The sequence below is a fragment of the Hyperoodon ampullatus genome (assembly GCF_949752795.1).
Source record: "Hyperoodon ampullatus genome assembly, chromosome: 15".
Lineage (NCBI taxonomy): Eukaryota > Metazoa > Chordata > Mammalia > Artiodactyla > Ziphiidae > Hyperoodon > Hyperoodon ampullatus.
Genome location: NC_136928.1, coordinates 58071950 through 58216128, shown reverse-complemented (window position 1 = coordinate 58216128; position 144179 = coordinate 58071950). Strand labels below are relative to the sequence as shown.

The 144179-nt window shown below is 41.6% G+C and overlaps 1 protein-coding gene and 2 pseudogenes across 3 annotated transcripts; 2 read left to right on the top strand and 1 right to left on the bottom strand.

The window, feature by feature from the left end:
• Window positions 1-10546: 10546 nt before the first annotated feature.
• LOC307064022 (large ribosomal subunit protein uL6-like) lies at window positions 10547-11118 on the top strand (annotated as a pseudogene). The gene has a single exon. The product of its transcript is annotated as a large ribosomal subunit protein uL6-like (transcript).
• Window positions 11119-34837: 23719 nt separating this feature from the next.
• LOC307064230 (tyrosine--tRNA ligase, mitochondrial-like) lies at window positions 34838-52084 on the top strand (annotated as a pseudogene). The gene is made up of 4 exons: window positions 34838-34994; window positions 47461-47635; window positions 50110-50347; window positions 50756-52084. The product of its transcript is annotated as a tyrosine--tRNA ligase, mitochondrial-like (transcript).
• Window positions 52085-83972: 31888 nt separating this feature from the next.
• Window positions 83973-119929, bottom strand: HNRNPLL (heterogeneous nuclear ribonucleoprotein L like; the record flags this gene model as incomplete). The annotated part of the gene is made up of 13 exons (XM_079721217.1): window positions 83973-84180; window positions 87043-87141; window positions 87229-87286; window positions 88179-88380; window positions 88837-88958; window positions 90846-91063; window positions 95291-95362; window positions 99638-99710; window positions 99798-99899; window positions 101548-101628; window positions 103065-103302; window positions 108262-108380; window positions 119735-119929. The coding sequence occupies 13 exons, from the start codon at window positions 119927-119929 to the stop codon at window positions 84125-84127; spliced, it is 1635 nt and encodes a 544-aa protein (XP_079577343.1). The 3' UTR covers window positions 83973-84124.
• Between the last annotated feature and the right edge of the window lie 24250 nt (window positions 119930-144179).

The following is a 144179-nucleotide window of genomic DNA, read 5'->3' as shown; positions in this document are numbered from 1 at the left end:
TGAAGATTCCATTGATACCTAGAGGATAAAAAGTGGGAGAGACTGGAAGCAGGAAAATCAATCAAGAGGTTGAAGAGGCTGACAGGTCCAGAGTTATCCAGGTGAGAAATGCAGATGGCCTGCCCTGAGACACTGATGGAAGACACAGAGAGAGGGGGATGAAACAGACACAAATTGGTGATGGAATCTATACTGGGGCACAAGAAACAAGTTTAGTGAAATAGGGAATTATTCCCTCATAGAAGACAGAGCAAGAAGATAAGAACTATGTTCTATAGGCTGTTCAGAATTCCTCAAATGACACCATTGTAATAAAGACAAGGATTACTACTTTCACTGATGACTGCACTAACATGTAGTTATAGAACTGGCCAATTTATTTGGGTTAGTAGATTTCCAACTACAGAATATCATAAAGTACACGATAAAATATAAAATAGTGTGGTTGGGCTTCCCTGGTGGTGCAGTGGTTGAGAGTCCGCCTGCCGATGGAGGGGACACGGGTTCGTGCCCCGGTCCAGGAAGATCCCACATGCCGTGGAGCGGCTGGGCCCGTGAGCCATGGCCGCTGAGCCTGCGCTCCGCAACGGGAGAGGCCACAACAGAGAGAGGCCCGCGTACCACAAAAAAAAAAAAAAAAAAAAAAAAAAATAGTGTGGTTAATTCTTCAAAAGCCATACCAATTTTTTGACTATGATCCCTTTCTTGGAGGCTAAATGAATATTATCCCTTCCTTAGAAGCCAGACATTCATTCCTACAGTGCTGCCACTGCTAAGAAGTACTTTGAACTTCTTTGAAGGACCTCCCATCATGACCATATCCCCAGAACTAGAAAATCTTCATCTTTTTAGGAAAAATCTGATATTTAGAAAAGACGAAATGTCATTTGCTATAAGCAGGTCAGTGGTTGCCTGGAACAGAGTAGGTGGGGACATGGGATGGGAGGAATGGAATACAAGAGGCACAAGAAAACTTTTGGGGGTGATGGGTGTGTTTATTGTCTTAATTGTAGTAATGGTTTCATGAATGTATACACATGTCAAAACTCATCAAAATGTACACTTAATATGAGCAGTTTACTGTATGTCAACTATATCTCGATAAAGCTGTTTTTAAAAAGTTATTTGTTACAAAGAATAATAACTAAGGTTCAGGGCTTCCCTGGTGGCGCAGTGGTTGAGAGTCCGCCTGCTGAGGCAGGGGACGCGGGTTCGTGCCCCGGTCCGGGAGGATCCCACATGCCGCGGAGCGGCTGGGCCCGTGAGCCACGGCCGCTGAGCCTGCGCGTCCAGAGCCTGTGCTCCGCAACGGGAGAGGCCACAACAGTGAGAGGCCCGCGTACCACAAAAAAAAAAACAAAAAACTAAGGTTCATCATCCTGCTAAGAAATCCCCCTTTTTATTTTTTTTTAATGAAAATATAAGAGAATACTTTTCTTGTGTGTCTTCCAGACTGACTTGAAAGCAATTCTCAATTGCAGGTTGTTCTTCGTTTAAAAAAGTAAAAAACATTATGGTAGAATCACTGAAACAAGTGACCTGCCCCCATTACAGGACAACCCTCAGGTGGGCATGCAAGTCTTAGAACACACGTTTTTAAGCTTTGCAGGCACGCCCTGTGGTCTAAATTGGAACCCAACAACTTGGCACTTCCTGCCGCTTCTACTCCCTCTCCACGCGGGACAGCTCTCCGGGTCTCAGATTTCCCTGTCCGCAAGTGTATTTTTCCCTTTGCTTAGCTCATCTGGATAAAGGGTTGAGGAAGAACAAGTATCACTGATTCCACTCCCTGGGTTTGGGTTTCGGATATCCAGGAGCAGCCTCGCGAGCTGGAATCCCAGAAAAGTTTCCTTGCCCCCCACCCCCACCAAATTGTCCTCGGACCAGTTTGTCGTTGTCTGGAAGTCTACCTTTAGAGGATTCCTTCCTTTTGGGTTAACCATCCTATCTCCCAGAAAATAGGATCCTGGAGGGCAGGCCTGGATGGTGTGCCAAAGGGGAGAGGCTGGAGGTAGCCAGGGGGCACCGGGCGGACGCGGTGGCGTCCATGGGGGGAGGGGAGAAGAGTCCAGAGAGGGGAGACAAAGCACCACAGAGGACCTAAAGTAAAGCTAATTCCCCATTCCCTTAGTCATTTATTTCTTCATTCAAAATGTGTTTATTAAGCTCCAATATCCCCACCTTAATTCTACTTCTGGACTTAGTACCAAGTGTAGCTATATAAAACAGGAATTTAGCCAAGTTGATTAGCAAGATAAAACTGCACTCAGAGGTACATCAACAGCAAGAGAGCTGGTCTATGAATCAGCAGTCAGCCCCACAATAACTCAGAGGGCAGGTGCTCATATCGCACCTTTAACAGCAGTTTGGAATTAAGTGAGACAAAATATTGACAAATGGAAGTTTCAGGGAAGTATTAAAAATATGAATGCAAAGCAGGTGGGAATAATACTAAAATAGTTCATCTAAAAATAGTCTGATTCCACCCAGTGGCCAAACCCTATTAGATTTCATGTTCACTTGGGTTCACAGTTTGTCTGTAGCCAGCACTGGAAGGGAAGAGTTTCTTCTCCGTGATCTTTATACTCAACCACACACTGGTCCATCCTCCAAAGCTAAGCACAAGAACTTAGAGTTTTAGAGACCAGAAAGAGCTGCCAGGAGCTGGAAAAGTTTGCAGTGGTTTCAAAGGAAAGTTAGTAAGTCTTTTAAATCTTCCATTTGATTCATCTCCCTTCAAACAAATGAAGTTAAGACCACAGCGGGATCATCCGTAAAATTCCAGAACATTTGGCATCTCCTGTGTGCCAGGCCCACCTACAGCTTGACGCAAAAGATGTAAAGGAGCGGGAAGCAAGGCCCCAGAGTGGAGAAGGTCGTATCACACTCCGCCGTAACCCAGGTCAATGGTCCTGGGAAGCAAAACCCATCCTCAAAGCTCATTCACGAGTCTGGCAAAGGCGCAGCTGCCCAAGAAAGTCCACTGTTGATGGGAGATCACCTGGATAAGAACCCAGGAAAGGGCGTATGGTAGACAAGCCTCGTGGCTCGGACCCTCCACCCTTTTACAGAAACTACGCCCTGACAAAGGGCTGGGCCCAGGGTCCCGGGTGTTAGACCATCTGACCCTGTGCTCTTGCCATGCCTTCCACCCCTGCAGCTGACTGGCAGTGGTGACTCTGCCTGGCCAGTGACCCAGGACCTAAGGCTGGGCCACTTGGCCTCTTTCATGGCAACGACAGCAATTTGTGAAGCAGCCCCACTTGGTTAGGTATTACAATGAGGACTTCATTTTTCACCTATTGCTGTTTTCACTCCTGCTCTCTTGAATACCCCTTTCTCCTGGAGATTTAGAGGCCAAACAGGTCGTGAGTGGCCAAAGGCAAGAGGTAGTGATTAGGGAGAGAAACGATGAGGAAGCCAATGGCGGGATAGAAAGAAGCAGACACAGAAGACGGCCGAGTCACATGGACGAGCCTGGAATGAAGGTCGCCAAAGCCCTCTCAGGATCCCCGGAGCCAGACAGGATCCAGAGCCACCCATTCAGCCCCTCCTCTGTGAGTCCTGACCCCAGCTGGCTGCTGTCTTGCACAATGTGAGATGCCTTTTATGGCTCTGTGTGGAGCATTACCACTCTTACCAAAAACTTCCCCTACCTGAGCGTTCCTGCCAACACATGGGCCACATGGCAGTTTTGCAAGAGATCCACTGCCTCTGCAGAGCATAAAAGGCCAAAAGATGATGTGGTCCCCAGGAAACCAATAAGATCTCCCTGTGAAGGATGAAGTCTTGACTTCATAGGGCCCTTTGCCCTTTGGGAACAAAGAGGGTGAACCCATAAGCTCTGTTTCCCTGCTAGGCACTTAATTATGTTTTTTTTCTCTAACGAATCAGTTTTTTGAGGCAGCAATATGGTGCCGTAGAAATAAAACTAGAGCAAGGGGTCACAAAATCTGTACCTAATTAATTAACTGTGTGTGATTGGCCAAGCAATTTAAGTCTGTCCTAGTTTTCTCATCAGAAATACAGGGCGAATAATACCTGCCCTACCACCTTGAAGATTTTTTATGAAGATCACATAAAAATAGGCAGAAGCAGCCTTGGAAAAGCATGTGTAAGAGCTATACTATTCATGAAATGTAAATGAGGATGGGAGTTATGAGGGTGGCACCACCCATCTCAACCAGCAATGAAGTCACTACCACCTCCCCTCTGCCAAGCTTGATATACTCAGCACTAAAGAAGCCGAAAGAGTAGTGTCCGAATCTCCCCCACAGTGAAGACTGTGGCTTCCTACCTACACCCGCAGGTGCTATTAATGTCACAAGGGGCATTAGCAGAATTGGAATTCATCGCCCTCCACCTCCCATCTCCATTCTCTCTAGATGTCTCGATAGATGACAGATGATACATAGATGATAAATTGATAGATACATAGATAGATAGATAGATAAATAGATAGATAGATAGATGTATGTCAGTCAGGATGCTTACAGCTGCAGGTAACCATATAGCCCATCTGGAAGTGGCTTAAACAACAGAAAATTTAGAAAATTCTCGTACAATTTCCCATTCCAAGGCTTCTTAATTTAGTGGCACAGGGGTTGGCTTATGTCCTCAGACTTATTGCCACAGGACTGCACAAGGGCCACTTCAGCACCACATAGCACTTTCTCTCCCAACCACATCCAAAAGCAGGTGGGAAGATTTTTCTTAAATGTCTTTTTATTAGGGCAGAAAACTTATCCCAAACGCTCCCCTCCTCACACACACACGTCCAACACAGACCCAGCTGCAAAAGAGGCTGGAAAAGATCTTCAGCCTCTCTAGTGGGATTGGGCACTGCCAGCCGGGAAGAAGTAGGAGACAGGAGTACAAGGGGGTGGCACAGAAGAGACAGCTGTAGGATTGGCAAGAGGGTTCGGGTACAGAGGAGAAAGCTCATTCTCACTAAATGAAGCCGAAGGAATTTGTTTCAGGGTATTAATTGGCCAACAAAATCAGGCAGAAGATGCAGATTCCGGGCTGAGCATTCAGGAAAAAGGACTAAAGTCACCCGCAGAACTGGGTCACCAAGCAAGCTGCTGCCTGTCTGTACTCAGAAAGCCAAAGGCTCCCGGACGACACTGCCACGGCCACAGTCAGGAAGCCATAGGTACTGCTGCCAGCTCCTTGACTACATGGTGTCTGCTGTGGACCACACCAGCTCAACAAATGGCCCACCCTGCCTCTTGACACCCACAAGGCCAGGAACTGGGCACTGAGATCTCCACCATGGCTACTACAGAAAAACCAAGCACCTTCCCAACTGAATTTGCTGGCAGAATCTTGGCCCCATCTCAGTTCAGTGGTCCAACTTTATAAAAGAGCATCCAAGGGGCAGAATCAAATCACAGCAGAAATTATAGCCGAAAGAGAGTCTGGGAAATGTAATGGTTAGCTCTCAATCCCCTGCAGTACAGGAAGGCACACCAGAAGAAAGATGGAAGATACTGAGTTCCAACTCCACCAAATCACCCACAGCAACCAACTGTCTGCCACACTCTTCTTCTGGCTATAGCTTCTAACTTTAATTAGGTCAGTCCATATGTTCAAGAGGAGAGGAAGAGGAGGTCTCTTTATGATTATGGGGATGTAGCACATGACAATCAGCATATCTCACTCTTCTGGCCATAGTAATTGGCTCTGACAGACCCATGACTTAGGGCTGTTCAAGCTGATCAAACCGCCAGGCTTTTGCTCAAGTTCCTGGAAAAGAAGCTTGCTCTTTCCAGCTGAACGTGAACCTGGAAAATCTGGAGCTGCTACATCTATCTTCTATTGCAAGAGAAAAACCTATCTGAAAATGAAGCCAGCTGAGACAAGGCAAAGCCAAAAGACAGAGAGAAGCTGGGATCTGATGACATTTTAACCCCCAGATCCAGCCATTCCTGAAATCATCTGGGCTTTTCAGGCACATGAGTCAGTATCTTCTCTTTTTGTTTAAGTCAATTTTAATTGCCATTTGCAAAGAAAAAAAAAGATATGGAATGTTACCAAAGACCCGCTTTGCTCATTCCTCTGAACACATAGGAGGTACCCACAGGCTTATTGAGACTAATTCCCCATGTCCTTAAGACTTAACTACTCACACAGAAGTGAGAAAGTCCAGAGACATGGAAAGATGTGGGAAGCTGGAGCAAAGGATGCAGCCGGGACAGCTGCAGGCTTTGATTTGTTTTTTTCTCCGTTGACATAAAAACCACTCCTGGGGCTTCCCTGGTGGCGCAGTGGTTAAGAGTCCGCCTGCCGAAGCAGGGGACACGGGTTCGTGCCCCGGTCTGGGAAGATCCCACATGCCGCGGAGCGGCTGGGCCCGTGAGCCATGGCTGCTGAGCCTGCGCGTCCGGAGCCTGTGCTCCGTAACGGGAGAGGCCACAACAGTGAGAGGCCCATGTACCGCAAAAAAAAAAAAAAAAAAAAAAAAAAAAAACCACTCCTGCTCTGTATCCCCAGTGGGCTGGGGATTTGTTCATTTTGTTTGGAAAGGTTATGGGGGTCTTAACATTTTCCCTGGGGATCCCATTTAAAAGTAATAATAATGTCAGAACACAATTTTATATTTCAAATATATGTTAAATATATACATTCAACTTTTTGCATTTTGGATGAATAAACATATTCTTTTTAATCAATCAAATAAACTAATTAGTAAGAACTTATACACTTTTCTCGTATCAAAGACGTTTGCACATATGAACCGCTCAACACATTTAAGCTGATTCTTTTTAAACCATTGCCTGGATGAGGAGAGACAAGAAGCCCAAGGAATCTGACGGTCCTCAGCCTGCGGTGCATGACTGAGGTTACTGTCTCACTCCAGGTCACGCCACTTTCCCCAGGGCAGCCCATATCCAGTGACTGATCGATGCAGGAAAGAAAGGCCAGGCTCCCTGGGCGCACCTAGGACAACTGAAGGGCCCGCCCAGCTCCAGAGCCCACCAGGAGCGAGGGGAGGCCTCCGCTGGGCAGGCGCTCTAGTCCAGCTTCGCCTCCAGCCACTCCTGCTCCCTGCCTCGCCCTCCCCTCCCCCTCCCTTCTACAGGGGTGGACCCAGTGGCACTGCCCAGTCAACATCCTGCTCTGTAATCTCCATCTGTGTCCCAGGAACCCCTGCCTCTGCAGCACTGTAGTCTAGGGCAGGAGTTTCTAGACCGTGGGATTTAACCAGCTGTAACAGGAAAGGATTCCAAACCAATTTCCATATGGCTCGACAGCATCTATTCCTGCTGCCCGCTCCCTGCCCCATCTTCTTGTGGAAATAGAATTATCGTTCGTGGTCCAGCTTCAGGGCCCACCTTCTCCACGAAAACTCCCTGAGCTCCAGCAGCAGCGGTCTCTCCCTTCCACTCCTTTCAGCATGTGTCATCTGCTTGCATTTCCTAGTTGTTGCATGTTCAGTTTCTGCCACTGAGCCAGTTTCCTGATCTAGAAAAGGGGGACAATGATACTCTAGAGGATTAAATAAGCAAACAGATGTGCAACACCTGTTCCAGCACCTGGTCCCCTGAAAAAGCTCAACATGCCCATTTCCTCTCTCCTTCCTCCTAAATGGCCACTCTCCTCACAAAGGGGTGATTGTTCTTTCTCTGCTCTTGCAGGGAGGGGGGCAGCAGCAGGAGTCCCTTTGAGGGTGTCTGAGCCCCCACACACTGCCCTCCGTGGGGGCTTGGCTATTTGCAAACAGAGGAGTGATATAATTTGTGGCTTTTTTTTTTTTTGGTTGTCCCAGGGCTTGGTTGCAGCAGGCGGGCTCCTTAGTTGCGGCACGTGGGCTCCTTAGTTGTGGCATGCGAACTCTTAGCTGCGGCATGCATGTGGGACCCAGTGGCCTGACCAGGGATCAAACCTGGGCCCCCTGCATTGGGAGCATGGAGTCGTATCCACTGTGCCACAAGGGAAGTCCCTCATTTGTGGCTTTGAAGAGACAAAGGACTCACATGGGTACCCCTAATTGGTCACGCCACGGTCAGCTTCCCCTAGAATGTCTAAATCTCTGTCTATTTTTAGGATCAGAGTTAATTTTCTTGATGTGAGTAGCCAGGATGGGAGAGGAAGTCTAAAGTGGATGGTGTTTCACTCTTAGGCATATACACCCAAAGGAATTGAAGGCAGGGACTCGAGCAGACACTTGTGCACCAGTGTTCACAGCAGCATTATTCACAACAGCCAAAAGTTGGAAACAATCCCAGTGCCCATCAACAGATGAACAGATAAACAGACTGTGGCATGTACACACAATGAATAGCATTCAGCCATAAAAGAGAATGAAGTTCTGACACATGCTACAACATGAATGAACCTTGAAAACATTAAGCAAAGTGAAATAAGCCAGACACAAAAGGACAAATACTATATGATTCCACTTATATGTAATATCTAGAAAAGGCAAATTCATAGAGACAGAAAGGAGATTAGAGGTTACCTGGGGCTGGGGAGGAGGGCGGGAATGAGGAGTTATTGTTTAATGGTCACAGAGTTTCGGTTTAGGATGATGAAAACATTTTGAAAATAGTGGTGACGGTTACACAGCATATGAATGTAATCAATGCCACTGAATTGTACACTTAAAAATGGTTAAAAGGGCAAATTTTATGTTATATGTTTTACCACAAATTTAAAAAGTTAATATTGTAATATATCAAAAACCACTGGATTGTACTTTAAATGGGCGAGTTGTATAATATATGAATTACATCTCAATAAAACTTTTTAAAAATAGATGATGCTTACTATAATTGTTTATTCTAAGGCAAATTCAAAGAGCTATATAAAGTTGAAGACCGAAAAAAAAAGAAAACCCAATCCATAATTGGACAAGAGATGTGAATTTTCAGGTACAGTTTCCCTCTGGACTTTCCTCCCCCGGCACCCAGAGCCAGTCTGCAAGGCTGCCGTCTCAGGAATCTGGATTTGTTGCAGACAGTGTTCTTTCAGGATCTCTGTCATTTCATCTGGCAGCTGAAGCACTCCCCCACCCCCGCAGGGTAGGGCAGGCCGGGAACAGATGCTATTGGTGTTAATCTGGCTCGTGCCTTTGGAGCAGAGAAGGGCTAATCCTTGGAGAGGCTGGCTTCTGGGTATGGGTAGGGCTGGGGGTCAGGACCAGGGGAAGTGCTCGCTCCCAGCAGGATTTGGAGTCTGCTGGGCTGGCTGTGGAGCATTTGCCCTGGGATGTAAGAAAGTTCATGTTTTACAGGTCCACAACACGTCTCTCGATTAACATTAGGATCCACACCATCACCATAGACCTCGGGCCCGGGGCAGACACTTTTCTCATAGTGTTCATACCGTTAAGTCGATCTAACGTAAGTAATTAATTAGGGAACTCGATCAGCATCATACAGAAGCCATAACCCAGATGCCTAGAAGGGCCAGGCAGGAAACCTAGGTGAATGAAGCAAGCTCCAGGGGAATGTGGCCAACAGGCCAGGGACAGGGACAGCTGTGGGGTTAGCTGCTGGTTCCAGCCAACTGCTGCTATGGGGGGAAAGTAGATCTTGGGTCTTCAAGAGAAGTCAGAATAAGGTTTTTAGGTGAAATTTCTTAATAGTTATTTCATTGTTGATAACTATCTCAATTTTTCAAAACAAGAAAATTAAAGCCACCTTCCAGGCCTAATAATACATGTCTGTAGCCTGGATATAGCCTGTTAGTTTTTTTTTTTTTTTGCGGTTCGCAGGCCTCTCATTGTTGTGGCCTCTCCCGTGGCGGAGCACAGGCTCCGGACGCGCAGACTCAGCGGCCATGGCTCACGGGCCCAGCCGCTCCGTGGCATGTGGGATCTTCCCGGACCGGGGCACGAACCCGTGTCCCCTGCATCGGCAGGCGGACTCTCAACCACTGCGCCACCAGGGAAGCCCAGCCTGCTAGTTTTTGACATCTGTTTATAATACAGTCACAGTGATCAAGAAGTGGCACTGTGCTTGTAGTAAGAAAACCAATAACTATACGTGGGCCAAAGGAGAATCCAGTGCTCTGAGAGGCTGCCTGCTTTAATTTACTACCGATAGATAAAAGTTGTGCTGCAATGTATTTTGATTTGGGGGATATATTTAACCATCTTGCTTCAATTTCATATTGATTATCCTAACAGTGGTTATAATGAGGATGGTCAAAGGGCCCACTGGTTTGGGTTCAAGACCACATGAGGATGCTCAGGAAATCAGCATCAAGTAACCACTGGACAGAGTGAGCAGCCCTTGGGAATCACAGCCAGGACCACTGACCCCCTTGCCTATCCCAGCAATGCATCCTGGGGGCAGGTCAAGGGCTTCAGCTTCAGACAGATATGGTCACTTGTCTAACCTCAGAGCCACAGTTTCCTGGACTATGAAACAAGAACACCAATGCCTAAAGAGTCTTGGGAGGATTAAATGAGATGTTTACAGGTATGTAAAGCATTAGGCCTCTTCCCAGCGAACGCTGAACCTGTCCCATCTCTCCCTGCACAGCTTCACCATGCTTTGTACTTGCTTACCAGGTTTAACGTAAACACACAGCTCTCTTTGCTGCATCTACGGCAAGAATGAAGACCATTCTCAGCAATTAGACTGTCAACATTCCAGAAAATATCGACATCACTCTGAAGGGAAGCACAGCTCTTGTGAAGGACCCCAGAGGAACCCTGCAGAGGGACTTCAGTGACATAAATGTAGAACTCAGTCTCCTTGGAAAGCAAAAGAAGCAGCTCCAGGTTGACAAACAGTAGGGAACTAGAAAGGGACTGGCTATTGTTCGTACTCTGTAGCCATGAACAGAACACAATCAAGGATGCTACCCTGGGCTTTCGTTACAACGTGAGGTCTGTGTACACTCACTTCCCCGTCAACGTTATTTCCAAAATTTCTTGGGAACAAAATATCAATACATCCACAGGGCTCAGATAAGGCCAGGAGTGGCTTGTTCAGTTCTCAAGGCCATAAAGATGAGTTAATTCTTGAAGGAAACAACATTGAACTTGCATAAAATTCAGCTGCATTGACTCAGCAAGCCATGGCTGTTAAAAACAAAAATACCAGAAAAATTTTGGATAACATCTATGTGTCTGAAAAAGGAGCCGTTCAGCAGGCTGATTAATAAGATCTAAGTTGTCCAACTACAGACACAAAAAGATGCCGGATGATTCCTTAGGCCTATCTGTGATATTTTAAAGATGAAAGAAAAGCCCTGTATTGAAAAATATTATCTGGACAGATAGATTTGTGGTGCCTGCCAAACCTCAGCTCCGTATTTAATGGTTGATCCTCTTCTTCTTGAAAACAGATTCTTTTTTTAGATAAATTATATAAGGTCTCAACATAGCAATGGTTATTGGTATTCTTTGTCTTTTAACAAGGAGGACAGGGATGCATGTTGGGGCCCAACATTGACAGTTGTGGGCAAGTGCGCAAACAGGGCCATCGGGCCAGAAGAAAAGGCTCAGGGGACCTTTTAATGCCCGAGAGCCAAGGCTTCCATCTTGGTCTCTCAAAACTAGCCAGTCAGCCCTTTCCCCAGAAAGGATCTTCTAGCCCTTGTCATCTAGACAAGACCTTCTAACCTCTGTCCTCTAGAGGGAAAGAAAGGAAGAAAAATAATGTCTGTTGAGCATCATTTGCTTTTCTTCTTCCTTTCAACTCCTTCCTCAAATGCATCCCTCCCCACTACGAAATGGCCATCAAATCCTGTTAATTCTTCTTTTGAAAGACCACTTCTCTCAGGCTTCCCTAGGAATCCACCTGCCAATGCAGGGAACACGGGTTAGAGCCCTGGTCTGGGAAGATTCCCACGTGCCGCGGAGCAACTAAGCCCGTGCGCCACAACTACTGAGCCTGCGCTCTAGAGCCCGCGAGCCACCACTACTGAAGCCTGTGTGCCTGGAGCCCGTGCTCTGCAACAAGAGAAGCCACCACAGCGAGAAGCCCACTCATCGCAATGAAGAGTAGCCCCCGCTCGCCACAACTAGAGAAAGCCCACGCACAGCAGCGAAGACCCAACTCAGCCAAAAATAAATAAATAAAAACAAAATAAATTTTTAAAAAAAGAAAGACCCTTCTCTCTATCCCCACTTCCCTGGCTCTATTTGAGCCTCATCAGAGTTTGCCTTCACTCCCAAACAACGATTCCCTACTCCTCCAGCCCACCCTCACACTGCCTGCCCTAACTATTTTCCAGGGGACCAGAGGTTGGGGGGAGGGGAGGCTGACCCTGTCATTCCCAAGCTTAGAAGCCTTTACAGATATTCGATTCCTCTCAAGGAAAGAAAAGTTTCCTTAGCCCCACATCCCTCTCGAGCGTCATCTGTCACCTCTTATCCCCACCCCGCCAGGCACTCAGCACTAAAACCACACTGCATTTGTCATTTCCTGAGTATGCCAAGCCCAGGCACAACTTCATGCCTTTATTCAGGCTGCTGCCTCTGGGCCTGGCTCATCAGGTGAATTTTTACCCCAATCCCTTAAGGCGAATGTCATTAACCCATCTCTGCAAACAAGGTGTCACGCAAGATGGGTCCCTCTTACTAGGGTCCAAGGCAAATTGCATCATGTTACAGGCATGGGCTAAGGAATACGCTACCTTGGGGATAGGGTAAATGAATCAAGCAAGGATTTACCAAATAAGTGAAAGCTAAGGTCCCTTGGATCTACCCAGCCTCCCACAGAGAGACACACAGGCGCCAGGAAGCTGCAGGGCCCACACTGTGGGTCTGTGTGGCAATGGAGGCTCCCACCCCAACCGTCACTCTTTCTTCACATAGTACAAGTGCCAGAACAAACTTGACAGCGGTACCAGGCAGTCTGTATTTGCCAGCTGTCTACAGGAGTTGTCTGAAAATGCCAACTGCCCAGATCTTAGGATATTAGACACCGATGTGGGACATTAGAGACTATCCTGTCAGGGAAAGAACCCCTGGGCCCACAGGCTTACTTGAGATGCAGCACCTCCTACAGGGAGAAGGCGGGAACTCCCATCCAGTCCCAGATGGCTCAGTATCCAAGCAACCTAGAGTAAGCACCCGCTTTATTTATCTATTTTTAATTTATTTATTTATTTTTGGCTGCGTTGGGTCTTCACTGCTGCGCGCAGGCTTTCTCTAGTTGTGGCGAGCGGGGGCTACTCTTCGTCGTGGTGCGTGGGCTTCTCAACTGCAGTGGCTTCTCTTGTTGCAGAGCACGGGCTCTAGGCGCGCGGGCTTCAGTAGTTGTGGCTCGCGGGCTCTAGAGCGCAGGCTCAGTAGTTGTGGCGCACAGTCTTAGTTGCTCTGCGGCATGTGGGATCTTCCCGGACCAGGGCTCAAACCCATGTCCTCTGCATTGGCAGGCGGATTCTTAACCACTGTGCCACCAGGGAAGCCCAATCCTAAGAATCTTAATGGAAAAGTTAGGTCTGTTTTTTTTTTCCATATCCTCTATTTTGGGGAGAAGAGGTATTCTCCACAAACCATTTTCTAAAAATCCAGATTTGCTGATCTGTTTATAATCTTTGTGGGTTTTTTCCCCCATTTTATCTTTATCTTCTTCGTCATCATCATTACTCCCCAAATCACTTAAGTTCCCCCCACCTGAACACCTACTACATAGGGAGTGTTGTTTTGAAAAGTCATCTTTCCTTTAATAGATAACTGCACAGAACAGCAAGGAGGCGCTCGGGGGAGGTGGAGTATTTTGCTAGTCATGGAATTTGGAGAGCAAGCTTGCGCTTGGGAATTCAACAGTCAGCAAAGGTGCCAGTCCTCTTCATGAAGACCTGTCAGTCCTCCGCTGACTGTAAGAGTACACTCCTGATCTGCCTGCAGTTTTCATTTGATGACTTTGACCTTTCCAACAGAGTATGTTACCGTGGCAAGCTTCCCATTGGTTCAGTGAGCCTCATTGGGAATCAGATGAGTAATTATGTCTTTTCTGGCTTCCCACCCAATTCTAATTAGTGTACTCTACCTAACCAGAGCCAGCAGGAGCTGCCTCAAACTCTCTGCGTCCCTTTCTACTGGATCTACGAAGCTCATTTGACTAGACAGTAAATGCTAACTGCTAAAAGTAGCCCTGGAAGTGTTCGCAGGCTCAGAATCCCTCCTCCCACTTCCTACCCTCTCCCTCACCCCCTCCTATCTTTCTTCTTCCTTGTCAATTTATGTGATGATAACACCTTGATCTGGAATCATTTTTCTAATGTTTTAATCTTTAATCTTTTCAGTTAGTGTCACACCCTTGAGCCCATCTAAGAAAGACTTTAGGGATGGGGTGACAGGCAGGTGGGGGAGCCTGGAGGGCAGGGAGCTGTGGGGCTGGCCTAAGAGCACAGGCAGAAGACGGAGAATGTCTCCGAGGAAGGCAGCCTACTCAGGCTGTGAGGGAAGAGATGACAGAGCCCAGGTGAGCCTTTCTCCAAGTGGAAATGACCAAGGTCTGACCAAGGGATGAACAGCCTTGACGAAGGTCACTCTAAAGCCAGTGGCAGGTATTTGCCTAAAACCGTGCTTTCTCCCTTCCTACATCTTCTCACTAGATTCATGCTCCTCAAAACGTTTTAGCAACAGGATCTTCACCTGAAACAAAATTTAGGCAGACTCCACCATTTAAAGCAGACACAAGTTCAGAATGGCTATCATCAAAATATCTACAAATAACAAATGTCGGTGAGGATGTGGAGAAAAGGGAACTCATACGCTGTTGGTGGGAATGTAAATTGGTGCAGTCACTTTGGGGAACAGTATGGAGGTTCCTCAAAAAGCTAAAAATTGAAATACCATGTGACCCAGCAATTCTGCTCCTGGGTATATATCCGAGAAAAACAAAAACAGTAATTTGAAAAGATACATGCAAAAAAAAAGAAAAGAAAAGATACATGCAGCCTGGGGCTTCCCTGGTGGCGCAGTGGTTGAGAATCCGCCTGCCAATGCAGGGGACACGGGTTCGATCCCTGGTCCAGGAAGATCCCACATGCCGTGGAGCAACTAAGCCCATGTACCACAACTACAGAGCCTGTGCTCTAGAGCCCGTGAGCCACAACTACCGACCCATGTGCCACAACTACTGAAGCCCGCGAGCCTAGAGCCCATGCTCCACAATGAGAGAAGCCACCGCAATGAGAAGCCCGTGCACCGCAACAAAGAGTAGCCCCCGCTCACCGCAACTAGAGAAAGCCCGCGCGCAGCAACGAAGACCCAACACAGCCAAAAATAAATAAATTAAATAAATAAATTTTTTAAAAAAAGATACATGCAGCCCAATGTTCACAGCAGCACTATTTACAATAGCCAAGACAGGAAGCAACCCAAGTGCCCATCAACATATAACTGGATTAAGAAGATGTATATATATATATATATATATATATATACACACACCACATTATATATAATTATTATATAATAATGTATATAATATAATGATATATTATTATATAATAATAATGTTATTATATAATATATAATAGTTAATACATAGATTAATATACATAGGTATATATAAAATATATATAGGTATAGGTATATAATAGATATAGGTATAATATACCTATATATATTTATATATTAACTACTTGGCCACGAAAAAGAGTGAAATTCTGCCATTTACAGCAACATGGATGGACCTAGAGAATAATATGCTTAGTGAAATAAGTTAGAGAAAGGCAAATACTGTATGATATCACTTATATGTGGAATCTAAAAAATAATACAAATGAATGTATATGCAAAACAGAAACAGACTCACAGACATAAAAAACAAATTTGTGATTATCAAAGGGGAGAGGGAAGCGGGGAAGGACGAATTCAGGATATGGGGTTAACAGATACAAACTACTACGTATAAAATAGGCAGAAGACTAAGAACATTTCTGAGGAAGGTAGCCTGTCCAGACCGTGCCCCTGGCCTTGCAGCCCTTTCCCCACCCTCTGTCCTTTCAATACCCCCTGCAAACATGCTGGGAAGAGTGTTAGGGAACCACTGGTACTCTCGACCAGCAGCCTCCTTTAGGCAGAAGGACACTGTAATCCTAGCCTTTCTCACCCCTACTCTCCCTTTCCCCAGCCAGACGGGAAGACAGATGCTTCCAAGTAAATGAGCTGAAATTCAAGTAAGAGAAATTCCTGGGGGCTGTTTACTTGGTGTTCCATGCCTCACAGGCTCTAGTGTGGCCTCTGGCTGCATTATCTTTCTGGGGGGTGGGGCAGGGCAGGCGGCCGACAGTGCCAGGAAGCCTGGGCAGCATTGGGTGGCAGTGCCTCTGGATCAAAGATACGTAGTGTCTGATACCCGCCCACCTGCTTGATGCTTCCCACGTCTTTCCCTCTAGCAGACGGATTCCTGGCTCTTGTTGTGTAGGGTTTCCTCATGCCTTCTCACCCCTTCTGTACCAAGTCTGCCCCAAATCACACAGCAGGGATTTGGGGTGGGGGGTGAAGAGAAGGTATGGAAATGTTAGGACAAAGACAGTCTTGCTTTTATTTCTTTTTAACTGCTGGGCAGCACTTAGCGAGCATTCAGTGGAGCAGATGGAAGACCCCTCCTTGGACTCTCCTGGGGGCAGCAGAAGGTGTGCTGGACCTGGAGTCGGGAGCCGGGCTCTGCTTCCAGCTCTGCTATGAACAGTCCCAGTGGTCCTGAGCAAATGTCTTGACTCGCTAAACTCGGCCTTTCAATAAAATTAAAAGTTGGTTTCTAAGGTCTCTTCTAGCTCTAGCATCGCATTTAACAGGCCACCGATGGTTACTGCCTGGCGAGCCCTTAGTCCTGCTCTGAGGAAAGGGGTCCAGGAGGCTCTTTTGGCGAAGTTATTTTGGATAGTGTCCTGCCCGGGACCAGCTGGAAGACAGAAGATGCCCAGACCAAAAGCAATCCACACACTGGACCAAGTGAGGCTGCCACCAGGGAGGTGGTCCGTCCAAAAGGGACACTCCTTATTGGTGGTGACCAGATCCTCAGGTCCTCCTGTGTCAGGGGTTGAATATGACGGTCTCACAGAGAGCATGTCAGAGTGACCACAGGAAGACAGGGTGCTCTCAGCAAGGACTGGCCACTGTTCCACTTCTCCAAGGCACTCCCATGGCCAGAGTTGGCAGCACTGGCACAAGGCACAGCTGTGCCACTGTTGAGATGCTTTCCAGGGCTCCGTACTTCCTCCTGTGGGCTTGTAGTCAACATCCATCATCTGAGGAGAGCCAGGCCTCCGTGTCTTGTCCTTGCAACCCTAAGCACCTTGAGCAATTATTCCATTCTATTCTATAAGTGGGTCATGATGGGTAAGGCCTGGGTCATAAATCACCTGACACCTTGAGTTCCGTTTGGTGCATGACTTGTTCCTAATTCAACACGCCGGATTAACTCCTTGTGGGTCAAAGGAGCAAACGTTCCTTCAACATCAGGAGCCCTGAATAGTTTATTACTAACTAGTAAGGCAATGTTGCCAAAGGTGCTCGACCTCTGTCTCTGTCTCCTCAGCATCTGATGGGGACAATGTTATTCAATCCACCCACCTTCTAGGGCTGTTGTAGAAAGAAATCAAATGTGATCAAGTATGTGAACCTACTTAGGCATAAACAACTGTGAGATAAATACTTGTCCTTAATACCCAAACAGTGAAGGGCGTGGGACAGCAGGATGTGAACATCAAGAGCGCTGGCTCTGGAGTCAGACTTGGTTGGGGTCAGATCATGGCTCTGGCACTTCCTGCACAGGTGACCTCAAACAAGTTGCTTAGCCCCTCTGTGCCTCAGTTTTCTCATCTGTAAAATGGGGATGATAATAATAGCAACTGTTTTACAGGGTTGTTAATGAAGCTGATGCATGTCGAGTGTTTAGAACAGTGCCTAGCATAGAGTAAATCCTCATTAAGTGTTTATTATTATTAACAGCAACATGTTCCCCTGGCCAGAAGCACATTGTGCGGGCTCCCACAGCCTTCCTGAGCACATGGGAAGGAAGCCCTTACTGGGGTCCTTGGGAAGGGAAGCTGGGCGGGTCCTCCTCCCTCAGAGGCGAGGCCTGGCCCTCATTCCGCTGCATGTGCACTGTGGGGCCTCATCAGCCCCATCCTGCCCAAGAGCCTTAGTCTCCCCCAGAAGAGAAAGGCCACTGTAATGACCTGTTGCCCAAACAATCATCTGGGTTGCTTCGTTTGCAGGGTCCCAGAAGAGCCCCTTACTCCACAGCTTCCCAGGTCTGCCCCCGACTGTAGTGGGCGGAGCATGAGCACATACATGTCACGGAATTAGTACGAGGAACAACTCTTTTCCCTAAAGAGCTCCCCGGGAAAAGTACAGAGAATCGTCTTTACCCTAAACACCTTTAAAGAAGGGATTGCCCAGCTTTTCCTCTGCCTTTCATTTTCCGGGCTGGGGACAAAGAAACCCCCCACCTTGAGTTCGAAGTGAGGTGGACCTTTTAAAAAAGGAGTTTAATTTCCAAAACGCAGCCTGTTCTTCTCTGCAGAGCTCTTTACTGGGAGCAGCAGTCCTTGACCCCCTTGGTGGGCCGGGAGCAGGGAAGGCAGGCACCCAGCCTGAGTGACTTCACTCTGCTATTTCCAAGGGAGCAACGTGAGCAAATGAGCCCCAAACCCTGGGGGCTTGGCCCGAGCTGACCACTCCGGGCAGCAAAGGGCTGGGGGTCTCCCACGCATCACTCAAGTGTTTCTGCAGTGGTTCTAATGTGACTACCCAGAGACGATCATCCGGTGACCCTGAGAAGGGTCTCCTCTAGAGCAGAAAGACTGGAGAGGAAGAGGGTCCCACTGCATTTTGAGTGGCTCTTGTGTGTCAGGTTAGCTGCTGGCTGGATTGCCACACTGGCCACAGCGTCTGTCAGTGACAGTCTTCTTGTACAGCCAGAATGACATCTTTGGCTCTGAGTGTGGATTTCCTAAACCCCAGATGTGAGCCGCGAATGGCATGCAGCAGTGACCAGTTCTTGGGATTTGCTCAGATGGCATGAAGGCCTTTGTCCCTGAATCAGATCCCAAGCCAAACCCTGGACTCTGCCGGCCTGGCTTCCACAGCCGCTTCATGAGTCAGTCCTAGCAATGGAGCGGTGTGATCAGAGGTAAGAAGCAGCAGAGTTCCATTCTGGAGCTTCACCAAGGATGTCAACACACAAGCCCAGCAAAGTTCTGGGTTAGAGAATAAGGACTGAGAGTTCCTGCGTTGTGACCCAGCTGCACAGGCCCTGACCTCTGACTCTTGTCATCTTCCTCCAGGAGAGAATTACTCTCTTTACGTAAGTAAGGGGCGTAGGCACTGAGGTTTTCTCTGTGGAGGCCAAAAACCTTTTGCAGATTTTACCTTTTCTAATCTCAAAAGTATTTTTTTTTATTTCAATATTTTCTGAGGCAAAGTCTATGTGAGGTATGATATTATTATTCTGAATCCCATCATACAACTAAGCTAAGGCCCATGGAATCACAGGAGCGCAGTTCATTCTCTCCTTCAGCAAATATCTGAACCAGCCTAAGACTAAAGCAGTCTGCGAAGCGATGTGTAAGTTTCTCTCACTAAGACACAGCCTGTACTCACAAGATTTGATGGTTCGGTGGTAGCAGTTAGAACCCGATTAAGACCTTTAGAGACCATAAATACAGAACCGATTAAGAAATCTCACCCCAAATAAAAACAGCACTAAATTGCATTTTTTTTTAAGTGCAAAGGGTCAGAAACGAGGCTCTGATTTTTCCCCACGATGAATATTTCACTCGCAAAACATCTCCGTCCCTCCACCCTCCTCCCTCCACCAAATATTTAATCTAGCCTAGGGGGGTGGGGGGAGGGAGGGGTTGCATTTGAGTGAAGTTACTGCCTAGAAAGTGAGAGATCATCCTCAGGGGAGAGAGAGAGAAAGAGACTTCTTTACACTGCAAAGTCGTCTAAAGTAGGCCGTGGCATTTGTGAGCCCGCTCACTGGGAGAGGGATGAGAATTCTCCGGAGGAGCTGAGCTTGAGGCTGTAATCCTGGAGTGGGGAAGAGATGGCAGAGTCCAACTCAGGAAGTCTCATGAAAGCGAACTGAGGCTGTTCCAGCCTCTGGGAGAATGATATTGGAGTGCAATCAAAGGGTAGACATGGAGCCCAAGCAGAAAATTACCTTGAATCATCCAGGAAATTAAGGACAAAAGCAATAACTCAGTTTCCACAGAGAAGTGTGTGTTACGTTCTTGGAAAAACAAGGGGGAGAAACATTGGCATTTAAGGTCAGCTTTAGAAGATACTAGACTCAGAAGTCAGGGCTAGGGGAGTAGAGAACAGCAGGAGACTAGAAAGGTTTGGAAATAACAGTAATATTTTTGGTTAGTACAAGCTGAGCCTTCTAACCTCCAAACCCCACAGGCTTAAACGTACTGTCCCCTGAGATTTGTCCTCACTTGGTTGTGCACCAGGAGGCTGGATACATAGACGCCATGTGGGAGGGACATCGTGGGAGCCAAGAGGGGGAAGGCTGTGAATCCCAGGGTACCCCCTTTGGAAAAGCCATTTCTCCTCCACCTTGGATAGTTCTGGAAGAGCATGAACTACCATACAAGGGGCAATGAGAAGTGTCCAGAGGCCTTCTATTTGCAAGTGCCCTGAGGCCAGGTTTTCACCCAGTACCCTTTTGTGTATGTTTATTTGTTGGTTTAATTTCTCTCTAAACGAGTTTCTTTAGCTGTTAAAGAAAACAGTGGTTCTGAAAGCAGGGGCCCCTGGACCAGCGGCAGCAGCATCTCCTGGGAACTTGTTAGAACTACAGATGCTCTACCTGACCCCAGACCTAGAGCAGCAGAAACTTTAGGGGCGGGGCCAGCAACCCGTTCCAGTGATACTGATGCCAGCTTGTTTGAGGATCACTCCTCAGCAGAATGCAGGCCTACTGAGCTATAAAAGTCTTAAATATTCACCTTTACACTACTTATCGATCTCTGTGTGGCTTTTGTATTTAAACTTTCAATGACATGTAGCTCAATGTTTCCAGGGTTATTATGTACATTGTTGAGTCAACTATTTTAACCTTGGGGGTGAGGAGGAGGTACATAGGCCAAATTTGTAATTGGATCCACTGGATCTGCTTTCCTTTCTAGACTGGGGGAAGTGCAGCAAAGTAAACAAAGAGCTGTGGCTGCATTTGGCTCCCTCTGGGCTGTCTGGATTGGCCAGGCAACTGAGAAGTGTCCTTAGGACCTGCACCAGCTGGTCCTTCTCTTTGGAAGCCAGAGCTCAGGGGGCGGCACGTGACAGGCAAGTAACAGCTGAGATCACTCACGGGCTTCCCCAGTTCCTTTTCATTTTCAGGTTCATTTATCCTAGCATTTCTCAACACCCCACCCACCGGGGGAAAATGGAATTTTATAGCCCCGGAGACTCAGTTCCACCCTCACCCTTTAGCCCCTCTCCCCTCCCTCCCTCCAGCCACACGTTCCGTCTGGCTCTCTCTGTGTGGGTTCCGGGCCTGCCAGAACATTCCAAGACAGAGGAGATTTCTTCCTGCCTGGCTCACATTGTCAAGCAAGACAGGTGAGGCCAAAGATGGGTATCTGTCAGGGAGGCTGAGATGTGTGATCCCTGCAGCCTCTGGCACGGGGAGAGGAAGAGAAGACAGGCTTTCGTGTGATGCCTGGAGCCAGCTAATCAGGAGGGCTGTTACGTAAGGAAAGCATGTGGGTTTGAGCACAGCTATTCACCTGTTGCTAATTAGTGCCTGCCTGACAGCTGTGCAAGCTCACCTAGCTGTCAGATGCAGACAGAGACGCAGTCGAGAAGGATGGGTTCAGTTCAGCAAAAACGTTTATTGAATCGTGTACTCTGTTAGGTGCCGGGGATACCGAAATAAAGAAACCAGGGTCCGTGCTCACAAGGAGCTCGTGGTCAAGAAGAGGGACACAGGCCAGTAAACAGTCCTTCACGATCCATATGAGACTAAAATGAAACTATCTCCCGTGGACAAAAAATCCTGCAGAAGTGCTTTGAAAGTTGAGTCAGGCAGACCTGGTGGTATTTTCCAGAAGGGTGTTCCAGGCAGAGAGAACAGCACGTACAAAAGCTAGGGAGCGGGGCTGAGGTACTCTAACTCTGAAACAGTCAAATTAAGCTCAGGTTCAAATGCCAGGAGCAGAGTCAGGAAGGTGGCCTCCTTCTGACAGGACCAAAACCTGAGCAGGAGAACCAGAGAGAAGAGGCAGGGCACGTGGCTGCCAGGCAGACTCTGTGTGCAGACCCTGATGTCCCCAAGCAGGAAACGTGCAGCTGCTCTGCATGAAGAAAGAGTGGCAGCTGGAGCCCAGGGACATTTTAAAGCCCCTTATGTGTCTGGGAGGCTAAGAACCAGGATAAAAGGGACAATCCAGGAGTGCAGAACCGAAATCTGTCCATTTGTACACATGAGGAGGTTTTGTAAGAGCCCTGGGGGCAAAGAGGATACAAGAACAGAAATGTTTACAGAACAAAAAATTCCCTGGAGATGTGTTCTGTTCTGTGTCTCTACCTATAAAGAGATTTTTCCCTCCAACGTGGGGCTCTGTCCTCAGCTCTCTCCCCAGTGTCACTCTGTGGGTTATCTCATGTGACCTAGGACTTCAGTTACCAAGGACAACCTCAGTCTCCAGGCCAGTTTCTCTCCTGGCAGACAACTGCTTACTGGACATCTTCACCTTGACACGCGTGGACACTCAAACTTAACGTTGTAATGTGTCCAAAAGTGAGTATCTCGTCACCATCCCTCTTCCCCCAAGCCCTCTCCAGTGGACCCTAGCTCAGGGTACAGGACTTCAATTCACCTTAATGCCTGACCCAGAAATCCCATGGGGCCTTTCTCTCCCTTCCTCTCTCTAATCAAATTATTTACTAAATCATTCTTGGGGCTTCCCTGGTGGCGCAGTGGTTGAGAGTCCGTCTGCCGATGCAGGGGACATGGGTTCGTGTCCCGGTCCGGGAAGATCCCACATGCCACGGAGCGGCTGGGCCCGTGAGCCATGGCCGCTGAGCCTGCGCGTCCGGAGCCTGTGCTCCGCAACGGAAGAGGCCACAACAGTGAGAGGCCCATGTACCGCAAAAAAAAAAAAAAAAAAATCATTCTTGAACCTATTCACCTTACATTAGTTGATAGTTTCCTATGGCTGCTGTAACAGATTACTACAAGCTTAGTGCCTTAAAATAACACAAATTTATTATCTTGCAGTTCTGGAGGTTAGAAGTCCGAAAATGGGTTTCACCGAGCTAAAATCAATGTGTCAGCAGGGCTGTGTTCCTTCTAGAGGCTTTAGGGGGGAGTCAATTCCCTTGATATTTTCCAGTTGCCTGCATTCCTTGGCTATTCGCCCCTTCTTTCATCCTGAAAGCCAGCAGCACAGAATCTTCAACTCTCTCTGACTTTGACCATATGCTTTCTTCCACATTTTTATGATTCTTTTGATTACCCTGGGCCCACCCAGATGATCCAGGATAATCTTCCCATCTCAAAATCCTGAATTTAATCACATCTGCAAAGTCCCTTTTGCCTTGTAAGGTGACACAGGTTCTGGGGATTAGGAAATGGACCTCTGTGGGCCATTACTCTGCCTACCACACACCTCTTCCTTTCCCAACAGCACTGTACCAGCATCTCTCATCTGGCCCCAGTGGGTACCAGCACCCTGCTCTTATCCATCCCAGCCCTTATCTCATCCTTTCATCACTGCCTGTTTGCAGGCCTACCTTCTCCTCTGAGCTTTACCTGCCTTGAGGACAAGATCAGGATCTTGTTCCATGTTGTCGCCCAGGTACCTCGTAAGGCTCAATGAACATTTTCTAAATAGGATTTTTAAAAATAAAATAATGGGAACTCCCTGGTGGTCCAGTGGTTAGGACTCCACACTTTCATTGCCAAGGGCACGGGTTCAATCCCCGGTAGAGGAACTAAGATCCCACAAGCAGCGCAGTGCGGCCAAAAATAAAATTTAAAAATTAAAAATAAAATAACTCTCCCTCTGATTGAAAACTCTTTGAGCCTCAGACCTGCTCTGGTTTGCTTTCTTAGTGCTTATTACCTATTGTGGACAAAGGCAGCAGAGGGACACTTTCCTAGTGGAAGGGAGGGGCCAGTAAACAGCTCAGGGCTTGTCAGTCCCAGGTCAGGAAGGCAACTGGGGACAAGGCCCTGGCAGAGAGGTCTGGGAGGTTTTCCAAAGCTGGCACCCAGAAGAGAGGTTTCCCCTCTCAGGTCACATCGGTGAGGCTGGACACTGTTGTCTGTAATTTCATCACTGGCCAGAGCCAGATTCCTGAGACATAATAGGAATTCCAGGACAGCACCCAAGAGGCAGCAGCTGGACTGTCAGCCTCAGGCTAGAGGAAGGCCGAACCAGCGAGGTAGCTCCCCAGCCCTCCCACTCCTACCCTGTCTCCTCCCCCCACGAAAGCACCCTCCTCACCCCTCTCCCCTCCCTTGTACTTCCAAATGCCAGGCCCACTCAAGGCAGACATTTGAGAGAGTACCTCCAAACTTCTAGCAACTTCAACAGCTGCTGGGACTGATGAGAAAAACATTTGTTAACAAATGACACTTTTCTGTCTGTTTTTAATAGATGAAAGATTTACAAATCATAATTAGTCTCCTTCAGCAGTTAGTGTGGCCAAGACAAATCACATCAAAAGTACTTGTCGGGGGCCTCCCTGGTGGCGCAGTGGTTGAGAGTCCGCCTGCCGATGCAGGGGATACGGGTTCGTGCCCCGGTCTGGGAGGATCCCATATGCCGCGGAGCGGCTGGGCCCGTGAGCCATGGCTGCTGAGCCTGCGCATCCGGAGCCTGTGCTCCGCAACGGGAGAGGCCACAACAGTGAGAGGCCCGCATACCACAAAAAAAAAAAAAAAAAAAGTACTTGTCGGGCTTCCCTGGTGGCGCAGTGGTTGAGAGTCCGCCTGCCGAGGCAGGGGACACGGGTTCGTGCCCCGGTCTGGGAAGATCCCACATGCCGCGGAGTGGCTAGGCCCGTGAGCCATGGCCCCTGAGCCTGCGCTTCCGGAGCCTGTACTCCGCAACGGGAGAGGCCACAGCAGTGAGAGGCCCGCGTACCGCAAAAAAAAAAAAAAAGTACTTGTCAACTTACTTCCTGTAGACTAGGGGATAAACAAGTCTCTCTCCCTCTCTTTTTTTTTAACTTTTCAAAATAAATAAAGTATACATTATTAGGACTTTTCACAGCCGAAAGTCAGTTTTTCACTTCCATTCCATGTGGAAATTTTTGCTGTATATTCCATAGCATATTTGCTGTATGATATTCCGTAACATACCTATTTCACAATATATTCATCCATTTTTCTCTTGCTGGACATTTAGATGGTTCTAGGTTCTTTTCCTCTTTCAAATAATTCTGCAATGTATTCTTCTGTGTGTCTCCTTATGCACATGTGGGAAAGTCTCTAAAGATGGGTAAGTACTTCCTCGTCTTTTATAAATTTATCTATCTATTTATTTATTTATTTTTGGGCTGCTTTGAGTTTTCATTGCTATGCCCTGGCTTTCTCTAGTTGCAGCGAGCAGGGTCTACTCTTCGTTGCAGTGCACGGGCTTCTCATTGCGGTAGCTTCTCTTGTTGTGGAGCACGTGCTCTAGAGCACACACACACAGTAGCTGTGGTGCACCAGCTTAGTTGTTCTGCAGCATGTGGGATCTTCCCGGACCAGGGATCGAACCCACGTCCCCTGCATTGGCAGGCAGATTCTTAAACACTGTGCCACCAGGGAAGTCCCCTCATCTTTACTAAATGAGTGACTACTCAACTGTCCAAAGTGGTCACATGAATTCACCCTCCCACCAACAGCACACATGCTCCTGTTGCCCCACATCTTACCCAATACTTCAGCAAATGTTTTGTGGTTTTTTTGTTGTTGTTCTTTTCGGTTTTTACCCATCTTATGGGTATGAAATGGTATCTGGTTTCCTGTAATTTACATTTCCCCGACGACTAGTGAGATCGGCCATCTTTTTGTGTATTCATCGGTTTTTTAGATTTCTTCTGTGGCTTGCCTGTTTGTATCTTTTGCCTAATTTTCTATTGAGTTATTTATCTCATCAATCTGTAGTTTGTTTGTTTTTACATATACATTCTGGATACTAGTCCTCTGTTATTTATAAGCTATGTGTGTTCAGGTCCTCCAAGAAGCAGACACCAAGAGGAAATTGGAAGTGCAAGACAATTATTGGGGGTCAATGCTTCTGAAGGGTAATGGGAAAAGGAACAGGAGTGGTTGGGAAGAATCTTCAGACGCCAATGCAGCTCTTGATACCTGTGATGGGAGAAAAGACAGGAGGATTGAGTAGAAAGGGCCTTCTTCTGTAGGCAGTTCTGAAAGGTCTCAGCCAGGCTAATGGGGAGCCCCAGAAGAAAGTATGCCTTTTAAAGGAGACCAACACTGGGCAGGCATGGCTCAGCTTAGGTTCTCCCACCATGCTCAGTCACTGGCAGGGACCGGGCCAGGGAGAGCATGGCCTTGGCTTGAACACTGGTGGATCTTAAAGGCATGGCATCTACTGGCTGTCAGCCAATCACACACCTGGCAGGTGTTTCTCTCATGAAGGAAGACCAAGCAGCACACCCCTTATGGCTGCCCCACTGCCAACTTCTTCTCTCACTTTGTGCTTGTCTATTTTTTATTTTTCCCATATGGCCTCTTCTTTCTTTCTTTTTTAAAAAATTTTATTTTACTTATTTTTTTATACAGCAGGTTCTTATTAGTTATCTATTTTATACATATTAGTGTATATATGTCAATCCCAATCGCCCAATTCATCCCACCACCACCCACCCCCCGCCGGCCACTTTCCCCTCCTTGGTGTCCATACGTTTGTTCTCTAATCTGTGCCTCTTATTTCTGCCCTGCAAACCGGTTCATCTGTACCATTTTTCTAGCTTCCACATATATGTGTTAATATACGATATTTGTTTTTCTCTTTCTGACTTATTTCACTCTGTATGACAGTCTCTAGATGCATCCAAGTTTCTACAAATGACCCAATTTCGTTCCTTTTTATGGCTGAGTAATATTCCATTGTATATATATACCATATCTTCTTTATCCCTTCATCTGTCGATGGGCATTTAGACTGCTTCCATGACCTGGCTATTGTAAATAGTGCTGCAATTGGGGTATGTGTGTCTTTTTTTTTACTGTTTCATGATTTATTCCAAAGAATAACATCTGTTTTCTCATTTCAAATATTGGGGGTTTAATATTAAAGAAAAGAAAACAAAAGCAAAATGGAGACACATGTCCCTTTGCTGATCACATCCAGAATTGCAGCTCTAAAAATCTCTGAAGGGGATTCAGCCAGAGGGGTGGGAGGGAGGAAGGGACCTGGGCTTGATGGGAGCAGACAGAGCCTTGTGGAAGTTTCCACCCACTGGCAGAAGTCCCCTGTATCCATCACTTTTTGGCATCTGTAAGTGTGTGTCTTTTTGAATTATGATTTTCTCTGGGTATATGCCCAGTAGTGGGATTGCTGGGTCATATGGTAATTCTATTTTTAGTTTTTGTTTTTTGGTTTCTTTTTGCAGTACGTGGGCCTCTCACTGTTGTGGCCTCTCCCGTTGCGGAGCACAGGCTCCGGACATGCAGGCTCAGCGGCCATGGCTCATGGGCCCAGCCACTCCGCGGCATGTGGGATCTTCCCGGACCGGGGCATGAACCCATGTCCCCTGCATCAGCAGGCGGACTCTCAACCACTGCACCACCAGGGAAGCCCCTATTTTTAGTTTTTTAAAGGAACCTCCATACTGTTCTCCATAGTGGCTGTATCGATTTACATTCCCACCAACAGTGCAGGAGGGTTCCCTTTTCTCCACACCCTCTCCAGCATTTGCTGTGTGTAGATTTTCTGATGATGCCCATTCTAATTGGTGTGAGGTGATACCTCATTGTAGTTTTGATTTGCATTTCTCTAATGATTAGTGATGTTGAGCAGCTTTTCATGTACTTCTTGGCCATCTATATGTCTTCTTTGGAGAAATGTCTATTTAGGCCTTCTGCCCATTTTTTGATTGGGTTGTTTGTTTTTCTAATATTGAGCTGCATAAGCTGTTTATATATTTTGCAGATTAATCCTTTGTCCGTTGATTCGTTTGCAAATATTTTCTCCCATTCTGAGGGTTGTCTTTTCATCTTGTTTGTGGTTGCCTTTGCTTTGCAAAAGCTTTTAAGTTTTGTTAGGTACCATTTGTTTATTTTTGTTTTTATTTCCATTATTCTAGGAGGTGGATCACAAAAGATCTTGCTGTGATTTATGTCAAAGTGTGTTCTTCCTAAGTTTTCCTCTAAGAGTTTTATAGTGTCCGGTCTTACATTTAGGTCTCTAATCCATTTTGAGTATATTTTTGTGTATGGTGTTAGGGAGTGTTCTCATTTCATTCTTTTACATGTAGCTGTCCAGTTTTCCTGGCACCACTTATTGAAGAGACTGCCTTTTCTCCATTATATATCCTTGCCTCTTTTGTCATAGATTAGTTGACAATAGGTGTGTGGGTTTACCTCTGGGCTTTCTATCCTGTTCCATTGATCTATATTTCTGTTTTTGTGCCAGTACCATATTGTCTTGATTACCGTAGGTTTGTAGTATAGTCTGAAGTCAGGGAGTTTGATTCCTCCAGCTCCGTTTTTTTCCCTCAAGACTGCTTTGGCTATTCGGGGTCTTTTGTGTCTCCATACAAATTTAAGATTTTTTTGTTCTAGTTCTGTAAAAAATGCCACTGGTAACTTGATAGGGATTGCATTGAATCTGTAGATTGCTTTGGGTAGTATAGTCATTTTCACAATATTGATTCTTCCAATCCAAGAACATGGTATACCTCTCCATCTGTTTGTGTCATCTGTGATTTCTTTCATCAGTGTCTTATAGTTTTCTGAGTATAGGTCTTTTACGTCTTAGGTAGGCTTATTCCTAGGTATTTTATTCTTTATGTTGCAATGGTGAATGGGATTGTTTCCTTAATTTCTCTTTCTGATCTTTCATTGTTAGTGTATAGGAATGCAAGAGATTTCTGTGCATTAATTCTGTATCCTGCTACTTACCAAAATCATTGATTAGCTCTAGTAGTTTTCTGGTGGCATCTTTAGGATTCTCTATGTAGAGTATCATGTCATCTGCAAACAGTGACAGTTTTACTTCTTCTTTTCCAATTTGTATTCCTTTTATTTCTTTTTCTTCTCTGATTGCCATGGCTAGGACTTCCAAACCTATGTTGAATAATAGTGGCAAGAGTGGACATCCTTGTCTTGTTCCTGATCTTAGAGGAAATGCTTTCAGTTTTTCACCATAGAGAATGATGTTTGCTGTGGGTTTGTCGTAGATGGCCTTTATTATGTTGAGGTAGGCTCCCTCTATGCCCACTTTCTGGAGAGTTTTTATCATAAATGGGTGTTGAATTTTGTCAAAAGCTTTTTCTGCATCTATTCAGATGATCATATGGGTTTTCTTCTTCAATTTGTTAATATGGTGTATCACATTGATTGATTTGTGTATACTGAAGACTCCTTGCATCCCTGGGATAAATCCCACTTGATCATGGTGTATGATCCTTTTAATGTGTTGTTGGATTCTATTTGCTAGTATTTTGTTGAGGATTTTTGCACTTATATTCATCAGTGATACTGGTCTGTAATTTTCTTTTTTTGCAGTATCTTTGTCTGGTTTTGGTATCAGGGTGACGGTGGCCTCATAGAATGAGTTTGGGAGTGTTCCTTCCTCTGCAATTTTTTGGAAGAGTTTGAGAAGGATGGCTGTTAGCTGTTCTCTAAATGTTTGATAGAATTCACCTGTGAAGCCATCTGGTCCTGGACTTTGTCTGTCAGAAGATTTTTAATCACACTTTCAATTTAATTATTTGTGATTGGTCTGTTCATATTTTCTATTTCTTCCTGGTTCAGTCTTGGAAAGTTATACCTTTCTAAGAATTTGTCCATTTCTTCCAGGTTGTCCATTTTATTGGCATGGAGTTGCTTGTAGTAGTCTCTTAGGATGCTTTGTATTTCTGCGGTGTCCGTTGTAACTTCTTTTTCATTTCTAATTTTATTGATTTGAGTCCTCTCCCTCTTTTCCTTGATGAGTCTGGCTAAAGGTTTATCAATTTTGTTTATCTTCTCAAAGAACCAGCTTTTAGTTCTGTTGACCTTTGCTATTGTTTTCTTTGTTTCTATTTCATTTATTTCTGCTCTGGTCTTTATGATTTCTTTACTTCTACTAACTTTGGGGTTTGTTTGTTCTCCTTTCTCTAGTTCCTTTAAGTGTAGGTTATTTATTTGAGATTTTTCTTGTTTCTTGAGGTAGGATTGTATTGTTATAAACTTCCCTCTTAGAACTGCTTTTGCTGCATCCCATACGTTTTGGATCATCATGTTTTCATTGTAATTTGTCTCTAGGTATTTTTTGATTTCCTCTTTGATTTCTTCAGTGATCTCTTGGTTATTTAGTAACGTATTATTTAGCCTCCAAGTGTTTGTTTTTTACGTTTTTTTCCCTGTAACTGACTTCTAATCTCATAGCGTTGTGGTCAGAAAAGATGCTTGATATGATTTCAATTTTCTTAAATTTACCGAGGCTTGATTTGTGACCCAAGATGTGATCTATCTTGGAGAATGTTCTGTGTACACTTGAGAAGAAAGTGTAATCTGCTATTTTCGGATTGAATGTCCTATAAATATCAATTTAATCTATCTTTTCTATTGTGTCATTTAAAGCTTGTGTTTCCTTAATTTAGTCTGGATGACCCATCCATTGGTGTAAGTGAGGTGTTAAAGTCCCCCACTGTTTTTGTGTTACTGTCAATTTCTTCTTTTATAGCTGTTAGCAGTTGCCTTATGTATTGAGGTGCTCCTATGTTGGGTGCATGTATATTTATAATTGTTATATCTTCTTCTTGGATTGATCCCTTGATCATTATGTAGTGTCCTTCCTTGTCTCTTACATCATTCTTTATTTTAAAGTCTATTTTATCTGATATGAGTATTGCACCTCCAGCTTTCTTTTGATTTCCATTTGCATGGAATATCTTTTTCCATCCCCTCACTTTTAGTCTGTATGTGTCCCTAGGTCTGAAGTGGGTCTCTTGTAGACAGTATATAGATGGGTCTTGATTTTGTATCCATTCAGCGAGCCTGTGTGTTTTGGCTGGAGCATTTAATCCATTCTTGTTTAACGTAATTATCGATATGTATGTTCCTATTACCATTTTCTTAATTGTTATGGGTTTGTTTTTGTAGGTTCTTTTCTTCTCTTGTGTCTCCCACTTAGAGAAGTTCCTTTAGCATTTTTTGTAGAGCTGGTTTGGTGGTGCTGAATTCTCTTAGCTTTTGCTTGTCTGTAAAGCTTTTGATTTCTCCCTTGAACCTGAATGAGATTCTTGCTGGGTAGAGTATTCTTGGTTGTAGGTTCTTCCCTTTCATCATTTTAAATATATCATGCCACTCCCTTCTGGTTTGTAGAGTTTCTGCTGAGAAATCAGCTGTTAACCTTATGGGAGTTCCCTTGTATGTTATTTGTCATTTTTCCCTTGTTGCTTTCAATAATTTTTCTTTGTCTTTAATTTTTGTCAATTTGATTACTATGTGTCTCGGCATGTTTCTCCTTGGGTTTATCCTGTATGGTACTCTACACTTCCTGGACTTGGGTGGCTATTTCCTTTTCCATGTTAGGGAAGTTTTCAACTATAATTTCTTCAAATATTGTCTCAGGTCCTTTCTCTCTCTCTCTTCTCCTTCTGGAACCCCTATAATGTGAATGTTGTTGCGTTTAATGTTGTCCCAGAGGTCTCTTAGGCTGTCTTCATTTTTTTTCATTCTTTTTTCTTTATTCTGTTCCATGGCAGTGAATTCCACCATTCTGTCTTCCAGGTCACTTATCTGGTCTTCTGCCTCAGTTATTCTGCTATTGATTCCTTCTAGTGTAGTTTTCATTTCAGTTATTGTATTGTTCATCTCTGTTTGTTTGTTCTTTAATTCTTCTAGGTCTTTGTTTAACATTTCTTGCATCTTCTCGATCTTTGCCTTCATTCTTTTTCCGAGGTCCTGGGTCATCTTCACTATCATTATTCTGAATTCTTTTTCTGGAAGGTTGCCTATCTCCACTTCATTTTGTTGTTTTTCTGGGGTTTTATCTTGTTCCTTCATCTCGTACAAAGTCCTCTGCCTTTTCATTCTGTCTATCTTTCTGTGAATGTGGTTTTCCTTCCAAAGGCTGCAGAATTGTAGTTCTTCTTGCTTCTGTTGTCTGCCCTCTGGTGGATAAGGCTATCTAAGAGGATTGTGCTAGCTTCCTGACGGGAGGGACTGGGGTGGATAGAGCTGGGTGTTGCTCTGGTGGGCAGAGCTCAGTAAAACTTTAATCCACTTGTCTGCTGATGGGTGGGGCTGGGTTCCCTCCCTGTTGGTTGTTTGGCTGTATGGCCTCTTTTGATGAAAAGGAGCTTTACATTTTAATGCAGATAAATTTATCACTATTCTCCTTTATAGTCTGTCTTTTTTGTGTTTTCAGGTATTACTGCCTACTCTCTGATGTTGAAAGTTTTCTATATTTCCCCCTAGAAGTCCTAAAGTTCTGCTTTTCCAATTTTTCACCTAGAATTTAATGGGTTGTTTCTGGTTTTGTTTTTCTACATGGGTTTCTGAATTCCCAGTGTCATTCATTGAATAATTCATCCTTTCTCTACAGATCTGCATGTTGCCTCTGTCATATATCAATTCTTCGCATACAAAGGAATCTGCCTGGGGGCTCTCTGTTCTGTTCCATGGGTCTATTTGTCTTTTTCTAGGTTAATACCACACCACCTTAACTTAATAAGTCTTATAAAGTAAGTCATTCATCTCCTTTTCTTAAAAGTTTCATAGTTATTTTGGTCCTTTGCTTTTTTGCAGCAAGGCTAGAATCATCTTTTTTTATATATATAAATTATTTGTTGTTGTTGTTGTTGTTGTTTTTATTTTTGGCTGTGTTGAGTGTTTGTTGCTGCACGTGGGCTTTCTCTAGTTGCGGCAAGCGGGGGCTACTCTTCGTTGCAGTGCCCAGGCTGCTCATTGCAGTGGCTTTTCTTCTTGCATAGCACGGGCTCTAGGTGCACAGTAGTTGTGGCATGCGAGCTTCAGTGGTTGTGGCTCGTGGGCTCTAGAGCGCAGGCTCAGTAGTTGTGGCACACGGGCTTAGCTGCTCCGCAGCATGTGGGATCTTACCAGACCAGGACTTGAACCCATGTCCCCTGCATTGGCAGGCGGATTCTTAACCACCGTGCCACCAGGGAAGCCCAAGGCTAGAATCATCTTATCTAGTTACACAAAATATCCTGTCTGGATTTTTAGAATTTATAGATTAATTTAGGAAGAATTGAAATTTTATGACAGTGAATCTTCATATCATGAACATACCTTATCTATCTATCAAAGAATACCTAAATCAGTGAAGTTTTATAACTTTCTTCATAAAGATCATGCATATATTTCATTAGATTTATTTCTGGTCCCTTATAGCTTTTGTTTCTCTTATAAATGTAAGCTTTAAAAGTTTTTGTTTCCTAACTGTGACATAAAAATGAAAATTGATTTTTGTATAATGAGCTTCTACTTAGCAACTTTGATGCCTTCTCTTAGAAACTGAGGCTCTTTTTCACACATCTCTAGAAAATCTGGATCCTTCTGTACCCGAGGAAAATCCATCAGCAGGTTACCTAAGCAGTCCAAGTAGGAGGAAAGGTCATTTGCTGACTCCCCTGGCTAAACAGCAACGCCCCCTTCTGGAGACCTGCCAGCAAGACAGAACTCTCCAGAGATAGCTGCTGGGCTTGTTTAGATCCAACAAGGATCTGGACAGAGTGGCCTAGCTTGAGGTCAGCATTACTGTTACAGAACAGAATGATCCCCAGGCAAAAGGCCCAGCACCAACTGGGTTAGACAGGGGGCTGTGTGGGTGACCTGATTAGAGGATGGCGTTTCTTGATTCGCCACATCCAGTCTGTCCTTCCACTCTCCCTACTTGGAAAGGCCTTGGGGACATCAGAAAGCAGGCCAGGAGGAGGAGGCAGCACTGCGTCAAGAAAGGGAGTTAGAGTATAGCCTGCCCCTGCCGACCCTTCACCGCCACTCAACTCCCACGATGTTCCCCAGCTAGGTTCCTCGTGAAGTGTCCACCTGGCCCGACTGCTGGAGGTCAGTTGGGCAGCTTCGAGAGCTTTGTGTGAGGCCAGGAAGATGTGTTCTACGGACCTTTGGCTTTGGGGTCATCCTAAGTAGCTGCTGGAGAAAGAGAGAGAGGATGAAGAAGTGATGCCCATTTGGTAGACACAGGCCTCTCACCAGCTCTCAGCTGTCTCCATGAAACAGTCCTGAGGCAACGTGTCTTCCAGAGGTCCCACTGTCTCTTCTCTCATTTCTCCATGGCCTGCTTGGGTGTATAGGGTCCTGATGACTTAATGCAAAGGCCTAGGTTTTAGTTCCATATCCATCTGCAACCAAAGTGTGAGCCAGTGGGACACAGTGAACAATGAATGTGCGGAGTCAGACAGACCTGAGTTCCAATCCCCGAGGGATCCCAGGTATGCCACGGTCAACTCTTCTGAGCTCTGGTTTCTCCCTCTGTTTAAGGGAGAAGAAAGTACCTTCCTTGTAGGGTTGTTGGGATAATTAAATTGAATCACAAACATCACTGCAGAGCAGATGCCTGATAAAGCTGTTTGATTCCTTGCAAAGTTCGTGGGGAAATCGCTGAATCACTTCTCCAGTTTAAGGGGGTGTCAGGTACTTGCCAATCTCACCTCTCCTCCAAGGAACCAATAAACATGACTTTTGCTGAAATGAGCATTTCAGCTTTATGACAACCCCGTGAGATAGACAGAGTAGGTATTATGGCCACGCTGCAAATGAAGAATGTGACTCCTGAAATCAGAGGCAGGACATGGCAGAGCAGAGATAAGAAGCCAAGTCCTTCCTGGAGCCTTTCTGCCCGGGCCCCACCCGGTCACCTCCCTTCCCCTGTCCTGGCGACCCACTCCCAGACCTCAGGTAACCCCATGGTTTTTAGCTCCAGGGCATCTTTTTCAGATGACAAGTTAAGTATTTCAACTGCCAGGGGCAACAGTTTACTGACTCACAGGACCCTTCCGGTCTCTGGTGTTTTCCTGTGAACAAGAATGGACTGAAAGGCTGTTGTTTTTCTGGCTCTTGCATTTCATAAGAACTGCTATTCTGCGTAACGCCCATAAGCTGGAAAGTGCAATCAGGTAAAGGTAGAGGGGAAAGAAAGGTTAATGGGAAGAAACAAGGGGCAAGAGAGGCTATTTATAGGAATCAGCAAATCATTATTTAAACAAAAAATGATTGTTCTTATTATCTATTGCCTTTATTATAATGATCTATGCATTTGTAAGGTTCTGGAGGAGAAAGTGTGTGTGTCTGTGTGTGTATGTACGTGCACTCACGTCTGTCAGTCTGTCTGTGTCTGTATTTAATCTTCTGCAGCACTTGACCTGGTATCTAACACATAAACAACAAACCTATAGAAGGAAGGAATGGGTAGCCCATCTTCCCAGAAACGCCTTCTCCTCTGGCTTTTGGTTATGTCTGACATTCGCATGATGAGGGTCTCCACCTCTTGGTGACTGTTCCTTTTTACTAGGTTAAGTACTAACTAGGTCTTACTCACTGTCTACAGAGCAGAGCAGAATACCATGGAAAGGGCTCTCTGAGCAATTAAACGGGGGGGGGGGGGGAAGCTGACCCATGGAATGTGGTCTTTCGTGTGATGGGCACTTGCTCCTGGGACGTGGAGCATGTCTCTGGCCTTTGTAGGAAGATAAGGAATTGCTCCACAAGGAGGATCCCTGAGAAGGCAAGTGTTTCTCACACCATCATCTATCAGGACCAGTTTGATTTGGGTCTGGCTCCGCAGTGCAGCCTGGGCCACCAGGCAGAGCAAAACTAAAGGGCTCCTGTACGGGTCAAGCGATGACCCTGGTCTCATTCCTTTAGTCTCCATCAAAATCAGGCTGGACTACTAAGGACCTCTGTGGAGCCTGCAACAGACCAGCCAAGGGGCTACTGATGTATTTTTTTTCTCATTTGTTTCTTTCCTTTATCATCTGATCATTGGTTTATTCACTCACTCATTCACTAACATATTTATCTTTGCCTCATTACAAAATGGATTTAAGGTGAAACCAATTTATCCAAAAGATGACATTTTTAAGTTAATTCACATCTATCATCAATGGTATTCAATAATTCAACTCAACAAATAATTATTAAATGCCAACTCTAATAGCAGTGAGACAATATCAGTGAACAGATGAAGATTGGCCGCACCCAAACGTACCTTCTAGTCTAGGTGCAGTGGTGGACAGGTAAACAGACAATTACAAGACAACTGCATGTCAACTCTTTTATAATTCCAGTGATCATGGCTAAACAGTCTCTCTTACTATCAGTCAGTCCCAACTATCACAAAAATTAGTGTTCCTAGCGGTTTATATTTTATGTACTCTAATGACATCTCACTAGTTGTCATATCATTCCTCAGCAACCAAAAATTGCTCCCCAGATTAAGGCTGATGCAGCAGAGCCCCCGGTCCCCCACCTCCAGCCTTTGCTGCCTAACAGCCTACTACTGGTCCTACCCAGGCAGGGGCCGTTGTGATGGAGTTCTCTCCTTATAAACGGAAGAACTTACAAAGAAAATACCAATGGGAATGAACGTTAAAGCAATGAATGTTAAAGACAATTTTAAATGCAACTTGCAAACTACAAGTAAGCATGGGGAAGCAGCTACATTTGCAGAGGCTCCATTCACGGTCTAGTTCTATTTAGCTCAGATGAAGAAATGGCAGCTTGGGCTTCCCTGGTGGCACAGTGGTTGAAAATCCACCTGCCAATGCAGGGGACACGGGTTCGATCCCTGGTCCGGGAAGATCCCACATGCCGCAGAGCAACTAAGCCCGTGTGCTACAACTACTGAGCCCGCGTGCCTAGAGGCCGTGCACCGCAGCAAGAGAAGCCACCGCAATGAGAAGCCCGCGTGCAGCAACGAAGACCCAACACAGCCAAAAATAAATAAATAAAATAAATAAATTTAGTTTAAAAAAAGAAGAAGAAAAGAAAAGAAATGGCAGCTTGACCACTGGCTCCAGGTCACCCCACAAGTAAGTGAAAAACCAAGACCCAGGAGCAAGTCTTCACTTCCCCAGTCAGAGATTCAGGGTCATGGCCAGTATTTGTACCTTGAGCTTTAACCTTTTTCTGAATGTGTTTTAATTTATTCTCTCAGTTTATCTCCTCAAGATGTCATATTTGGCAAATGGAGGGAAATCAGGCCATAGAAAGATAGATGACTTCCCTGTGGTCATTCACATTATTGTCTGGGTTGTAATGGAATCCTAGGACCCAAGTTTCCCAGCACCTGGTTTTAACAGTGAATAGAGCACTTGCTGTACCTTTTGAGAACAGAGGGACATAAGGAGCCTGGTAACTTATGAGAAAGCCCTGGCATGTCAAGAGTTACTATCATTACACATTTTAGCTTGAAGTGAAGAAAAGTCTCTGGTCTGGGCTGAGGGCCAATCTACTCTTTAATGCAATGGAATGATCTAGCACAGTAGTTCTTACAGTGTGGTCCTGGGACCCCCAACATCAGCGTCACCTGGGGATTTATTAGAAATGCAACCTCACCAGAAACCAACTGGGTCAGACGCTCTAGGAAAGGAGCCCACAGTCTATGTTTTAACAAGCCTTTGGGGGGATTCTGATGCATGCTCACGTTTGAAGACATCTGCTCTAGAGCAGTGTTCTCAAATTTTGGTCCTGGGACCACTGGCTTCAGGATCTCCAAAGGGAGCTTCTAAAATAGGTGCAAGAAAATGAGAGAACCAACCAAGGTTTACTCCTTCAGTCCAGCATTTCCCAAAGAGTCTAATCTTAAGTATTACTGGGGACCTCATAAAAAGGCCAATGTCCTGACCCCTGTCCTAGGGAATTCAGAATCAGAGTGGGAGGGAAGAGTCGAAACAGCCAGGCTCATATTCAGATGTCCCTTGTGGGGTGTGGCCCACTCATCCAACCTCACTTGAGAATAAATGCTCTGGGCTCCAGCAACCACTGGTTTACTCATAATACTCACCTCAGCCCAAGACAGTCAGCATCTAAGAGGGACCTGACACTGGTTCTCCATTCAGAAAATAAGTACTATTCAAAACCTTTGGTTTTTTTAGCCTGAGAAAGTACAAAAAATTTTAAATGCAAATTTCTGTCTCTGATCATTTTTCGGGGTTAATTATGGATGGATCAGGCAAACAGCGGCCCATAGAGACCCCTGAAAACAAAGCATTCAGTCAGGATGGAGAAAAGACTGTCAACAGACTAAGAAAGAAGAGGGAGACTAAGTGGGAGAGAGGGGCAAGAGGACAATGGGGGAGGGGCAGAGAAGCTGAGATTTCATGAAAAATGAATAAAGGATGATTCTGGTCCATTAAACTCATGGAAGGGAGCCCTGGTTGGTGGTTAAACATGTGGCTGTGTTTTGAGGTTGTTTAGTTTAAACACCAGTTCTTTTTCTTTCTAACCAGCAGTTGACTCAACCTTTTTGAGCCTCAGTTTCCCAGTCTATAAATAGGCTAATAACAGTGCCTCTCTTGAAGGGTTATAAGTAGCAAATGCAATGAGGTAGTTGGTATTTACCAGGCTTCATCAGCTGGTATGGCCACACTGATAGCAAGAAGCACTCAGCCAGTGTGAGCCATTATGATTCTAACACCTCTTTTGGAGAAATCTTTTCCAATCTAAAATCTAATTTATCACGTCTTAGTCAAGAGAAAGGCGGTACCCTGTAGACTATCCCTGTGGTAAGTCCTGTTCTTGATTTACTTTAAAACCAGACCACACAGCAATAAAAGATGTTTATCCGGCTCTTCTTTCCCACTGATGAATGAGGAGCGGCCGATCAGACAAGGAGCCTACTCCTGGGACGGTGGGGCCCAGCAGCCCTCAGGACACAGTGGGTGTCTGAGCCTCCCATTTTGCTCAGTTTAATCCGAGGTGCACCTTCTGTTTGCAGCTCAGCTGGGCTAAGCAGGTACTTCTCTTGCTGTTCTGAAGACTGGGTCCCTCTTCCTCACCTCAGCTCACTACTCCAGACAAAACAAGGCAACTTGATTAGAAAAGAGACCAGGTTGACAAGAATTGTATTTTCTCTGGGAGATTTCCTGCAAAGGGGTGGGCTGGTGCTCCAAGCTACTGGAGGTTAATAGACTACTGACTGGTTAATGGGTTACTCTCCACCAGTGGTTCTCAAACTTGAGTGTGCATCACAGTCCCCTGGAGGGCTTGTTCTAACACAGATGGCTGCACCCCACCCCCAGAATTTCTAATTTCAGAGTACTAGGGTGGGGCTGAGAATTTGTCTCTCTAACAAATTCCCAGGAGATGGTGGTGATGCTGCCAGCTCTTAGACCATACTCTGAAGACCACTACTCTACATTTTGAAGAAAAAAACTACAACTTATCAGAAAATATACACTATCATCGAAAAGTCAAATTAAAGGATACTCTTCCTCAGTGGCTAATTATAATGCGGGCTGGAGGGAAGCATAAAATACCATCACTAAATAAGCATCAGATTATCTTCGTATGTCATACTTAATTATAGTACTGGTCCCAATAACCAAGCACAGTATTCAGTTGATTGCTTATAAGGATGATGGTTGTCTCATAATTTTGTTTTTAATTTATGAAGAACTTTAGTATCCAGTATCCTATGAGATTGCTTGAATGACCCACTGGCCCAAAAGCGTCTCCCACTTTATGAAAAATTTCCAACATCAGAATCACTAAGTCCATGGTGTGCCTCGACCTATACAGGGAACTCAACAGGGAACCTGGAGTACCTTCTGGTCTTCTCTCATTTGGCTTGGGAACATTAATTAAATTAGTTTAACACTTTGGTACATTGATAGTGAGAAGCAATGAAGTTCTATGGGTAGGACCAGCCCCAGGGGACAATGAGATGGGAGGAGGGGGCAGCCTGAAGACTTGGGTATGGGGGTGGCTGCCCAAGGACAAAGGAGGAAGGGAGACACTAAAATAAGGTTACAAGGAGCTACTGGGTACCTGCTTTTGTATACAGCCATCTTGATTATCAAAGGGGTTACAAGATGGGAAGGAGAGGAGTAAAGGTGAGGGGAAAAACAGTTCCTGACTGCTCCAGAGGGAAATCAAAGAAACATTAATAACTTGGCTCCTGACCACTATGTGTGCCCTGTTTAAGTCACAAGACTCAACTCTCCCTCGTGTATTGTCCCAGTTCTCATCCCGAACCCAGGAAGGCATGCTTTCTGTACAGGCCATTCTACAAGGAGGCTGGGTCACTTATTTCTGGGAGGATGCGGTACAGGTCCACAGAGGGAGGAGACAGAGAGCACAACCTCGGATAGAAATATGTACCCTGACATTTGAGATGCCTTTTGCTAATTCCCTTGGAGACCGGTGTCAGGTAACTGAGGACAAGACTGTAAACACAGGCACCTCTGTCTGCTCTTGTGCTGTGAACTGTGTCCAGGACACTCTCTCCCAGGGGTAGCCTCATCGGGCCTAGAAGCCAGTTCTTGGCATAGAAATTTTGCCTGGAAAGGAATATTTTCATTGTGCAGGCTCAAAAGAGGCTTCTGGGTGAGTTCAGTGCCTCAGTGGACAGCAATGCACTCAAAAGAGCGGGGGCTGATTAAAGTGTCGGAAAACAGGATGGATTAGGTTAGGGGACTCAAAACACAGAAGGCTGAGGGCTTTTGAACAGAGCAAAGAAACTACTTTTCGTAGCATCCTGCCCATGAGCTCTGCCTGTGTTGTTCAGTCTTTAGCACAACCAGGCAAAGGTGCAGAAAGAGGCTCAGAGCTAAGTCACTCGCCTGAGGTCACTCAGCTGGTAGTGACAGAGCCCGGGCTGCATCCGACTTGAGACCCAGGCTCTGTTCATCCCATCACGTGGCCCTCTAAGGGGGAGCACAGTAGAGTCTGTAAATAAGGGAATAAAAGGTGGTACTCAGGTATTCTCTATTTCTGCAACATAAGAGTGTTAGGTTACACGTAAGTCGGATTGTTTAAAACTGAAATGGATTATCTCAGGAAGTCACAGAAATCCCTTTGGGAGTACTGCCCTGCCCTGAATGGGGAGAACGCGTGCTGAAGGGCACCCTTTGCAGTCGAGGGGCAGCCCAGAGGAAGAGGCATGGGTGTAGGGTCTGGAAGTGGTTCCAGAGAGTCACAGGGGAGGGTGAGCCACAGAAGCCTCCCACCCCCACCAAACACACACACACACAATCAAAAAGATTAGCTGAAAATTTGGGGCCTTTTTTCACACTAAGTCTCAAAGGAATGAGGCCGTGATGCAGGACAGGCGGCTGTTTGAGGCTGTTAGACTTGCCTGCGCCTCCTCCCTGACTGCATCCCCAACAGAAATGCCATCGCTTATTCTGACACTTGGAGGAGGAGGAGGAAGATTTGTGCCCAGAGTCCTTCTGAGCAGAAGCCCATCTGAGCCTGGGTGGTTGCCCTCTACAGGCCCTGCCAGGCAGCTGTCATGTGCCCATCCGTGGAGGGTTGGCTGGGTCCTGGTGCAGACCCAAGGGTCCGCACACCATGGGTGCCAGCCAAGAATGGAATACGGAGGAGCAAAATCAAATGCAAACCTTGACAGTCCCTTTGCCCGTGGACGTCTGCAAGCTTTAGCACCTGCGAGCAGCTCACCGCCAGAAACGAGCTCCTTGCGGAGGGGTTCTGTGAGTAACTGGATCCTCTGAGAGGCTCCCAGTCCCTAAAGACTGAAGACAGCTCACCTCGTGTCAGGAGCAGAGAGCTGTGCCCCCAGTCACAGTGCACAGTGTCAGATGTTCAAGGCAGGCCCTCTGACCAGCCCTGCCTTCCTGGTCCCCCGAATGCCCTTAAGAGCCCCCATTCACCTCTGCTCCCAGTTTGGTCCTTGCCTCCATGCGTCTGTTTCCTCCCTGTCAGTCTAAATCCTATTCATCCTTCAAGAGCTAACTGGAGGGACTTCCCTGGTGGTGCAGTGGTTAAGAATCCGCCTGCCAGTGCAGGGGACATGGGTTCAAGCCCTGGTCTGGGAAGATCCCACATGCTGCAGAGCAACTAAGCCCGTGCACCACAACTACTGAGCCTGTGCTCTAGAGCCTGCGAGCCACAACTACTGAGCCCACGAGCCACAGCTACTGAAGCCCGCATGCCTAGAGCCCGTGCTCCACAACAAGAGAAGCCACCACAGTGAGAACCCCGCTCACCACAATGAAGAGTAGCCCCGGCTCACCACAGCTAGAGAAAGCCCGTGCACAGCAACAAAGACCCAACACAGCCAAAAATAAATAAATAAATAAATAAATAAATTTATATTAAAAAAAACTAACTGGAAGACACTTCCTCCTTGAAGCCTCCAGGGCCACCCCTGCCTATGGAGATCTCTCCCTCCTGTGAATTCTTCATCCTCTGTCTATACCACTTATTCAACTTTTTCCATGGCCCCTACTCCCATCAAGGTGCACTGACTTGACTTTTAGATATGTCTGTCTAGATGATTATGCTTTTTGTAAAATTTTCTCCAGCACATAGCATGGTTCAGAGTGCACAGGAGACATGCAAATACTTGTTTGGCTGCCTAAGTATGAACTAAGTATCGACAAACTTCTTCCAAAAAAAATTTTTATTGTGCCTGCATTATATCCTCTCAGAAATAAATATCCCAGCCTTCTGAGGTGTATAACACAGAAAGACGTTCTTGCAAATACAGGAGAATAGAATAGGGCCTATCTACTCATGTAGAGAAAAAATAGAAAATAGAGAATATTTACAATCCTACCATCCAGAATCAACCACTACATATATATATGTTTGGAACAATATATCCTAACACTTAAATAGTGGTTATATATATATATATATATATATATATATATATATAATATATAATATATATAATAGCTCTATTGAGATATAATTCACATACAATACATGGGACACATGGGACACCCATAGGGAAAAAGATAAAATTGGATCCATTTCTCACACTAAACACCAGAATAATTCTAAATGGGTCAAAGCTCTAAATGTAAAAATGAAACCATACAAATAATAGGAAAAAATTGGGTGAAATATTTTATAACTTAAGAGAGGCAAAATCCAGAAGTAATAAGAGAAAAGATTAATAAATTTGGCTCCATGGCATTTTTTTAAGTCCTAAGTAAAATCAAAAGGCAAATGAAAACCTGGGAGAAATTACTGCAAATTATCAATATATCATAGACAAAGGGCTAATATCCTTAACAAGTAAAGACTCTGAAGAAAAAGCCCAATAACTTGATTTTAAAAATGAGCTATGAATAGGCATTTCACAGAAAAAGAAAAGCAAATGAAATCAATGAAAATACTTCTCCATTGCTCATAACAAGAGAACTGCAAATTTTAACTATACGATTTCTTATCTTTCAGATAAGCAAAAACCCAAAAGTTTGACAACACACTCTATTGGTGAGGTTCTAGGAAAACAGTTACTCTGCTACATTGCTGATGGGAATTCAAAATGTACCAATCTCTTTGGAGGATTTTGTCATGTCTAGCAACATTGCACGTGCCTTTTCCCTTTGACCCAGCGATCACAGTTCCCGGGAGTCTACCCCAAATATAACTACCAAAATTGTGAAATGACATACGCTCAAGGTTATTCTCTGAAGCACAATCCGCAATAGCAAAGCTTGAGTACAACTCAAATGTCCATCCACATGGGACTGGTTGGACAAATTCTGGAATGCACACACAGTGGAGTGTTATGCCGCTGTAAAACAGAATAAGGATGGCCTCCAGAAATACCAGGTCAGAAGAGTACGCATCATATTAGAAAGTGAGGAGGAATACAAGTTCACACACATAAACAAAAATGGCAGGATAAAGCCAAACTAAAAAAAATACATCTCTAAAGCAAGGAAGAGACTGACGGTTGAAAGGGGAAGAGAGCAGACATGGAAGCTGTACTTCTCTGCTTATATCTTTTTTATAATTTTGACTTTCAGCCATGTAGATATCTTGCAGTATTATAAAACAAAATCATATTTAGAAAAGGCAACCCCCATCAATCAAAAACAACCCCCATCAATCAAAACCAAACTGGAACAAACGAAACTAACAGTGTTATCATATTGATTTCATAAGCACATAGAGAAGAAGTATTTCAAGTGATTCTAAAACACGATATTTTGACTGAACACACCTAGTGGGATAGCACCTAGGGACAAAGAGGGTCGCAAAGACATCTTAAACCGATTTTCTCAGTCTTCCTAGATACTCCACAGGACAAATGACCCCGTTTTGCTAACAAATAAAATGTATAAAAACTAAAAGGAAGACATTCTTTTATAGATCAGAAGAGACTTAAGGGGACTTCCCTGGAAGTTCAGTGGTTAAGACTTTGCCTTCCAATGCAGGTGGTGCAGGTTCAATCCCTGGTCAGGGAGCTAAGATCCCACATGCCTTGTGGCCAAAAAAACCCAAAACCCAGAAGCAATATTGTAACAAATTCAATAAAGACTTTAAAAATGATCCACATCAAAAAAAAATCTTTAAAAAAAGAAAGAAAAGACTTAAGGGACCTAAAACCAAATATACCTGTGAAAAGAAAGTTTTGAAATAATAACAGAAAATAGAAATAATCAGAGAAAATTGGACTCTAATATTAGATGACATTAAGAAATTATTTTCAATTTTATTGAGTGTAATAATGGTATTGTGGTTACTTTTCAAGATCCTTTCTCATTAGAGTTTTTTCCCTTATGTCTATGTCTTTTTGTTTTTTATTTATTTTTGGCTGCATTGGGTCTTTGTTGCTGCCCACCAGCTTTCTCTAGATACAGAGAGCGGGGGCTACTCTTCGTTGTGGTGTGCAGGTTTCTCATTGTGGTGGCTTCCCTTGTTGCGGAGCATGGACTCTAGGACGCGCAAGCTTCAATAGTTGTGGCACATGGGCTCAGTAGTTGTGGCACACAGGCTTAGTTGCCCCACGGCACGTGGGATCTTCCCGGACCAGGGATTGAACCCATGTCCCTTGCACTGGCAAGCGGATTCTTAACTACTGCACCACCAGGGAAGTCCCATTTTGTTTGTTTGTGTGTTTGTTTTAATTTATTCTGAGCCTTTTATAAAAATTTTATTTATTTATTTATTTTCAGTGCATTGGGTCTTCGTTGTTACATGTGGGCTTTTCTCTAGTTGTGGCGAGCGGAGACTACTCTTCGTTGCGGTGTGCAGGCTTCTCATTGCAGTGGCTTCTCTTGTTGCAGAGCACGGGCTCTAGGCACACGGGCTTCAGTAGTTGTGGCTCATGGTCTCTAGAGCGCAGGCTCAGTAGTTGTAGCACACAGGCTTAGCTGCTCCGCGGCATGTGGGATCTTCCTGGACCAGGAATCGAACCCGTGTCCCCTGCACTGGCAGGCAGATTCTCAACCACTGCGCCACCAGGGAAGCCCTATTCTGAGCCTTTTTTAAGTGTGGCTTTAAGTAAGGTTCCCAGGCACCTGGACAACAGAGCTAAGAGGTGACTTCAGGAGCCCCTGGGTGATGTGCCAGGGCTCTGTCACCAAGTAGTACATCAAACAACTAAGTCAACGGTGAATTTTTCAGAAGGTGCAAGTGAGGAAATAGAGTCTTAAAAGGAATGACCTTATAACACATATTCTATTGGATCAAGTTGGTTGAAGTGGAAAAACTTTCTTGGCAGGTAAAAATCAAACCACCCATCAAAAAGATACAAGCACCCCAATGTTCACAGCAGCTCTACTGACAATAGCCAAAATATGGAAGGAACCCAAGTGCCTATCAACGGATGATGGATAAAGAAGATGTGGTATATATATATACAATGGAATATCAGTCATAAAAAAAATGAAATTCTGCCATTTGCAGCAACATGGATGGACCTAGGGAATATTATGCTTAGTGAAATAAGTCAGACAAAGACAAATACTGTATGATACCACTTATATGTGGAATCTAAAAAATAATGCAAATGAATGTATATGCAGAACAGAAACAGACTCACAGATACAGAAAACAAACGAGTGGTTACCAAAGGAGAGAAGGAAGGGGGAAGGAACAAATTAGGGCTGCAGGATTAAAAGATACAAACTACTATATATAAAATAGATAAGCAGCAAGGATATATTACATAGCATAGGGAATTATAGCCATTATCTTGTAATAACTTTTTTTAAATTAATTAATTTATTTATTTATAGCTGTGTTGGGTCTTCGTTTCTGTGCGAGGGCTTTCTCCAGTTGCAGCAAGTGGGGGCCACTCTTCATCACGGTGCGCGGGGCCTCTCACTATCGCGGCCTCTCTTGTTGCGGAGCACAGGCTCCAGACACACAGGCTCAGTAATTGTGGCTCACGGGCCTAGTTGCTCCGCGGCATGTGGGATCTTCCCAGACCAGGGCTCGAACCCGTGTACCCTGCATTGGCAGGAGGACTCTCAACCACTGCACCACCAGGGAAGCCCTGTAATAACTTTTTTTTTTTTTTTTGCGGTGCGCGGGCCTCTCACTGTTTTGGCCTCTCCCGTTGCGGAGCACAGGCTCCGGAAGCGCAGGCTCAGCGGCCATGGCTCACGGGCTCAGCCGCTCCGCGGCATGTGGGATCTTCCCGGACCGGGGCACGAACCCGTGTCCCCTGCATCGGCAGGTGGACTTTCAACCACTGCGCCACCAGGGAAGCCCTGTAATAACTTTTAATGGCATATAATCTATGAAAATACTGACTCACTATGCTGAACATCTGAAACTAACATAACATTGTAAATCAACTGTACTTCAATTTTTTTAAATTAAAATTTAAAAAAATTTTTAAAATCTAAGCATCCAATGCCAAGAGCACAGGTTCTAGAGACAGGCTGCAGGTTCAAATTTCAGCTCTGCTGCTTCCTAATCTGGGGGCCTTGGGCCAGTTACTTAGCCTCCCTGTGCCTCCGTTTCCCTGTCTTCATAGGGGAGTAATAATAATACCTACCCCACAGGGCTGTTGTGAGTAAATACATGTAAGTTAAATACATGTAAAGTGCTTAGAGCTGTGACTGGCACCTAAGAAGCGTAATATGTTAGTAAATACAATAAATCTTTTTTTAAGCCTTTTTAAAAATTATTATTATTTTTTTGGCCATGCTGTGTGGCTTGTGGGATTTTAGTTCCCCAACCAGGGATCGAACCCAGGCCCTCAACAGTGGAGTCCTAACCACTGGACTGCCAGGGAATTCCCTTAAGCACTTAATTTTTGAAATAAATTTATCAGTCATATATATTGCTCCTTTTAGTTTTCCAAAGGAAATAAAGTTCATTGAAATTCCTCAATAAAGTGTCTAGATTTTTTTTGCACCTTTAAATAGAGAGCTTGTTAGTGGGGAAATATAACACAATACAGTAGATCCTGACATCCTCCCGGCAGCTCTGCTCCTGCAGTGGTGCGCCCTCTTCCGGCTGATTCTGGATGGTGACCCCACCCTGGGTTCTGAGGAGTGGAGGGGCTCAAGGCTGCCCTTTATTGAGGGCAGACCAGGCCAGGTGCCAAACAACCTCAGGACTACCTCCTCCAGGAAGGTTTCCGTCATCCCTTGGTCCAGGTTAGGTGCCCTTCTTTGCCTCTTTTCCTACAGTGAGTAACCACTACCTGAGGGCATCCTCCTCACATTACACTGAAGTTCCCATTGTGTTTATCTCCCTGCAGGATGGCACCTGGTAAGGGTAGAGCTTTGCCTTCCTTGCTCTCCTGTGTAACCCCTAGCACAGTGCCTGCCACACCATTTGTCAAACTGAACTGGGTTTCAGTATCACCTTGCTGATAGAGAGCCTCATGCCTGAGCAGAGAGGAACAGATGAAAGAGGAGGCCACACACAAATGCCATCTGCATTTCCACACGGAGCCTGCCTTGCCCATCAAAACTTAAATCCCATCTCATTAAAAGCATGTTGTCTAATTCCCCTCAGTGTATGTTCCTTGCTTCGCTCCACAATCATTTACTGAAGATGCCCCTGATATATAATCGTGCCCTCCAAAAACTTTAGACTGGTGAAAGAAATGAGCCTCATCAAAAGACACAATCAACAGTGAAAAGGCAACCGACGGAATGGAAGGAAATATTTGCGAATCGTATACCTGGTAAGTGGTTACTATCCAGAATATATAAAGAACTTCTACAACTCAATAATAATAACAACTATAACAACAGCAACAACCCAATTTTAAAGTGGGCAAAGGATGTGACTAGACATTTCTCCAAAGAAGACATACAAATGACCAACAAGCATATGAAAAAATGCTCACCATCACTATCCATTAGGTAAATGCAAGTCAGAACCACCATGAGATAATACCTCACATCCATCAGGGTGGCTACCAAAAAAACAGAAAATAACAACTGTTGGCCAGGATGTGGAAAAATAGGAACCCTTGTGCCCTGCTGGTAGGAAAGTAAAATAGTGCAGCCACTGTGGAAAACAGTATGGAGATTCCTCAAAAAATTAAAAATATAATTTCCATATGACCCTTGTAAGGGACCGAATGTTTGTTTCCCCCTAATATTCTTATGTTGAAATCCTAACCCCCATTGTGATGGCATTTGGAGCTGGGGCCTCTGGGAGGTGAGGTGATTAGGTCATGAGGGCAGAGTCCTTATGATGGGATTAGTGCCCTTATAAAAAAGACCCCACAGAGCTCCCTCACCCATTCCACCATGTGAGGACACAGCAAAAAGACAGTCGTCTATGAACCAGGAAGCAAATCTCACCAGACACCTAATCATGCCCTGATCTTGCACTTTTCAGTCTCCAGAACCATGAGAAATAAATTTCTGCTGTCTATAAGCCACCCAGGATATGGTATTCTGTTACAACAGCCCAAACAGACAAAGACAAGCCAGCAATCCCACTTCCGGGTGTATATCTAAAAGAATCCAAAGCAGGATCTTGAAGAGATATTTGCATACTCATATTCATAATAGCACTATTCACAATAGCCAAGAAGTGGAAGCAACCCAAGTATCCATCGACCGATATCATTAAAGTGTATGTATACATACAATGGAATATTACTAAGCCTCAAAAAAGAAGGAAATTCTGACACATGCTACAACACAAAGGAACCTGGAGAACATTATGCTAAGTGACATAAACTAGTCACAAAAAGTCAAATCCTGTATGATCCCACTTCTATGAGATATCTAGAGAAGTCAAATTCATAGAAACAGAAAGTACATCGATAGTAACTAGGGGCTGGGGGCAGCAGGAAATGGGAAGTTGTTCAATGGGCAGAGAGTTTCAGTTCTGCAAGATTAAAAAGTTCTGGAGGTTGGTTGCACAACAGTGTGAATATACTTAACACTGTACACTTAGAAATGTTTAAGATAATAAATCTTATGGCTTTTTTTCCCACAATTTTAAAAAAGAGAGATAAGCCAAGTGCAAAAAAAATTCTAAAGATTTTATTGAATAATGTCAACTAGTTGGGAGATAAAAACATGATTTTTCTTCCTATAATTACTCTCCAACTAGTCCAAATTGGCTCATCCCTCTTTTCCTAAATAGTGGGTCCCTTAATCACTTCTTTGCCGTATTCTATAGCTTTCCAGTCACCTTTGATCATTTCAGATTTAAGACTGAGTCTGTAACCCAGCAGAACCCTATGGAGCCTTCCTGGGACCGATTCCCCCTGTCCTCCTGGTCAAATCCATCTTAGTATGTGATTTGCTGCAGCAGTTCAAAAATAATTTCTCTATAATCTTCCTGTCTTGTGATCTCACAGTTAAACAAGTCAAGACTTTTCAAATTTTTAAGATTTTGCAGAGCTTCTACTATACCAAGATCTTTGATTTTGTTTCCACTCAAATTGAGGTAGGTAAGATTTGGACATTTCTCTGCCAGGATATTCAAGCCTCCAGAAATTATACTGTCACTAAATTCCAACTTTCAAAGTTTACTCAAGCTTACTCAAGCTGGGCAGTCGGGCCAGTGAACTTTGTTCCACATTAGCCATACTCGGAAACTCTTGTTTTTTAAAAGTATCATTCAGGCTTTCAGCTTCCCCATTGTTCTCTCACAGGGCCGGTATTACCGGAAACAGACCAGAACTAGATAAACCAGAGCTCGCTGGCCTCTCAGGGTCGCAGTTCCCTAGCACAAGAATGGAAATTTTCCTACCTACTGTCCCAAACGGGGGTCCAGACCAGCCTCAGTCCATCCGGACTTTCCCAGCACCACTCAGGTGGTGCCGGACGGCGGAAGGACTCCTCCCCTCAGAGGGGAAAACCCAGTTAAAGCGGCACTCCGCTCAAAACCAGGTGACCAAGTCTCACACCTTTCCCCCCGCCCCCCCAAAAAGGAAAATCTCCAATCAAGGCATCCCAGTAGGGAAGTACACCCTGGTGTCCTCACGCTCGAGGTTCTGCCACTCACCAGAGACGTCTCAAAGATCAGACAAGACCAAACCAGACCAGCACCGTTTCATCCTCATCCTCCTCCTCCTCCTCCTCCTCCTCCTCCTCCTCCTCCTCCTCCTCCTCCTCTTCCTCATATCCTTCAGGTGGACCACCTTCCTCTTCATAGTGTTCATCTCCATCCTCATCATCCTCTTCCTCTTAGCCTGGGGCTTCGCCAAGATGGCGGCGCCCATGTGGCCGTGCGTTTCCCAGGGTCGGTGGTTTGGTACCTGAGGAGGGTCATGAGTCCGGCCTCTGGGGCTGCGTGAGGCCCACACGGGCGCTCAGGGGTTTCTGGTGGTGCAGAAGGCTTGGGGGTCTGTTGAAGGAATTCTTCTCCGGGAGGGGGGTGAAGACAGAGCTCCCAGAGCTCTTCCACCGCGGCGACTTGCCCCAGATTATCTACACGCGGCTTCGACCCCACGGCCGGCTCACTTCATGTGGGGCATCTGCTGGCGCTGCTGGGCCTGTCTCACTCCCAGCGAGCAGGCCACAGCACGATCGCGCTGGCGGGAGGCGCCGCAGCGCGCCTGGGAGACACGAGCGGTGGTTCCAAGGCGCGCGAGGCACTGGACGCAGAGCACCTGCAGATCAATGCGCCTGCCCTGCAGCAAGGGCTCAAGGCCCTGGCGGCTGATCACCAGCAGCTCTTCACTAACGCGCGGACCCAGGGCAGCTTCACCTTGCTGGACACCTCGGCGTGGTCCCAGAAGTATCACCTGGTGCACTTCCTAGCTGCAGTGGGCGGCCACTTCCGCAGGGGCACGCTGCTGAGCCGACTGAGCATGCAGACTCAGCTCAAGAGCCTGGAAGGCATGAGTTTGGCCAAGTTTTTAATCAGGTGCTCCAGGCCTATGATTGCTACTACCTGTTCTAGCCTTATGGATGCCGGGTCCAACTAGGTGGATCTGATCAGCTGGGCAATATCATGTCTGGATATGAGTTCATCCATAAGTTCACTGGAGAAGACATATTTAGAATCTGTTCCTCTAATTACAACTGGAGCAAAATTGGGAAAGTCCACTGGCAATGCTGTTTGGCTAAACAGATAAGACATCTCCATTTGAATTGTATAAAGTCTTTGTGAGGCAGCAAGATGATGTGGTAGAAAGGTCCCTGAAGCTCTTCACTTTTATGCCCCTTCCGGAGATTGACCACATAATGTAGCTGCATGTCAGAGAGCCAGAAAAGCGGGGTGGTCAGAAATGACTCGCTGCAGAAGTAACAAAGCTTGTTCATGGACAAGAAGGACTGGAGTCTGCTAAAAGGTGTACACAAGCCCTTTAACATAGTAGCATAGATGCACTAGAGGTCATGTCTGATCAAACTCTTTTAGAGTTTTTAAAAGAAGCTTCATCTTCTGAATTAGTTCTTGACCCTGGAACAAGCATCCTAGATACCTGCTGCAAAGTAAATGCCATTTCAAATGGACCCCGAGGGTATCGGATGATAACAGAAGGCGGAATCAGTATAAATCACAGACAAGTAAAAAATTCTGAGACTGTTTTAGTTGTTGGACAACGTATTCTTAAGAATGGGCTTTGGTTACTTAAAATAGGAAAAAGAAATTTCTACATTATAAAATGGCTTCAGCAATGATGAAAAATCCTTCTGGTGGTTCAAACTTATGCACAATTCATTCTCAAGACATACGAACTTACACCTTCGCTTATGCAAATCAAACAATAGGCAGGTGGGGGACAGGGGAGGGGTGTCTCAGGAAGGCCTCATAGGGTCCTGCTCGGTAACACGAGAACAAGAAGTTGCAGGACTTGTAGGCAGCACCGTTCAGCTACATCAGACGTGTGTGAAGGGGGTCATAGATATGAAGTTGGAACATGCCCAACCACGCCCAGGACTATTTCCTGTCACATTTGGCTCAGTCTGCTTTGAGGAGGGATAGAGACAGCTGTGTGGCCCTTCTCAGGACCAGCACAGGCAGATCAAGCTGAGAGCACTGAAGTTCACTTGTGCTGGCAAGGAGCCATCGGCCTTGAAAACAGGGTCCATTTATGGTTTACCTTTTCCTTTGTCTCGGGACATAAAATTAGCAAAATTTCTCCTGCAGCCAATCACCGTTTTCTGTGGGCTTCTTGCAGAAGCGCCAGCTGTCACTCCATGACTCAGATCACTCCACACAGCACATTCTAACCTGAATGACACTGGCCAAAATGCACTAGCCATTGGTCCCGCCTGCTTTGAAGTTCCATCGTTGCACAGCCCAATCTTAGCAGAAGGAAGCCCGCTCAAGGAAGCAGAGCTGAAGGTTAGCTCTGACCCCTGACTTGCCATGTGACTTTGGACAAGTTAGTCTGAACATCAAATTCATCAGAAAAATAGGAGTGAATACTATCTGCCCTGAGGTAGGATCCAATGAGGAAAGTAATGTGCATGAACGTGCACTGAAAAGTGACAAATGACACAAAGATAAGAAGTAGTGATGATGATGTGTATCCTTATACACTGAATGCAGCGTCTCTCCTCCTCTGGAGACCAGGAGGATGTAAGTGCATAAGGAAGTGGATGGCATTTACGTTCCCAGGGGAGAGGCTGTGCACAAAGACATGATAAATACTCCTGCCAGCTCAAAATAAACACTGGTGTCACAAAGACACTTCTTCCAGCCCCCTGGTGTTTGGGGTCCTCCCTTTCTGTATTCCACCTCCCTGCTCTTTCTATTTCTATGGCGCCTGTCACCATGGTTTCTAGGTACTCACATAAACACATTAAGCTGAAAACAAAGCCGTATGTGGGAAGACACACTCCTTATTTCCCGAAGCTGAGCTTGGAAGAGGAGCGACCAGGTGGAACTGACTCCCCACATGATGGAATCTTGAGATTTCATGTGGGAGAAGAGAAGCAAACACCAAATATCTATCCAATGCCTGCAGGCTGTAACACCTTATTAGCTGCCTGAAGATTCAGAGTAATGATTCCGTGTGCCTTGCCCTCAAGGACTTAACAGCCTCCAAGGTAATAGCAGACTCTCCAAATACACCACTAGCTTAGGGACACTGGATTGCACCAGGGCTCGTCCTTGCCAAGGGTAGATGGTATACATACAGCTGAGAGCTCACCTGTGGAAAAACACCAGCTCAGCCCAGAAGTGAACTCTGTCTGGTCTCATACTGTGCCAGGGGCATCGGAACTAACAGATGAAAGCCATCACTATGGAGATGTGTTGAGGAGCGGGGAGGGATGAGTAAAGCCCTGCAGAATGGAGCAGGCGAAGCTTGTTCCAAACCAAGAGATGATTCCTGTATCTCATCACAGGCAGCTGGCCCCTCTTGAGCCAGAATTTGTAAAAGCCTCGAATAACATCCAAAGGGAAGTCAGATCCTTGGTTCTAGCTCCTATTCTGCCACTATGTCATTAGATAATCTAAAGTGATTACTTAACCTTGTGTGATAAATGTGGGGTTACAGACCTTCAGAGTTGGATAAAACCCTAGCACCTTGCCCATATTTTACGAACCACAAGTCAGAATATATTTGCCAAAACATCCTTATTCTGTTTCCAAGATCAAGAGGCTTTCAAAGGGGTATGGAGTGAATGTGGGCACACTGGAGTTTCTGGGACATGTGATGGTTTATAGTCACCGTCACAGGCAGAATATTGAAAATAGGACTGTTCCAGAAAGCCTGAGACAAGGGATGCAGGAATGGATGGCTTTCCAGCAGGACGTTCCTTCCCAGGGCACCACCACGTGGTCAGAAACACCTCCTTGAATATCTCCATGGGGGCTAGTTTTAATATAGAAGCAAAAAAAAAAAAAGCCACTTCCTAGTACTTTATTCCTCGGTCCCAATTTTGTCCTCTAATCCTACCCCCCAAAAAAAACATATCTTCTATTCCATGAACCTCCTGAATATTTAAAAGAGAGACTAGTCTTGGCATGCCTTCTTTATCCTAAACCAAACATCCTTAGTTACTACAGCTGTTTCTTGGTTGCCAGGCCTGTCATCTGCATGACCTTTTAGCTAACTGTATGCTAATGGATCACACATCTTTTTAGAGAGATGCTTTGACCAGAGTCATGGCACACTTTAGCCACAAGGGGAAGGTCGAGGCTCCCTTAGTCCACCCTAGGAGAGGAGGCAGCTGGAATCTGGTTGAGGGTATGGAGTTGGGCATTCTTCTGACCTCTTCCACTCTCCTTTTCAGGATCTCCATCCTGCAGAAGCACATGCCTCCAGTCAAAAGGACCAGGACTTGCCCCTTGCATGGGGATGGAACCTGCCCTTGCCAGCAGGACCAAGGTGAAGCCAGGAAAAGGAGATAGGGAGTGGCTGGCCTAGAGCTCTACTCTAGGCCAAGAGAAATAATGTGGTCGCTTTGCCAGGCCTTCTCATCAACCAAGTAAAAAGGTCAGATAAAGGGGGCCAAAGAGGTTTGTCACTTAGTTTGAGGGAAAAGGAGTGCTTGAAGCTCACCCAGACGTGAGGACTGGCCAAGACCCAGCCATCTCCACCTCCTTCCAACAGAGGAATGGTGACAACCAGCAAAGAATAAGTATACTACAGTAAGACAGTTACATCCCTTGGCCCAGGTGCTGTGCTTGCTATTAATGCAAGCAAACTTGTCATTTACCTTCTTAACCAGTTTCCCTGTTGGCTCATATCAGAACCATGGATGACAAGGAAAAATGTTTTCCTAAATAAAACTAAACCTAGGTCCTGCAAGGTTTAGCCTCAGAAGGAGAAGTCAAAGAGGAAGGGATGATTATCTAAGGAGCCCCGACTCCATCACTAACCTCTGGGTGCCCTCACTTTAGTTACCAAGTCAGTACTGCACTGGTACCCAGGGGCTACAGCCGTCTGTCCCAGCTCTAGTCTAAGAGTAGAACCACTCCTTCCCTCATCTGTTGGTTTTCTCTTGACTCTGCTAAGAACAAGTGGCATCGCCTGTATGGGGGTTGGTTCCAACGTAGCTAATTTGTCCCCGGAGTTCACAGCACTAAACCCCAATTCACTCAGTATCTGAGACACCTACACATTTGCCCAAGGGGTCTGAAACAAGTCTTCACTAATCCCTCTTGGGTCCCTCATTTCTACACCATTCTCCAGCCCTGCCCCCATGAGTCCCCTCACTGGCAATCTTGACATCCTCTATCTCTATACAAAGTGAGATCACTGGCTCTGCAGCCCACCCAAGTACGCCCTGCTCAGATCTCAGGATCAGATTTGAGAAATGTTCCTCCTCCTTAATAGAGTGACGTAATAAATGACTTCACCTTTCAGATAGGACCCTGCCTTTTCATGGAGAGGGTGCCCTTAAGCACAATAACACAGTATTCACAAAGTAAACTAGATGGCCAGTCTAGTCTTGGGCCAGGAAAGGCTCCATACACTTGGGCCTTCACTGAAGTATCTCCGGGCAGGTCTGGATGAAGGCCACCTTGGAGGGGCTGCCTTCCCTCTCTGGCACCCAGGACCTGCTTCATGTAACAGGAGGTGCCAAGCAGCACTTGGCCTGTGGCCTGCAAGCTGAAAAGGACTCAGGGAAGAGCTTCCTTCAGGATGTGCTTAGCCCCAAGGCAGTGTAAACCATAGGAAAGGAAGCATGTGCCATAGAGGGTTGCCTTCAGGTTCAGGTAGCCAATGAAGTCCTGGGAATTCACCTTGTGCAGGTAGAAAGTTACGCGGGTCTCACCGATCTTCTTGCCAGGCTAATGGAAGAGGGAGAATTGGTACCTAGGCCCCTGCTCTGATGGGGGCTGCACCTTCTGGAGCTCTGTGCCCTCTGCCAGGGCCCTAAAGTACTCTTCTGCCTCTCTGGTTGTGTCATTTTCCTCCAGCGCCAGGGGGAAGGGCTGGTCTGCCAGTCAAGGAGGTGCTCAATTCTGCGGCCAGATGCCCTTCCACACACTCTGGTCGGCATTGCTTAGTCCATAGGTCAGGGCTCTGGGGGTCATCGCACTTGCTCTTCACAAGCCTAAAATGACTGTTGTGAGGGAAAAAAATTATAGGACATAATTCCGGCTTTAATACCCTTTCTGGAAAGAGGTGAGTATACAAAGAAATGAGCATGTGCCTATATGCAAAAATACATGAATTTTAAGTGCTTGGAAATGTTTAAGGGCTCATTTTCAGAGCCCTTAGGCAAAACCACCCCCTCTTTTTTTTTTTTTTTTTTTGGCGGTACGCGGGCCTCTCACTGTTGTGGCCTCTCCTGTTGCGGAGCACAGGCTCTGGACGCGCAGGCTCAGAGACCATGGCTCACGGGCCCAGCCACTCCGCGGCATGTGGGATCTTCCCGGACCGGGGCACGAACCCGCGTCCCCTGCATTGGCACGCGGACTCTCAACCACTGCGCCACCAGGGAAGCCCAAAACCACCCGCTCTTAAATGAATTCCCACTTCTCGAAGGTGGAGCAGGTTCTGAGAGGAGCCCTGCCTCGGGCTGGGCAGGCGGCTTGGAGGGAGGGCTCACCCAGTTTCCCTGGCCGAGCCCAGATGGCCCTCCGGAGGCCTGCTCCACTCAGACAGGCGTTGAAGGGCGGCCCATCTGCCCTGGGTTTGTAACTGCGAGGACACCCCTCCGCTTCGTCCCCCGGGAGGACCGCGCGCCCCGCCGGAGGCGCCGCTGCCGGGCTTCTGGCCACCAGGTGGCGCCACGCGGCGGCCCGCGCGCCGCTCCAGCAGCGGGGGCGGGTCCGGCAACGGAGGACCCGGGGTAACTGGCCTCCTGGGCCAACCTGCCCGACCGCACCCCGGGAGCTGGGTCCCGCCAAACCCGCGCCTGGAGCCAAGGAGCACAGGCGGCTTCAGCAGAATTGCTGAACAGTCTTGTAAAAAAAAATTTCCAGCCCATCCACCACTCCCAAATCAATTTAAAAATTAAAAATAAGTTGATACGGGAAGTTGCTGGCGAAAATGTACAGAACAGCTTGGATACAGGCAACAGCAGAGGTGCTGTTTAAGAAGCAGCGTGAGTTCTGGAGTCTTGACTGCGTTCAAATCTGCTTAACGACCTTGGGCACTTTATTCAACCTGCATATCACCTCATTGCCTCATCTGCAAATGCCGGTAATTTACATAGAGCTTACCTCATGGGGTTGTTGACAGGAATTAAACGAATTGATACACTTACATACACGTGTGTGTATTTAATATATGTACAGATTAAATTATGTATACAAATTAAAATAACATGTATATCTATGCATTACATAAAATACATAATTACATATGTACATAATATAAAGTTATATGCGAAGCACACAGTGAGCACCGATAATGTTAGCTATATTTTATATTTTAGTAAGCAATTTCTATGAATTATTTTTATTTTTTATTATCTTTAAATTTTATGTATTTATTTATTTTTGGCTGCGTTGGGTCTTCGTTGCTGCGTGTGGGCTTTTCTCTAGTTGCAGTGAGCGGGGCTACTCTTCGTGGCGGTGCGCGGGCTTCTCATTGCGGTGGCTTCTCTTGTTGCAGAGCACGGGCTCTAGAGCGCAGGCTCAGTAGTTGTGGCGCAGGGGCTTAGTTGCTCCGCGGCATGTGGGATCTTCGCGGACCAGGGCTGGAACCCGTGTCCCCTGCATTGGCAGGCGTATTCTTAACCACTGACCCACCAGAGAAGCCCCGAATTATCTATTTTTAAAAACATCTTTCATTCAAACAAGACAAAGTCATACTTTCGGGGACTTTGTTAACTTTTTATATGGAAATTTTCAAACGTTTACAACAGTAGAGAAAATAATATAATGAACCCCCATGGACCTATCACCTAGTTTCAATAATTATCAACACATGGCCAGTTCTGTTTCATCTGTATCCCCACACCCTCTCCTCCAGTAAGTTGCAAATCCCAAATCTCATCTCATATCACTTCATTTGTAAATACTTGACTATTCACAGTACTTTTTAAAACTCAACGTTTATTTAATATTGTCTCTGTGCACAATCTGTTGTAGTCATCAGTCCAGAGGCTTCTCATAACACAAGAATCTTTTCCACACCAGCATCTGACACAGAAATTGGAACTGAATATTGAATCAGCAGCAGTTCCTTTGCTGGAAAAGTATTTCCACTTCTCAAGTGATGTGTTCTCTCTACAGAAGGAACATTGCTTTCAGCCCCTGGCTCCCTTCCAGTGAGAATCCAGAGACTGCTCTGTGATCCATGGTGACCCACCCCAGGCTGAATTATGGCAGTTGGGGAAGATTTCTCCTAATTAGTCAGATTCCTGCACTCAGAGCAGGATATGATCCATTTTAAGAAGGAAACCACTTTTCCAGACACTTGAAGATTTTAGGATATACACCCAATACTTCTGGGTGGCACGGGGTGGGGACCATTGGAACTACTGTCTCCTGGAGTGTTCTTTACACAATGCCAATGTCACTTTCACACTGAAAATTTAACCAAATTTTTCCCCTCAAGGCACCTTGGAAATGTGTTAACATTTTAAATTATTGACTTAAGGCGCACGCACACACACGCACACATACACACACACACACACAGTCACACACACTTTAATTTGTGGTTTAAACAGGCTAATTGGTTTCCCTCACCAAATCAGCAGTGTTATACAAACCTTAGTGCTGGCGGGGGGCGGGGGGGTTGTTTTTTGTTATGGGCATGCCACATGGCTTGTGGGATCTCGGGATCTTAGTTCCCCACCCAGGGATCGAACCTGGGCCCTCGGCAGTGAAACCGCGAAGTCCTAACCACTGGACCGCCAGGGAATTCCCTCTAGTGCTGTGTTTTTATATTTATAAAGTAGGCATCTGTCTTCCTCTCATTCTCAAAACAGGAAAAAATATGACCATGTTAAATCAAGCAGGGAGACTGTCTAGGCGTAGGGACATAATTCCCAATTCCTCCACTCTCTTTCAGCAAGCTGAATGAGTTATCATAATTACGCTTTTGACACTAGTGACCCCTTTTTCTGATCATTATTCTCCGGTCTCTGAGAGTCTTATAATGATCAGTTTCCAATTCCTACTGCCTCTGCACCTTGGGGATGAGCCTCCTTAGGGATCAAGAGAGCTGAGCAGCAGTTGACTCTCTCCTGAGTCTGTCCTTCTACCAGGCTGCCGGCGTGGAAGGCAGAGACATGGTGGGCCAGAGAGGATGTCTTAGGGACCAGGACCCTCACACGCTCCAAGAGAGGGGCAAGGAGGTGACAGTTATGTCCATGGCTGTTGGCCGATGAACTGAAGCCCAGGTCAAGAACGCCTCACGATCATTTTCTGATTTTAAGATCCAAACTTTACAACCTTGATCCTTCCAGTAGATGTAATTATGCCCTTCTTCCCATTACCATGGTGATCTGGGTACATTTCCTATGCCTTTGCATTAGATTTTTTTAAAAAAATAGATTTATTTATTTATTTATGGCTGCATTGGGTCTTCGTTGCTGCACGCAGGCTTTCTCCAGTTGTGGCGAGCGGGGGCCACTCCTCGTTGCGGTGCGCAGGCCTCTCACCGTAGTGGCCTCTCTTGTTGCGGAGCACGTGCTCCAGGCACGCGGGCGTCAGTAGTTGTGGCTCGCGGGCTCCAGAGAGCAGGCTCAGCAGCTGTGGCGCACGGGCCTAGCCGCTCCACGGCATGTGGGATCCTCCCAGACCAGGGCTCGAACCCACGTCCCCCGCACTGGCAGACGGACTCCCAACCACTGAGCCACCAGGGAAGCCTCTAGATTTTTTGATATACTTTCAGCCTCCCCACTAGATGACAAAGATCAGCTCAGTTATCTTTTAATTCCTCAGCGGCCAGCTTCGTAGAAAGTAGGTACCCAATAAACCTTAGTTAATTTGATGATTCAAATCACAGGGGCAACTTGCTATTGACTTGACTTTCCTCTCTTGAACACCATCTTTAGCATGGTACATATTGGGTTTTTTTTTTTTTATGTCATTCAAAATCACCCTGGGTTTTGTTTGTTTTTAAATACAAATGTTCCAGATCCAAAAGTTCCTTGCTAAGGGAGGGATGTGCTAGCTTGAAGGTCTACTGGGGTACTATCCACTATAAAAGCCAGGAACTACCAGAGGTAGCGCTGGTGAGAAAACACTGGTTGCAAAATGCAGCTCTTGACATCTGTCATCTATTTTCTCCTCCTTGGAGTCAGTTGCCCTCGGGTCAAAGTGGAATGGCCTGCCTTGGTCACTCACGTACAGTAAAATGTGGAAGAAAGCCAGAACTGACCTTCAGAGCTCAGCAGCATCCTTCCAGTTAGAAGCAGCCCTTCTCTGTGTGATGGCAAAGCCCTGGCAACAATGCACAAGTGGAAGGTGTTATAGCCCATGGAGTTAAGGGTTAGAAGTAGGCATCCCTCCGCTGACTGCTGCACTCTGAGGGGACCTGCTTCTCTTGCTGCCCCCACCAGCCCAGAGTTTGGCTGCCTTTCTGGATGTGTCCCTAACTATATCATTTCTTCTTCCACCCTAACCCACTAAGGCTTGCTGCATGGGACATGCTGCGTGGCATGCCCCCATCATTCATTTTCTCCAGCTGCAACAATCGCACTTCTTTTGAGAAGACTGCATACCCTCAGTAAGACAGTGTTTAAAAAAGGGCTTAGGATAGGGTTTGGGCTTGTGTTCAGTGATTCTGGGGAGGGTCCAAGGAAATGGGGCTCTGCTCTGGATTGGATGTTGTCAGGAAGCAGAGATGATCCTAGGATTGGTACCTTACTCCTTATCTAGAAGGCAGGAGGAACAAGGCAAGCCCACAGCTGTAATTGCTAAAGAAGACAAAGTCACTCATGTTACCCAGGATAGGGGAATGTTTGGTGGCCATTTTTGTGGTCTGGACAATTTCTTGGTTTTGATTACGGTCAGACATGATTCCAGAGGGGTCCTGTTTTTGTCTTGATCCATCAGGGTCACAGAGTAGTTTTCTCCGATACAGATGTTCAGTGAGACTGTTTGTGTTTAAGCAGAGTGCGCCCCAGACTGGCCAACAGTGGTGGGCCGGCTGCCTTTCCCTTTCTCACTCTCGCTCCAATCTCTCTCGCTACCGCCGGCGTTATGGTTCACAGTTTGATGTCCCCGATCTCCATCCCTCCTTCCAGCCCCGGCTGGACCCTGGGCCCTTTCCCTTCACTGAATTTCTGCCTTCCCCACACGACTTGGCATTCATGGTGTGTGGGCCTGCCCGCGGAGGCGGATCCCACATAGAGGGCCCAGGCATTTCTGAAGAGTGGGACCAGCCTGGGAGGGCTGATGGGCTCGCGGAGCCCAGGCGGGCCCCCATGGTGACCACCCAGCAAAGGGTGATGGGGAAGGGGGAGGAAAGGCATTCCCCTTCCCCAACAAAGGCGCTGCTGGGATTTCGGGAATCCGAGGGAACAGGGTGTCACCTTGCAGCTCTGGCAGAGGGCTGAGCATGGACAGCGCCCCCTCAGGGCAGGCATCTGCCTCGGAGCTGTGCTAAGGCCCCTTCCCAAATAGAAGAGGGCTGGCCCTGAAGTCACCCGGTGAGTTTTAGTGCAGAGCTGGGGGTACTGCAGAGTGAAAGATGGAACCGTATGAGCCAACATACGTCCACACACTGGTGAGGCCTGAGGAAACAAAGGTTATGCTTTTTGTTTGTTTTACAAAAGCACTTAAAAAAATCATAATACACACTTATTGTAACAATTTAAGCAAATTGAATTACAGAAAAATAAAAAAATAAAAGTAATTCCCTCTTCCTCCTCTGTCCAACCCCACCCTCTTAAAGTAACTGGTGGCAGGATGTTGGTGTGTATCATTCCATACTTTTATTATACAAACACAGAATTGCCTATTTAGAGTCTCAGTTTTGCTTTTATAAAAACATGATCATTCCCTTCATATTGTTCAATGCTTGCTTATTTTCACTTGACAATATGTCTTCTACACCTTTCCAAGTCAATACATATAAATGTGATTCGTTCTATTTGATGATTACATAGTTTTCCATAGAATGGATGCACCATGATTTACTAAATCAGCCCATTATCAATTCTGGCTCATGGTTATGTCTTATCAGCTTTGTTTGATGATTGTTTCCCCTGGGATAGTCTTATTTTAGTTGTAGTCTCCCAAATAACACAGAGCACATCTTAAATACAAATTTCCTCCCTAGAACCTAACACATCACTGCCTACACCATCTCACATTTGACGTGACATGAATATTTTTTTAATTTTGGAAATGCTCATAATGTCTTCTTCTCATTTGCTAAAAGAAAAACAGTTCTTAGGGTGAGAGGCTCATATTTGGCACACTTACTGAGCAGGAGGAGATAATTTTTAATTTCCTAATCCCATATGGTACAATTTTTCTCCATATGTCAACCTACCTCCCAACACGTGCCTCCTATTTTCCCATGGAAATATCCTCGTATCACTATAGAAAACATTTAACTTCTACCTGCATACCATAAAATTATTCAAGTTTCAGAATGAGGCTTCCTAATCCAACACCCTCATTTTAAAGATGAATAAAGTGAGGCTTGGAGGGATTAATAATTTGGCTGAAGTCACATACTTAGCAAAGTAGTTGGGGCTAGGAGTAGCCACTGGAGGGTTCTCTCCACTGCAGGAGACAACCCTTCCAGGGCTTGGGGTGGTTGAAGCACAGTGCATAGGCAATGGTATTTTTATGTGTGGAGGATTTAAAGGGAGATCACTAATTTTTCTCAAAGACTTTTAAACAAATAACTGATTCGTGCCACTTAACCACCCATCCCTCTGAAGAAAGAACCCTTTGCACCAGACCAGAGTCTTTAACTTTTTTTTCCTCAGGAGGTATGCTCTTGCTTCAGCTTGCAGTTTTCTCTGCATTCCAGTAGCTAACTGATGAACACTCCTCTGTTCTTGCATTCCCCCTAGATCCTTGGCACTCCAGCGTGTCCTGGCCTGCAGTTGAAGCTGCTTACCATCTGGTTATGTAAAGGTGTGGCCAGAAAGGAAATCCTTGTCAGGAGTGGATCCAGATTCGTAGGGCCTAAAGCTTATAAAAATTTTGAGATCATCTTCAATAGAAAACAATACAAAATATCTTATCTTTGCTATTTATACACAAACATATGAACACATCACTAGGCCTCCTCCCAGTGCCTTAGAAAGAACAAGGCCCTGGCAAGTGAGGGGTGCAGAAGCTTAATTTCTTAAAGCTTAGGGGTAAAATTGCCTCTGGGCCTTATATGAAGTAAAGTAGGACATACCTGGGGCCCCCTTTTCTTTTTTTTTTTTAATTAATTAATTTATTTTTGGCTGCATTGGGTCTTTGTTGCTGTGCCCAGGCTTTCTCTACTGGCGGCGAGCAAGGGCTACTCTTTGTTGTGGTGCGCGGGCTTCTCATTGCAGTGGCTTCTCTTGTTGCAGAGCACAGGCTCTAGCACAGGCTCTAGGAGCGCGGGCTCAGTAGTTGTGGCTCACGGGCTCTAGAGCTCAGGCTCAGTAGTTGTGGCGCACGAGCTTAGTTGCTCCGCGGCATGTGGGATCTTCCCAGACCAGGGCTCAAACCCGTGTCCCCTGCGTTGGCAGGTGGATTCTTAACCACTGTGCCACCAGGGAAGCCCGGGGCACCCTTTCTAATCCCTCACATGGATGTGGACAGAGCTGCCCAGACCCTTCCAGGAGGAAGTACTCACAGCAACCAGAAGCCCCAGAGTTTTCAGGACAGTTCCAGTTTCAAATATTTTATCAGGCTATGTGTCAAAGGATGCATCTTGACTTTTCAAAAAATATAGGTGATAATGTTACAGGATGGAAGCATAAAAGACAAAGAAAACAAAGCGAAAAAAACAGTGTCCCCACCCCCTCCCCCCCACCAGTAAGTACAAATAGGGACAGAACTACCAATTGTTTCCTCTGGATGTTTTGTTTCCTGTCTCAGAATGGAAAAAATGAACCCAGGAAGGACAATAACAGCACACAACTTCTGCAGCGCACAGAAGTTTCCACCTGCTAAGAAAAGAGCAGGAATCTTTCAGGAAATCATCTTCCCTTATTCGGTAGCAATCATTATGTTGCCATGAAAATCTTGCCTTCTTAGACTTACGTTGGATAAGAAATAAAACATACCCAGAAAGGACAAGTTGAGTTCAAAAGGCTGGAGAATTTCCCTCTAGTTCCTGTGCTCAGCTTTTTATTCCACAGTAACCAGAAGTGAGATTTCAGAACACAATATTGAAGCAGCTGTGCTGTGTAGGACTCCCATGCCAAAGACTCAGGAAACTGTTCCACAGACTTCTCAGAGGCTGTCAGGGAACAGATGTGCAGTGTAAAGCTGTTCACCAAGCATTTATGAATCATCTGTGCAGGTCAGGAAAGAGGAGTTCATTTTGTTTTCCAGGGGACACCCTACATTTGAGAGACAGTGACACACATCATGCACTTCCAGGGTCAGCCCAGTGCAATGCCTGCCTGTTCAGTAATAGTAATAGTGATCATAATAACAGTCATAACTACTGTTTATTGAGACTTACTTTATGCTTTAAATGTATTATCTCATTTAATTCTCATAACTTTATCAATATTCCTATTTTACCTAAAACAAACCTAGAGATGTTAAGAAACATACCCAGTGTCATACAGCTAATAAGTGCTAAAGCTGGTGCTCAAACCAGTTCTATCAGACTGCAGAGGCCATTCATTTAACCACTGTACTTTCCTGTCTCTTTTAATAGGCAACAGATGGATTGCTGAGTCATTAACTCAAGAGGGAAAAAAAAAGCAGAATTCAGTTAAATATATCCACAAAGATTAGCCAATCCCTGCTTAGTGTTGACATCAGCAGAAAAACTGCTTTAGGCCAAGCTCCATTCTCTCAACGGTCCCAGCATCAGAATCACCTGGGCACTTGTGAAAAAGGCCAGTTCCTGGGCCACCCTGGAGCTACTGAGTCAGAATCTCTGGGAATGGGGCCTCGGAAACCTCATTTTACATATCCAACACCCACCCACTCCCAGGCAACTCTACAGAATGATGAGGTTTGAGAACAGCTGCTTCTAGGATGGCCATTCTCCTGGCTCACCTGGAAGAACCAATTTATACCTGTTGTCCTGGCATAAGTATCAAGAGTGCCCCCCTTTATTCTCCTAAGTGTTCCAGTTTAGACAGTCAATTTGCATATACAGTTGGCCCTCTGTATCCCTGGGCTCCACATTCATGGATTCAACCAACTGCAGATCGAAACTATTAGGGAAAAAAAATTCCAGAAAATTTCAAAAAGCAAAATTTGAATTTGCCATGCTGGGAACAATATATTAATACATAGCATTTACATTGTATTTGCAACTATTTACATAGCATTTACACTGAATTAGCTATTACAATTAATCTAGAGACAACTTTTAACATATTTATTTATTTTTGGCTGCATTGGGTCTTCGCTGCTGCGCGTGGGCTTTCTCTAGTTGCAGCAAGTGGGGGCTACTGTTCGTTGCGGTGCACTGTCTTCTCATTGCGGTGGCTTTTGCTGCGGAGCACAGGCTCTAGGCGCTTGGGCTTCAGTAGTTGTGGCACGTGGGCTCAGTAGTTGTGGGTCGCGGGCCCTAGAGTGCAGGCTCGGTAGTTGTGGCGCACGGGCTTAGTTGCTCCGCGGCACGTGGGATCTTCCCGGACCAGGGATCCAACCTGCATTGGCAGGCGGATTCTTAACTACAGTGCCACCAGGGAAGTCCCTAGAGACAATTTAAAGTATACAGAAGGAAGTGCATAGGTTACATGCAAACACTACGTCACTTTATATGAGGGACTTGAGCATCCTTGGATTTTGGTATCCACAAGGGGTCCTGGAACAAATCCCTCTGGGATACCAAGAGACGACTATATATTTCTGTATTTTTTGTACCAAAGTCAGACCATATTATATATGCTATTTTATAACCTGGATTTTAATTTAATGATTACTGTTCCATATAAATAAAATTTAATCTTTTCTAATACCAATCCATATTCAGATTTCCTCAGTCATCCCTAAAATGTCCTATATATCTGGCTTAAACAGTCCACACATTGCATCATAATAATTTTCTTCTGAAATAGTAACAGTTTCTCTCTTCCTAACACTGATTTATTAAACAGACCAAGCCAGATGTGCTATGGTCTGTGCCATCTTTTGGATTTTTCTGGATACTTCTTTACAGTGTTGATTAGTTTCTCCTGTTTTCTGTATTGCTTATCAACTGGAGATTAAAGTTCGGTGGAGTCGTTTGGCTATACATCATAGGTAGTGTTGTTTACCTCATCTGTGTAGCACATCAGAAAACATGTAACATTTGGTTGACCTACCATTAGTGGTGCTAAGATCAACCACTGGATGAAGGTGATCCTATGATGGGACAGTTACATTTTTTCCCCTGACACTGGGAAGTAATCTGTATGGTATCACTCTGGCTCTATATGAAAAGTTTCCCATCAACCTGATGCTTTCAACACCGTTGATAATTGTTGCCTGACTTTAAGGGTGTTGTAGAATGTTGATTTGCTATCAACCCTACTACATTATTGGGAGATATTGTTTGGTAAAAAGAGATTTTTCCTCATCAACCGGGGCCATTTGCTTACCGCAAAAAAATTTTTTTTCAAATTTTCAAAGCTAGTTTAATAGCTGCCTGGGTGCAATTTCTTTTTTTTTAATGTTTATTTATTTATTTACTTATTTGGCTGTGTTGGGTCTTAGTTGCAGCATGTGGGATCTTCGTTGCGGCATGCGGGATCTCTTTTTTTAGTTGTGGCATGCGAACTCTTAGTTGCGGCACGTGGGATCTATTTCCTTAACCAGGGATCGAACCCGGGCCCCCTGCATTAGGAGGGCAGAGTCTTAGCCACTGGGCCACCGGGGAAGTCCCTTGGGTCTAATTTCAAGAGAGTGAGCATCTTCTAGAAAAGTCTAGAGGTTGGAGAACTGAACAATGCCAAAAAGTTTGGCCACACCATGCACAGACATGATTGGCAACCAGAAATACTCCACTGAAAACAGCAGCCACGATGTGTTGACCTAAGCTAATTACAATGTTCACATCTGACCCTCAAGCCACAATCCTGTACTGCATTTCTTTGAGCTCAGACAATTCTTGAAGAGCACTTAGTGTATGATAGGACACACCCTATTGCCTCTCAGAAACGAGCATTCATTAACCAGAGGCAGAGCTGTTCTTGTTAATGGGCTCTCAGCAAACAGGAGCACTGTACTACATTATGGGATAATGGTTCTTTGTGTTCTGAGTTTGATATGTGATGAAGGGCTTTAAAAAGGGTTAGTATTTCTAGGGACACTGTAGCATGTTCAACAATCTCTCTCATCCCACATGCTCTTCTTACACTGTGACTTTGACACTACTGCCAGTGAGAGGTGGAGTCTGTGTACCCTTCCCTTGAATCTGGTTGGTCTTGGGGCAGGGCAGAACTGACACTATATATGGACATACCACCATTTGTTTATTCATTCACTTGTGGATGGACATCTGGGGCTGTTTCCAATTTGGGGCTCTTATAAGTAAAGCTATTGATGCTATGAACATCTGTGTACAAGTCATTGTATGAACATATACTTTCTTTTCTCTAGGAGTGAATGGCTGGATCACATGACAGGCGCATGGCTTAACTTTTAGGAAACTGCCAAATTATTTTTGCAAAGTGTTGTACCATTTTACATTCCCACCAGAAATATATGATAGCTCCAGTTCCTCTACAAACCTCGCGAACAAGTATGGTCAGACTTCTTAATTTTAGCCATTCTAATAGGTATGGAGTGGTATCTCACTAAAGTTTTAATTTCCATTACCCTATTGACTAATGATGTTAAGCATCTTTGTATGTGCTTATTGATCATTCATGTATCTTCTTTGATGAAACGTTTTAATAGGGTTGTTTTCTTATTGTTGATTTTTGAGAGTTCTTTATATTTTCCATATACAAGTCCTTTATCATATATACACATTACAAATATTTTCTCCTTGTCTTCTCATTCTCTAAGACCAGAGGTTTTAATTTGATGAAGTCCAGTTTATGAGTTTGTTCTTTATAGACCATGCTTTTGGTGTCATAACTAAATCTTTACCTAAACGAAGGTCTCAAAGATTTTTCTCCTATGTTTTTGTCCACAAGATTTATAGTTTTAGTTCTTATATTTAGGTCTTTGACTTATCTTGAATTAATTTTGTATATGGTACAAGATATGAAGTTACGGGTTTGTTTTTTTGGTTTTTGGCATATGTATATCTAATTGTTCAGCAACGTTTGTTGAAAAGACTATCATTTTGCCACTGAGTTATCTTTTCATCTTTGTCAGAAATCAGTCGGCAATGTGTGGATCTATTTCTACACTCTATTCTGTTCTACTGATCTACCTATCTTACACCACCACCCACTGTGTTGCTTACTATAGCTGTATCATAATATTTGAAACCAGGTCGTTTTAGTCCTCCAACTTCGTACTTCTTCTTCCAAGTTGTTTTGACTATTCTGGGTCCTTCACAGTTCATGTGAATTTTTAGAATGAGGTTATTAAAAAAAAAAAAAAAAGCCTGCTGGGATTTTGATAGGGATTGCATTAATCTATAGGTCAATTTTGGGAGAATTGACAGTTAAACTGTATTCAGTCTTCTAAACCATGAACAAAATACACCTCTCAATTTATTTATCCTCTTCAATTTCTCTCAGCAACACTTCATAGTTTTCAGTATACAGGTCTTGCACATCTTTTTTCAGGTTTATTCCCTAAACAGTTCATATTTTTTATGCTACTGTAAAGTGGTATTATAAATATTTTCAATTTCTGATTATTCATTGCTAGTATTCATTGACTTTAATTTTTTAATTTCGTAGAGCACTTTATGGTTCTTTTTGTTGTTGTTTAAAAGCATTCCATACTTGTTTCACTCATGCAAAACTTTCTCATTTCCCTAAGAATGTAAAAGATTTTGTTTTTAATTTTCTTCTGCTCCTTAGTAGTGTTTTCTCTGGACTTCTTTTTTTCTATTTGGGTCTCTGTCTTTCATGTTAAAGGACTATATTTTTGGCAGTCTATTCATGTTTAAGAGGGAGATACAAAAGAGCTGATTTTTAAAAAAATTTTAGGCATTTATTGAAAAGTTGTACATGCCATATGGACTAGACTCCTTAAGCTGGTACAATGTTTCCACAAACTGTCTGCTATATAGAGAGGTCTGGCAGCCTCTGGACTGCCTGCAGCCTGACCACATTCTCTGCCATTGCCCATGAGGGATTGTTTAAGAGGGAGATACTAAAAAGCTCTGTATGCATGGGCAAGGACGGTTCACTAATAGCCATCTCTGTAGGGTAACTGCCCATTTCCCAAGAAACCCTAAATTGTCAGAAGCTGTGGTATTTTTGCCTTGGGCCAGACAGGTTCTCCAGAGAATTCTTCAATCTTTTGCCCAGAGAGCCTAGTTTGAAGAAGGAAAAGGAGGCAGGATGAGGACCAAGTGTAGGGAGTCTCATCCTTCCATATGTAGATTTTCACGTAATTTTCATTTGCAGATCGTGCCTCAACTCATCCTCTCTGCCTTTGTTCCCAAGTCTGACGCTTCTCTATAGATCTTCCTCGACTTACAGTAAGGTTACATCCCAATAAACCCATTGTAAATTGAAAATACTATAAGTCAAAAATGCACTTAATACACTTAACCTACCAAACATTATAGCTTAGCCTAGCCTATCTTAAACGTGCTCGGAACACTTACATTAGCCTACAGTCAGGCAAAATCATCTAACACAAAGCCTATTTTATAATAAAGTGTTGAATATCTCATGTAATTTACTGAATACATTCAATAAATAACTGTATTCAATACAGTTACTGAAAGTGAAAAACAGAATGGTTGTATGGGAACAGAATCACTGCAAGTGTGTCAGTTGTCTACCCTCTTGATGGAGTGGCTGACTGAGAGCTACTGCTCACTGTAGGGTATTGTAGAGTATTGTAGGGTATATTGCTAGCCTGGAAAAAGACCAAAATTCAAAATTTGAAGTACAGTTTCTACTGAGTTTTGCTTTTGCACCACTGTAAAGTTGAAAAATTGTTAAGTCAAACCATCATAAGTGGGGCTTCCCTGGTGGCACAGTTGTTAAGAATCCACCTGCCAATGCAGGGGACACAGGTTCGAACCCTGGTCCGGGAAGATCCCACATGCCACAGACCAACTAAGCTCGTGCGCCATAACTACTGAGCCTGTGCTCTAGAGCCAGTGAGCCACAACTACTGAGCCCGTGTGCCACAACTACTGAAGCCCACGCACCTAGAGCCCATGCTCCGCAACAAGAAGCCACTGCAATAAGAAGCCCGCGCACCACAGTGAAGAGTAGCCCCTGCTCGCCACAACTAGAGAAAGCCCACGCGCAGCGACAAAGACCCAACGCAGCCAAAAATAAAGAAAGAAAATTTAAATAAATAAATAAAAGTATGAAAAATAAGATGAATGAGGGTAGCTTACTCTGCCAGATATCTAAACAAAAGCACAGCACTGGCTCAGGAATAGATGACCAGTGGAACAGATTAGAGAATACAAAACCAGACACAAGCACTATGGGGATTTAGTATATGGTAAAGGTCGCCACCTGGGTGGGATTATTCAGCAAATTCTGTTAAGACCATTAGTTATGCATACAGAAAAAATTTTAATTAGATCATTATATTACATAGTACACAAAAATAAATTCTCAAGTAGACCAAAAAATCTAAATTAAAAAAAAAAGCCATTAAAGTGTAGGAAAATATTTGTAGAATCTTGGAATAGGTTTTGTCTTTCAAGATTCATAATCTATAAACCTTGTGATGCTTTTTACTCAAAAATATAAACACATATATAGATAGGTTAATAGACATATAAACAAAAAGAGTAAGATCCTGCAAGACTATGAGAGTGGTGAGGAGTAGGGATTAGGGTGGACTTCTGTCATCTATTTTATATTTTGGAGACGTTTGAATTTTGTCTGATAATCTTTGAAATCAGAAAAAAAAAGAGCAAAAAAATCTGTTATATACCTTGATGAAATACATTAATACTCCCAGAAGATACTGGAATAGGACAAAGCTAGGTGTGTACAAAATGCATCAATTTCCAAAGTTTTAAAATTTTGTGACTCTTACACTCATTACTGTTATGCTTGATTCACTTTTAATTTGCTGATGACCTTCAAAATATGGCTTTCAGGGGCCTCCCTGGTGGCGCAGTGGTTGAGAGTCCGCCTGCCGATGCAGGGGATGCGGGTTCGTGCCCCGGTCTGGGAGGATCCCATATGCCGCGGAGCGGCTGGGCCCGTGAGCCATGGCTGCTGAGCCTGCGCGTCCGGAGCCTGTGCTCCGCAGCGGGAGAGGCCGCAGCAGTGAGAGGCCCGCGTACCACAAAAAAAAAAAAAAAAAAAAAAAAAAAAAAAAAAAAAATATGGCTTTCAGAATTGACCCAATATTCCCGAAATAGTCTGGCCAATCTAGAAAATAGTAAGGCATGATCTGAAAACTAATGCTTCTCTATCCTTATTTTGTTAGTTTTGTTTTAGCCTCATCGTAGTGTGGTTTAATATTTAGACTGTGGTTTCTGTTAGGAAATGAATGCAACAGTATTAGTTTTCTATTCCTGCCATAACCAATTACCATTAACTTAAATGCCACAGCAGTTAAGTGTGTGTGCTTTAGAACTCCTCATAGGTTGGAATCCTGGTTCTACCACTTAATGGCTGAGCTACCTTGGATAGATTACATTAAATTTCCCCATCTTTATAATAATGATACCTACCTCATTTGTCGTAAGAATTACATAACATGTATATTTAACAGGACGCCTAGCATACATAAATGCTCAATAAATATAACTATTATTATTAAATATTAAACTTAAATGAGGAAACTTTTCTTATCACAGTTTAATTTCACCTTGTTTCCAACCCAGGGCCACAGCCTGTCAAGATAGTTTTTAATCTTGACTCTGTGGTCTTCAGTATTATAACTTCCTTTTAGATTTCTGTTATCTTCCCCTTGATAAGCATGCTTGCTTTTTCCTCCCAGACACAAAGTTAGGCAAGGTCAAGCTGTGGCTTTGGCACCAATGGAGACAGCCCTCAACTGTGAAGATAATTTCATGTGGGAGACTGACTCTATGGGTGAGGTACTGATAGGAAGGGGAAAGAAAATACAAAGTTTCCGGCCCTATGGAGTTCAAAGTCTTAATGAACCCTTCACAAACAAAAGAAAAATAAGGGTCACTGTAACAGTACCCAACGCCCACTCTATGACAATTTAATTTTAAATGGATAAATGAGACACACAGGTGTTAACTTCTCGATTTTATAGATTAATAAACAACCGAGGCTCAGGACATTTTTAAAGGACTTTCTCAGGCTCATATAGCTAATAAAGGACAGAGTGAGGCCATGAACCTACGATGTCTGACTCCAAATCCTACACTCCGTCCGCCTCAGCACTCTTCCTTCGGAGGGTAAGGAAACCAAAATGGAAAACAGCCTCCTATGAACTGGAGTGATTACACAGCTGGCATAAAGTTCTGCTTGATGCATCTCAGAACCTGAGAAAAAGGACAACTAAATGATGGAAATTTGGGGACTTTGGTGAAAGCAGAGCTACTTCATTAGAATAAACTAAACTACGGAAAAAGAAAGAAAGAAAGGAAGGGAGGAAGGAAGGAAGGAAGGGAGGGAGGGAGAAAGAAAGAAAAGTGGAACTCTTCAGCCTAGAAATATTAACAGCTGAGAAAAAAAATAATTCTATCAAATCCAGACAGACAGAACTAAAACTGACAGGTACTGTTTGCTATAAACTAGTTGGAACCTTTCAAAGTCCTGTAAAATTACTTCACAGAGTAGAAAAGAAATGTAACAACCTCTGTACTTTCATGAAGTAGCCAGAAATATTCAGGCAGGCAGTCTTCATACCACTGAGTTTCTGGAAAATATTATAAATTGGTCATTAGGAATTAAATTGTTTTCGCATTGTTTCCCATTTCCCAGAATGATGAAGAGTCTTGACCAAGGGAATATTTGTCAAATAAATCAGATATGGCCAACAGTGTTAAAATCCAGCATTACAACTTCCAAACTCCCTATTCACTAAAAATAAAAGGGTCGATGTGTACCACATCCTGGTTGTATAAGAGATCTCCATTTATTATGATAGGTATACAAATATACATAATTTGTATATATCCAATATTAAAAGTTCTATCATATACTTCTTTTAAACTAATAGTTAAATTTAACTTTGCCTGCCTCCAGAATTTAGGACTTTTATTGATCTGGACATGGATTGTTCAACACAAGGGAGGGGATGGGCCAATGGAGAAGGCAGCTTCCACCTCTCGCTCTGGTGTCATGAGCAGGTCTCAGGAAAGATTTCCATGGGAGGCTTAGCTGTGTTTGAGGGTTCTCACCAGATTTCTGTCCCTCCGATACTCTTTGTTAGTTCGTATATCATCAGGGCTGCCTGCACTTATGGGGAAAGTGCCCCATGATGCCCTTGGGTCTGTGCTAAACTCTTTCTCTCCCATTTAGAAGAGAAGCCAGATGTGAGCCAAGTCTTTTTTAAAACAAAACAAAAAACTGTCCAGATAAGTTGAAATAATTTGAATCATCAACTTGCTGGATCTTCTATTACCTGAGCTATACTACTTTTAATCTATAAAATTCATTTATATTGCTGAAAAATTCTCAAAGGAGCAGCTGAACACAGATTTAAAATGGCAATGATTCAGTTGTGGCAGCCTATATTTCCTTCCCAAGTGTCAGTCCCATGACAGTGTAGAGGCCCTCTCAAATGGAAGTGCCCCATCTCTCCTGAAGATTTATAATGAGCATCACCAAAAGTGCTATTTTATATGTATTTTTTCACTGCCAGATAAGTAGGTCAGATATTATTGTTCTCATTTTACACAAAAGGAATCTAAGGTTTAAAAGTTCCTTTAAATGACTTGCTCAAGGTCACACAGCTTGTTAGTGGCACAGCTGGGATTAAGTCAGTCCTTACAAGCTCTAACCCAGTGCTCTATTACACAATACTGCCTTCAAAGTTATTAGGAATTATTTTTGACTCATCCAGAACCAGAATGTATTAAGAGTTCTGTTTCTGTCCCTTCTTAATTCCAATATATTATCTTGGGATGTGTATAAACTGTGCCTTAATTGAAAAATACCACTCTTTCTTGCAGTTTATTCAGCCACCTGTCTGCCAGCAGATTTCTTTCAAGAAGCTTTGGGAGCTGGCAATACGTATACACAGTCAAAGCAGGATTTTTGGTTGATATGGTATAACTCTAGTCCAGATAGACTATAATCCAGGTTCTCCCAGTAGTCTCTCCCACTTAACGGAGCTGTTTTTTAAATACCTATGATCAATCCCTCTCACCTCTAGATAGCCAATGGCAGTGAGATTTTCTTGTGACGACAAATGTCTAGATTTTTCTCAAAGCCACATAGAATTTTTTTTTTCCCTTGAAGCTTAACTACCGTGCTTCTTTTCTCCAAGTCTCGAAAGTTAGGATCTGTGTACTCAGATATTTCTTCAAGCTCAAGACAGGCTGATCTTTGAAGAGCAGTTTTCAAGATATCCAAACCTAACACCTAGGTGTGCCAACACAGTCACTCCCTGCCCGCCACCATGGCAACCCAACCCATATCCTGGGCCCATCCACCTTACCCACAATCTAAGCAACAGGTGGTTGACAGCATTTGGGAATCCCATGGAATGGAACCCCTATTGTTAGCAACCACCTCCTCAGCTAGCTTTATGTTGGGATGGGAAGTTCTTACCCTAATCCAAGCTATCTGACCTAAACCATTTTTAAGGTTCGTCACGTGGGGGGTGAGGGAAGGGGAAATGGATTAAGGTAGTCAAAAGGTCAGGAAGGAAGTCAAACTTCCAGCTATAAGATACATAAGCACTAGGGGTATAAGGTACAACATGATAAATATAACACTGCTGTACATTATATATGACAGTTAAGACAGTAAACCCTAAGAGTTCTCATCACAAGGAAAAAGGGTTTTTTTACATCTTATTTTCTATCTATATGAGATGATGAATGTTCACTATACTTACTGTGGTAATCATTTCATGATGTATGTAAGTCAAATTATTATGCTGTACACCTTAAACTTATAGTGCTGCATGCCAATTATATCTCAAAACTGGAAAAGAAAAAATGATAATTATGTGAAGTGACAGAGGTGTTAGCTAACACGATGGTGGTGATAATCATACTGCAATTTATAAATGTATCGAATCAACTCACTGTGTACCTTCTATATGTCAATTATAATTAAAAACTTTTAAAAAAGGATCACCACATGAGCATTCATGATGCAAGATACTGGGTAGCCTAATCCTTTCCTTTATTCACTAAGACTGCTACAAAAGCAAAATTACTAGGGAATAAGAATAACTAACCTGATCAATTTAAGAAATCTATCTGAATAATTCAGGCAAAAATAAAACTGTTACCCAATAACAATTTTACTTTTTTTTTTTTTTCCTGAGGATGGGAATGGGGGGGTTTGCCCTGGGAACAGTTGGATAGAACTGCTCACTTGGTTCCCAAGTGAGGCTATAGGATGGGCCTCACTGTTGCCTGGATTTTCTGGTCAGGCTTACCAAATGGTTGGGACTGGATACTATATTTGGTAGTACATGGTGCTATGAATTAGCTTCCCTGTGCTGGCAGAGCAGCAGGATAGCAGCCAGGGCCTGCATGGCTTGTTGTTTGGGGACCTGAATCAGGCAAGCGTTCACTGAATTCCCTGGTCAGGTGAGGCCATAAGTTTTGCTCTGCAGATGGGGAAAGCCATGGGCTGTGCTCTCTGTTCAAGTCCCACTGTATGTAGAGCTACTGGATGGGCTACACAGCTTCCCATATCCTCTGGTTAGGTTCCCTGGTCCAGCAGGTTGAAGGCTGTATTCAGCAATCACCAGGGCTATAAATTAGTTTCCCTGCCTGTGTGCAGTGGGAGAAGCAGCTCTAAAGCTAGTAAAGCTCTTTGCTTATCTTTTTTTTAATTGAAGTATAGTTGATGTACAGTATTATGTCCCTACTGATTACAACAGCCCCTTTCCACAAGTGGTAACTGCTGGGTCAAGAAAGAATCAGAAAAAATATCACCGTTGAATAAAACTGTATTCTTTAGCAAACTATGTCACCTAGCCTGAACTGTACATTGTATCAATGTGGAATTAGACTAGGAACCATCCCTGCAGTAGAGGTCTCTCCTACCTCACAGTCTCTGCCCTTTCCCTTATACACAGTCACATGCTTACCTGCTCCTCATTGCAAGAGCATCATGGCCCATGATACAGCTCTAGGTTGCAGATCAATCCAGAATGTCACACCTGGTGGCGAGGAGGTTGAGGCTGAGGCTCGAAGATGTTATCCCTGTACATTCTCTAGAATTTATAAACCACGCGGCCCTCAGTCACACATGATGGAAATAACTCCCCAAAGCAGTCTCGCCTTCCTCAGAAACATAAATAAACTAAGGAAAGTAACAGGTTTTACTGACTAGGAGACTGGTGTTTTGAGCAGAAACTGTAGGGAGCAAACGACTACACAGCAGGAAGAAGTACAAGAGGTGGTAGAACTATTTTAGTCTCTCTGGTCAAGGGTGGAAATTTCAGCACAGATACCAGCACTTTGCTGATAGGTATCATGGCATATGAGGCCTTTGTAGGACAAGTCTGAATTTGTGCTAGCAACAGTACTGTGGATGTTACTTGTAACAGTCTAATAAGAAAAGCTCTACCATGACTGTGGTCATTGACATTTGCATCAGTCCTATTATTCTGTATTAAGCAGAAAAGTTCAGGTTTTATCACGTATCACACAAGGGCCTAAAACAAAACACATTTGCATTCTCAATTTATAACCAAGCAGGACCTTTCTGGAACAGACCTCCACAGCCCCCACCCCTCACCCGTCTTCTGCCTGCTTTTTTTTTTTTGGCTGCATTGCTGCATCTTCGTTGCGGCGAGCGGGGCTACTCTCTGTTGCAGTGCGCGGGCTTCTCATTGCGGTGGCTTCTCTTGTTGCAGAGCACGGGCTCTAGGCATGCAGGCTTCAGTAGTTGTGGCTCACGGGCTCCACAGCGCAGGCTCAGTAGTTGTGGCGCATGGGCTTAGTTGCTCTGCGGCATGTGGGATCTTCCCGGACCAGGGATCGAACCCATGTCCCCTTGCCTTGGCAGGTGGATTCTTAACCACTGCACCACTAGGGAAGTCCCTTGCCTGCCTTTTGCCTGCAGAAAAACTTTAGCCTCCTAGGCCTTTCCCAGGTTCCAAAGAATAACTTAAATCAGAGAAGTGAGAAAACACAGAAACAGTCAAGCAAGACAAAATAATAATAGTTTAGCCATTAAACAAAGTCAAGGACCTTTAGTTCCTCCTCAAGAGCTATAGATAATATTCTGAGCCATAACCTTTGAGCTGTTTTGCGGATAATGAAACCCTCACCTGGTGGAAAAAGTTAACTGTATGCTGCCCACAAGCATGTAGACCCAGATGGGTTGGAACCAGAAGGCTGATGATGTTGACCCCCAATTACCTCACCACCAACCAATCAGAAGAATGTCCATGAGCTGATCACACACCCTGCAACCCTCTCCCTCACCTTGTCTTTTGCCATTGTGGAGTTTCGGTTTTTTGAGCATTAGCTGCCTGGACTCCTTGCTTGGCGCCCTGCAGTAAACACTACACTTTCCTTCACCACAATCTGGCGTCAACAGATTGGCTTTACAGTGTGCGGGCGAGTGGATCCAAATTTGGTTCGGTAACAATTTTAGATAAAAGGCTCCTAAAGCCCTCTGAAGAACTTACATATATTATATATAAATGTTTTTGTTTCTATGTATTGTTTTCTATGTAAATCAATCTCACTGAATTCCTCTTCAAGACTTTGAAGCAGCTATGCATGTAGCACACGGGTGAAAGTCTAAATAAAACTGGGTAGAGTGGGTAAAATAGTTTCTTAATCTTCAAGGAAATTTTAGACATATTCACGAATATGTCTTCCTGCAGGCTGAGACTCATTAAGTCAGGGTAGCTCAAAACATAGTAGAGTCCCAGCAGAACCTGAATTGTGCAGCCAGTGCGTTACTTTGGTTTAGGAACATAGAGAAATTCTAGTTTCTACTCATGGAATCATCCCCTCCACATCTCAGATCCTTTCCTAACTGCTCACTGTGCACATGACCCCAGTCTCTCCTCTGGCCCCAACTCCCCTGATAAACAGTCCAGGGTGACTGGAGAACAGAAGCTGTCAGCCACCACAGCAATATAATCATAAGCCAGACCTGGAATTATATCCCCACACCCCTCTCTCAACATATCTAGCCAGCTTAAAGAGAAGCACTGTATTGGCCCTTGTGTGAATGGAAGGATTTCTGGGCCAGACTTTTTTTCATTGTAGTAAAATACACATAACATAAAATTACCATTTTAACAATTTTAAAGTGTACAATTCTGTGGCATTTAGTACATTTACAATGTGGTTAACAATGACCACTATCTAGTTCCAGAACAGTTTCATCACCCCAAAAGGAACTCCTACACCCATTAGCAGTCACTCCCTATTCTCCCCACTCCCAGTCTCCAGTAACCACTAACCATTTACCAGAGCAGTTAGTTTGGGCTAATACAGCTAATACTGTATGAACAAAGTAACCTATGTTCACAGTGGTTTTCTTATGCTGTCTAAATTAGGGTGACTTTAGTTCTACCCTCCTCTGTGTATCATCTTTTCTCTTCCAGCTAGTTTCTCTCAAGAGAGCAAAATGGCTAGAGCAAAGCCAGGCTTACCTCACACATGCAAACCATGTCCCTTTGGGAGAGCATCTCCTCACCGACTATACCACAAATCCTAGGCTTCATTGTTTTTGGATTAACCTAGATTCACTTCCTCAACCCAGAACAAGATTACTGTGGGGTTTTTTTTTTTAAGATTTTTTTTTTATGTGGACCATTTTTAAAGTCTTTATTGAATTTGTTACCATATTGCTTCTGTTTCCTGTTTTGTTTTTTTGGCCCCGAAGCATGTGGGATCTTCCCTCCCCAACCAGGGATCGAACCCTCACCCCGTGCATTAGAAGGCAAAGTCTTAACCACTGGACCGCCAGGGAAGTCCCCAGATTACTGTGCTTAAAGCAACGACGGTTCCCAACCCAGACAATCTGACACCCTTTTATTATGCTGAAACAAAATTCTTGGATAATACCTACGTAACTACCTACACACGCACACACACACCATTTAATGAAAAAAAACAAAACCCTAACTGTAATATAAGGGAGAAATAAAATTATAATAAAATGCATATTGTGATACATAAATGCTCAGGAATGGCTACAACAGAAGACAAAATGAGATGAATTTGACCACCATAGATGAAAACTGACCCTGATATGTTGCAATGTCAACTCAAATAGCACTTAGATGATGTAATTTTCCAAAGTGGTGAACAACTCTTGGAAATATTCCAAATAAAACAATCCTCTTTCCTTGATTTATTAGGTAGTTGCATTCTAGAAAATTCAGTGTACTGTATACAAAAATATTTTGTGTTTACAAATATAAAAGAGAGTTACTTTCTAGGATAATATCTGACGGGATACTGGAAAATCATTGTAGGGCAAGGGACAATTTTTCCTGATCTCTGCCAATCAAATATTTATAGTATCCCCCATGCTGTGAAAAAGCACCCCTACAAACTGTCAAAATGTCCTCCAAGGGGGCGGTACCTTTGTTATTAAGAACCACTGGGCTAGAGGGACAAGACTCAGTCAGGCTCACTCAAACCTTGATTACTCTACATAACAGGGAAGGGCGGAGGCGCAGCAATACCTACCATTTCTAACTTCCTCATTCATAAATTAAACCTAAGAGAATTTCAAGTGTTCCCTCAGATAAGGGGCTTTATACCGAAGAAACTTTTACTAGTAAAGCAAAATCCACTGTATTTGTTCAAGTTCAAAGCATGTTAAAATTGAGGTGGCAAGGAAAATGATAAGCTAACTAAAATAAAATAGATCATTTTAATTAACACTTGAATCCATTTGGTGGAAATGATAGGTTTTAGGAAAAAGCAACGACATCACAGATTAAACAGCCACTAGATTTAAAATCCCCAGCAACTTTTTTTTGGCTTAAACAAGAATCATGTCTGCACACTCACTTACTTTTTGGTTGATATTGGAAATCATTATAGTAAAAAACAAAACAAAACAAAACTCTGAATAAAACATGCTGAGACAGAACCTATGAACCTTACATTTTCATTTCATCAAATGGCATTGTTTTTTTAAGGCTTATTAACTCTATGAGCCCAACCAGCAGTACTATGAATAAGAAGGCTCTCTTTACATGGCCCCTCAAATGGACTGAAAGTCTCTTGAGCCAGACAGCCATATGGAGACAGGAAGGTTATTGTAAGTTACCTTTCGTACAAGGACCTTTGTCACATGAACTTTTTTTGTTTGTTTGTTTGTTTTTTGGTTTTTTTTTTTGCGGTATGCGGGCCTCTTATTGTTGTGGCCTCTCCCGTTGTGGAGCACAGGCTCCGGACGTGCAGGCCCAGTGACCATGGCTCACAGGCCCAGCCGCTCCGCGGCATGTGGGATCTTCCCAGACCAGGGCACGAACCCGTGTCCCCTGCATCGGCAGGCAGACTCTCAACCACTGCGCTACCAGGGAAGCCCTGAACTTTTTAAGTAAAGCAAATCTTGTGCTTTAGATTCCTAACTATGGAAGAAATGCTCTGCACTCAAAATTTCTTTATTCTAGAAAGAGAATATCACTGATAACTACTAAGAAGCATTTACCTAGCAACCTATCTATTCCTCCAGATAGCAATGTAAAGAAAACATGAAACATAACTGACCCCATTTAGTCATTCTTATCCTCATCTCTCAGTTCAGTCCTAGAAAACATACTGTTTAGATAAATCAAATCACTAAGGTGCTGTTAAGTCTCATGTCAGCTGCAACTACAAATATTTTTTATTTGGTAGGGTAATATATTCTGCAGGGAAGTAGGAATTTTAAAACGCAGCTTATATTCCATAAATCACTTCTGTAGATTTATTATCAAATACTTCATGGGATTTGGATATGGAATCGAATTTCAGTATTAAAAAAATAAATTCACAACTACTATTTCTTTACAGCTATAAAAACTAATCTTTAATGTTCTCTTAAAAGCAGAAAGATAACAAAGGGAAGAATGTTGCTGGTGTTGCCAAAGCAAACTCCATTAACAGTGGTGATACCCTTGGGCTTCCCTGGTGGCCCAGTGGTTAAGAATCCGCCTGCTACTGCAGGAGGGGACACAGGTTCGAGCCGTGGTACGGGAAGATCCCACATGCCGTGGAGCAAATGAGCCTGTGCGCCACAACTACTGAGCCTGCACTCTAGAGCCCATGAGCCACAACTACTGAGCCTGCACTCTAGCCCACGAGCCACAACTACTGAAGCCCACACACCTAGAGCCCGTGCTCCGCAACAAGAGAAGCCACCACAATGAGAAGCCCGCACACTGCTCGCCATAACTAGAGAAAGCCCACACGCAGCAACAGACACCCAATATGCAGCCAAAAAATAAAATTAATTAATTTTTTTTAAAAAGTAAAAGATTAAAAACAGTGGTGATACCCAAGTAAACTGTCAAAGACATTACTGACAGCAACACAGTAGGACTGACACACCAGTGCATAAATCAGCAAGGCCCAACCTACCAACTCACTTACATCTGAGGAATTTACTTGTCACTTTGGTGGGGAGAAAGCATTAAGATAGAATTCATATCTAAAAGTCAATACTACTTAGAGCAAATATAAATTAAATAAGCCCTGTCACCATCCACAGGTTTGTCTCCTAAAATTTTAGGCACAAAATAATCTATAACACTGACATCCATCTTATATTCAGAGGAGGGCAAGGGAAGGAGACAACTATTGCATAAACTCACAAGTTATTTTTAAAAATTAAGACATACCAATTTTGCAAAAATGTAGAAAAGTACTTACAGAAGAGGGGAAAAAGCTTCATTTATTGTAAAGTCAGGTAAACTTAGGTACACAGCCCAGTATCATACATTTATAGTCCATTCACAGGTTACCTTTGGCGTAACTTACTGGGTTCCATGATAAGGGTCTAAAATGCTTCTAGATTGAATTTAAGATTTTCTAGATCTAGAGGGCTAAAGGGACATTGGTCCACTGCTGTCAAAATTCAATGAGAAATAAATGTTAACGTGTGTGTTTAATTTCCATCTAAACTTTCTGTTCAATAGCTCTTAAAATTTTTTTAAACCCCTGCATCATTTCTAAAAGGATTAAGGCAAACCGCTTTTTTAAAAATTTTGTTAAAATTCAAAATAAAGCTTTTTCAAAAGATCTAAATGAAACTTCTGTATACAAATTTGTTTAAAACTCTCAGGATCACAAAACTGCTATTGCCAACTATAGACTTCACAGTTACTCTAGGTAAATAAAACATATTCTCCCTTCTTTTAAAGACGAAAATAAAATGGCTAGATCAGTTTTCTGTTATTAAAAAGCTGTGAACCTGATAACATGTGTGTTATAGTATAGTCTCTCAATACAATGCTTAGTCCTTGTATCTTACTTGCCTATGTATGCGTTATGTTGTTTTCCCAAAAAAAAAAAAAAAAAAAAACAGATCCAGTGGGAGAAAGAATGTTTAATAAATGGTATTGAAAGAAATAGATATCTGTTTGGAATAAAAATAAAATTAGATCCTCATACCTTGTACCATGTAGAAAAATACATATATTACTGATGGATTTAAGAGTAAAAAATAAAAATGCAAGTACCCAAAATTCTACATACAATTTTAGGGAGTTCACAGACTCCCTAAAGCCCATCCGTGGATCTCAGATTATCTAGAAGAGGAACTGTTAATCATAACTTCTATTAAAATTTCAATGCCAAATACCAGGTGTGTTTTCAAGATCAAGTCACATGCAACAAATGAAGATGAACACATTAACTCATTGTTGTAACTTTATAAAATCTCCAAACTGGAACTAGAAACAGAGGCATGTCAATACAAATGGACAATGACTTAAAAAAAAAAAAAAAAAAAAAAACCAGTTTAAATAAGTTTGAGTGCATATTGTACAAGTGTATCCATATGTCTGTTAGCCGTTCAGAAATATAAAATCAGCTAAATCTGTAGTACTTAAAATTTAATATATGCAATGTTATTCTCAAACTTGATTAAAATACTTAATAAATACAAGTTATGTTTAATACGAATAACTGCAACATACTTAAACATCTAAACATATAATAGGAATTCTATAATATTAAAATGCAATACTTTCACCTGCATTAATCTCATACACAATGGAAAAATACTTGCAGATAATTAGCATTAAGAATGCAAATATATTTTCACTGTGGAAGAAAAATAAGATTAGAAATCATATATTTGTGTAATCTACAAGAAAGCTGTAGATAGTCTACATTATGATATTCTATTTAAAATGAAAGCAATTCAATATTTAAGTTTACAACAAATTTACTCAAGGCAAAATATTTATTACAGGACAGGATATTGAATCAAAGTAAGCAAGGCAACATTAGATGAACCATTTTAGTTCTTTTTTAAAATGAAGTGTAGCTTTGAAGTTGTAATAAAGGTAAACATAAATTCTAACATGCTCTTCTCTTCTTATAAATGGGATGATGTAGAAAAGCAAAGCTTCAATGTATAGGGATTGGAACCATCTGTAAAAATTAAAAAACAAAGTTAATAGTTCCCTTAAACTTTCATGATTACCTTGAGTTAGCGGAGTAAATTATTGGGTTGGCCAAAAAGTTCATTCGGGTTTTTCCATAACATCTTACAGAAAAACCCGAATGAACTTTTTAACCGACCCAATATTTCACCTTTTCATAGTATTGGAAGAAGGAAAATTTTTATGTAAGGTAAGGGCAAGATTTCTTTCGTTCATACCTACTAGCAGGTAAGCTCCATGAAGGCCAGAACTTTGTCCATTTTTACATTCCTATTGTTCTAAACATTATTTGACACATAGGAGGCTCCCGCAATTTCTTCTAGTGAATTAGACATTACAGATAAATAGTATCAGGATTAGGCTTATCTAAGTCCATCAGCAAAACTACCTTGCAGAAAATATTACCAATGGTAATTACTCTATAAAAGTTAATTCAAATATAGCTTGGGAAATGGGATAAGACTGGAATGTATAAGAAGATATCAATGAGCTGAAAAAGTTCCAGGAGAGCAAGTATTAAATCTCTGATCATCAACAGGGCATATGAATTTTAAAATTGCTAAAAAAAAGTATAATCCACAAAAATACTTCCATTTTATACATTCCTCTTTAACTTTTCAGAACAGGCAGAAATAATTCTGGTATCTTAATGTACCAGAATTTTAGTATTAAAAGTTATTGCTCCTGGGCTTCCCTGGTGGCGCAGTGGTTGACAGTCTGCCTGCCAATGCAGGGGACACAGGTTCGTGCCCCGGTCCGAGAAGATCCCACCACATGCCGCAGAGCGGCTGGGCCCGTGAGCCATGGCCTCTGAGCCTGCGCGACCGGAGCCTGTGCTCCACAACGGGAGAGGCCACAACAGTGAGTGGCTCGCGTACCGCAAAAAAAAAAAAAAAAAAAAAAAAAAGGTTATCGCTCCTTAAGGAAAAAAAATTCCTATAAAAGAAAAAGCATATACATCAACAAATATTTGCAAGACACTGCAGAGGATAAAAAAAGAAATAATTGTACCTGTCTCCAAGGAGTTTACAATTCATACGCTGTTTTGAATATATCTCAAATATGCGTATAAAGTCTTCTAAAATTTTCCATCAAAAATTAAGCGTGACTCACTATTTAAAATTTACCTTTGTGACTAAAGGTAAAATGAAAAGAGGTATTCCTACTTATTTATTTTTTAACTTTTTACTAAGAAAATTTTCAAACATAAAAAAAAATATGGATCAGTATAATAAACATCCACATAGCTTCAATAATTGTCAACATTTGGCAGTCTTACTTCATCCACATACTCTCCGCACACTCTTGAGGGGCTGGAATATTTTAAAGCAAATCCTAGATATGTTATTCCACCCATAAATCCTTCAGTGTGTATTCATTTTTCCCCCTCCACAATCATTCATCATCACACCTTATAAAATTAATAATAATTTTTCTCCTATCATTTAGAAAAACAAAGTTTCAACACTCTTTAGATCCAAGATCAAAGTAAATTACACAGCACAAACTTCAAAAGTTAAATATTTGAGTGTTCTTTGCACTGTAAAAAAGAGGCCATTTACCATTATAGAGAAAATAAACAAAGAGAGCAACAGTTTCATTTGATACAAATTAAAATAATGTGGAATACCATTTTTCATCTATCATATTGCTAAAATTCAAAGTCCGACAACACTCAGTGTTGGGCAGTTGGCATTTTCATATACCACAAGTGGTAAAGTTGTGTAACCGTTTTACAGGGCAATCTAGCAACATTTACCAAAATATAAAACTTTATGCTCTCCACTATGAGGAAACTGCCCTACAAACACAAAACGTGCAACTATAAGGATGTTTACTGCACTAATAGAAAAACACAATTGGGAACAACCAGTGTTCATCAGTGGGGAAGTGGATAAATTGAATAAACTGTGGTACATGTCTACTAAAAATAGCTACTCTGTTGGGGAAAAAAAAACAGGGTAGCGTTGCACCTGCTGATAGAGAAACAGCTCCAAGATATACTAAGTGGAAACAGCAAGGCACACAATAGTATGTATAGAAGAACCATTTTGTGTAAGTTTTTAAAATGTAGATATATACATTGGGGAGGAGGAATAAAAGGAAAAAGACAGAAAGGTTAGAGGTTACAGAAAGCTTTAACTTTCATTTGTACCAGTATGTACTGTTTGAGTTTTTTAACCATATGTATTTATTGCTTTCTTCTAAAAAGATCAACAGGAATTATGGAAGTCAGCCTCCAAGATGGCCCCAATGTTCCCTGCCTCCTACACCGGACCATGGTTGGTCAGTGGGACCACAAGATTACAGCATAAGTGATGGTATGTTACTTCCGGTATTAGGTTACGAAAGACACTGTGGCTTTTGTTTTGTTGGCCTTTTGCTTTCATGCTTCTTGAATCACTCATTTGGAAAGAAAAGAGCTACCATGAAATGGCCAATGTGGCTTACTGTCCCTACAAAGAACCACATGAGTGAGTGTGGAAGTGGATTTTCCAGCCGCCAGTCATAAGACTTGAAATGACTGCAGATAATAGCCGACGGCAGGCAGCCTCATGAGAGGCTGAACTACCAGCCAGAACTACCCAGCGAAACTGTACACAGATTACTGATCCTCAGAAATAGTAAGATAATAAATGTTTTGCTGTTTTAAGCTGCTAAATACTGCAATAATTTGTTACACAGCAATAGGTAACTAATATAAGAATTATGAGGGTTGTGGGATTTATATGCCTTTTTAAAATTCAAACTTCTCTGTATTAAAAAACAACCAATAAATATTACTTTTAAATTATCAACAATGTTTCTGATGGTAACTCCCATTGAATAATTATGACACGATTTTACTTACTTGGAACTCTTATCTGGTAGTGATTTAGTGCTGTGAGGGCTTCTACTGCATCAGTTTTGCATTCCCATTCTAACAGCCCAGAAAGTGTTTTGGCAGAAGCTAAAAGAAAACAAAGAAACACAAATCTAGTTTTTATTTGCCTATCAAATTAACCAGGAAACTTAAAAAGAGAAAATGTGCACTTACGTTTTGCATCAAACACTTTATATTTGATGAATGTAAGAACTTCATGGTCATTACACAACTGTCAAAGAAACGTAAAACTCCATTAAAAATATAGCCAAAATAAGATTCCTACCCTTTTTTCCCCCCAGAAAGTAAACTTTATGGTAGCATTTTAGTTTTGAGTATGGCATGAATGAATTAAATCAAATATGTTTTTAGATTAACAAAGTGTATGAGAAAATCAATTAAAATAGTGATATCCTATAAACTATGTATATAATTTTAGTGTTGTACAATAAAAACAAGATTTGTAACTGAAATATATATTCTCAAAGCTGACCAGGGTTTATTGAGTACCTAAGGTAGGGAGTAGTGTTCCAGAAAAATCAATTCTTTTCTGAAGCACTTCCTACAGTTAGGGAAAAATGCAGGGATATATAAAATTTTGTTACGCATGAGATCTAAGGACATGGTAAAAGTTCTTTTTTTTTTTTTTTTTTTTGCGGTACGCAGGCCTCTCACTGTTGTGGCCTCTCCCGTTGCGGAGCACAGGCTCTGGACGCTCAGGCTCAGCGGCCGTGGCTCACGGGCCCAGCCGCTCTGCAGCATGTGGGATCTTCCCGGACTGGGGCACAAACCCGTGTCCCCTGCATCGGCAGGCGGACTCTCAACCACTGCGCCACCAGGGAAGCCCTAAAAGAACTTTCTGAATGCAGGACTAAGGGTACCTCATTCTAATTCCAACTCTCAAAACAACTGAGCCACAAAACAACAAAGAGACCAGTGAAGGATGGAGGCCAGAGAAGTATAATGGTCAAAGGATGTACTATATTAAGTACCAAATAAGTAACAGAATACCAATAATACCAAAAGCAGATGAACAGAGCAAGACTTTAAAATGATGCTAAAACATGATGTATTTTAATATAGGAAATAGGAACATTCTACACAATTTGTATTCCAGTGCCTACCTTTGTGAAGGTCTCTTCTGTGACACACAATGGAACATTATAATAATGCAGCACACACGAGGGTGGCTGGATTATATTCTTAGATGCTTGGCCAGCACTTGTAAAGCGATTATTTTTGCTCATTGCAAAATCCTTGTAGCTACTTGTACCATCCTCCAGCTCAAATATTTGACTTGGAACAACTGAATGTTGTTTAGACACACTAAAGATCGGAAAGGTAAGAGGTACAGAACATACGTTTGTTAGATAAAAAGCAGCAAGTAGGCAGTCTCAAAATGTTAACATATAGGCCTGTATCAATCTTAACAAAAAAGGCATACGTAGCAATTTACAGTTTCAATATTTACTAATATTTAAATTTAGTTTGAGTTATAATCACTCTTACAGTTTAGACATCACTTAGAAAGAAAAATCTATGGAATATATTTTCATATTAGAAAACTTTAATTAAAAAAACTTGCTCATTTTAACATGCTATTTTATGACCATAAAACTAAAACTAGGAATAAGTAATATGGAAAATCTAAATTATACGACCCTAAGTGTCTAAAATGACATCACTATAGCTGCTAGTTTCAGATATTCTGAAATGGAAATTAATGTCTCTAATAAAAAGGATAAATATTTTTTAAATTTACCACTTAAGATAAATAATTACCAAACGTTAAGTCTTTTCCCAAATAATTTGACATTGTTAAGATGTGTGACAGCTCTTTCTACAGCATACTCATCACCCATTTCTACCAGTGCTGTACCAGGAATGGTCTTCATAAATTTTACCTGTAAATACAAAATCCCAAAAAGGTGAACATTTAATTCCCTTTTACAGTAACAGAATTTCTAATAGGCACTATAGGTGGTTGATGTCAAATAAAGAAAATCACCTGGAATCTTAACTTTATTCTGCTCTGTTATTAGAATTCTTATCAAAATTCAATAAAGTTTAAAAGCAAGACTACAATTCTATTGTACAGCACACCAAAGAAGAGCATAGGCTTGCCCTGACTCTGCTATTTATTAATTGTGTGATTTGGGGCAATTTATTTCACTTCTCTGAGCCACAGACTTCCTTTTAAAATGTAGATAATGATAACATTTGGCAGGACTCATCAATATTTATTCATTCAATAAGTATTTATTAAGTGCCTAACATGTTCTAATAAACATACTGTGCTAGGTACTGGGGATTTAATGGCAAACATAATAGACATAGTCTTCTTAAAGCTTATATTCCAGTAGGTAGGTCAGAAATTTTAAAGTAAGTAATAATTACCAACTATTCAGAGTGTTGTTTATTGCTTTAAGCAATAAACAAGATACCATATAAGAAATAACACAAGATGGCCTTGAGACAGCACTGCCAGTAAGGCTTAGGCAAGGAAGGGGCAGTTTAAAAAACAGGCAATACTTCACAAGTTTTCATGACATCTTTGACAGAGCCATACTTATCCTATTATATTATTCCAATTTTAGTATATAATGCTGTAAGGGTTAGATGGAATAAAGTATGACTATCTTTCAGGATAGTGCCTATGCCTTGGAAAGTCCCTAAACAGCTATTAAGTACCACTAACATTAATAACACATTGAACAGGACTTCCCTGGTGGCGCAGTGGTTAACAATCCGCCTGCCAATGCAGGGGACACGGGCTCGAGCCCTGGTCTAGGAAGATCCCACATGCCGCAGAGCAACTAAGCCCGTGTGCCACAACTACTGAGCCTGCGTTCTAGAGCCTGTGAGCCACAACTACTGAGCCCGTGTGCCACAACTACTGAAGCCCACACGCCAGAGCCTGTGCTCTGCAACAAGAGAAGCCACCGCAATGAGAAGCCCACACACCACAGGAAGAGTAGACCCCATTCACTGCAACTAGAGAAAGCCCATGCGCAGCAACGAAGACCCAACGCAGCCAAAAATAAATAAAGACCTCTTTGAAAAAAATAATAAATAAAAAAATAAACAAAACATCACAGATCTGGGGAAACCACAGAGTTATCTGGTGAAAATAAAGTTACAATTTTAAAGATCTTCAAAATGTGTGAAATTTAAATGTTTTGCTACGTTTTGAGTGTAAGCCTCCAGACAGAAAGTTTTGGACACATTCTATCAAAGTGGATCAACTTCAAATACTGACTGAGATTAAAGTATGTTGTTCCTCAGAAGATACTAGAACTCTAGTATTTGGGAGGCAAATATATGAATCTAGAACTCTCCTAAAATTCATAGCTATGGCCAAACTCTGAGACATGTTTATACATACCTAGCTCCAAGAAAGTAACTGCTTTTTCAAAATTCCACAATTCAACATGTTAAATGTTAGAATATCTTTGAAATGATTTAAAAATATATAGGCTTTATGCCTATAATATGCTAGTAATTGATTAAACTACTTGCTGTTTTGGACTTCTTATATTAGTAATTTAAAAAATATTTTTAGTACCAACATCCTATTCTGATCACTTACCTACAAAAAACAATTTCTAGAATTCCTACCTAATGGATTTTTAGCTTATGTGGATCACTACTGAAAGAACTTGCAGTTTCTAAATATGAGAAGACACACATATTTGCAGCCTTTTCAGATTTTCCTACTACATATCCTAGCAGAAGAAGCTCATATAAAATGAAACTTTAAAAAATAATAATTTTTTAAAATGAAAACTCACCTTTTCAATATTTCCATATAAGCAGAATAGGTTGAAGACTCTTGAACAATTCATTTTTAGTTGATGTAATCCACTAACCATTACAACTGAACCAGAGGGATTTCCTCCATGCATGTAAGAGGAAGACGCCTGCGGTAACGGATAGGCAACAAGCTCAGGTGTATCTCGAGAACCCATTCTGTAACGACTTGGTAAAGGTAATAATGGACCATGGGATCCTATTAAAAAAAGCAAAACAAAACAAAACACAGCTTTAGCAGACACATTTCACCACACACAAAAACAAACACTTAATATTAGCTAGGTTGATGTATATCCAAGGAAAACTCAAACGTATGAATATTCAAATATAACCTGTGGGAATTAACAAAAATATGTATTTATTTGCACCAGATCCAATAAATGCTGACCTGCATATACCAGGCTTTAAGTCCTTATTTTTAAAAAACAGTAGTTTAACAAAAAAGTATACAAGATCAGGCTACAGATAGAGGAGGAATCAGTGTAAAACTTTGGGCCACTATATATAAATTATACTTCAAAATTAAAAAAAAAACTTCTGCCAACATCTTTTTGAGGATAATATAATAAAATCTACAGTGAAATCTAGTAAACTATATACAGATATAACAAAAAGAACATCTTTAGTTCCACTGAAAAGCTGTTCCCTTGAATATATTTTACTATTAATGTACTTGCAGGTTAGTATTTTATTCCCCTGATTATAATTTAGGAAACTAAAACCCTAGATTTAGCTAATAACCTCCACACACACATACTCAGAGGTGTCATTATTCAGCAACTTCCATTTTTTGAAACAACATCAAGAATCCAGAAGAAAAAAATGCTTGAGTATCTGAAACTGCTGTCACAGAAACACAAACAAATCCGTCTCTTATACTAAGAATCTTTATTAAGAATCAACTTGCTAACTCTAGAGTAGTTCAAAACAACTTTAATTTATCCTGTTTTCCCATCCATAATAGATTAGAAGTAACAGGAAAAACAAAGCTAGGGTGAATGGAAGAGACGGGAATGAGGGAGTCTGGAGAAACTGTGATACTAAAAGTCTGCACAGGGCACATTTACAGCAGCAAGAAGAGAGGCGTAAGAACTCAGAAGAAGCAACTAAGATGGAGATATGTAACTCAAAAATATAAACCAACATCTTAGGCACTCCTGAGTTAGTGATTACAGAAGCATACTCTGGGGTGCATGCAACGATTCTCCTGGTGTGCAAGAAACCAATCCAAAAACCCAAGTTCTTTCCTCATTTCTCAAGAAGAATATGTAATGTTACTGGCTTTCATTTTTACGTTAAACTAAGGGACACCTGTCATCTACTAGGTGAGTTACTAAGAACTATATTTTGGTATCATAGCACATTATTACAGCTTATGTGGACTCCAATTCAGTATTCTAAATATAGCTGCCATTCACAACAACACAGTAACACTACCACTGAGCACACACAAATGTACTGTAAATTCCTGCAATTTTATGGCGGCATACTTTATCAATACATCATCAGTGTTGCCTTAAATTGGTCTTGGTTTTCAACTGTTCTTATTGCTGGTAATCTAGTTTATCAAGACAATCAATATAGCTCATGGTGAGTTACTTGTAATTATGTATTTTGGCCTCTAATTTAGACTATCATACATATACTGGGGTCAAATATCATTCTTACCCTTATTGCAAAAATACACATGCATATTATACTCCACCCAGCCCTACCCCCACTACTATCATTTGTTAGTACAGTAATGACACTACACTATTATCAGTAAATTTTTTCACAGTAAGTGGAAAAATGTACAGTAGATGGGCAGTGGAAACTTACACTCTGCTTAAGTTGACCAAGGTCCAAAAACTCTTGCAATCTACTGCCATAGGTAACAATTAAATTCAGTGCAAAAGAATACCTGATGTTTTAAATTATGACATTGGGCCACCAGGATTAAATTATGTTACTTACACTATTTAAATTGTTACCTATATTATGATAAGAAAAAAAAGTCTCTTAAAAGCTTCCTATACTAAATAGTTCATGCAAAATGTTTTGGTGCTTCAGGTTTTAAAAAATTCACTTATATGGAAAAATGCTATGTAAACAGCATCTTGAACATTTTGAAGGCCTTTCTCATCTTTGATATTTAAAATATCTTTGGTCCAGGAACCATATCCAAAGATGCTAACAATTAATATAGAAATTTTTCTTGTGCTCAGAGCAAACAAATCTGTACATTATTTTTTGCCACTTTTCAAATATGAGGGCTTCTATCAGTTCATCTCACATGGCTGGGCTTCCCAAATTAAGAGATCTAAAGAATTCTGAAAGCACAAATTTATACTGCTATAATACACTATGTGAATAAATTTAATCTATTAAATAAACCTTTTCTATTCCTTCTTTCTCACATGCCATCATAAAGGAAAAGCTACCTATGATATGACACTAAAATGCAAATAAACCTGTTCTGTTGAACTGCTGATCTGAAGGGACACAGCTGTGATTTGAAGCATTTGTAAAAAGGCTAATATAATATCACAAGCACCCACTGTCACCTTTGCTTTTTCCCCAATTTCCTCATCTTACTTCTCTCCTCAATCAATCTTTATTTATCACTATCTCCTATATCCTGTTCTGCTTACTTCCCTAGGAAAGTAGAACAGATTTTCCTTAGTTAAATGTTTCAATGGACATAGCTCAGAATGGACTCCCCTACACAACCCCACCATAACCATTCCTCCTCAGCAGGACTCTCCAGAACCTGAATGATCCCTATTTAACAAACATCATTCCAAAGAATTTTGCACCTCTCTTTAAGTAAGCTTACATTTTAATATTTATACACACACGCACATGTGCACGCGCATGCACACACACACACAAACACTCTAAATAAATAAGGGCATGAAACTGACAAAGAACTTCACAATAGGCTTTTAGAAAATATAAAGTTCTTCTAGGGCATATAACATATTCTTGTTTATGCAATTTTTCTTGTATTTTATTAAGTGAAGACAAACCTGAAAAGCCATACTGAGAAAACGGTCTCTGTCAACATTACTATGGTAGAGTTCTTTGTCCTTCATTTATATGCTCACAGATTTTTCTAACCCCCTTTAGCAGAACATTTAACCAATTTTTGGCCTTAAGCTAACTGCCATGACACATTTATATACTCTACAACTATACTACAAACTTTGACTAGCCATTCTTTTGAAATCCTCCATTATACAATGCACAGTAGATTCCTAATAAGTGTTTCTTCATTGCAGGATCAGAAAACTACTTGTATGACCATATTTAATATTTACTCTGTTAAAGAAACAACTAAGAAAAATGATCAAGGAACACACGAAAACGACTGTAGTAAGGTTTTCCTTCTATACCACACTTACTGTTTTGACATAACACAGAGATTGTTTCATAATCTCTTCTGCAATATAGACTACCACAGAAACTTGAACAAATACACATACACACAAAAACACACACACAGGGTTAATAAATTCCTGGAGTTCAAATAAAGACACTAGGGAATAAGCTAAAACTCACAGCTAAGAATGGTCATCAAACATGTACACAATTTGAAAATATTTCAGACAACAGGAAACACTGGTGGCTTTTCAATAATAACTCCCAAGAGTACAACATAGCAATTTCTATTTTCTACCACTTCTAACAGTACCTCTAATTGTACTTCAGCTTTAAACCACAGAGTAGGTGGGTCAATAACTACTGCTAAAAACTAAAAAACTATTTAAAAACACAGAACTTATAACCAGTTTAAACTTTTATCAATAACAATTCTCAACATCTACTTAACAAAGACAACAGTCTGATACCTAACTTCTTCCTGGGGAAGATTATTATTCTAGCTTTCATAATCTTAACTTATCAACATAGCAAACATTAAAACTGAGAAGTTTTAAAAAAATAATTAAATACAAATTTAACCAAAGCTGAAGTACCAACTGCAGAACTAAAAGAATTAAGGATCTAACCAAAAACATGTTTCCTTTCAACAAATACCCCATTCTCTCTGCCTTTTATTACTCTAAATTCCTCTTTACTCATAACTGCTAGAATGGAAGAAAATACACTTACTGAGCTATACTTCTTTCTGGTCTCTGACAGACTAGAGCCCCTTACTAATCAAAGCCAAAACAAAACAAAACAAAATATAATGGTAAAAAAGCTTTCAATCCCAAACAATAGCTCTCATTTATCTCAAAGATTATGTGATATAACAATAGCCTAAGAAAACAAAGGATTTGGGAAAACTCCTTTGGGGTACATTTATAAGGGACTGATCCCATAAACCAAGTCAGGTGAGCAGGAAAAATAGAGACAAGAATTGTGCCATTCTTCATCAGAAATGCAAAAATTCTAATAGTTTGTCTATACTACCTTCCTTCTGCCTTGAAAAACTTACCATAGCCATCATGTCTAAACGAAGAAGGGTGTTCTCCCAAAATGGCTTGTCTCTGGCGACCCTTTCCTCTATCTGACACAAAAGTAGAAACATGGTTTTAACAATTTTGACCCAAGTACTTAACAGAGTTCTCACATGGGAAACACCCATTCAAAACATCCATTACAATTCAAAAGAGAAATGTGATTCCTGGTTAACGTTAAACATCCATTCATATCCAATTTAAATACAAACACCAAAAGTTTAAGAAAATAATTCTATCTAACAAATTCCACTTAACTTGAGAATATCTTTTTGGCAAATGCCAAATACAATCACACTTTCAAGTTAAAGGAAAGAATGGATACTTTTCAGAAAGTGATGTACACAATGCTAGAGTTTGACACTGTACAGAAGTTTTTACCAATACATGTCTTTAAAACAAGCTTTAAGTGCAGTACTTTTGAAAGACAGTACCTGATGCATACTATTAGCTTCAACAGCAACACATTTTCAAAGTGGGCTTCTTTCAAGAAGTTCAGCATAAGCCAACAACAACCTGTATTACATGGTTTCACAATCAGTAAACACAGAGTATTTTGTATGTATATACACATATTTACAAACACCTACTGACTGGAGAGCTGGAAATTTTCACATCACTGGTCCATATTGTGCCATGGACCGGCCATTGTCTATAGACCTTAACACCAGGCAGAACTAGAAGCACTCCCCAAAGTTTAAATATGCCAAGTTAAAGCTAACCAAGGGGGCTACATTATTGGACGAGAGTACTACAATACTCCTAAAGGATAATTTTTATGCTAACTACATTTTTAGGGAAGGCATGTCAATTTTCCCAAATCTGAGACATCAATAAAAAAATTACTTCTAAGTTTCTAAAATAGCACATCCTATGTTAGTAAATTTTAAAAATCACTGTATAATACTTTGGGTAAGTTTGCTGATCAAATTATGGTGTTCAGTAAGATTTTTTTTAAATGTATCTGAAGAGTCTGATCATTCTCATCTTTGAAAATTCAAAGAGAAAGGCTTTCTACATATCCTTAGTCACCTAAACAAATGAGGTTTATGGGAGATGAGAAATACTTTAATTTTCACTTCAGTCTACAGAAGTATTGCTTTAATTACCTATTCCAAGTTATCATAGCACTGAAAGGGACCTAGGAGGTCATCTAGTTCAACTTTTATTCAGTGTTAAATTCTCCTTACATCATCCCTAAGACCATCAATTGGGACCATCTAGCCTCTGCTTACCCAACACTGGTAACAAGGTACTCACTACTTGCCCTTACATTTTCAGTTAGTTCTAAATCATGAGAAAATTAATTTCTATATTGTACAGAAATTAGTCCTCTACATATATTCTACTCCATTTAGGGCCTCACAGCCTTACTCATTACTTAGTCTTTCTCCAAGAACCCTTTCAGATGCTTAGAAGTTACTATGATCCTCCATTTCCCCAGTCATTTCTTCTCCAGTCTAAACATTCAGAGTTCCGTCTTTCCATTACACGGCTTCCAGCATCATCATTTAAGTCTCACTCCTCTTCAATCAATCCAGTCTGCTATTCCATTCTGCTAACATTCCTCTGCTTAAGCATGCCACCAAATGCTAAATATAAGTCCTTATCTGATCTAAGAATCTTAAACCAAAACCACCATAAAATCTTCATGGCTTAGTTTTACTGATATAGTTAACTGTGTGCTATAAAGGAAAGAGCACTGAATCGGGAATCATAAAATTTCAACTTAACCAGTAATTTGCTATATAATCATAGAAACAATCTTCATTCATAAAGTGAAGAAGTTAGAATAGATGATCTCCAAGGTATCTTTCAGCCAAACATTGTCATTACTTCTCTTTAATAATTTCTCTTCATAATATATTTCTCTTCAATAATTCTCTTTATTGGAAGCATTTACTACCTAATATAAGGTCACATAAAGAAGGGTGAGGAAGAGTCAAACGCTGAATATATCGGTCTATAAATAGTGGTTTGTAACCTTTCATGGATTCAGTCTGAAATCTGTTGGAAGCTGTGGACCTTTTCTCCCCCCAAAGATGCACACATACACAAGTGTTGCTTAACATTTCTGGAGGGATTCTCTGGAGTCTAGGCTATGAATTCTTTGCACTAAAAGGTAATTTGAGCTGAAAAGAACTTTTTGAAATGAGGTTATATTCATAAAATCACTCTTTTTTTGGTAGAAAAAGTTACAATTCAGTATCAACTTGAGTGGAAGCTAAAGTCACTACAAAAACAAAAACATAAACTGCCATATGATATTTGCTATACAGACAAGTATCTATCTGTAAGGAATTAGAAAAAAAGAATTCTTTTCCCTTGAAAGCATAAATAACTAAAACTCTGTTTTACCTCCTTTAATTATATTTCCCTATTTAAATACCTACTTTACACATTTTTAACTTTCTGACTGTAATTCCTTGTATAAAAATCTAAGCTGGCTTTTGTAAAATTCAGACCTTTTCAAAGAATAAACACTATTAAAATAAGAAGCATATCTATAAATGTTTTAAGAGACATTAAGAGAAATGTAACCAAAACTCACTATTTCAAATGAGTTAAAAAACAAAACAAAACTGAATATTCAGTAACTGTAACTTAACAGAAGTGAGAGGTTTCTCATCAACCACTTGTTCTGTTGTTTGAGTACTAAGGCTTTGTTTTTCAATACTGTATTCAACTGTATCAAGCCTCTGCCAAGCAGATTTCTGTGATAGTGAAAAATGTGGGGTCCAGCCAAAGCTGCATTACCAAACAAACCTGTCTGCAACCCCATGCATAAGGCAAGATGATTTCCTGAGAGCTAAGAATTAAAGGGGCCAATCATCCCAAAGTCCTAAATATTCAAACATGCAAAGGATCACCGCATTGTCTCATTTTTTTCTTTTGGCAAGAGTACATGCACTATGGAGTCCCTACTGCCCAAGATATTTTGGATGCCATAAAAATTTTTCCTAGTTTACTGACTTCTACAGACATACTCATCTTGGTGAGTTTTTCCAACACATGGTTCAGACACTGATATTGTAGTTGAGATGTAGCCAATACTGCAGCCCCCTTGTTTTTACAAGATCCACATTTTGATTTGTATATTCCAGAATTGCCATACAGTTAGTTGAACAATTTTACCAGTCAAATCTATGCTCATGAAATCTAGCATTTATAAGTTATAGGTGAAAATGCATCTCAAATGAAATGCTCCTATTTTCAGATTTATCAAGTTTAAATATATTCTACCTTGAACACACATGGTACTTTCACCTACATTTGAAATGTCAAAATTTCTAGTTACACAAATTAACATGAGTGATAACCTTAAATTGTTACAAAAAGTGACAACTTATAAACAGCCACTTTACAAAAATCAAACCACACAGAAAATCGTCTTTTACATATAATGCATCTTTTCATTATTATGTTATTCTATTCAATGTCCACAATTGAGGGAAAAAAAAAGTAAACAAGTGCAGCAAGTATGCACCTTTCTAATGCTTTTATCTTTAATATCTGTGTGGATTGGTTGAGCATTATAATTCCCAAGACCTGTAGATAAATTGGCCCTGGTTATTTGTCAATTAACAATTTGAATCTAAGCTGCTAACAGTTACAGCAATGGGCATTAAGATTTACAACATTGTAGATAAAATCTAGTATCCGTCAGTGAAAAGTTTTAAATTCTACAACTGAAACCTTAAGGGAAGTCAAACCAATATATACATACAACTTGAATAAGTGGGCACAGTCTATCATGGTATTCATCCCATGCAAGTCTGAAGTACTGTTAAGTGTCCTCCTTTAAAAACTTGGGGTGATGGTGCATGCAGTATGCAGTCAAGGTGAATTGCAAGTCTGAGTTTTTCAGAGGGCTTTTTGCTGATGCCGATGTTGTGCGTGATGAAGTGTAGAGTCAGCCTGCTGGAGTCCTCTATCCTTCTTAATGTCTCGTCCAGCTTGGGGGAAAAGTCCTTTCCATAGAGAAGCAGTGTGCAAGTTTGCAGTTTGTAAGTAATATTCTGAATCAGTTTCCTCTCCTCCAAAGAGAGAGAGCTGCTTGGAGAAATGCAAGTCCTTGAACTGCGGGCGTGCCTGTATGTGTGGGCTCCTTGTTGAACTAAATATAAATAACTCAGTACATACCAGTAAGGGGCACTAATGTTCAAGGTTCTTTTCCAGCATTACAAGGTCTTTTGCAACAAAAGCTTCACCAACAAGATTTTCATCATTGGAATGAACTAGCTCATCTCAGGAAAAAGGACTCTAACTGCATGTAAAAATTTGACAGCAGATGTAAGTACATCTAAAATGCATAAAATACTTACCTCGTCTTCCCAAATATGGTTTAGTGTAGTCCCAACTGTCATTGTCATTCCTAATAACATTCAGACGAGTTGGCTGTTAAGATTAAAAAGAAAGTAAGTACAAATTGTATATCCAAAGCATACATATTTCTTTGGTGAAGTGTTGAAAAAAAATATTTACCCTTGCATATTCAATTTTTAGTGTGCAACATCCAGCATATATATCTGCTCCATTGAGTGCTGCTTTAGCTTTCTGGGCACAAAGGACTGATTCAAACATAAGCTCTATTAAGGAAATTTGGTTTAAGGTGTCCAAAATTTATCATTATTCACTCCATAAAAAATGGACTGAAAAAAATGAGAAATAACTTTCTCACTTCTGAAAATGCTTTACCAAATAAAAGTTCTAGATGAATTTTAGTAGGAGAATTTATTTTTAAGATCAAGGGTACCAAAGAAAACGTAATACAACCAAAACTACTTATAATACATTAATCCTTCTAGGTCATCAGAAGTACTTTATAACCTGGGGTTTGCGGGTGTGTGGGAGGGAGCATGGAGCATGGTCCCATTCCCTAGCAAAGGCCAGCTTTCTATCTTGAAACAGGAAATATTTTACTCTTAAGTAGGAAGAACAGGGCGGTCCATGGTTAGGACTCCACACGTTCACTGCCAAGGGCACGGGTTCAATCCCCGGTCAGGAAACTAAGATCCTGCAAGCTGCGCAAGCTGCACGGAATGGCCATAAATAAATAAATAAATAAATAAATAAATAAATAAATAAATAAATAAATAAATAAAGTAGGAAGAACATTACAAAGAATCAATATAATACAAAAGAAATACTTGAATTTTACATATTTCTGAGAAGGCTGAGTTTATAAACTTTATCTTTCATTTTACTAGTTTTTAAAAATTACTTAAGTTTCTAATTGTTAAAAAATAAAAAAATCAAACCACAAAATTAGTAGAAAAAAAAAGCAAAAACAACTTGCCAGAGTAAGCACCATTAAGAGTTTGCTGTAGGGCTTCCCTGGTGGTGCAGTGGTTAAGAACCCGCCTGTCCGTGCAGGGGACACTGGTTCCAGCCCTGGTCCGGGAAGATCCCACATGCCGCGGAGCAACTAAGCCCATGCACCACAACTACTGAGCCTGAACTCTAGAGCCTGTGCTCCACAACAAGAGAAGCCACCGCAATGAGAAGCCCGTGCACCACAACGAAGAGTAGCCCCCCACTCGCCGCAACTAGAGAAAGCCCGTGTGCAGTAACGAAAACCCAATGCAGCCAAAAATAAATAAATAAATAAATAAAATTTTTAAAAAATTAAAAAATAAGCGTTTGCTGTATATCCCAACCTTTTTCTATGCATACACATGTACACATAAGTTAGGTTTTTTAAAAAATTATTATTGTTTAATGGGATTGTACTATATGTACTATTTTGCAACTTGCTCTTTTTACGCAATGTATAACAAATTTAACATAGGGAAGCAGGTCTTACATAAACCATGACCATTTAAAAGATTCAATGAAGAAAGGCAAGAAATGGTCTATTAACTCCAACGTTTTGATACTTCCAAGCTGCCTATTTTAAAGAGAGATTCAGAAAAATCCATTTGGGAAAAATTTCAAAAAGGTACAAGTGAACATATTATCAAACAGTGTTATTTTTTCCTCATTAAAAAGGCAAAGCATGCTGTAAGATGAAACAATGGACTATTTTATGGTAGCAAGTTATTTTATCAATAATAGTAAAATTCTCTGTGGGTACTTCAGTTTCATTCTTTAAATCGAAGACAAATAGATATAGGGGACAGTGGGGAGAATAAACACCACTTGTCTAGAAATGATTAAACAGGAAAAAATAAGGTCTATATTACACAGTATTCATACACATCAATAAAAAATTTACAAATAAAGGATATTCAACCATTGCTTGTATCCCATTTCTCTTGAATATAACAATACGTTGCACTTTTCCAACAGGATTGCATACAGTATATAAAACGTCCTATGAAGTAAAGAAAACAAGACTTCATCACATTTTATACTTAGAAAAATAATAAAGCTATACTCTTGTTTTACTAAAAAAAAATTGTCAAGACCTCATTTCTGTTAAGTATTAATTAAACTTTTAAAAACTGCTACACTTTAATAAATCTAAAGTTATTTCTTCACCTACACAATATACCCACATTAGAGAACTTCCAATGAAACATCTGAAAAGCATTATTACTTATTTTTAATCTCCTAAATGAATCCTCAATTTTTATTTTCTTAACAGGTACCTAGAAGAATCTCTGACAATACACAATTAATAAACCAAAGCTGTAATCACTTTGTTTTTTTCCAACATGACTCTGAAATGTTTAATACTATAATCACTTAAATTAAAATAATAAATATTTATTAAAGAGTAGTAGTAGAACAACTCAGTATTTATTTTCAAGGACAATGGCTATAGATAAAAGACCCAGGGAAGATCATTTATATTGAGTTAAATTTCACCAAACAAGATGCCTGAATCATCTAAGAGAGAACCTAAATACCCACTTAGGAACAATTCTTCAACTTTCAAAATTCTGAGTACTTACAATTACACAGCCACACCATTAGGTACTAAGGATACAGTAAACAAATCGGAGTACTTGTTATATTCTTTCTCCCAAAACACCAAATATTGTAAATACATTAATACTGTTTATTAATAAGTCTATACATATTACAAAAGTAAATAGATATATAATGTCTAACTAAATTTAAACGGTGTCTTATGCTTTAAGTTTATGTCCAAATATCATATACCCTAGAAATCATACTAAATGAAGCTCTTCTTATTGTGATATTTTATTCATTACAAAAATCCAGTGTCCTTATCACTAGTTTATTATTAAACAGCATGTGATTATCATGAAGTAGAAAACTGAACTGGTTCAAGGACATGAATCCTTTAAAATTTTAATATCACTTTTCTAAAGAGTGAAGAAGGGAATTTTTAGGTAAATCACAGAAGTTTTTAACAAGCTATCTCTAAACAGCTTATAATGATAAATGTATCTTACTGTACTATGGAATTCTGTCACTACCTAGTAGATGCTCTTAATACATGTGATGGCATATTAGAGAGAGAGATTTCTTGGATCATTTCCACCAAGTCCGTCTAACGCTTTATTAACAGAAAGAGAGTTAACACTGATGTTAATTAAAAAATTTAATGTACTTATTTAATTATGACAACCGTGCTTCTGACCTTTTTATAGCTTCAGTGCTCACCATGTCTTTGTTCATTAAACTTGATAGTCAAAATTAAAATTAATTTTAATAATTCTTTTTTAAAAATCCACTATTTTCAAATATCTATATGGCAGTGAAGAAAACTACAGATTAGTCACTCAAGACAAATTCCAAAATCACTTTTAATTTAGTTTGTCTTACTAAAACACATACCACCGTAATTGGATAAAGAGGATTCTGAATTGATAGCAGAAGAACTTTGTTGCCTCCTGATGGATCATCAGTATTTCCTGGCCGAGTGATCCTTTTGCTTGTAGAATAGTTGAAAAAAGCCTGCTGACCAGCTATGTACACAGGTTCATCTGCAGCAAACGTCACACATTCTTTGGCACTATCTATGTTCTCAAATTCCACTAGAGCCTGTCGTTTAAATGGCATCATCATCACATAGCTGAAAGGGAGATTGGGAAAGAATAATATAGCAAGTTCAATTAACATTATTTTTCTCAATCAAGTAAAAGCAGACTTTAATAAAAATGTCTCAAATCATACAGATTAGTAGTCTTCACTACCTGTATCCAATATTAGTCAACTCTTAAATTATCCAAATAAATTGTGGTATACCAGGTAGATGGTACATATTTGAAACCTCCTCCTCCTGTGATTGAAAGCTTTTAACTACCTCATGCCCTCCTCAAGCACAATTCTGTTACCAGTTGTTAATAATGCCATCCAGTTTATTTCTCAGGCTGCCACTTCCAAGCAACATTAGAAAATACCTAGATACAGAAATCAGCAGAGAAACAAGATCCTACTGTGTAGCACAGGGAACTATATTCAACATACTGTGAAAAACCATAATGGAAAAGAATATGAAAAAGAATATATATGTATAACTGAGCCACTTTGCTGAACAGCAGAAATTAACACAACACTATAAAGCACCTATACCTCAATAAAAAAAAATTTTTTTAAAGAAATCAACAGAGATAAAACTCAAGAGAACGTTAGCAGATGGGTCTCCTCGACAATAGAAACTACCACCTCTATTGAATTTTGCAAAAAAGTAAGCGCCACACTAAGAAATGACTACACTTCCATTTGTCTTACTAAAAACAGAGAACCAAAAGACAAAAAGAAGCAACTACAAACAGACCAAATTTCATAAAATAATCTCCTCTAAAATTCTTTTTTTTTTTTTTTTTTTTTTTTTTTGCGGTACGCGGGCCTCTCACTGTTGTGGCCTCTCCCGTTGCGGAGCACAGGCTCCGGACGCGCAGGCTCAGCGGCCATGGCTCACGGGCCCAGCCACTCCACAACATGTGGGATCTTCCCAGACCGGGTCACGAACCCGTGTCCCCTGTATCGGCAGGCGGACTCTCAACCGCTGCGCCACCAGGGAAGCCCTAAAATTCTTAAATGTTTTTAAATATTAAAGAATCCATAAAAAGATATTCACTAGAATACAGTAATCGTGGATGCTATGGCCAAGACAATGAAGTATTTACTCTTCATTTTATACTCTTTGGGAAGGGGAATATACTTTAATACATGAAATGAAAAATAAAGAAATGAAGGAAGGGAGGTTAGCAAGAAATCAGAACACATGGATCAGAACAGGGAAACATGTCCTTTATTCACAGGAACAAGGACCTTAAAAGTATTTTAAAATACAATCAATGTGCTTTTTATAATAGCAGAAGGCCAGAGAAATAACATCAGGTCAGGTACTCAGTGACAGCACTGCTTCTCAATCAGGCATCCAGGACCAACCACTAAACTTCAAAACCTAGCAAGTGTTTCTTAATAAGAAACAGACCACTTTGTAGCCTGGCAAATTATGTAATTTCTTATGAATTTCAGATTCCTCATTTATACAACTGGGAGGATTATCATCAAGATTACAGTTCCTGCATACATACTGCTTGCCTTGCCTCAATCATCTTTACATCCTCAGAATCTAGAAACAGAGCCTGGCACATGACAGGTATTCAATCAATATTTGTTGGTCTATGAGGCTTATTAGCTCTCTCAACCCACATCATTCAAAATTAAAGAATAAAACACAGAAACAATAACGACTGGGATTAGTTTATAAATGCAAGATATAAATTCCCAGAGAGAAACATTCGTTTTAGAAATGCAAACTCCTAGCTGAAGTTCTAAAGTCTTGCGTACAAAAAACTAGAAAACCCTGGAATCAGGTCTATGCTAAAGAAATCAAGGAATAATAAATATTCTCCTCTCACAAATATAAGTTGTTTTATAGCTAAATGATATCACCAAGTAAATATGTTAATAATGCCCTTTGGCTCTTTGGAAACAGAAAAATTATAAAGGCCCAAAAATATTTAAATTCTTTATTGGCCTATTAAAATAGACTCACCTGTTTGTAGTAAAAAGTGCTGTCAATAACTACTATAAGAAGTAAGCTAGAAGCACAGAGCTAAAAGTTAAACAGGTTACCCAGGAAAAGTGGCATCATATGAAGATAGGGAAGGGAAAATTAGAATGTCACAAAGACATTTTAGAATTCACTTAAAATTGTTTGGCACATAATTTTTTTTTTTTTTTTTTTTTTTTTTTGCGGTACGCGGGCCTCTCACTGTTGTGGCCTCTCCCGTTGCGGAGCACAGGCTCCAGACGTGCAGGCTCAGCGGCCATGGCTCACGGGCCCAGCCACTCCACAGCATGTGGGATCCTCCCGGACCGGGGCATGAACCCGTGTCCGCTGCATTGGCAGGTGGACTCTCAACCACTGTGCCACCAGGGAGGCCCTGGCACATAATTAAAAAAAAATTTTTTTTTAAAGCATTAGTATGAGAAAGACTGGAAGACCAAAGAGAGAAAAAATAAACAAAAAGTCTAAGGAACATGGTAGGTAGGGCGGGTGCTTTCAACTTATAGCTTAAAACATGTTTACTAATTTTTAAATAAAAACAGGAGGAAGCAAGAGATTTACTACACAAATTAGGTCCCAAAAGTTTTGTTTTAAAATTTAAACTGGTATAGCTAATCACTACCTAGCATCCTCTCCTTTAATGAGAGGGGAGAAGGGAGGAAAAGAGACTCAGTATATATTTCTAAATATTCTTTTGATTAAAGACAAAAAAATAGCAATTTTATTATCCTGACACAACCATTCTCAAGATCTTGTTATGGTTTCTCCTGAACTTCTTTCCTATACATTTAGTTTTTAAGTATCAACTTACTATATATTGAACTTGGTGACTCACCTATTTAAGACGAGCAGTTTCTATACAATTTTTATAATTCCCTCCCCCCCACACCACTAAATAAATCAACAAATAAAAAAATAGGGAAAGGTTCTATAAATGCAACATTTTGAAGCAAAACACCTACTCCTCATAGGAGGCTGTTCAAGGTTCTTTTAGCTTTAGTAGCAGCCACCTCTTATTCAAGAGCATTCCACACAACTGAAACTCCTATTATACATATTTATGCCAATTAAGCTCGTAATTATACACTAATTTGTTCCAATTATTTCATGACTTTTCTATCCACATAGCTACCAATCTTGAGGACAGAACGATGTACTATGCAAATTAACTAAATAAAATTCATATATGGAACACATTACCATGGACTAAGTATCGAACAGTATAGAGTCTAAAACTGGGACTTCCCTGGTGGCACGGTGGATAAGACTCCAAGCTCCCAATGCAGGGGGCCCGGGTTCCATCCCTGGTCAGGGAACTAGATCCCACATGTGTGCTGCAACTAAGAGTCCACGAGCTGCAGCTAAGGAGCCTGCCTGCCACAACTAAGACCCAGCAGAAACAAATAAATAAATAAAAAAATTTTAAAGTATATAAATAAAATAATAAAAACGGACAGGCCACTCAGAAGTAATTCAAATTACTTACAAACTTAAACAAATAGTTCTATTACTTTAATCCCCAACATTCAGGTCATGGTCATAATTAACATCAAAATATCAATATAGTTATTATTTCCCTAAAGTTTCCAACTGCATTTGCTCATCAACTTGTTTTCTGACATTGCTTTGGTATTTCTTGGCTCTAAGAAAATAACTTAAAAAACTCTAATATATAAGAACAGAAGAAAGTAATAATTCAGAGATAACCATCTTTTTATAACTCCATGAGACAATGCACTACGTAGAAGGTCCTTACAGTGACTGGGTTAGACTAGTACCAACATGCAAGTCTAAATAAATATAGCCTAAGGAGTCTGCTTCAATACTATGTAACTGTCCAGACAAACTTAACTTCCAATATCCACTCCAAATGACTAAGAAGTGATATAGTTATCTTAGTGATATTTCAAGAAATGGGTTTTAATGCCTGTGTGGATTTCCAATTTGTATCTCCAAGGATCAACAATATGTTAACGGTGGTTTCTGAGGTACATAAGTTAAGGGTAACAACTTTGTTAAGTCATCCATCTCTCAATGAGGTCACCAAAGAAATTATTTAAAAAGATCCCATGATGGAAGGTAACACAACCCTACTCCTTTGAAGCAATGATTCCTCTGTTGGAACCTCTGATCACTCCCTCCCCATCTATTTATTCACCATCCTTTCAATACTCAAAACTCCACATACATTTTTATAAAATTGAAGCAATCAAGTGATCTCGGCAAATATATTGAAATTTCTCTACTTATATATCATGACTTAGTCTGTGTCTGAAGCCTATAACAAAAACCCCAAACGTACTCATCAATGGAAAAAAAAAATAATAAACTCTAGATTATCCATACTAAGAGAACAGCCGGGCATATTCCAAAAATAATCTACAAAATGTTTTAGAGTGTCTATTTTTGCAGCAGATTCACTTTTCTAATTATATATTTCATTTAAGTCAATATTCTTAAGTACACACCAGCTGTGGAAAAAGGAGGAGCCTGAGTGAATACAAAACACAAAAGGAAGACAATCTAGGACAAAACACTGACGGCTCATGATCTGCATAAGAACTCACAGCAACACGCACCTAAGCAAATAACGCCTACCCTTAATCTACACACTTTTCATTGCCAATTAATTCTTAAATGGTTCAAAAAAACAAAACAAAACAAAATTAGTATTTAAGTACCACTATTTGAAACTCTGAAGATGAAGGGCGTAATTAACTCAATGGTTTAAAAGCAGCGTCTAAGAAGGAATCATGGATTCATTTGAAAATCAGATGAAAGATGCAATAATCAATTTTACACACAACCTGGTTGAGGAGTGAGAGGGGATCATGGATACACAAGAATTCATCCATGCATAATCCCAGAAAGCCTCAGAAGGCTTCAAAGATATACAATCATAGGCAAACAATATATACTACGGTTAAACATCAAGGCTTATAGCAAGCAAGCAAAGTTTGTTCTACCATACTGTTTTCACAATCCGTATGAAGTCCCTATTGGCCTTACCATATTGTCCCAAATTTTTCCAGAGCCTCCACAAGGTCTGCTTCCACCACAGATTCACAGAGTCCTCGAACATGGACAACGGGTGAAACAGAAACTTTATGATGACTTCCACCTGCCTCCTAGCAAGATAAAATAATTTCTAGTTAAAAACTTTAAAAGTCAAATAAATTGCTCTTTTATTAAACCCAGCTCTGCATTAAAAAGCAAACATTTAAAAAAATCCCAAACCAAATTGCAATTCATAAGTTAGTGAAAGGACCCGAGTAAAATCACTAATTAAATGTTTGGCATGAAAATTCTGATTTCTTAAAAGGGAGCATTCTCTCTCAATAAGAACTACAGATAAGTTATTTAATAACTCATTTCAACTTATATAATATTGTACATCAACTATACTTCAATAAACAAATAACTTATTTCAACTTCAAGAAAATCTCAGAAAAAAAGCCAGCAGATACACAGAGCATGCTACAATTGGAAACATACTTTATATTCATAATTTCACTTCCATAAAAATCAAAATCTCAAGTAGACCAAATGAACAAAAAGTCCCCATTAAAATTTCTTCTTTAATATAAAGATTATATACTTTATTTTTCCTGCAATATAGATTAATATCATCTTTTGTCCTAGTTTAATTGGTTACCTAGTCCCACAATAATTTGAAGTTACTCCGTACACCTGACAACTTAAATTTATACAAGACACCATCTTTGGGCTTCCCTGGTGGCGCAGTGGTTGGGAGTCCGTCTACCAATGCAGGGGACACGGGTTCGCGCCCCGGTCTGGGAGGATCCCACATGCCGCGGAGCGGCTGCGCCCGTGAGCCATGGCCGCTAAGCCTGCGCGTCCGGAGCCTGTGCTCCGCAACGGGAGAGGCCACAACAGTGAGAGGCCCGCGTACCGCAAAAAAAAAAAAAGATACCATCTTTGCTGATGAACAAGGAGTACTCAAAAATATAAGCCTTGGGAAATTTCCTGGCAGTCCAGTGGTTAGGACTTGGTGCTTTCACTGCCAGGGCCTGGGTTCAATCCCTGATTGGGAAACTAAGATCCCACAAGCCGTGTGGCACAGCCAAAACAAAAAACAAGCCTTCCTAGGCTTCTGTGAAGTACTGTGTATCTTTGAGTATGCCCAGCAAGAAGTTTTAAAACATATGGTCTTAAACTTTATTTTAAAAGGGACTATGCAGGAGAATTAGCTTGAAAATGAAAACAGCTCTCATTTACTTATTCAAGTTCTATTAAGACAAAGATCTGTATTTACAACTAGCCACTGGGCACCTCTCTTGCATCACTTCAGAAATGACCTCCATAAAAAATGAAGTCTTGCCATTTGTGACAACATGGTTGGATCTAAAGGGTATTATGGAGAATCTAAAAAACAAAATAAACCAACAAGCAAAACAAAACCAAAACAGACTCACAGATACAATGAACAAATGGGTGGTTGGGGGGGAGGGATGTGAAACAGGTAAAGGGGATTAAGAGGTACAAACCTGCAGTTACAAAATAAATAAGCCATGGGATGTAATATACAGCATAAGGAATATGGTCAATAATATAATAACTTTGTATGGGACTGATGGTTACTAGACTTATCATGGTGATCATTTCATAATGTATGCAAAGTCAAATCACTATGCAGTACACCTGAAGCTAACATAATATTATATATCAACTATATTCCAATTAAAAAGTAATTTCTAGGGCTTCCCTGGTGGCGCGGTGGTTGGGAGTCCGCCTACCAATGCAGGGGACGAGGGTTCGTGCCCCGGTCCGGGAAGATCCCACATGCCGTGGAGCGGCTGGGCCCGTGAGCCATGGCCGCTGAGCCTGCGCGTCCGGAGCCTGTGCTCCGCAATGGGAGAGGTCACAACAGTGAGAGGCCCGCGTACCACAAAAAAAAAAAAAAAAAAAAAAAAAGTGATTTCTAAAAGGAAAGAAATGAATTCCAAGTACAATTCACACATATACCAAAAAAATCTATTAAAGGAAAGGTTTTTTTCTCCTATAAACAGGAAAAAAGGTTTTTTCCTCCTAATCTAAAAACACAAATGTTTTACCATTAAAACTTAAGAATAATTTTAAGAACATTAAATCCCTTTTTGGCTATTTTTATTTTTATTTTTTTTTTTTGCGGTACGCGGGCCTCTCACTGTTGTGGCCTCTCCCGTTGCGGAGTACAGGCTCCGGACGCGCAGGCTCAGCGGCCATGGCTCACGGGCCCAGCCGCTCCGCAGCATGTAGGATCTTCCCGGACCGGGGCACGAACCTGTGTCCCCTGCATCGGCAGGCGGACTCTCAACCACTGTGCCACCATGGAAGCCCCCCTTTTTGGCTATTTTTAAAGACTCACCAACTTTGCTTTATTATCATAAAGACTGTTAGAAAATACTATAACAGTCTTGTGCCATGCCAATAAAAAAAAGTCAGAATTTTTAAAAAAGAACTAATTTAAGTATATAAAGTAACCATGAGACTATTCTTACACTCTTGTCAAATCCAACAAATAAATTAAATTCTTTGCAAATACTAATTCAGTCCTTGGAATTTTATTTGAATTGCTTATGCTGAGTCTTTTCTATGGTTAAACAGATATTCATTACATGCCACTAAGTCTGAAATGAATCATTCTAATTGTACCCTTTGTATACCAACACATTAGCAACTTTAACAAATGCGACTGCCTCGGTGAAGCTCAACAACCAAATGTACATTATCCTCATTAAGCTCTTAATTACTGGATGACAATAACGCAGGAAGAAAGCTCTAAGTAATACCTAAAAACCTAATTTAGAGAAAACATTTAAAGTATAAATAATAAGTTTTATTCTAAAAATAATTAGACAATAATAAACTACAAGAAATAAGACAGTCATCTCCTTTGGTCCTTAGAAATGAGCTAGCAAAGGTAAAAATGCAAAAGAAAACTATATTGGCCTGGGCTCCTCAAAAAGTAAAAAATAGTGGAAGGAAAATTTCAGACTGAGAGTAAAGACAGACAACAACCAAATGCAGTATGTGAGCCTTCATTTTACAATTGATAAAAACTGCTATAAAAGACATCTTAGGGAAAATTGGAGAAATTGAATTATAAACAGGATATTACTGAGTTAGCCAAAAAGTTCATTTGGGTTTTTCTTTAAGATGTTTTTTTTTTATTTTTTTTATTTTTTTTTGGCTGTGTTGGGTTTTCGTTTCTTTGCGAGGGCTTTCTCCAGTTGCGGCGAGCGGGGGCCACTCTTCATCGCGGTGCGCGGGCCTCTCATTGTCGCGGCCTCTCTTCTTGCGGAGCACAGGCTCCAGACGCGCAGGCTCAGTAGTTGTGGCTCACGGGCTTAGTCGCTCCGTGGCATGTGGGATCCTCCCAGACCAGGGCTCAAACCCGTGTCCCCTGCATTGGCAGGCAGACTCCCAACCACTGCGCCACCAGGGAAGCCCCTAAGATGTTTTTGATTGTCTTAGGTACCATTATGATGGCAATGGCTATATGAAAAGAATATCCTTATTCTTAGGAAAACTGTGATATTTAGGGATGAACTGTCATGATGTCTCAACTTACTTTCAAATAGTATAGAGGAAAAAAGTATGTATATAAATATATACACATACAGAGATAAAATTCCAAATGGCAAAATGTTAAAAACTGCTGAATCTAGGTGAAGGGCATATGTAATTAAATATTTTACATAATAAAAAAATTGGGAAATTATTGTATATTTAAGATCTACGAAAAGGTATGAAGAACAATATAAAAATATTCATTAACTCACTACCCAGTTTAATAAATAAAACACTAAGAAGAGGGAGCTGAACACATCTCTTCCTACCTCCCTTCCCAACACAGATAACCACTATCTTGAATACAGTGTTAAAAAATGAGTACTTTTAAAACTGGTCTTCTTACAAAGAAATGGATTATAGGATCAACTTTAAAAATCTCTCAAATGATCTGATTTTAATATATTACTACTTAATTATATTTCTTAAATGAAACAGATCAAGATTTAAGTTATTCTTTAAAAGCTGAAAGATGTTAAATGCAATCAATATGGTACTCAGGGGAAGATATGATTATCTCAACCTCAAGGCTGAGAATATATCCCATACCCTCTGTATTTCCCTTATTCCCACTCAATGACTCTGCCTTTCATGAGTTTATCTACCTTGATATTTCTCTATCTTTAAATTATGTCCCCTTTCCTTGAACTTAAAATTTTCTCATCCTTTCTGTAGTTTATTTAAAAAATTAAAAAACCCTAGTGTTGTTTCCAAATATAAAACTGATATATTAAAGGTATCTTTTCAAACTATATTTTCACCACCCCTCTTTTTCCCCACAAATACTAACATGTTTCTTTTTTAATAAATTTATTTATTTTGAATTTTATTTTATTTATTTTTTTATACAGCAGGTTCTTATTAGTTACACATTTTATACATATTACTGTATATATGTCAATCCCAATCTCCCAATTCATCACAACAATAAATTTATTTATTTTATTTACATTTATTTTTGGCTGTGTTGGGGTCTTCGCTGCTGTGTGCAGGCGAGTGGGGGCCACTCTTCGCTGCAGTGTGCAGGCTTCTCATTGCGGTGGCTTCTCTTGTTGCCGAGCACGGGCTCTAGGTGCACGGGCTTCAGTAGTTGTGGCTCGCAGGCTCTAAAGCACAGGCTCCGTAGTTGTGGCGCACGGGCTTAGTTGCTCCATGGCATGTGGGATCTTCCTGGACCAGGACTCAAACCCGTGTCCCCTGCATTAGCAGGCGGATACTTAACCACTGCGCCACCAGGGAAGCCCCTAACATGTTTCTTAAATCAACATTTTATCTCTACCTATACTATATGGTGGTGATAAGAAATCTGAAATCATCTTCAGAGCTTCTTTTACTACCCTAAAATTACCTCCTGTAAGCATCATACTATGCAGCTGAATCTTAAATTGGTGAATAAGTCAGTATTGTTTACTCCATCCATATATTAATACTTTGACCACGTCTTCTAAAGCTTAAGGAGTTTGTTTTAATCCTTTCTCATACAGAAGCTCAAATTCTTTCCATTTCAAATGTTTAGTTATCTAGGCTCTCTCCTGGTCTATTTATATCTATTATTTATCAGACTAGAAACAATATTCCAAATAAGTACCCAGCAAATGGAGGCATACCTGCAATTTCCGTATACTTTTTTCCTTTTTAATTACTCAATCCCTTCTTTAAGTAAACTGGGTCAACTATAATGAAGACATTATTTGGTCCTCACTGCAAGCTACAGACCAGTTACAAACCCCCAGCCCCTCTTCAAAGGCTACCTCAAAGACAAACTCCAATAACATCCATCTTGAGTGCTAATTTTGATGACTGCAGACTGAAAACCGGGCTTAACTAAAGAGAAGGGAAGCTCAGAATAGAATAGAATATAAATGAAGCTTCCATATGAGAGGAATGAGAAGGGCCCATTAAAACTCTCCATAGAGTAAAACTGTAAACTCACAAAGGCAATGCACAATGTCCTCAGGCTTTTTGTTTTCCCAACATCTCCACGCATAACACGTGCTCAACAGCCCCTGAACAGCCTTTTCTGCCCTCCTATAAATATAGGATTAAAAAAGACCAACCTCAAATTCAATAGTTCATCCCCCAAAACCAAACGTGCACAGATCCACTGCAAGTGATTATCAGCCTCTCCTTAATCACCTCCAATGACAGGAAAACACACTACCTTGTGAGACTAATATTTTAGAAAGTTCTTCATAATGTGCATCCAAATCTGTCTCCCTGTAACTTCCTATACAAAATGGCCTCTGAAGTCAGACCAGCGTTTGAATATTTGGACATTTACTGGCTCTGCGATCTTACGCCACGCTACTTACTTAACCTTTCTGAACCTCAGTTTCACTTTAAAAAAAATAAAACAGGGCTGCCCTGGTGGCGCACTGGTTAAGAATCTGCCTGCCAATGAAGGGAACATGGGTTCAAGCCCTGATCTGGGAAGATCCCACATGCCGCGGAGCAACTAAGCCCGTGCACCACAACTACTGAGCCTGCGCTCTAGAGCCCAGGAGCCACAACTACTGAGCCCCTGTGCCATGACTACTGAAGCCCGCGTGCCTACAGCCCATGCTCCACAACAAGAGAAGCCACCACAGTGAGTAGCCCCCGCTCGCTGCAACCAGAGAAAGCCCGCACACAGCAATGAAGCCTCAATGCAGCCAAAAATTTTAAAAAATAAATAAAATAAATAAAATTTTAAAAATAAATAAATAAAAATTAAAAAATAAAGCAAAATCTTCATCACTTAAAATTACAACAAATAGGACAAATATGAAATGTCTAGCACAGTGCTAGATGTTGTTATTAACAGGGTTCGGTAAACATTAATTGCCACCTCCTATCCTTATCTTCATTTCCCTCTGCTACATAACCTTCCTATAATTTGAAATGATTTCTTAAATCACACCTAAGTTTACCCTTCAGGCTAAATATCCCCCAGAGTCTTCTGTCATTCCTCTTACAATATGATCTTGAGCGCCTTCTCTATTCTGGTAATCATTTTCTGGATACATTAGAATTTATCAAAGTACTACCAAGAAATGAGTACAGATTTCCAGATATTTAAGATTATCCCCCCCTTTTACTTTGGATACTTCACATAGATCAAGGACGAACTAGTTTTAAGGGACAGCTGCAAATAGCTTTTAACTCACACTATACTTAGAGTTAACTAGTACATGGTTTTTCTTTTTTTTGTTTTAATATTTATTTATTTATTCAGGCTGTACCGGGTCTTAGTTGCAGCATGCGATCTCTGAGTTGCAGCATGCATGTGGGATCTAGTTCCTGGACCAGGGATCGAACCCAGGCCCACTGCACTGGGAGTGCGGAGTCTTACCCACTGGACCACCAGAGAAGTCCCGGTTTTTCTTAAAATTAAACAATCACATCTCTTTACTTGACCTTTTTCTTAATAGAGCAGATCCAAAACACAGGAAACCCTGTAATCTTCCTATCCAAAGTTTTAAGGAACATTTGATCACATAACAAAGATTAAAAATAACTTTGATTCAAATAACTTCTTAAAATGTAATCTTTATTTTTTTTGCTCATGTGGTAGAAATCCTTTGGTTTTGCCTACCCAAAACTCCTTCCCCCTTCTTGTGGCTGAACACAAAAACAAGCAAACGAACAAACAAAAACTCCTCAACCCCATATTATTCCACTGGTATTCTCAGTCACACGGTCGTAACTCCCCAACTTCAGAGGTAGTCCAGTGACTAGTTGGGGGTAGGGAGATATAAAAAATGGCTGATCAGAGGGGATAGCTATGGACTCTGAGAGAGAGACTGTTCTTCTTTATTTGCTAGCTATAAAAATGTAAGCCTAGCTTTATCACTACATAGAGGAAATAGAGCTGAAACATGGAAAGCGACAGAATCTAGTCCCTATGACATCATCTAAAACCTTCGATCCTGCCATGCCTAAAACTAATGCTACAACTTGGCATTCATAGTTATTCGGGCCAATAAATTCCCTACCCCTGCCCCCTTTTTGCTTTGTTTAAGCTCATCTTGAGTTGGTGCTGTGGCTGCAACTGCAAGCTTTGAAAGTTGTATTCAATTTCATAGAGGGAAAAAATATATTTTCCCTGCTTTATAAAATAAAGCACTAAATGATGTAGAGTCACAGATTTTTAGATATGGAATTTTTTTTAATTATATCCCATCACCAAGAACAGCACCTAGCACATGACAGGGCTCAAGTATTATTTTTTTAATGAGCTAAGGATCACAGTGATCATTTAATCCAACCATCTCATGTGATAGGTAGCAAGTTGAGTTCCAAAGAGGTTAAGTCACAAAGCATGTTGGTAGCAGAGCCAAGACACCTGCTCTGGTTGGGCTTAGGGCTCTATTAACAGCACTTTTCACTATATGTACTAACATGAAGAAACTGTCACTTGTTAAAACCAAAAGATAGTAAAACCTACTACTTTTCATTTACTTCCCAAAACTAAGCCTAAAATTCTCACTCTACTGCAGCAGCTTAGCTAAATAAGACACAGGACATTACCATTACAGAAGCCTCAAGGCTCTGGCACTGACCTCTGAGGTACACACCACAGTGTAGTTACTATGTTCACTGTCACAGTCTCTAAACTTTTCCTGTGGGAGCTAAGCTAACAAAGTGCCTTCATCCCATCTCCCATTCTGTATTCATCCCAATAAGCCATCATAATAGTCCTACCATCTCTGTAATTCAGATCATTAAAGTTTAACAGTATATCTTAAATTCAAACTAGATTCTCTATATAATGCATATTCCTTTGTTTGGAAATCCTAGGATCCATATTTTTTATCTTGGCATTTTGCCATCTTACAAGTCTATTTATTAAAAGTTGAGAAACTTAAATTTTCACCTCATCAGCAATCACTTTAACAATCTTTGATTTGCCTGTTTAGTCACTAGCAGAATAGAGTAAAAGAAAAACTTAAAAGTCTCTAAAATGCATTAGTACTCCATAAATTTTTATTGATACCAATCTCTATAAAAGCAGACTTTTTTTTGTAAGTAAACTCCCAATTCAGTTCCTCAATCGGTTTTGCCAAGTGAAGTGCTAATATTCAGAAGTCAAGCTGCTCTCATAAAAGTTAGCAGATACAGAAATTTACTATTAATATGATCTTGAAGTTCATGCCTGTTAAATTTAAGAACACAATTTACTCCACAAGAGTAAAGTAATTGTATAATACATAGCATGAACCTCCATAACTAAGCTTTGTTCAAAATGCAGCCCAAAGAATTTGAAACACTCTGGGAGTTCTTGCTCTTCAAAGTTAATACCAGAAGACACAAATTTGAAGAGTGTCTTACTTCTCATATCTAAACTACAAACTCATTTCTCTTTACACCTTAAAACATCATTCACAATGATCAATTCATCTTTAAATCAGGAAGGAGCATTTGTAGAAACAGTTTTTCTTAAATACTCACATTCCTCTTTAAATCTAGTTATTATTAAATAACTCAAGGAAAATGAAGAGCCAAACAATGTAAATCATTGAAGTCTTACTGTACACTTTTACAAACTTCCAACTAGCATTGAAAGAATTACCTATCATTGTACCTGATCTGCATGTACTTAAACACTTTGTACAAAGGGGCTGGGCTGAAGTTGAGTCAAACCCTTTTCCGTTAGATGAATTACCATATTTCTCGATGATGATGCACTAGACAGTAAACTTCTATTCAGGGCATTCCTGTCCTAGTAAAATTTATTACACACAGGTTTCCATAGTTGCAATGATTTCAAACTAGTACCCAAAATTACATGAAGAAAAATGTTTAAAAACAGGAAAAATAATCCTTCATTAGATTTCACAGTACAATACTGGTTCTACTGTTAAATAAAAGCAATTCACCCTCTCCTAAGAAACAAAAGCAATAAGATAAACAAAATTTGAATTTATAACTCAATCTGCATACATTAGTTCCTGCCTGCGTAATTTAAAAGCTGCATTACATTAATCACTGAACTACAACTTCAGGTGTGGAAAACGTGAAGTTCAACCTTCACATTTTACATTGTAAGAGAACTCAGAACAGTAGTTAATTGACTTTCCCAAGGTCACACAGACTGTATGCTAGCTAAGACTCCTGACTCTCCCCAAGACCTGTCCAGTGCTATTTCCACTGCTAGATACAATTCACTTTGGATGTATTAATTATACATTATTTTCTTCCCAACATCCAAAATAATACTATTGGCTTAATATTTAATGTTTTCAAAAACAACTTTTGTAAACTGGTTAAAGTATCTTTCCAAGACACTTAATGGAAGACATTTCATGCTACTGCACAAAAACTCGAGCAAATTTTTGGCAAAAGAAATACACTGATCCAATGCATCTAAATATCAGTTATAAGAGTCCAATATTCCAATTGTGTTTTCAATTTCCACAATGGAGTTAGCTTTGAACTGAAACTTCCTAAAAAAAATGCACTTTCTTTATTCACACTTTCAAGTTACATTTTGAATATTCCAAATGTTCAGGTACAGAAGTAGAAAGCAATATCTAGCCATAATAAAACTATTTTGGGAATTCCCTGGGTCCAGTGGTTAGGACTCTGTGCTTCCACTGCAGGGGGGGCACGGGTTCGATCCCTGGTCAGGGAACTAAGATCCCACATGCCAATCAGTGCAGCCAAAAAAATAAACATTATAAATAAAAATAAAATTTCACTTAAAAAAATAAACTATTTTATTTAGAGGAAGAAGTGGTTCCTTTTTAAAATGTGTTGCAACATTATCGTATTTGTAAACCCTAACACCGGGGATTACTGACTAGAATTTTTTACATTAAAATGCAAACAAGAGCTAAAAGACTTCTAATTTCCCTCTTATTAAAGGTGAAAAACATTTTAATCTAATATTAGAATATATGTGCACTATTTCGTAAATTTCGGGTTAAGTTTGCTTTTAAAAAAATCACAATTAGAATGTGTTAAATGTTTAAAGAACATCTCAGTCATTAAGACAGCGTAAGCGCACCAAAAAGGGCAAAAACATTTCCTTTGCTTTGTTTCCTTAGTTTCCATCCAGCTGAAGCTGAATTGCCACTTGCCGTGGATAAAACGATTTTCACATTCCTTCTGCCTCCATCTAAGCTTTCTGATGAGAGAAACAAGAATCTAGGAACGTGTGTTTGATGCAGTCCTGAGTTCAGTTCTTTTTGTGGAACGAATTGGGAACACACTGCCCATGAAGAACTGAGGTGATTTTAAGATTTCGTTTTACTTGTAAGTAGGCGTGTGCGAACACCTGCCAACGCATTTTATTTTTAACCGAAGAGCTAAACACTATACTGAGCAATCATCAGGAAACTGGGGAGCAAAGCGTGCGTGCCAGGCCTGCCAAGAGTAAAAAATTTTTAATTAAACCTTCAGGGGAACTGGGAGGTGAGCCCCAGAGCGTAATTTGTCACTTAGCGGCGGCTCTCCTCAGGACCCAGGCGAAGAGAGCCCTGGGCGGAACCAACACCACCATCCTGTGACTGTGAACAGCGCGCGGATGCTGCGGGCAGGGGGCTGAAGGGAGCGGGTCGTCAGACGCCGGCCAGCCGCCCGAGGAGTGAAAACTAACAAAGGGCTAATCGCGCACCAGAGCCCCCCGGAGCGGAAGCAACGCCTCCCCGCCGCCCCCGCCCCGCGACCCTCCCCAAGTTCGGGCCGGCAGTGGACTCGCTGCGGGGCCTGAGGCCAGGCCGGGACCGGATTCGCGATCGGGATGCTGGAAACAGGTAGGGCGAAGAATAAAAGCCCCAAAGAGAAGAGCCGGCGCTTCCCGACCCGGTCAGCGCAGCGAAAAGGGAAAACGAGGCGGGCGGGAGGCCCCGAGGCCGAGTCCCTGCCGCTGGGCCCTGCTTCCCGGGGAGCCGCCAGGCACGGCGGTCGGGGCGCCGCGCTTTGTTACCGGCTGTGAGAAGCTCCGGCCGCCGCCACCGCCGCCGCTATCGCCCCCGCCCCGGGGCGTCGCTTCCCGGCGGTTCTCGCCTTCCTCGGCCGAGTAGTCGATCTCCCCCTCCTCGGTCTTGAGGCGCTTGGCCTGGCTCTCGTACTCCCGGTCCTCCTCGTACGTCTCCCTGGGGGAGGATGAGGAAGAGGACATGGCGGCGGCCGGAGGGACCGGCCGGCTAACGGGTGGGGGTGGCGGCGGGGCGCGGGCCTCGGACTCCGCCGGCCAGTCCCCGTCGCGGGCAGCGCCTCTTCAGCGAAGGTCTGCGCGGCCCGGCTGTCCCCGTGGGCCGCGCGCCCAGAAGCCGGGTGGGTGCGGAGAGTGCGCGGGATGAGGAGGGCGCCCCGGCAGGAGGCTCCGGAGCGGCCGCTCCCCTTTATCACGGAGCCAACATTCAGCCTCTCCCTCCTCCTCCGTCTCCGCTCCCAGTCCTGGGGAGCAAATCCAAGGATGGGGACGCGACCGTGGCTTCCGGTCTTCCCTCCTCCCCTAATCCACTCCTCGCCGCGCAGGCCGAGCCTCCACCCCCACCTTCGCGGCCGCCGAGCAGGATCGAATCCAGCCGCAGCCCGCGGGAAGCGCCCCCCCACAAGCCCGGGCCTCGCTTCCTACTGGCAGAGGGAAAAGTCGACCAGGCTTCCAATTGGCTGCAAGGGCTGTTCATCAAAAACCGCCCACGGCCCGGCCTCGCCCCTCTCCCTGCGCCTTTCGAACTCTCAGCTGGTTTGCTAGTCCTGACCGCTCAACGCCCGCCGCGTGCGCCTTGGAGCCGTTGCTACCCGACGGCCATTAGCGCTGTTGGGCCAACTGGAGGTGAGGCGCGGAGAGAAACCCGGCGGACGAGGAGGCGTGCAGTGGGTCCGGGACTGCGGTGTTAACCGCCCTCCCGTTAATTTAAATGCTTTTATTACTTCTCTTCAAAAGAGAAAATCCCTGCAGAGACATCTCGCAGCCCTGGAACTACAGGCGGTGAGGGGAGAAAAGGGATTAGAATCGTGAAAGTAGCCTTCTCCCTATGTTGTGTGCAAAGTCTGATACAAGTGGATGGACTCTCTCCCCGCCCCTAAGTAGATATTCCAGAACACTCAACATTTCCTGAGGTGCCAGTGTGAAGAAGACGCTCGTTTGATCGGTTAGCACTCATGGGTCTTCTGGACCCTTTTTTCCTGACAATTACGGGGGACTTGTATCAAGTCCCAGCTCCCATTAAATGTGTTTTAAACCTTCCACATAAAGTTTCATCCTGCATGCCAACCCTTGCCTTTCTAGGCGATCTGTTTATTTCACATCATTTATTTTTGAAAGCTATGAAAGCTTATCAAAAGTGTTTGTCCTTTGGACCACACACAGCTCATTTCCTCTGTGGAGCCCTGAGGCCTCCGCGAGCTTCTAGTTACTGCTCTCTCTTTTTGCAACAGGGCCCTTTATACCCACGTATTAGGATGTTCTGTTTTCAAGACTAGAAGCGCTTGGAGACAGGAACTGTGCTCTTTTCATCTTTGCAAACCCAGTTCCTGTACAGTCCCGGGCGCAAGTTCCCTGCTCAACAAGGCTGAACGAGTGGGCCTTGGGAAATAAAGGTCCAGTGTCAGAAGAGGAACTGGCAGATCTCACGCAACCTAACTGCCCTCTGTGACTCTAACCCTTGGAGGATTGCCTAGGATCAAGAGTCACTTAAGTGTTTCTAATGTCCTTGTCCCTCAGATGCGTCCCTAAGTGTGGCTCTTCCTTTCCTAATGCTGTGGATTTTTCCCTCCCGCAGCCTATTCTCTCTTCTTTCCAAAGTTATTTCCTCCCCCCCAAAAAGCCATTTGTATTTATTGCTGACAGTGCTTTAACCTACGTTTGTTTTGTTACTTTTATAATTTACATTGCCTGTCGTTTCGGAATCCATTTGCAAGCTTCTTCATAACACCGTACAGCTATAATCAAATGCGTGTGCGCCTGCAGGTGTACACTGACAAAATAGAACTAAAAAACAATTAGAATTTTATTTTTCTAAATTATGATAAAATGGAAGTAGAAGTATCAAAGAGGGAGCTGCAGAGCTGGGTGCAGATGAGGAAATGATGGCACAGCACTGGGACCAATGAGCAGAGCTGAACGGCCTTGTACAAACTTCCCAAATATCGTGTGTGATAGTGAAAATATCTAAAAGTCTCAAAGCCTGCATCCAACCTATGGATTATACCAGGTTAAAATGCAGTTCTGGGCTTCCCTGGTGGCGCAGTGGTTGAGAGTCCGCGTGCCGATGCAGGGGACACGGGTTCGTGCCCCGGTCCGGGAAGATCCCACATGCCGTGGAGCAGCTGGGCCCGTGAGCCATGGCCGCTGAGCCTGCGCGTCCAGAGCCTGTGCTCCGCAACGGGAGAGGCCACGACAGTGAGGCCCGCGTACCTCAAAAAAAAAAAAAAAAATGCAGTTCTCACACCAATCAGTTGGTAAGGAAGCCCAGCCTTGCTGAACCTTGCTACTGTACTCAGCGTTTACTTCACTAAAAGTAGGTTAGAGTCAATACGTACTAGTATTAAACTTAATTCTTTTTTCGAACAGCTCAAATCAAATTGTTAATTTAAAAGACTAAGAAGTAAAATTCAGAAACTCTTCCGTTAGTACATTGACCGTGAGTGACCTTTGAGCTTATTGCAGATGAATTGTTCAGTGACAGTAAGTTCTTAGATATGGAAAAGGCTAACTAGCTCATCACTAAAACATGAGAAGAGCTAAATAAGGAGGGCATAAATTATATTCTGCACGATTTAACTTAGGTGAGGTCAAGAAATTACACACTTCCCAGTTAGCCAGAAATGCCTTTAAAACTCAGAAACAGCTCCTAAATGCGTGCAAATAATCAGTTACTTAGCTCAACCTGGAATCTCTTTTGCACTACTGTACATACAGCCTCAGGCCTTTGGTAAATTGAATGCTTGATTGGATTGGCTGCTGTTGATTGGGGTAGGCAGCAGCCATGAATTCCCATTGACGCAGCTCGAAGGGGACTTAGGGGTTATACTAGAGTGAGAGAGAGCTCCAGGGAAGGTCTAGGGAAACTGATAGTCAAGGTCCTTTATAATCTAGCCCCAAGTTGCCCTTCAGTTTTAAACCTCATTGCTGACCTATGTAAAGTAGTTTATAAGACATTGTGCTGGGGCTTCCCTTCCCTGGTGGCACAGTGGTTGAGAGTCCGCCTTCCAATGCAGGGGACACTGGTTCATGCCCCGGTCCGGGAAGATCCCACATGCCGCGGAGCAGCTGGGCCCGTGAGCCATGGCCGCTGAGCCTGCGCGTCCGGAGCCTGTGCTCCGCAACGGGAGAGGCCACAACAGTGAGAGGCCCGCGTACCGCAAAAAAAAAAAAAAAAAAAAAGACATTGTGCTGGGCGATGAAGAGACTAGAAAACTATATGAGCTGGTTTCTTTTGTTTTTTTTTTTCAATTAATTTCTTTTTATTCTTGGCTGCGTTGGGTCTTGGTTGCTGTGAGCGGGCTTTCTATAGTTTCTGCAAGCAGGGCTACTTCTTAGTTGCTTTGCGGCATGTGGGATCTTCCCCGACCACGGCTCGAACCCGTGTCCCCTGCATTGACACGCGGATTCTTAACCACTGCACCACGAGGGAAGTCCCTGGTATCTGCCTTCTCAAAGCTTGCAATCAAGTTGAGGAAACAGGGCACATACCCAAGAGAGGCTACAAGGCACATCTAACATACATGTAATAACAGCAGCCACTTACAATGTGCCAGGCACTGTGCTAACCACTACAAGGGTCATGTAAATAAATTCTGACAAAAGCCCTCTAACAGAGGCATTATTATTACTATGGCCATTGTACAATTAAAGAAAGTCTAGGAGAAGTTAAGAGACCTGCCCTAGAGCCACAGTTAGTAAACTAGAGAGCCAGGACTGGAATCCAAGCATCCGATTCCAGAGCCAGTACTCTTCGTCAAGAAGAATGATGATTTAAGTATTACATTGTTTACTGCCACAGACATACAGATCAAATTTAGAATCATTTATCATGATACTTATTCATTCACTAATTTCTACTAGGGCTTATACAGCTGTAACTCTGGGAAGGCATAAATAGTTTATAATTATCAGTTTTTCATTGGTATAATGAAATTCAATTAGCTTCCATAGGAAATTTTAAATATAATACACTGTTTTAGTGTTCATTTTAAAATGTAATTTCTCTAGACAAGGCCCAGAAATCAAAAGGAAATTCTCACCATTTTCTGACGGATGCATCGTTTGAACAACTAGAGATGCAAATTATAAGATATTCATACCCAAACTCAATTTCCAATATTGCTATTTCACTTAATATACAAAACTTTTGTTTTCTGCCTCACCTTCTGCAAAAATCAAATAAAACCTTCACCTTACTTGTGAGCAATGTTTCCAAAAGATTGGAACCCTAGAGATGTATTTTAATTAAGACATGTTTAACATGAAATCCAGCTTAGAACAAAGTCCATTCAGAGACGAATCAATTAGTTCCTATGAAAGTTTGTCAAATCCAGAGTATACTATTTGTGATGATACCACTTTCCTTGTTAGAGATCACCAAGAATGAGCACAATGGTGCTTTTACCCAAAATAGCCCCTTTAATTCAGTCCACATTTGGTTAGTTATGGTGATAAGACACCAGCGTTCCAGGAGGATGCACCCTGCAGGAAGTGCCTCAAGCACTATTAGCTCACTGTGTAGTCAAGTGTAACCACAATGGTATTCTCTTTCAGATGCTGTTATCAGGCACGTCTGCTTTGGGGCTGGAGCTGCCACTGTGTTTGGCCTCTTCAAAAAAATAATTTGTGACAGATCTGCAAAAATAAATATATTGACCCTAAAAGGATATCTGGTATATGACCAATGACAGGTAAAGTTCATATTCTTGTTATCAGTTAATAACCACTTACCTTTAGTCTTAGAAATATTTATTTTCACCTTTCTCTTTGACTCATATAAATTGATAGTGTTTAGACATCTTTAAAAATAATTGTAATAAATAAAAAGAGTAAAATCATAGCAATCTGTCCACTGTTTAGAGTGAATAGAATTTATCAAAGTAAATTCATCTTGCATATGAAAATATAGGTAAAACAAAATTAACCGGTAGCTGCTCACGTTTAACAAAAACGTATTAAGTGCTACAGACCACTCCCAATTATAAGTGATCAGTAGCATGTAATAACTTTTTGTTAAGTATGAGCTCTCAGTTCTTCTTTTTTTCTTTTTTTTTGCGGTACGCGGGCCTCTCACTGTTGTGGCCTCTCCCGTTGCGGAGCATAGCCTCCGGATGCGCAGGCTCAGCGGCCATGGCTCACGGGCCCAGCCGCTTCGCGGCATGTGGGATCTTCCCGGACCGGGGCACAAACCCACGTCCCCTGCATTGGCAGGCGGACTCTCAACCACTGCGCCACCAGGGAAGCCCTCAGTTCTTCTTTTCTTCTTAAATTTGAGTAAAAATATATCTTGGATATGGCCCACCCCACCCCATCAAGGAAGTTTCCATGGTAAGCAAGTCACTAATAACCTCATCCTTTCCTGATCGTTGATGTTGAGACCAGTATAAAATGACAAGGAATGCTAACGATAACACATAAACTAGGGTTCTTATTTTTTTAATTAAAAAAAAATTTTTGGCCATGCCATGTGGCATGTGGGACCTTACTTCCCGGACTAGGGATCAAACCCTTGCCCCCTGCAGTGGAACCTCAGAGTCTTAACCACTGGAGCGCCAGGGAACTCCCTAAACTAGGTTGTTTAGACCTCAGTTTTTTTTTTTCCACAATTATTATTATTATTTTTAACATCTTTATTGGAGTATAATTGCTTTCATTGTTGTATTAGTTTCTGCTGTATAACGAAGTGAATCAGCTGTACGTATACATTTATCCCCATATCCCCTCCCTCTTGCATCTCCCTCCCACCCTCCCTATTCCACCCCTCTAGGTGGTCACAGAGCACAAAGCTGATCTCCCTGTGGCATGCAGCTGCTTCCCACTAGCTAGCTATTTTACATTTGGTAGTGTATATATATCAATGCCACTCTCTCACTTCTTCCCAGCTTACCTTTCCCCCTTCCTGTGTCCTCAGGTCCATTCTCTACGTTTGTGTCTTTATTCCCGTCCTGCTCCTAGGTTCTACAGAACCTTTTTTTTTTTTAAGATTCCGTATGTATGTGTTAGCATACGATATATGTTTTCCTCTTTCTGACTTACTTCACTCTGTATGTCAGACTCTAGGTCCATCCACCTCACTACAAATGACTCAATTTCATTTCTTTTTATGACTGAGTAATATCCCATTGCATATATGTACCACATCTTCTTTATCCATTCATCTGTCAATGGACACTTAGGTTGCTTCCATGTCCTGGCTATTGTAAATAGTGCTACAGTGAACATTGTGGTACATGACTCTTTTTGAATTATGGTTTTCTCAGGGGATATGCCCAGTAGTGGGATTACTGGGTCGTATGGTAGTTCTACTTTTAGTTTTTTAAGGAACCTCCATACTGTTCTCCATAGTGGCTGTACCAATTCACATTCCCACCAACAGTGCAAGAGGGTTCCCTTTTCTGCACACCCTCTCCAGCATTTATTGTTTGTAGATTTTTTGATGATGGCCATTCTGACTGGTGTGAGATGATACCTCATTGTAGTTTTGATTTGCATTTCTCTAATGATTAGTGATGTTGAGCATCCTTTCATGTGTTTGTTGGCAATCTGTATATCTTCTTTGGAGAAGTACCTATTTAGGTCTTCTGTCCATTTTTGGATTGGGTTGTTTGTTTTTTTGATATTGAACTGCATGAGCTGCTTGTATATTTGGGAGATTAATCCTTTGTCAGTTGCTTTGTTTGCGAATATTTTCTCCCATTCTGCAGGTTGTCTTTTTGTCTTGTTTATGGTTTCCTTTGCTGTGCAAAAGCTTTTAAGTTTCATTAGGTCCCATTTGTTTATTTTTGTTTTTATTTATGTTACTCTAGGAGGTGGGTCCAAAAGGATCTTGCTGTGATTTATGTCATAGAATGTTCTGCCTATGTTTTCCTCTAAGAGTTTGATAGTGTCTGGCCTTACATTTCGGTCTTTAATCCATTTTGAGTTTATTTTTTGTGTACGGTGTTAGGGAGTGCTCTAATTTCATTCTTTTACGTGTAGCTGTTCACCACTTATTGAAGAGGTCATCTTTTCTCCATTGTATACTCTTGCCTCCTTTATCAAAGATAAGGTACCCATATGTGCGTGGGTTTATCTCTGGGCTTTCTATCCTGTTCCATTGATCTATCTTTCTGTTTTTGTGCCAGTACCATACTGTCTTGATTACTGTAGCTTTGTAGTATAGTCTGAAGTCCAGGAGCCTGATTCCTCCAGCTCCGTTTTTCTTTCTCAAGATTGCTTTGGCTATTCGGGGCCTTTTGTGTTTCCATACAAATTACAAAATAGTTTGTTCTAGTTCTGTGAAAAATGCCAGTGGTAGTTTGACAGGGATTGCATGGAATCTGTAGATTACTTTGGGTAGTATAGTCATTTTCACAATATTGATTCTTTCAATCCAAGAACATGGTATATCTCTCCATCTGTTTGTTTCATCTTTAATTTCTTTCATTAGTGTCATAGATTTTTGCATACAGGTCTTTTGTCTCCTTAGGTGGGTTTATTCCTAGGTATTTTATTCTTTTTGTTGCAATGGTAAACGTGAGTGTTTCCTTAATTTCTCTTTCAGATGATTCATCATTAGTGTATAGGAATGCAAGAGATTTCTGTGCATTAATTTTGTATCCTGCTACTTTACCAAATTCATTGATTAGCTCTAACAGTTTTCTGGTAGCATCTTTAGGATTCTCTATGTATAGTATCATGTCATCTGCAAACAGTGACAGTTTTACTTCTTCTTTTCCAATTTGGATTCCTTTTATTTCTTTTTTGTTTCTGATTGCTGTGGCTAAAACTTCCAAAACTGTGTTGAATAATAGTGGTGAGAGTGGGCAACCTTGTCTTTTTCCTGATCTTAGTGGAAATGGTTTCAGTTTTTCACCATTGAGAACAATGTTGGCTATGGGCTTGTCATATATGGCCTTTATTATGTTGAGGTAAGTTCCCTCTATGCCTACTTTCTGGAGAGTTTTTATCATAAATGGGTGTTGAATTTTATCAAAAGCTTTTTCTGCACCTATTGAGATGATATATGGTTTTTATCCTTCAATTTGTTAATATGGTCATCACATTGATTGATATGCATATATTGAAGAATCCTGCATTCCTGGGATAAACCCCACTTGATCATGGTGTATGATCCGTTTAATGTGCTGCTGGATTCTGTTTGCTAGTATTTTGTTGAGGATTTTCACATCTGTGTTCATCAGTGATGTCGGTCTGTAGTTTTCTTTTTTTGTGACATCTTTGTCTGGTTTTGGTATCAGGCTGATGGTGGTGTCGTAGAATGAGTTTGGGAGTGTTCCTCCCTCTGCTGTATTTTGGAAGAGTTTGAGAGGGATAGGTGTTAGCTCTTCTCTAAATGTTTGATAGAATTTGCCTGTGAATCCATCTGGTCCTGAGCTTTTGTTTGTTGGAAGATTTTTTATCACAGTTTCAATTTCAGTGCTTGTGATTGGTCTGTTTATATTTTCTATTTCTTCCTGGTTCAGTCTTGGAAGGTTGTGCTTTTCTAAGAAATTGTCCATATCTTCCAGGTTGTCCATTTTATTGGCATATGATTGCTTGTAGTAATCTCTCATGATCCTTTGTATTTCTGCAGTGTCAGTTGTTGCTTCTCCTTTTTCATTTCTAATTCTGTTGATTTGAGTCTTCTCCCTTTTTTTCTTGATAAGTCTGGCTAATGGTTTATCAATTTTGTTTATCTTCTCAAAGAACCAGCTTTTAGTTTTGTTGATATTTACTATTGTTTTCTTTGTTTCTATTTCATTTATTTCTGCTCTGATCTTTATGATTTCTTTTCTTCTACTAACTTTGGGTTTTGTTTGTTCTTCTTTCTCTAGTTCCTTTAGATGTTAATGTTAGATTTTTTTATTTGAGATTTTTCTTGTTTCTTGAGGTAGGATTGTATTGCTATAAACTTCCCTCTTAAAACTGCTTTTGCTGCATCCCATATGTTTTGGGTCATCGTGTTTTCTTTGTCATTTGTTTATAGGTATTTTTTGATTCCTCTTTGATTTCTTCAGTGATCTCTTGGTTATTTGGTAGTGTATTGTTTAGCCTCCATGTGTTTGTATTTTTTACAGTTTGTTTCCTGTAACTGATATCTAGTCTCATAGCGTTATGGTTCGAAAAGATACTTGATACAATTTCAATTTTCTTAAATTTACCAAGGCTTGATTTGTGACCCTAGATATGATTTATCCTAGAGGATGTTCCATGAGCACTTGAGAAGGAAGTATATTCTGTTGTTTTTGGATGGAATTAGACCTCAGTTTTTTGACCTTTGTTGTCTTTAGCTTTCTTGCCCTGGCAATGTCTTTCATTCTAGACATGTTAGGGGATATTTTAATCAAAGAGAACAGATTTTTTTTTTTTTTGCGCTACACGGGCCTCTCACTGTTGTGGCCTCTCCCGTTGTGGAGCACAGACTCCGGACGCGCAGGCTCAGCGGCCATGGCTCACAGGCCCAGCTGCTCCGCGGCATGTGGGATCCTCCCGGACCAGGGGCACGAACCCGTGTCCCCTGCATCAGCAGGCGGACTCTCAACCACTGCGCCACCAGGGAAGCCCAAAGAGAACAGATTTTAAACAGAATTGTATAACTTTCTCTTGTTGCTATATACTTTTCCAAACCGTTGCAGCACTCTCCCCACCCCCACCCCTAAGACCAGAAAATTAATAGGCCACCTTTATTTTAAGACAGAAGAAAAAGGTCTTGCCCATGCATCTTTTTTTTTTTCTTTTTGGTAACCACAGTTAGCTATTGGGTTTGGCCTAGACCTGTGCTCTCCAACATGGTGACCAGTAGTCACACATGGCTATTTAAATTAATTTAAATTAAATAAAATGTAAAATTTAGTTTCTGAGTCACACTAGCCACACTTGTGATCTATGGCCACATATACAATTGGCTGCTGCTTTGGACAGTGCTGGACTGAACTGTAACATAGGGGATGACTGTATCTCATTCATCTTGGTGTCTTCAAAACCTAAAACACTGCCTGGTACATAGGAGGCCCTAACTAGACACTTCTTGATCTAGATCAAGCTTCTCTTTCACATAGCTCAAGAAATAGAAGCACATAAAATAAAGCATGTGAACTTGGCAAATTATGACTATGTAGGTGTCTCAAAGACTGATATGTAATTTGATTTGCTCCTTACCCATATTTGAAATGAGATCACTTGTAAGATATAATTCTGTTTTTCACACAACTAAGCAAATATAGCTCATTTTGTGCACTGAATTTACCAAAATGTGTATTATTTAAATTTGTAAATCAACAATTGTATTAAATGTGAGAGAGGCACATTTAATGAAAGATTTCCTACTGTGAATATTTTTCAAAAGTGAAAATTCCTTTCCCAAAGTGAGTAATCACTCTCTGATTTATCTTTAAGAACACCTTTATATGAAAATCAGAATTTGCACTGAATTGAGAATTAGGCAAACAAAAATAGTTGTCTTTAATGGTGCCATCATAAACATCCAATGTTGAAAACTTTGTAGGATAAAGTTACTATTATTACTAATTGTAAATAACCAGCACTGTGTAGCCCTTTACAATGTACAAAGCAGTTTCACATACTTTGCCTCATTTGATTCTCACAGAAACCTTATGAGGTAGGGTAGGTCCTTTCTGCCTCCATTTGTTAGATGAAGTTTGGAAAGACTAATCTTTTGTCTCTAAATTCTCATCATCTTTTTTTTCTTTTTTTAATATTTATTTATTTATTTGGTTGCATGGGGTCTTAGTTGCGGCAGTCGGGCTCCTTAGTTGTGGCTCCTAGGCTCCTTAGTTGTGGCATGCGAACTCTTAGTTGCAGCATGCATGCGGGATCTCTAGTTCCCTGACCGGGGATCAAACTTGGGCCCCCTGCATTGGGAGCGCAGAGTCTTATTCACTGCGCCACCAGGGAAGTCCCCCCATCATCTTTTCATTATACCAATGAGGACATATGAACTATCCATGGTGATTAGCTCGGAAACGGAACTTTTAATTTTTCTGCTCTATTTGGATGGAACTACTTTGCTAGAAATATAATTTTTAAAGCAACATGTAATTTGTGTGAACTAAAACTATTGTTTTACACATCTGAAAAAATATATATATTTAATATGTATCTCAACACTTGTTCAGAGAAGGCCTTCAATAAATATTTGCTAAATAAATCAATGAAAAATGAGTGGTCCTGAAAACAGATTGAGCAGACTATGTCAGTCAAAGTTTGGTTGCAGAGAACAGAATATACTCCAGTTAGTTTTAGCTGGAAGTATTAATACACTTGAAGAGAATAATTGAGAATATTAATAGAATAATTCTCAAAACCACACCTCAGAACTAAGATACAAAACAGCTGTGCTCTTCCTCATTGAGAACCTGACATCTTCAGAACTACGGCACCACAGCCACTGTCTGGAAGCCACCAGAATCAAGAAGCTGCCACTTCCACAGCCAGCTCCAGAATCACACCTTACCAACTGTAATCTGAACCAGCAAAATGGGTGCACCACCCATGCTTCTTGATGTTCACAAAGCTAATAACTGAACAGTGAGAACTCTGTTATCTCTGATACAGAAGAAAAAATTGCCTCCACAACTATGCCTATCAGAGAAATAGACTTCCAGATCTTACACGAAAGTGTTTGTTTGTTGAAACCTACATACTTCCATATGACTAGCTGCAACAGAGTCTGGAGAATGTAATTTTTGGCTTCCAGTCCTCTGCCCTACAGGAAGCATACTTGAAGCTTGAAGGAGGATGAAATGGCTGTTAGGTGCGAGCCTGTTTATGTTCCATACTCACCTAAAAAAAAGTAAACGTTTGGTTTAAGTAGACCACGCATTTTGTGCTGCATATTTATAGAATACTGAAATTATACATATATGTACTATATGTGTATATAATTTATATATATATAAAGCTCCATGATGACAGAAAAGTTATATGATCAAATCTCAGATCCCAGGCAGGCCATTTTAGCACAACTTCTTGCAAGGGAAAAAACATTTTAATGATTGGCTATTTTGCCTCCCATCTATCTAGTATTATTACCCACTATTTTCTAGATCCGTACTCTCAAACTTTAATGTGCACATAAATCACCTGGGAATCTTATGATAATGCAGATTGTGATTCAGTAAATTGGAATAGAGCCTGTGATTCTGCATTTCTAACAAGCTCCCCGGTGATGCTGATGCTGCTGATGTGAAGACCACATTTTGAATAGCATTTTATAAGCCCTCTCCAACCAGGTTGCCCAATGAATGGAGTATGCTGAGATAATGATTCCCTTCAACACTTCGGGCAGTTAGGTTAGGCCAGGTGCAGGCAGAGCCTCCAGACCAGATGGCTCCAGCTTACATCAATGTGCAATACAAATATTAATATTTTCTACCTGTGCCGTGATGTGGGAAGCATTTGAATAAATGTTTGAATAAATATGTCCATTATTGAGTCTTGGTCAAGTATTGGCCAGTATATATGCTCTTTTTGGAATCTTTTATTAGTCACAGATTTTTTTTTAAGTATTAAGTATTCTCTCAACAAATTAAGAGAACTAAAAATAGGAATAATCAACTTACATATCACCGAATCAACTCTTGTAATAAAATTTTTTTCTTTTTTTTATTGAAGTATAGTTGATTTACATCTTGTAATAAAGATGTACAGTGAGAAAAGAAAGTACTAATACAGTATGTTATCTCATTCTGAAAGCAAATCTTAAGATGGCTTCAGCTGTTCTGCCAATGACACCAAAATGACCATAGGAAGGGAGAAGAAAGTCAATCTGCTTGATTGTTTCCATAGTGCAATGCTTTTGAATAGCAAAGTGAAAAGAAGTGAAAATTTACAAAAATGGTATTTGGAAATGTTTCTGCATAAATACCAATGTGTACCTCTACAATCAGACATCTTAATAGATAGATAGATAGATAGATAGATAGATAGATGTGTGTTTGTGTATAAATATATGTTTGGGAGGGTTGTGGGGTTTTTTTGGTTTTGGTTTTTGGGGGTTTTTTTTTTTTTTTTTGGTTTTGTCCTGGAAACAGTATGACAAACTCAAGTCATTTTAAACTAGGTAAGGCAACAGTTCTACCTAATCAAACTGAGTTCTTTTCACAAGTGGTAACATTTCGACCACTCCTTAAACCCCTTTTATACCCCCCATTTCTCAATCCTATCAACCAGCTGGAGGTGGAATACTAAGGGGGTAATTGTCAGGTGAGCAAAGAAGAGAATTTTGTAACCACAGCCTTACATGGAGAGCAGTCTTGTATGTACTATGGTGTTGGGTTCTGAATGGTCATGGCACCTTGGGTATTGTATGCCAAGGGAAGGAGGGCAAGGGAAGCTAAGATCACCAGAGATAAATTTCACCTACTTCACAACTTTAAAAGATTAACTCTGCCAGGTGTTGTAGCGGAGAAGGAAGATTGGATTGCCAGTGACCTCTAGACTATCATGCCCCAGTCTTAGAGATTCAAATATAAGAAAGAGAAGAATGAGTTAAAGAAGACTATCTAGAAATGAACTGTATTGAATCATCAAGTCTCTGTTGATTGCTGTTTACTTTATCTCCTGGTATTTTTGAGAGATATAGTTGTGACATGCCAAACTTCACAGTTCACTACTGGGACAGATTCAATGATTCATAATCCAGTTGACACCATTGCCACATTGTGAAAGAATTCTTATTTATAGACACCCATAGCTACAAATTCAGCTCTCTTCTGCATTTTCAGCTAAGCATACGGCCACCCAGCTAAAAACTTCATTCCCCAGCCTCCCTTTCAGTTGGCATGGCCATATGAAAAAGTTCTTGCCAATGGAATATAAGTAGAAATGGTGCAACTTCTGCACCATTTGCTTAAAAAGAAATTGTTTGACTTCCATGACCTTTCCTTCTCTTCCTGATCCTGGAGTACAGATGTGGCACTGAGTTAGCTTCCACCATGTGCAACACTAAAAGGGAAAGCAGAACAGCAAGATTGAAGGCACCAGATCCTGGGATGATTTTTATGGAGCAGCGCCATCCCCATGTACTTCCAGACTGTTACATGAGAGAGATGAACTTCTATTTTGCTTGTGTGCCTTATTTGGGGACCTGTTGTTTATGGCAGTTTCTAGCCTATACCTAGCATATCCATGTTAGTCCCTCCAGAGATGGAAACTAGATTGCTGGAAATCCCAGTTTGAAAAAAACTTGATATATTCTTTTATACTTTGCATCTTTTGTGCCATGTATATGTATTCCCTAGTTATTAAAAATTCATCAATCCATTAATTTTTAATGCCTTGTGTCCCTGTTAAATTAAACAAGAACCAATGTTATCTTCCTAGAGAGTGCTTTTTCATCCTGGCTGAGAGAAAGAGCCATGTGTTTGTTCCCAGACCTTTAGTATCGTGGCTTCTACCACCACCCTTAGGAGATATTTCTAGCGGAGTATGATAGCAAGAACAACAATTCTTAAGTCATTAAGTATAATGATAACTATAAGAACGAATCACAACATGAATGCTAATGGTTTTATGGGAACACAAAGCTTTCTATGCTATCATCTGCCCCAATAAAGTCAGTCACTTCGTGTGTTACTACTCCTACCCCTCTCTGTCCATTCAACAAAGGTTTATAATGTACATTTTCAACCTGATGCTGCAGTGAGCACTAAAGATGAGTAAGACACTGTTGCAACTCTCTCTGAGTCCATGTCAGTGTGTGTGTGTGTGTGTGTGTGTGTGTGTGTGTGTGTATATATATAGTTTTGTTTTTTGTTTTTCCCTCTGCGAGGATCTTAGTTCCCCAACCAGGGATCGAACCCACGCCCCCTGCAGTGGAAGCGCGGAGTCTTAACCACTTGACCGCCAGGGAATTCCCAGTATTTATGTTTTAAAGGAGGCTAAGGCACATGATTACCTTCCCCCACACACACACAGACTTAAGTGAGATTTCAAAAAATAGTGGGGAACATAAAAATGGATAAAGAGATACCCTCTGCTCCTGAAATCACATCGCCTATTCAAAAAGCTAAAACTGTCAGACATAATCCTCCCCCAGCACCACTACTTCCCACTTACAAAGTTATAGCATTAGAAACAGTAATTAAAGGCAAACTTTATTTCTCTTTAATAAGCAGTTAATAATGAACGTGTTTTGTCAAAGTTAATGTTTATAAGGTCCCTATACCAAGTTTGAGCCATAAAATGATAATACCATTTATCAAAGTAATTTTACTCATGAGAATTTAAGTTTAATCCAAACTAATTTAGAAGCTGTATGTATGAAGATGTTCATAACATTATCTATATCTGAGAGAGGGGAAATTATTAGATAAATTATGATTGTCAAATAGATAAAGTAAGGGATAATTATAAGAATCTTGTTACAAAAAAGGATGTATTATTTAACAAAGTTTTAAAATGCATAATACAAATGTGTGTCTACGAGGGTTTCTTAATCTTGGCACTGTTGACATTTTGGATTGGATAATTCTCTTTTTGAGAGGGGGCTATACATTGTAGTATGTTTAGCAGCATTCTTGGCTTCTACCCACAAGATGCCAGTAGTGCACTCCTGCCCCTAGTAGGGACAATCAAAAATGTCTCCAGACATTTCCAACTGTCCGGGGGGGGGCGGGGCGGGGGCAGGAGGAATCACCACTGGTTGAGAATCCTCATTAGATGAACTACATGTATAGTGTATATTCTGTGATCACAGTTATATGAAATATATGCACGTATAGACAAAGCTGGAAGGAAATTTGGAAAACATTTTAAAGGCTTTTTTTTTCTCTTTTTTTGGCCACGCTGTGCGACATGTGGGACCTTAGTTCCGCAACCAGGGATCGAACGTGTGCCTCCTGCAGTGGAAGCATGGAGCCCTAACCACAAGGGTTAAAATAAAATTAAGTACTGTTATGATTCACAAACTCTTTTAAGGAGTTTTAATCTTTAAAGATTATTATACATTTCATTATTAGAGATAATTTTAATCTCCCCACTATAAGCATATCATCAAAAGAAACTTTATTTAGATGGTTACAAAATCACTTTTTAAAAACCCATAAAGCCAAATTGATATGCATTTCCTACCCATTTCTGCATTTCCTACCCATTTCTTCTGCATTCCTACCCATTTATTCTGCATTTCCTACCCATTTCTCTTCTCGTTTTGTATCCTTCCAAAACTTCTAGCTGACACGTTCACTTTGTCCTGAATTTATTAATTTAATTTATTTTACTTACACTAATTAACATAGATAGCTTGTGTTCCTCCTACATAATAGATTATTTCTCTGAATTTCTCTTTTAGACCAAAGTTGTTCATTCAATCCTCTGAACCTCCCAACTTGCATGAGCCAATTAGTTCTCCTTTTGCTTGAGCCTGTTTGCACAGGGTTTCTTTCACTAAAAAGTGACTCAAAACCTTTCTCTGGCGTTTTTATTCCTACAACCAATTATTGGGAATGCTCACTACCATAATTCCTGGGATTCAAAATCAAGTTAACTAGATAAAGGAAGAAAGACTTGGCAGAGTGATCACGTCTGTTCTTCCTCTCAAGCACCAATAAAATAACAGTAAAGGAATATACAATAAAAAGGCACTACCCCCAACAACATTGGAAAGGAAACAGAAACAAAGAATATTCAACAAACTATGGAAGATGGAAAGTAAATGAAGTGATAACTAACTTAATAGAACAGAGGAAGGTGAAATCTAAGCATCTCAGAGGGGAATTCCAGTGAATGAGCTAGAAACTGAAAGTCTCAGTGTGGAGGCAGCAAGTACCACAAAAGGTAGTACTGAAGATGTGACTCTAAAATTAGTGGGATTGGTGACTATATGTGTGGAAAATGGTTGGACCTCTAGTCCTAGGTCCCCATCTAACTCTAAGCAACCAGATAAATATTCCCCTCTCTACTCACCACTGCACAGGAGAATGGAAGTTCATACTCTAGAGAAATCAACCCGAAAGGCTCTGGACTTGGAGACTAAGCCACATGCAGGGCAAGGATGAGTCATAGAGTTGAAAACTGCTATATTATGTAAGAAGCTATATTCTGAGCTATGGAAGCTCCAGGCATGTCCCTTTCCTGCTCCCAGAATGTCAGTAACCAAGCATATACCTAGCCCCAACCCTTGCCCAATCAGATATTCTCCTGTAGGGGAAGTAGACAGTCCCAAAGAAGAGACCTCCAGACACTGACAATAGAGGATCCCCCAATAATAAGGCTAGTTCACTACCCAATCATTCTACAGCAAAGTCCTCCAGGCAACAAATCTTGTCAATGTACCAAGAGCTTGTATATTTTGGAGATTATTCCTTTGTCAGTTGCTTCGTTTGCAAATATTTTCTACCATTCTGAGAGTTGTCTTTTCATCTTGTTTATCGTTTCCTTTGCTGTGCAGAAGCTTTTAAGTTTCATTAGGTCCCATTTGTTTGTTTTTATTTCCGTTTCTCTAGGAGGTGGGTCAAAAAGGATCTTGCTGTGATTTATGTCATAGAGTGTTCTGCCTATGTTTCCATCTAACAGTTTTATAGTGTCTGGCCTTACATTTCGGTCTTTAATCCATTTTGAGTTTACTTTTGTGTATGGTGTTAGGGAGTGTTCTAATTTCATTCTTTTACATGTAGCTGTTCAGTTTTCCCAGCACCACTTATTGAAGAGGCTGTCTTTTCTCCATTGTATACTCTTGCCTCTTTTGTCATAGATTAGTTGACCATAGGTGTGTGGGTTTATCTCTGGGCTTTCTATCCTGTTCCATTGATCTATATTTCTTTTTTTGTGGCAGTACCATATTGTCTTGATTACTGTAGCTTTGTAGTATAGTCTGAAGTCAGGGAGTCTGATTCCTCCAGCTCTGTTTTTTTCCCTCAAGATTGCTTTGGGTAAAATAGATAGCTAGTGGGAAGCAGCCACATAGCACAGGGAGACCAGCTCGGTGCTTTGTGACCACCTAGAGGGGTGGGATAGGGAGGGTGGGAGGGAGACCAAGAGGGAGGAGATATGGGGATATATGTATATGTATAGCTGATTCACTTTGTTATAAAGCAGAAACTAACACACCATTGTAAAAAAGTTATACTCCAATAAAGATGTTAAAAAAAAAAAAACATTGCTTTGGCTATTTGGGGTCTTTTGTGTCTCCATACAAATTTTAAGATTTTTTGTTCTAGTTCTGTAAAAAATGCCACTGGTAATTTGACAGGGATTGCATTGAATCTGTAGACTGTTTTGGGTAGTATAGTCATTTCCACAATATTGATTCTTCCAATCCAAGAACATGGTATATCTCTCCATCTGTTTGTGTCATCTTTGATTTCTTTCATCAGTGTCTTATAGTTTTGTGAGTACAGGTCTTTTACCTCCTTAGGTAGGTTTATTCCTAGGTATTTTATTCTTTTTGTTGCAATGGTGAATGGGATTGTTTCCTTAATTTCTCTTTCTGATCTTTCGTTGTTAATGTATAGGAATGCAAGAGATTTCTGTGCATTAATTTTGTATCCTGCAACTTAGTCATATTCATTGATTAGCGTAGTAGTTTTCAGGTGGCATCTTTAGGATTATCTTTGTATAGTATCATGTCATCTGCAAACAGTGACAGTTTAACTTCTTCTTTTCCAATTTGTATTCCTTTTATTTCTTTTTCTTCTCTGATTGCCATGGCTAGGACTTCCAAAACTATGTTGAATAATAGTGGCAAGAGTGGACGTCCTTGTCTTTTTCCTGATCTTAGAGGAAATGCTTTCAGTTTTTCACCATTGAGAATGATGTTTGCTGTGGGTTTGTCATAGATGGCCTTTATCATGTTGAGGTAGGTTCCCTCTATGCCCACTTTCTGGAGAGTTTTTATCATAAATGGGTGTTGAATTTTATCAAAAGCTTTTTCTGAATCTATTGAGATGATCGTATGGTTTTTATTCTTCAATTTGTTAATATGGTGTATCACATTGATTGATTTGCGTATATTGAAGAATCCTTGCATCCCTGGGATAAATCCCACTTGATCATGGTGTATGATCCTTTTAATGTGTTGTTGGATTCTGTTTGCTAGTATTTTGTTGAGGATTTTTACATCTATATTCATCAGTGATATTGGCCTGTAATTTTCTTTTTTTGTAGTATCTTTGTCTGGTTTTGGTATCAGGGTGATGGTGGCCTCATAGAATGAGTTTGGAAGTGTTCCTTCGTCTGCAATTTTTTGGAAGAGTTTGAGAAGGATGGGTGTTAGCTCTTCTCTAAATGTTTGATAGAATTCACCTGTGAAGCCATCTGGTCCTGGACTTTTGTTTGTTGAAAGATTTTTAATCACTGTTTCAATTTCAGTGCTTATGATTGGTCTGTTCATATTTTCCACTTCTTCCTGCTTCAGTCTTGGAAGGTATACCTTTCTAAGAATTTGTCCATTTCTTCAGGTTGTCCATTTTATTGTCATAGAGTTGCTTGTAGTAGTCTCTTAGGATGCTGTGTATTTCTGTGGTGTCTCTTGTAACTTATCCTTTTTCATTTCTAATTTTGTTGATTTGAGTCCTCTCCCACTTTTTCTTGATGAGTCTGGCTAAACGTTTATCAATTTTGTTTATCTTCTCAAAGAACCAGCTTTTAGTTTTGTTGATCTTTGCTATTGTTTTCTTTGTTTCTATTTCATTTATTTCTGCTCTGATCTTTATGATTTCTTTCCTTCTACTAACTTTGGGCTTTGTTTCCTTCTACTAACTTCTTCTTTCTCTAGTTCCTTTAGGTGGAAGGTTAGATTGTTTATTTGAGATTTTTCTTGTTTCTTGAGGTAGGATTGTATTGCTCTAAACTTCCCTCTTAGAACTGCTTTTGCTGCATCCCAAAGGTTTTGGGTCATCATGTTTTCATTGTCATTTGTCTCTAGGTATTTTTTAATTTCCTCTTTGATTTCTTCAGTGATCTCTTGGTTATTTAATAAAGTATTGTTTAGCCTCCATGTGTTTGTGTTTTTTATGTTTTTTCCCTGTAATTGATTTGTAATCTTATAGTGTTGTTGTCAGAAAAGATGCTTGATATGATTTCAATTTTCTTAAATTTACCAAGGCTTGATTTGTGACACAAGATGTGATCTACCCTTTCATGTGCACTTGAGAAGAAAGTGTAATCTGCTGGGTTTTGATGGAATGTCCTATAAATATCAATTAAATCTATTTGGTCTATTGTGTTATTTAAAGCTTGTGTTTCCTAACTAATTTTCTGTCTGGATGATCTGTCCATTGGTGTAAGTGAGGTGTTAAAGTCCCCCACTATTATTGTGTTACTGACAATTTCCTCTTTTATAGCTGTTAGCATTTGCCTTATGTATTGAGGTGCTCCTATGTTGGGTGCATATATATTTATAATTGTTATATCTTCTTCTTGGATTGATCCCTTGATCATTATGTAGTGTCCTTCCTTGTCTCTTGTAACAGTCTTTATTTTAAAGTCTATTTCATCTGATATGAGTACTGCTACTCCAGCTTTCTTTTGATTTCCATTTCCATGGAATATCTTTTTCCATCCCCTCACTTTCAGTCTGTATGTGTCCCTAGGTCTGAAGTGGGTCTCTGGTTGACAGCATATATATGGGTCTTGTTTTTGTATCCATTCAGCGAGCCTGTGTGTTTTGGTTGGAACATTTAGTCCATTCACATTTAAGGTAATTATTGATATATATGTTCCCATTACCATTTTCTTAATTTTTTTTTCTTGTTTGGGGTTTGTTTTTGTAGGTCCTTTTCTTCTCTGTGCACCCCACTTAGAGAAGTTCCTCTAGCATTTGCTGTAGAGCTGGTTTGGTGGTACTGAATTCTCTTAGCTTTTGCTTGTCTGTAAAGCTTTTGATTTCTCCCTTGAATCTGAATGAGATCCTTGCCGGGTAGAGTAATCTTGGTTGTAAGTTCTTCCCTTTCATCACTTTAAGTATATCATGCCACTCCCTTCTGGCTTGTAGTGTTTCTGCTGAGAAATCAGCTGTTAACCTTATGGGAGTTCCCTTGTATGTTATTTGTCATTTTTCCCTTGCTGCTTTTAATAATTTTTCTTTGTCTTTAATTTTTGTCAGTTTTATTACTGTGTGTCTCGGGGTGTTTCTCCTTGGGTTTATCCTGCCTAGGATTCTCTGGGCTTCCTGGATTTGGGTGGCTATTTCCTTTCCCATGTTAGGGAAGTTTTTGACTCTAATCTCTTCAAATATTTTCTCAGGTCCTTTCCCTCTCTCTCTTCTCCTTCTGGGACCCCCCATAATGTGAATGTTGTTGCGTTTAATGTTGTCCCAGAGGGCTGTTAGGCTGTCTTCATTTCTTTTCATTCTTTTTTCTTTATTCTGTTCCATGGCAGTGAATTCCACCATTCTGCCTTCCAGGTCACTTATCCATTCTTCTGCCTCAGTTATTCTGCTATTGATTCCTTCTAGAGTATTTTTCATTTCAGTTATTGTATTGTTCATCTCTGTTTGCTTGTTCCTTCATTCTTCTAGGTGTTTGTTCTTTAATTCTTCTAGGTCTTTGTTAAACATTTCTTTCATCTTCTCGATCTTTGCCTCCATTCTTTTTCTGAGGTCCTGGATCATCTTCCCTATCATTATTGTGAATTCTTTTTCTGGAAGGTTGCCTATCTCCACTTCATTTAATTGTTTTCCTGGGGTTTTATCTTGATCCTTCTTCTGGTACATAGTCCTCTGCCTTTTCATTTTGTCTATCATTCTGTAAACATGGTTTTCGTTCCACAGGCTGCAAGATTGTAGTTCTTCTTGCTTCTGCTGTCTGCCCTCTGGTGGATGAGACTATCTAAGAGGCTTGTGCATGCTTCCTGATGGGAGGGAATGGTGGTGGGTAGAGCTGGGTGTTGCTCTGGTGGGCAGAGCTCAGTCAAACTTTAATCCACTTGTCTGCTGATGGGTGGAGCTGGGTTCCCTCCCTGTTGGTTGTTTGGCCTGAGGCGACCCAACACTGGAGCCTACCCGGCTCTCTGGTGGGTCCAATGGCAGACTCTGGGAGGTCTCATGCCAAGGAGCACTTCCCAGAACTTCTGCTGCCAGTGTCCTTGTCCTCACGGTGAGCCACAGCCATTCCCCCACTCTGTAGGAGACCCTCCAACACTAGCAGGTAGGTCTGGTTCAGTCTCCTATGGGGTCACTGCTCCTTCCCCTGGGTCCCAGTGCGCACACTACTTTGTGTATGCCCTCCAAGAGTGGATTCTCTGTTTCCCCCAGTCCTGTCAAAGTCCTGCAATCAAATCCCACTAGCCTTCAACATCTGATTCTCTGGGAATTCCTCCTCCCATTGCCGGATCCCTAGGTTAGGAAGCCTGACGTGGGGCTCAGAACCATCACTCCAGTGGATGGACTTCTGTGGTATAATTGTTTTCCAGTTTGCGTCACCCACACCGTGGTAATGGGATTTGATTTTATTGCGATTGCACCCCTCCTACCGTCTCATTGCCGCTTCTCCTTTGTCTTTTGATGTGGGGTATGTTTTTTGGTGAGTTCCAGTGTCTTTCTGTCGATGACTGTTCAGCAGTTAGTTGTGATTCTGGTGCTCTCGCAAGAGGGAGTGACCGCATGTCCTTCTACGCCATCATCTTGAACGAAACTGATTCCTTTACTATTTAATTATTGTATCCCTTTGATAGTTCAGTAGATCAGAATTCCAGGTGGTCTTGGCTGGTTCACTGCTCCAAATCTCACAAGAAAGAAATCAACAGGTTGGCTGGCTGAGGTCTTATCAGGAGACTCTAGAATGATCCACTCTGAAGCATATTCAGATTGCTGAAAAAATCCAGGTCCTTGAGAATAGGACTGAGGTCCTTCTTTCCTGTGTCAGCTTGGGGCCTCCCTTAGCTCCTATAGAACTCTCCCTATATGGGACCCTATTCTCAGAGCTCACTCCATCCAGCCAGTACAAGTGACACGCAGGAATTCATTCCTGGCGCGTGCGTCAGCATGACTCCTGCGTCTCCACGTCTGTCGCTTGCCCTTGATTTCATATTGTAAATAAAAATATACAAGGGTCTTAAGAAGTAATCTTATATATGGACAAAGATATAAGAACAAAGATGTACAGTGCAGCACTACAATAGCCTGTAAATTAGAGCATGTCCTGGCTCTTTTAATCTTATTAGGGCAAGCTAAGAATAAAGGAGTAAGAGCATGGACTCTTGAGTCAAACTGCCCGGTTTTAAATCCAGGCTATGCCACTTCCTAGATATGTAACCTCTTTTTCTCTCAGTTTCTCAACTGTAAAATTGAGATGGTCATAATACCCTGTATAGGATTATTGTAAGGCTTATTCAAGTCGATACATGCATAGGGCACATGATCAATGCAGCACATGGCGAGTGCAATGGAAGTGTTTGCTATTATTGTCATCATCACTATGTGCCTGGCCACAAGATCCTTTATATGCATTAGCTGATTTCATCATTGCAGAAACTTTATATAGTGAGTGTTACTTGTCTCATTTTACAAACGGAAACTCAGACACAGAAAAATTACATAATCTGCCCAAATCATACAACTAGTAAGTGGTAAAACTCACCATTGCATAGCTACTTAAATAAATAAATGTAAGATTCCAGACCAGTTTTCACTAAATTTAAGTGGGATATTTGCAAAGAAAGATCTGACATAAAACATAGGCTACCTGGTTTGCAAAAGAAATCACACTGCGGGAGGACTAGAGAGTAGTACTGTCCAGAGCATCTGATGCTGAAGTATAGCGTAAGGCCATGGGGAGTGCTCCCTCGGAGAGACAGACAACATATATGAAGATATTACAGGCAGGGAAAACAAAGAGTGATCTCAAATATGACACCCAAATCAGAAACCACAAGAGCAGGCTCACCAAATTATACTGTTAATGTGCAGAACTGAGACCTAGCTGCTTCTCATATGCACAACTCTATGCAGATGGTCCAGGAAGGAAGTAATCATTTATTAAGTGAAAACTGTTGATTTTCTAGAAGAGGGTCAGCAAACTATGACCCATGGGCCAAATCTGGCCCACTGCTTGCTTTTGCAAATAAAGTTTTACAGGAACACAGCCATACCTATTTTTTTTATGTATTGTCGATGGTTGCTTTTGAACTACAATAGTAGAGATGAGTAGTTGTGAAGAATACCATATGACATAAAGTCTGAACTATTTACTATCTGGCCCTTTATAGAAAACGTTTGCTGACCCCTGCTTTAGAGCAAGGCAGGAAAGGCCAGCCCATCTTTCGATTTATTCCAAAC